Source organism: Cygnus olor, chromosome Z, assembly GCF_009769625.2.
Source record: "Cygnus olor isolate bCygOlo1 chromosome Z, bCygOlo1.pri.v2, whole genome shotgun sequence".
Lineage (NCBI taxonomy): Eukaryota > Metazoa > Chordata > Aves > Anseriformes > Anatidae > Cygnus > Cygnus olor.
Genome location: NC_049198.1, coordinates 29,534,855 through 29,679,033, shown reverse-complemented (window position 1 = coordinate 29,679,033; position 144,179 = coordinate 29,534,855). Strand labels below are relative to the sequence as shown.

The following is a 144,179-nucleotide window of genomic DNA, read 5'->3' as shown; positions in this document are numbered from 1 at the left end:
AGAATCTGGGATTAGGTGCAACAACATAACAGCAGCAAGTAAAAGAGGCAATCTATCTAGTACTTCTGCTGTCTCTGCCAAGACATACTCTCCCTCCTATCTCACCAGTTATATTACCAGCAAAAATGAGGATCTCGTTTTTAGGTCCATGACCACTGCAGGGACCTTTTTTTCCACATATTTCTGTCTTTAATCTCAAACTTTTTCTCCATTTTCCACCACGCTTTTTTTTAATTCTTTACAAGTTTTCCCCTTTCCAAAAATCCTAGCAAAAATAAGATTTCCAAAACCAGAAAGTATCTGCAGTGAGATGGAATTAAAAAAGGCATTGTGCTTTTTACCATGATGTGCAGGCATGAAAGAAACCTGTTTATATGGCAGTTCATGTTTTATGTGTTCTTCTAGTTGATGTGCCTACTGGATAGGTCACTGGAAAGGTAATAGGACAAAGTTGTTGGGAACATCAAGGAAATTGGTTTGCTGACAAGAGTTATGTTTTTTAATTCAAAATGGTTACGTCTTTTTGGAAATATTAGGGTAACTAAAAGATACTTACCACTTACATGGTTAAAAACTGCCTCTTTCTCACAGGAGAGAGAACAGAGCTTCAAAGATAAAGCTTTGAGACTTTCAACAACAAATTTTGTGGGATGGATCAAATATAATTTTTTAAAAATATTTTTGAAGAAGATAGAAAATAAAATTTTAAAGTAGCTTTTAAAAAGCAAATCTCAAACTCATCCTCTTTTTTTTTTTTCTAAATCTGAAAATTGCAAGTCAGCTTTTATAAAATTGTCTTCTTCATCATCTATATGAATGCAATACTAACTTAATTACTTAAAAGTGTCATTCGACTTACTTTAAACATATCTGCCCTTACGTAGATGTAAATCTTATGAGTAGTGAAGATGTTACTTTTATTCAAACAAAAATTCCCAGAACACAACATGGTTTTATGTAAATTTAAATATAATGCTTCCTAGAGATCAGTTTTTTCCACTGGTGGGTTGTGCAAAGCTGGGCAGTTGGCTTCACATCCCTGTGCTTCTGTTTCCTCTGCCTGATTTGCAAGTTCTGCAGGGTGGGTAGTGCTTCATATTGCATAGTATTACCAATGTATACATTAGCCTGAAACAATGATGTCCTATGACAGGTTTGATATTCCCTGCATTAATGTACTGCAAATAATGATAATATGTATTGAAAATAATAATATGCAAGCTGCCATACTTACCTGTAGACTTTTATAGCCACTACGTCTCTTGTAATACCAGCAGACAAAGATAAATAGCATGGCCAGCACCAAAATGAAGATTCCAATACCCAGGGCTCTGTTGGAAAGCAAAACAAAATATTTAACAGCAGAACTAGATGTATTATTTTGGGAGCAGGAATGGTTAGCACAAAAGCTTATATCTGTATCCCTTTATTAGAGGAAGGCATGAAGCAGGATTTGCCTTAGAAAACAGACAAAGTATCAGTAACTTCAGCCAGTGTCTGGAGATTGAGAAGTTTTTTCTCTGCCAAGATTGTAAACATTTTAAAAATGAGGAATATATAGCTTCAAAAATAATAATATACCTGTGACCAGTGCTTCTAAAAAAGTCCATGCCTGTAAGTCCAGCAAACAGCATTGTGATATTGGAAGAGAATGAGAAATAATATAAATGCCATATGCGCAGAAACACGTCTCATGTTTATTTGTTAAATTTCTCCAGGAGATAAGTATTGAGAAATGTATCCTAATTGCATCACTTTACAACAAATTCTGGTAGCAAAAGGTTGGCTTTTGTTGTTTGTTTGTTTGTTTGTTTTAGATACATAAAACACTACACAATCCCAAAAACGTTGTCAGAAACTTTAAATTTTTCATAAACAGCTCTGCAATTCTTTAGTTCTTGTTCCCTGTCGTACTAGGCGCAGTATTGATGTCACTGGGTCATTTTAGGGAAGGTGGTCTTTGCAAACTGTGCTGAGAGACATCTTTCCCACTGCTTACCAGGACTTAGGATATTTGACATAGTTCCACATAGTTCCACATCAGAAAGCAGGGTGACAAGGTAATTGCATATTTCCTTGTCATAAAAACCTCTTCCTCCTGTGCTAATTTGCTGTCTGTTAAGGCACAGAGCCTTCGATATGGAATGAAGAGAGTATCTTTCCCTTTGTTTATTCTCTGTGGATGCACATATAAAAACAAACGTAGCAATACATGTGCGTATGGTGCAAGTCACGAAGTTCGGAGTCCAGTGAACCACTACTAGAAGTACATTCCACATAAAGATATCCCAAGCACATTGGAAATATTTGTCTAAAGTAATAACACATCACCACTGAGATAGTTTCTGTAGTAACCCAAGAAGCAACATATTTTATTGTAAGCCAAAGATCACAAAGTATTGGCTTGAATTAATTCTGCTTAACTGGAGCTTCAACCAGAAATGATTTACTGAGAGATACATTTGTATGGCATTGATGTCTCTATCTGATTTTTGACGGTGTTTTACCATTTCACTGGTGTTATTCTTTAGGGTGAGACGATGCCTTTTTGAGATTCTGAAGGGAGATGTGTAGACCTGGAGGTAAATCTTACTGTAAATATCACATTGCACCAGCCTCAAAAGTGTAATTCTAAATGATCCTCAATAAGCCTGGCAATTTTATTGTAATGGCTGATTACCTGTGATCATATGATCAAACTCCATATTCTTGAGTTCTGCAGTTCTTATTTTTCTTAACCATTGAGTGCACTTTTAGGTAATGCAATGACAAACATTACAGAGAACTATAAAACAGCCAAAATGCACTGCATCTGTATACAACAGAGATTTTTTTTTCTGATACTATTTTGTAAATTTCTTTCAATTTAAGTTTTTTTTTTTTTTTTCAGCTTACATGCTAAAATAGGTTTTGGTTTATGCTTACTCTTCTACTGCAAGATAGCTGTGTCCTTTTCCTCTGAAAAAGTTGCCATCTGGGTGGTGGTTTCTTCTGGGCATTTTGAGAGTTGAGTTTTGTTCAAACCCACAGGACAGAACTATGGCCCTAAAGTGCAAGAAATAATTTGTTATATTTAAGGTATAATATTATCAACTTTTTCGTTGAGTATGATCATTTAACAGAGATAGGACAATCTGTTATTTTCAGAATAGAGTCCATATAGGTCTGTACATATTTGCAACTGTCCCGATTTAAGGCAAAACTCAAAACTGTAACTATGAACAGTTCCACTGTCACCAAGTTACTTGCATATGAGTGCACCAGACAATGATTTGACATGGTCTCTTTAGGCACCAACTGATAACAGACTTCTGAATTAAAGTCTCTTAGGTATATAGGAAAAAGAAAAAAGGTATTTTGCCTGGACAGGAAGAAATATTTGGAAAAAATATACATATAGTATTATGCCTTCAGGGATGTGTTTCTTTATTTCTATTACTCTCTATAAATGTTCGAAGGCCAGATGTTCAGTCAACATAAATTGTCAAAGATCTGTTGATTTCAGATGGTTACTAACTTATACCTGCTAACAAGCTGTACTTAGGCGTGCAGGGAAGTCATAATCTTAATTTTCAATTTTAAGAGAGTAATCTTCCAACTAAAAATAGTCTGAACAGTTACAAAGGAAAAATCCACAAGTAATCATGTTTCTATCATTTAAGCAGCACGACAACAGATCCTACTTGATAGTATCTACCACATCTACCTACCTTACTGGGGTAAGTATAAAAACTGGTGACCTTGCTGAAGAGAATTCTAGCCAAGGAAGCAAAATATTTTCAAAATTCACTGAGTCAGTTAAGTCTCTGCTGAAACATAGTTTTTAATCAAGATAGAAAAGCTTGAGTAGAATAAAAAAATGCAAATCTTACCTCCTTCAGACTTGTATTCTGTCTGTTGACTAAAAGCATGTACAACGTTCTTTTCTTTGACTTGATCTGTTTTTTTTTTTCTTCTTTGATCTGTTCTCTTATGACTATCACGAGTTTAAATTCCTTTCAGTACAGCTTCTGAATGCATTAATTAGCGTGAAAGGGGCCAGTAGACAACTTTTCACTTTCTTTTCATAGTCTGTATCCTTCCATCCTCACAAGCAGCTCAGAAGCCTGTTATTTCTTCATGTTATTACATGCCTTCTTAGAAATGGCTCAACACTATTACCTGCCTACGAAGAATGACTTCCTGAAGTGGGCAACATACTCCTAGATAAAGACACGTTTCGATTTTTGGCTGATTTTGTTGCTGAGGGTTGATGTAAACAGAGTTTTTTATCCATGCTTTTTGTACCATTGTAACACTGAGCAGAAAGTTCTGTGGAGCAGAATTCAAAGATGGATGCTCTTATGCCATGATCAACGTGTCTTAGATTAGAGCAAGTACGGTTTAATTCTGGACTGGCAAGCAAATGCTGCAACAAGAAGAAACTGTCTTCCATGGGCTACACAACTAATGGGGCCTGTTTCTCCGTGGATTTTGTATGAATTATCATCGTCTCTGTTTTTGTATGCATATACGCTACACTAATTTTGTTCATAACATCAGACAAGAAACAACAGTCCTTAATTAATCCAATGTTTCTGGGTTCTATGATGGGCCAGAAGTGCTGGTAGCTGCCAAAAGAAGATACAAAGACCACGAAGGTCCATGTTCTGTTCACCTTTTTCCTCAGTGAAGCAATAATTTGGACTGCTCTCTTCTATCACAAATTTTTGCTTAAGTTTGAAGGACTTTGGTTATCTTCGAACGGATGAACTTGGCTCTAAATTTGGTTGACAAGTTCAAAAAACAGTAGGAAAGAAGAGAGTGTGAAATTAACATCCATTTCCTTAGGAAATCAGATGAAAGTCTTAACATCAATATTTTCAGTGAGCATGGAGCTGGGAAGAGTCAGATCATTTCTTCTGCTTGTGTGTTCCCGTGCTTTTTCCTAATGAAGGTAAAAATCTTATCTTGTTTAGATAGGATATTTGTTTGGATTGTTTTCTGTGGTGGTGCCCAGTGCCAGGACAAGAGACAGTGGTCACGAACTGGAGCACAGGAGATTCCAGCTAAGCACCGGGAAGCACGTCTGTGCTGTGCAAGTGACCGAGCACTGGCACAGGTTGCCCAAAGAGGTTGTGGAGTCTTGGAGACCTTCAAAAGCCACCTGGACATGGCCTGTGACAACCTGCTCTGGGTGTCCCTGCTGGAGCAGGGGTTGGAGCAGGTGACCTTCAAAGGTCCCTTCCAACTTCAACCATCCGGGTATTCTGTGATTAACACAACAAGACCCATTAAAGTCTGAAACAACCCTTTTTTTGCAGAGGGAGTAAAGGGAGGAAGAAAAACGAAAAACAAAGAGGAGCATAAATTTGCTTATTTACCTAAAATGATTTGGTGTTTCTTTTACAGTATTCCAGATTAATTTAGTGAGAGTTTCAAGTGTGAATGAGATACAGAGAAACTTTCTGTAGATACCTATGTAAAATGGTAAATATACACTATCAGTCTATCAAATTCCCAAAGAAACATGCTGGCCCTTGGGTAATACTTTAAAAATGTCACAGAGTTCCTTATCAAGCCATGTGTTTTGCTGAAGAAAAGCTTCACTTCAGGGAGGGAGTTCTGACTGAAGAGTATTCTTTGTTCCAGAATAAGCAAAGCTGACACAGAAAATCCATGTGATACCAAAAGCAGTGGTTTCTGCTCCTTCCCTACCTCAAGCAGTGTTGGGGGGGGGGGGTGGAATTTCAACTGATCAAATATGCTATGTCTGAAAGAATTTCTTGTTAACAGTAAAATAAAGGGGGTGGGAGGATGGGATGGGGTGGGGTGAGGTGAGAGGACAACGTTGTCCTAAGTATGTGGTGCCAGCTGGTATGTAAATGCACAATGCTGCTATTGAGAAATTGGATGGATGAGAAGGTGAAACACCATGTTCTAGTTCTGATCTTAGTTTCCTTACAAAACCCCATTTCTCTGAGGTGATGTTGCTCATGCCTTGAGTATACAGTCACTGGAATTTATGCAAGGATTTCACAGGTGTTACCTTTTAATACATAATATTTCAGAGCGGAAGATGGAAGAGGAGGTATAATTACAAGAAACCTCAAAGAAATCCAGACCTTTTCTCAGAGCCAGCAGTCTGTGGCAAACCTATACACTGATGAATCTTGATGATAGGTATGATATATATGCTTCCACTGTAACTGAAAATAATATACTTGACCTTTTAAAAAGAATGGTGGTTGTTTTTATTCTGCTGACAGTGTGATTCCATCTTTCTAGATGAGATTTTTATTAATTTGTTTATTTCCCTTAATTGATAGTCTTTATTTTTCACTGGCATTTAAGGTTTCCTGTAGCAGGCAGAGCAATGAAACATACGTACCTTGATAAAGGCTTTAGTTTTGTGTTTACTGGGAATTTCAGTAGAACCACTTCAGTATTTCAGTGCTGAATCTACATCAACAACAAATGCAGTACATTAAGTGTGGGTAAGGGGACCTTTCAGTTATGATGAACATCCTCATCCTGATGGCTTGGGGGAGGGGCAGAGGAATCACCTCCTTTGATCTGACTGCCCCTGTGCCCACAGCCACAGATGCTGCTAGCCTTCTGTACTGCCCTTGGCAGATGTCAAGATGCCTCAAAACACAGAAACTGGAGACAGGGATTGTAAATAAAATACAGAATTTTAATTGAAAATACAGAAGTTTAATAGAAAGGAAATGGCCTGTATTAAATGTCTCTCCATTCGTTCCTCCTCCAACAATTCCTCTTTCAATTTAAAAAATGAAGGGTTATTTTGAGTATCAGAACACTGCAGTGACTTAGATTTCTACAGAAATCTATGTTAATCAATTGAAATGACTGAAACATGTTTTGCCAGAAATTTCAAGTCCTTGCTACAAGTCTTTGCGCGGCCAGTTGTGTCTCTCCCACTGTGTGTTCTGTAATCCAGCCCTCACAGATAGTTAGTTTACTAGTAGTTCAGCTAATTTCCTGTAAAATAATTAAAATTTTGAAATTATTATTATTTCTATGTTATGAGAAATAATTATTGTAGATGAGTGATTGATGTTAAACTTGGCTACACAGATAAAATGTTTCAATGAAAAAACACTCTGAAGTTCATAAGTAAGGCAGCTATAACATTTGGTGTAGTTTGAAAGCCCCTAAGTGCTACGTTTTTTTCCTTTTACTGTTTTTTTTTGTTGTTGTTTTGTTTTGTTTTTAATGTGATCCAGTCCTTCCTCTCTTCTCTTCTATTACCTCTGCCCCAGATAAAATAAAATTACAAAAAAGATGTGATTTGGATACAGACTTTTTGTTCTCATAAATCAGATACGTGCTCAAAGAGCCTTAGGATAATTGCAATGTAGAACTAAAGAGGAACTCAGGAAATCATTTAGTCCATCCCACTATTCTGAGGCAGCACTGGATATATTTAGATTCTCTCTCTTGTCTCATCTATTCTCTGATATCTCTATGCTATTTTATTCTCCCTATACTCTCTTTCTGTGCTTAACTGTCTATAATGAGGTTTATGTTTTTTTGTCATTGCTTTTTTTTTCCACTGTCTTGCTGTAAATTATACCAATTACCAATTGCCTAAATAAGAAAACAAATTAATTTTGTTTTCTTTATCTCAGACTATTACAAATTTGAAGGCTGTTTTCATACTCTCTAAACCTTTTAGTTTCTAAACTGGGCAGCCTTTATTTTTTACATTTTATCTTGAAGCTTTTTTTTTTTTTTTTTTTTAAGCATTTCTCATTCTTTTTCCACTTTACACTTCTGCACTTTATGTATGTCTTCCAGTTAAAGCCTTGCAAGCATTTAGTTTAGATCATAGATTCTCTAGCTTGCTTATCACAGCCTTTTGGGACTGTGCTGAAGACTTGTAAAGTTAAAATGGAACTTCAACATCAAAATAATGTGGCAATGGTTACAGGTATTGTTTACTTGTAAATGACTGACTTTCTTCCTCTGTTTCAAACATTCCTACCCAAAACATCCACCATTTTAAAAATCCTACTAATATTGACTTTGGAGAAAATCAGACACTTCCATAAGTCCTGAAAAGTGGTAAGATGTCCAACGTAGTCACACCGCTACATCATGTTCTTGATAAATTCTGTTCTGAAGTTTCAGGAAATGGAGAGAAGGGTATGGTAATGTTGACTTCTCTGGTTTAGTATTAGTCTGACTTCCTCTTTCACTTCTTTGTTGAAATTGATCTAAAATAACTAAAAATACAGCTGCTAGGACAAGAGTGGCTCCTGCCATGTAGAAGCCTGCTTTGTAATCTCCAGCCATGTCCACAATCAGACCTGGAAAATAAAAAAAAGACAGTAATGTGACTGATAGAAAACAGGCTAACGTGAATTAGCTCATCAGTGTGAACATATCCTCTCTTAAAGGGAGTATACTGGCTATATAACTGTGTTGCAGCTTCCTACACCATGAGTGCGTAGAATATTGGTCCATTATAGCATTTTAAAACATAAAACACAATTCACTTCTCATTTACTTTATATGTGAACTTTAGCAAAACATAATGCTATACAGTTTGAAACACTTTCCAACCCAAAATATGATGGACAATAAAGGCAATGGCAGAAAAATAAACAAATCGTGCAGCTTTGTATCTTAGTAGCCCCATATTCTGAGGTGTAGCTATCATCAGATGCTGTAAATTGGACTTCAGCTGTAGACCGGGAGTTTAAAGCAAGAAAGGATATGCCCTCTGCTGATAGGTTGCCTATAGTGCTACTGCTGACTGCTCAACATTTTTCAGTCTTAGGCGTTACTGAAAGAAAAGACCCTGTTTTTTTAGGTAGCTTTAACCCAACTGAAACACCTAAGCCATTGTGCACCATGCAGAGGAAATAGTAGCAGTGCTGTAGCAGTGCATGCACTAATAATACTGGCTGCTCGGTGGGTACACTGGCAGCTCTCACTCCTATCTAACATCAGTCCTGCCAGGCAGAGGAACTCTGAAACCAAATCTTTGGGTTTTACTCTTAAAGTAAGAGAGAAGAGCTAGTAAAGCACTAATGGTTCCCTCTGCTCTTGTACCTTCTTTTTCTCTTGCTGCATATATGCGAAAGGGATCACACTGATCCTCAAGTAATCAGTGTTTGTGACCAGGCATGGTAACGGGTATCAACCCGTTATTGTTGTAGTTTTTTAAGATCTTCCTGGCATAACTTTGATACTATTTCTTCTGAAGTTCTCCATAATCTTCCTTGTTTCTGTATCTTCAAAAGAAGATTAAACTGTTACAGTACTTACTCTGACCCACTTGCAGCCTTTTATGTGGTGTCGTTACCACAGAAGTCATGGTAGTCTGTGAGTAGTCTCTCATTTTATTCAGCGGTCTTTGGATGAGGGCTCAGATCTACTTTTTAGATTGGTCATTTTTCTGCCATATCACTTCGTAAAGTCCCTACAGCCTGCAGCTGTTTTTCCTCACATTTTTCCAAGATGACTCTTGCCTACTGCCAACCAATATCCTTGTGCTGTCTCACTGTCTGCTTTCTCTTCCCACTGTTTTTTTATGCTGCCTCCCCATTTATTATATTGATTACTTCAAATACTGCCTGAAAACAGCAGGCATCTCTGTGAATATTTCCTCGGGGTTCACGTAATCTAATGTTTCAAGCTGTTAAATGTGACCTTCTGTATAAACCTTCCCAACAATACCAGCATTTATGCAACACCATTAGTCTCAAAGTTCCAAAAATCCAACAGTATCTCCTCTGCAAGTATGGATCTGCTGCTTGCTCCAAAGGTACACTTTCATAACAAGAGAATGGGAGTCCACCAAGTGTGATTCAGGAAACAGGAACACCATATGAACCCTGCCATTCTTCCCTGCTTTCATGTTGAAGAGGTATCTCTAAAACCACAGAGAAGAGAGGAAGCAAGATATTTTTTAGAGGAATTAAACTCTTTGTTTTATTTACTTCTTGGTCCAGATACTCCTGAGCTAACAGAGGGCAGAATTTGGTCCAGATCCAGATTTTTCAGTTTGGGTTACCACTCCTCATACTCTTGTAAACTGTATTTAGCAAAGTATCAACTTACCAGCAAGAGGAGGCCCCAGAAAACCTCCAGTGCTTCGAATGAGCATGAAAAGCCCTAGAGCACTGTCAAAATCTGACATGCCCACAACATCCGCTAGCACTGTAATGTGAACGGCGACTGTTGTGCCAAAGAAGAATCCATAGAAGCCAGTGAATATTGCCAAGGACAGGTAATTGTTAGCCAGTGGCATAAGCATCAAGGAAGTGCTGATCACTGTAATTGTCATTGTCAGTAAATGAATAGTTTTGGTAACATGGAGATTGGCATACCAGCCACATAGCAGTCTGCCTGCAAAGTCCACCATAGCCAAAATGGATAGGAGGGAGGCAGTCCAAGATTCATCTATTCCCAGGCTGTAGCTAAGTGGAACTAAAAACAATGGAGGAACAAAAAAGCTCATAGCAGCTAATATGCCAAACATGGCATAAAGAACAAACTCCGGTCTCCTCACAAGCCTCCAGTTGAAGGTTTTGTGGGTGGTAGAAGACTTTTCTTCTTTTTCTATCCTAGATGCACCACTGCCAGGTGGTATTTCAGAATGGCTCGCCTCAAGGCAGCAGTTGCTTTTCAAGGGTCGCATCAGCACTCCGCAGACACAGATATTGAGTTGGATGCCACCTATGATCAAGAGGGCACCTTTCCATCCATATTGGCCAATCAACCACTGGAAGAATGGCCCAAATGTAAATGCAAATGCACATTCTCCAGCACTGGCAATAGCATTAGCCAAAGCTCTTTTCTTGGAAAAATAATGGCTAACAATACTAATGGCTGGTGTCCATGAAAAGGAAATCCCAAGTCCTGAAAAACACCAATACAAATAGTGCCAGTTAGAATCTGTAGAGGTATTCTGTGAAGCTGGAAATTAAAACAGTCAGTACTCTTACATTTGCAAAGTTTAAAAGTGGGAAAATAAAAATAATTTTGTTCCTCATGGGAGCATCAGTTCAGCTGTACTTTGTGTAAGATTGTATTTGTAACATTTGTTCTGTATGAATAGGTTTTAAGTTCAACTAAAAAAAGACGAGTATGATGTATACACAACTGTATTCTCACGGGGGGGGGGGGGGGGGGATAAAAATAAAAAAAAAACTGTTTTGACAAATGTGCCACGAGATTAAAAATCATATGACTGTGGAGTTGAAACTAAATAGACTAATAGTGTTCATTCTGACTTAATTGAGGATGATCCTAGATCAGATCTTTGGATTAAGTTGAGTTCTGGTTCAGGGTTAGAAGGTGAAGGAGGATGTGAAGGAAGCTGGTGTATTACCTCTACTTTTCATTGTTTTGCCAGATTGCTTGGCTTCGATCCTGCTTTAATTTAATTTACTTTTAATGACTCTCTAGAAACTACTTAGCAGGCTCAGGACTGCCAAAGGACTCAAATTCCAGACATTTTCTCAGCCATCCAGCATGGAACTGGGAATGGCTTATTTTATTCCCTGCCAGCCTTGCTTCCTGTTCCAGGAAAATCCTAGCTGAAAATAAATTTCTGGCCTGTTTTCACCTGGAGTGAAGCAAAGGATTTCAATCAACTGAAAGCCAGGAAAGGTGTTCAAAATGTAGTACTATGTGATAGAATGTAAAAAATTTGGGATCTTTAGGTCTCTGTGCTTCAGCATCCATTAGGCTCTTCAGATCTTCACAGAGCTTTGAGCTCTGATTAAAAAGATAAAACACTTTTCATTTGCTGGTTGCATATAATTAGAAGGTAAAAAATACTAGCATTTAATTATTACTTTACCATGTCATTCAGTTTTCTAGCATGAATTCTAGAGTGGAACATGAGGGGAACAACTTTTAAGGATGGTTGAAGGTTCTAGATGTTTATAAAATCAGAATAGAAATCAGATCTTTAGAACTCCTGCCATTAGCATCCACAGGTAAGGGCTCTGAGTTGCTAGTGAAAGAAACCTGTAAAGCCAAAAGTCATACCCTGTAGGAAGCCAGTTGTTGCATACATCCAGACCATGTTGAGCCCAAGAAATCCCAGTGCCATTCCTGAAAAAGCGAGGAGTCCTCCGGTGACCAGAACTGCCCGATGGGAGTATTTTACACATAGTGAGCTGGCAACGGGGGCTAGATCAACAGCAAAACAGGAGCAAGATAAATACGTTAGGAACATTAAGCTGATTGACATGACCAGGCAATCACATAAAGCACTCAAAAATGAAATAGCTTTCATTCAAAGAAGCAAATACCCAGTCTTCTGTTCTGTGGGGCCATGCATGTGTGAGACAATGCCACAGCCTGAATTCTGCTGTATTCTGCTGGACACGAGGGCTGATCAAGATCCTGCCTCATAGGGAAATGACAGCCCTGGCAACAGAGATTCGAAAAGAAAACACACATATCTATTCCAAAAACATTACGTGGATTTTTTTTTTTTAATGGAAAGAACATTTCAGTGTTTTCTTTGTGGAACGGTTCTACTGGATATAAAATCACAACCATGTGTGTCAACCATGAAATTGCGAGAAATTTTGTAAAGGACAAAAAGTTGAGGTTTATTTTTAGGTAATATTTTTCCAGGAATTCTGCAGTTCATTTCTTAAATTTATATTTGACTGGTACAGTTCCTCTCAGCAGACTGTAGGAACTCTTCAACACAGAGAGGAAAAGTTGCATGAAGTACAGATCTGAGGTTTTATGCCTCAATCTCACAACTTGGTGCTGCAATTCTGAAAACAAAAAAAAAAAAAAAAAAAAAAAAAAAAAAAAAATGCCAACAAAGAAATGTTAGGAATGTTTTTTGCTTAATCAAGGATCAGTTCTTGCCTAGTTGTTTGTCCACCAGCACCAAGTTATAGTTGTATAGTATACTTTATGTGTACTTTAAAGTATACTTTATGGTATGGTATACTTTATATAGAATATAGTATATGTAGTATATGGTATACCGCAAGGTATACTTTATGGTATACCTTAATAAGACCATACCTGTCACCAAAAGGCACTCTCTGTTCTGTGCGGATAATGTCAAGTGCACGTATTTATGAAATAATAATGGCCACTAGATGGAACCCAAGTAACACGGGACAAAACCCGTTGTTCGGTAGGGTTTCTTAGAGAATACAAGTAAGCTTCATGAGAGTTATTGGTATTTTGGACTCTGGAGTTCCGGGATGTAATGAAACTCAATTAATGAAGGCTGTGGTTATAAACTGAAATAAGCGGTAAGACAATGAAGAGAGGGCAGTCAGCAAATGAGTTTCTATAGTAGGTTGTAGGGGCAGGCTGTTTTCCATTCCCCCCATTAAGTAAGATACAAAGAGACTCCGGTAACTAGGACAAGTGAAGTAAACCTGACAGAGAGATATTAACAATCACAAAGGCTGCAGGATGCATGTTATCTGAGAGAAGCTATACAAACCCAACATGTCCTGTCAGCATTTACAACAAAAGTAAAATGATTTGATAAGCACATACAATTGATACTGGAATTCAGGTGTGGTTTGTAAGATGTAGTGGAAGAGATGAGACAGGATGAAGTGTATGCATTTGGAGAATCATACACATATGATGAGCAAAAGAAAAGTAGGCTGAGGGTAACAAGAAAGATCCATAAAGTGCTTAATGATGAAAGATCTGCAGTTGGAACAGAACTACTACCACAGAGCAATTTTTTTAGTAGAGAAAGAGAAGAAACAGAAATTGAAGCCAGGATAGCAGGAAGAAGAAAGGAGCTAGTCACAGAACTGGAAGTGGAGAAGACAGCAAGGGATCAGAGCTTGAAAGGATAAAGGGCAATGCTCAGAAAACTTACAAGCAACCACTGTGCCAAAGAGAAAGGTGATGGGAGATACACACTACTACCAGGAAGAGGTCTATGCATGTGATGGAGAAATCCTTGCTCTGGTAAATTGAATGGCCTGTTGCAGATGCAAACCCCCAGGCAGAAATGTGCTCTCCTTCCATGAAAGACATGGAGATTCTGAAAAGATGTTGAAAAGATCCAAATGGGAAAAAATTAATAATTCACTGATCATCCTTCATACTGAGCCAAATGACACTGAAGGTTTCCCAGTGGAACATGTTAGGAAAGACTAAGCCAGGCCAGGAAAGATGCTCAAAGAACTAGAGGCTCAGATGATCTTCAGCAGAAAGTCTTCTGGTCCCTACAAATGAAGCAAAGGCAGGAGAAGAAGGAAAATTAATGAGTGATGCAAGAAACTGTGAATAGCTATACAGAAAGGTTTCAGAATATTTGGCCATCAAGCTGTAAGGATTTAAAAGGATTAAAGGATTAAAAGGATTTCAAAGGCTGAAAAACAATTTCTGCTGAAAACTACAGATGCTTTCTTTGAAGTACACCAGCCTTACACCTGCTAGACAAATGTAATTTTGTTTGTTTATACATTGGTAATTTCATTTAATCTGTTCCATCCTTGAGACATTCCTATATAATGTAAATATATTTTAAAAATAAGCAAACAAACAAACAAAAAAAAAAAAACACTTTTTTTGAGTTCTTTTATCCTCCTTTTTTTTTTTCCCTACACTAAGTTTATATGCATGAATGACAAAATAGTATCACAATTAGGTCAGTGATAAGTCTAGTTTGTAAACCAAACTCTTAGATTCCCATTTATTTATTTCTGTAGACCATGAAATAGATAGAAAAGCAGAATTCTCATTGATTTTTCTATTTCAATTATTTCTGTCAGATTGAAAAAATGCTGTGAATAAAGCAAGGATAGCAGTTTATGGAACTAACAAAATCCTGTCAATCCATGTTTTGCTTTATCTTTTGACTTTGATTTTGAATTACTGTTTTGTTCTTCTTAATACACTTCACAAAGATAAATCAGCTGATCTTTGGAAGTAATGCAATGATAAGCAATAATACTTGCAAGTAGTATAATAATACTGGTAGGTGTGGACTGAGTAGGAGGTATATAATTGTACAGCATCTATGCAATGAAACATCTTCACAATCAAAATTATGATAACATTTCTTACATAAGGATACTTACCTGTTGCAATTAGATATCCATTTGAGAATATGTAGAGAGGACCTCACCAGTGCTATGCAGTTTCTGCCTACCCATTTGTAATCTTCGTTATAAAGGTGAAGGATGATCCAGTTTACAATGGCGCAAAAGACTCTGTAAATAACTAAGTGAAGAGCCAAATGCAGTATATCTGATATTCTTCCTTCTTTAGTTTGGTGAAAACAGTCATTTGGCCTGACCCAATAGCTCATTGACTGCATTTGACTGGTCTAGTTTACTCTCTCTTTCCTTACTGTTTGTATGGTCTTGTCTTCCCTTTCCTCTCTATAGGTAAACTGATTTTTTATTTTTATTTTAACTTCATGAGCTTTCTCTCAGATCATTGACTTGGAATCAGTCTTGGCAAGGAGAGCCAGAACTGGCATTAGGCAGAAGGAAAGGGGAAGTTTGGGAAGTGAAAAGGGAGAAATGGGGGGGAAGCAGGGCTGAGAGTCACCATTTTGGCAGCAGATGGCTTATCTGATAGGCAGGGTCACAGTTCTTGTCATCAAGCACTTAGAAAAAGTGATAGTCACTGCAAAATCAGTGAATTTGCAAACTAGTTTAAAAGCTTGATCCAATAGGCTCTGAAGTTCTTAGGATTACCTCCACTGAGTTTGATACGAAGCCTGTAGGAAAGTTGAATCATGATTCTAGGCACATAAATTCTCTGAGGTAAACTGATTTCTTTGTATACACAAAGAGTCCTCACTAACATGGATACTTTTTTTTTTTTTTTTTTTGTAAGAGACAGAATAAGGTAGCATCATCTTTACATGCTTTGGTTTTGCATGTTTTGTTGTTGTTGTTGCTTTGTGTTTTGTTTTGTTTTGTTTTTAAGGAACCTCTTCAAAGTTTCTTGAGTAGTTAAGACCTTAAGCCAAAGTGCTAGAAGATCACTTTTACCTACCTCCTAAATGAAAAGTGGCAATAGTTACTGATGTGATCCAGGAAATGGTGCTTGCAAGTTCATCAAAGTGCTCCTGGATTTCAACAAAGAACAGACCAAAAGTCTTGAGAACAGCAGCAGTCAGGCCCATCACCATGAAGGCTGACACCACCACAACCCATCCGTAGCCGCCATCTGGCGGACTGCTCTCTTTGGCATGCACCTTTTCCATGTCTCAAATCTTCTCTCAGTTGTTGGCTGTTTTTTTTTTTGTGTGTGTGTTTGTTTGTTTCAGGAGTGGTGGTGAAGATTTTTAACAGATCTGCAAATTAGTAGAAGGCCCAGTGTTAAATAAATGAATTCAAATACTCTTGGAATGATTTATACAAGTAATTACCTAATGAAAATGCAATATGCATTTCAGTGGTTTGATTGAAAATATTAGCTGGGAAACAAATGCTCTAGGAGACAGAAAGAAAATTAGAAAGTAGAAGAAAGAAAGTAAAAGAGGAAAAAAAAAAAGAAGAAGAAAAACATAGGCATGGAGGACACAAGAAAAGAAGCAAGAAGAAATGAAAGTGAGAGGGAAGATGATCAGAAAAGAGATGGTTCTCAAAGACAGGTCCAGGATTCTTACTATTTTAGTTAACTTCAAGAGCCCTATCCCACACATTTTACAAACAAACACTTTACAGCAAGGAGAAAAATTAACACCTGAGAGGATACCATGCTTCCTCATGTTCTCTGAGCAATGCAATAAACTTTACAAACTTTAAAGTCATCTAGGCAGTTGTTTGTACACATCAGCCCCTGATCATAAGTGTGTATATGGATGAAGCATAATTGTAATTTCTATGTTGCTCCTATGAGTCATACCTATGAGTCATATGAGACGTAAAAATGTGCTGCAGAAAACTTAAGGGTTACTAAATGCTTAAAAGTGGTCTCTAGCCCAGGAAGTCTCCAAGCTGCAAGTAGTCAGGAACTGGGAAGTATCACTTTATGCTTATTCTATTCCTAATCGTAAAAATCCCCTTTGGGCCTAAACCAATATATTTACAGTGTGAGTAAACTTTCAAGGAACCATAGATAAGAACTTCAGAGTGATCTTTGTAACACCTGAGCATTTAGAAGTCTTGATGTTTCCAGCACTGCAAAGCATTTTTATCAGAATGCCTACTTGTGAAGGCATCTTTAAAGGTACAAGAATATCTTATTAAATGCAGTACTCAAAAAATGCATTTCTCCTTAAAATTTTGTAACACACTTGGAGTAATCATGAAGTGCATGGAAGACGTGGGATCTGGCTGAGAGAAGGACATTCTTACTTTTTTCTTGTTTCTTCATGGACAGTATAAATAACTATGTGTGGGTATATTGTACTAAATGCAAGAGACCAAATAACACAGACATGGCATAGGAAGCAGCTTTGTTCTAAAAGTGAAAATGTGAGCTAAAAATGAGTTTAATGTATTTATCTTCCATGTGTGCAGCTGAGAAAGATAAGGGTACCACTAGAAGCCATCCAGTACGAAGCAACAGTCACAAGTTCTGTGATTTGCTCCACTGAGGTACATGACCTCAGGGGGGCCTAAATAACTGAGAAAAGGAGGGGGAAAAGAAGCCATCAGACCCTTGTGGGGATCAGAAGCAAAATCATCCCACTGCCATGTGTCTGACTCAAACTTCTGGCTAACATATGGCACTGGATGCATTTACATGACACACATAGCCAGACAGATTCGTCAGCTGCAGAAGGTCTCAGACAACATCCTGAATATCTTAAAACTCAGACAGAAGAGAGGAAGGAATGCCTTGTGTTTGGGGTCTATATGAAGGAACCTGGTTTTCATTTTCACAGTTTGTGGGTGATCTCCAGCAAGTTATTTGATCTTGCTGTGGCTCTGTTTTCTCAGTTGTCAAATGAAGCTAATACTTTCAAAGATCATGGATTTTGAAAACGTTAGCACTTGTGTTAGTGCTCAGATACTGTAAGAAAATTCAGAAACTTGATTCAGCTGTAGCCATATCTTATATTCCTGGGCTCAAGTGCCATGGTTGTAATTTGTTCTGAGGTACTGAAGAACACTAAAAAAGCTTCAACACTCAGGCTAAATAAGCCTTCATGGGCAGAACGATACTGATATTGCTGCACTCTGCATGGATATGCTTGTGAAAGGGATTTTGATTTTTGCTGCAAGACAGATAGAAGAAATCCTGCTACTTACCAGGCAGCACACCAACTAAAACAAGCATGATAAAATCTACTTCCTGATATTACCCAGGACTCTTCACCTTCATTAAGCAAACTCTGCCCTAGGAGAAGTACAAATCAGGCCCCGCTGCTCACAAGACTTAAAGGAACTTTTTTTTTTTTTTTTTTTTTTTTCTGACTACAAATATTACTTCATGTCACAGCTAAGAATTCATTCTCCAGACTGTTTTAATGATCACGTTGCTACATACAACTCCAAAGTGAAATGACTGAACTCAAAAGGGAAATGACTATTCCAGTTGCTTCCCAAATGAAACAACTATTTTAGTTGCTTGATTAATTAATGAAGTTATCATCTCCTGTGAGCCTTACAGATGTGAAAGCAGTGCAGCTACATACTGCAGGGAATTGCTGAAATGCCTGAGATGAGTAGAAGAAAGCTTCAATGTTGCAATTGGTGGGCATGTTTCTGACACCATGCTCTGCTTTCTTCACTACTTCATTTGTAAATGAGAGCTGACTAAAAGCACGTAAATGAAACAAAACTCATCTGAGAAAAACATTAATGATGTCTTTTTACTCTTAACTATTAAGCAATGGCAAAAGGTAAGTTTTTATGTCGTCACTTGTCCCCTTGCCCCAGAAAATGTGTTTTTAAGAGTAAGGGGGAAAAACCTGGAGGGAAACTGCTGCCGCACCTCCAAATACAGCACAGTTGTGCTAGTTACTGCTGTTTAGGCACAAATTCAAGAATATCTTTTAATAAATTATCCTTTTTTGACTTCATTAACATAATCTTAGTCAGAATATCTCTAATGAACATGATGTATAACACAACTTAATGACATATCATAACAGGATAGGAAAGAGCGGCTGAATGCTCTAAGCAGAGAGTTTGAAGTAATAAAAATGAAGCACTGCATAAAGAAATTACCTTATTCAGATAACCCAGATTTGTATGGGATATGAAGTTCCTCCTTTACCTTCTAGTTGTATATAAGTTCTTGAATTGTGCTGCAAACCACTGGGTCATCTTACTCATTGTTCCTTGTATGCACAGTCCAGATGAACAAGCCAATCTCTCTCACTCAGGATGTGCAAATTGTTAGATTTTATAAGGATTCCCTCCCACCTCTACAAAAGTCATTTGACTCCACCTACACTCAGAAAACAAAGTTCTGTCCTGACTAGAGATCAGAGAGAGCAAAATCAGGAACGGGTGAAAGGAATGGAGAAGGAAGGCAAATTTTATAATGTATCTGCATTGTACTGGTACTAGACTTGGATTACTATCCACAGTTTTTATTGAACTCAACTATTCAGCTAGTCAAAAAGTTAAGATGTATCAGTCAACTTCAAACTCCCTAGCATTTTGGGGCAGTTACTGCCAGTGAGTTCAACCATGAAATTAATTTGTCATTTCTCTTCCAGTTGTGCTGTTGGCCAGATGTTGGCTACTGCTGAGCATCACATAGCCTGCAGCAGCCACAGAAATGATAGGAAGCCTGAATATGCTGTCCAGATCTCAAGCCTGCAATATGCATGGTCAGAATGTTTTGCCATATCATTCAGGCATATTCCCCTTTGTTGTATGATTTTTTAAATTATTATTATTTTTTTTTTTTTTCAGGGATGTCAGTTTCCTAAATACTGCACTGCTCTGCTAGATTTCGTACCGCTTTTATCTCCCAGATTCCACCGCTAGTTTATGGTGACTGTTTCTGTATTTCCTAACCCTTGGCCTTGTACTATGCTCATGCTGTCTATAACCTGTTATTGTAATACCTTGTGGCAGGGAGCAGGGTGAGAGGTTTGTTGCAGCAGTTTGTCATTTTTTTTTGTAATCTCTTTATTTACATACTAGTGTACTTATCTTGTGACTTGACCAGTAATCTCTGAGTCAAGGGGCAGGACAAATGTATGGATTGGTTAGTTGACTTTGCATAATTAAGAAAGAGATGAAAAATTTTGGTTTTATATTATTTTATCCTCTGATGTACTTCATGAGAGAGAGCTATCGCCACAGCTTTAGGACTGACTTCTGAGATGCTGAAGCAGTTCCAGCTTTTATCCAAGGATAAAACCTTTCAGCTGCCTTTGGACAGAATGGACAGCACAGAAAAGTTAATTTCTTGTAAGAAAGGATATGATGAGCTTCTAAGCACTCAGTAGAAGAAAGAAGAAAAGAAGGGGCTACTATAGCCATTCACCCAATACAATTAATTTGAGTATATATTCAACTTAAGTTGTATCCTCTTGCTTATTTGGTTTTACAACTGAAATAAATAAATAATCTGGAAAATAGAGTGTAGTTCTATATGACAAGATTTCATGAAAGATATCGTTTGGTAGTATGTTCCTGTTGGTGCCGGAGAGTCCTTATAACATGCTTCCAGCCATGAGGGATTAACTGCATCTCAGAAATGAATGATACTACTGAAAATTTCATATAGGGCAAGTAAATAGAGTGAGAGCTTATGTGCAGTTGAAGAGGTATGTCAACGGTATCACCTCACATTTGCTTCAGTCCAGCAGGAGAAGTAAAGCCTAGGGTATCTAATAAAAACTTCACAGACTGACATTTAATTTCTTTACTTCATGATAGTTTCAATGCAAGTTGGTTGAAATATATAGAATGTAGCTTATCAAAGTAGACTTAGTTGTTAAATGTGTTAATTCACCTTGTGCTGTTCAAAGGCGGGATGGTGCCTAGCCTTTAGTGCAGTAAATTACTGAAAACTAAACTCAGTGACAGTCCTTTTTGCGTGAAATATTTTGAGATCTATGCAGCTGATGATCATTCTTTGATAAGCTCACATTTTTTGGCCTTGGGATGTCAGTAAGTCCCTGTATATAGCGGTGACATTCTAATTTTCTTTCATTGGGATGATTCTCTATGACTGTTTTTTAGGGCTAGAGAAGTCAAAAGAATAGCAAAGAAAAATTATGTGTGTGTTAAGCGTGTTTAAGTGTCCATTGCTGACAGAAATGTTGCCACCATCCCTTCTTTGCCTTGCTGCTGTCATGTGGTCTTTTACACAGAGAACCATGCTGGTAGACGGGTGAACTGATCCAGCTGGGCAAAACTCTCCACTGGGGCAGTTCTTCAATTTGGAGAAATTTATTCTGTGCCTTCAGAAGGCAGAAGACAGAAAAAAAGTGGGCAAGAAGAAAACCTGAGAGATGAGGTTGCTTAATCCAGAGGAGAAAATCACATGAGAATTGTAGCACAATTAGTATATTCACACAACTTGGGAATCTTTGATCCTAGAAACTCTGCTTAATAGGCAAAGAAAAGTATGTGACTCCAGAGGTATAGGTGTAGATTCCCAGCTGAATTGTGGACTAATTTTAAGACAAAGTTTCAAAGTGACTTGTCAGGAATGATATTGTTTATGCCTCCTTTCTCCTTCCTTCCCTTCCCATGTTGGAGGAAGCTATATATATTATTGCTGCACAGCTTCTGTCTGAAAAGCCTGAGAGGCCTTGAGCTGAAGACATCTTTATGCCAGATTTTCTTACAGCCTTATATACATATATATATAAGGTTGTGTGTGTGTGTGTATATATATATATATATATACATACAGTGGAGGACTTGTTAGTGTTAGGTCAGAGGTTGGACTAGGTGATCTTGGAGGTCTCTTCCAACCTAGATGATTCTGTGATTCTGTGATATATGTGCTGGATGAGCAGGTCTGGTTCTTGCACAGAAGAATGTTCTTTCCATCCTAACTCTGTAGGCTTACACTACCTTCTGGAGTCCCACTGTGATAAAATAAACCACCTGTATGTTTACAGGTGGGTGAAGCTAATCTGTGTTGTCCAGACAGCTATGCATATGATAGATGTTGGACCAGATGATCTGAGAGGTCTTTTCCAGCCTGAATGATTCTATGATTCTGTGGTAAGGACTGTGACAAACAAGACTGTATTTCTCACTTAGAGTTATAATCCAAATGGAAACAAACAGCAGAACAAATGGATATTTTTCATCATAGCAGAGGCTAATATTCTGTAGTCTCTCTGGAAAATGCTTGCCAGTGTTTTACCACTCTCGTGATTTTGTTTTCCTCTGCATCTAATTTGAATTTCCCTTGTTGCATCTTATGACTTTGCACGTTGTCCTTTTGCTGTGCCGTTTAATACATGCCAGTCTGAGTTTGTTATTCCTGAAGAACTGTCCATTATCTCAATACTGTGTCATTTTTTAATCATGTAGGTTCAAGTCTATACACAAAATAGTGATCTCAGGAATAGTGCATCAGTCAGTCCATCTGATTATTATTTTAATATTCTACTCACTGAAATTAGAGGACATTGCTGTGGCCTGTCATGACTGTGACTTAAAACCAGAATGTTCAACCTGACAGCACACTGATACTCACTTTCTACATTCCACCTTACTCCATACTTTTCATCTTTAATCATAATCATGTAATTTGGGTTTCCCAAAACTGCTCTTACATATTTCTATCACAGTAAATTTTTGCTCAGTTGATCAGGCTAAAAATCTATTTTCACAATTTTCTGTCAATATATGGAATGTTTATACTACATGTGCAGCTTTGTAAAGTACTTCTCCCTAATCGCCTATTTTTCCTCTTTTTTTTTTTTTTTGGAAATTCCAACATAAAATCTAAGCCTCTCTTATTTCCCCTTAAGAAATCAGAAAAAAAAAAAAGACTCCAGTTGTATAAATAATGTTTACACTTTTTCTTGTTTAGAATTTAAGAATGTAATAACACTCTAAGAGAGCTTTCAGATTTCCATTCATATATTGAAGAAAACAGTTTATTCCAGGTGGAAAGAAGACTCTCTTCTGTACAGATCTGGTTTGTCAGCTCAGATTTCACTAAGTCTGAGTACTAGTTTACACTTTAAGTGCTTGAGTAAGCACAAAATATGTTCATAGGTAGACTTCTACACAAAGTATTTGGTGTGAAGTGAAATGAGAAACTGCCTGGAACATCTGGACTTCAGGAAATAATGGTGATTCATGATCAGAAGAGATTATGATTAAATTCTGCCCAATGAAGTCACAGAGAGTTATTTAACCATTCAGGAGCTAGCTGGTGTCTTGATTTTTACTATTAGACCTGTAGAACAAAATTGGCAATGATTTAATCATATATGCCTTTCAAAACAAATTTTTCCTTCTAATCTGGAAACTGAGATAAGTGGCTTAATGGCTTTGCTGCTGTAAATGGTTGCAGTTCCATCGATTTCAAAGATATTTAATCCCTTTCACCATCAGAAAAATTCTTCATTAATTTCTCTGTTGGAACAGGGCTACTTTCATAGAGGATAGGATATACCTTTCTATCATTTTTTTTATTATTATTATTGTAGTAAATGAGAGATGAGGTAAACAAGTCTCCAAATTGTAGTTCTTATTTAAATAAACTGGACAAACATAAAAGGCCAGCTTGCTATAAATACACAGAGATACACAGAGTCTGGCAAAGTCTCCTAACAGTCAGCTGTTCTCAGATGGAAGGGCTGACAGCTTATGAAAACATGTTTCCTGCATTCAGCAGCCCTTGGTGATGATCATGCTCATCCCTCCAACTCTAACTACCAGCTCTTACCAAGCACCCAGTCTTTTTGTTTTTTTTTTTTTTTCCTGGCCAAAACCTTTATGAGAGCATTACATAAACAGATAGCAAGCCAAGATAAAATATTGCAAGGCCACATGATTTCTCAACTAAATACAATGTTTATCGAAATGATTGAATCAAAAAGCCTTTGCCTTTGGTTTGTGGTGTTAAGTGATTGCTGATGCAGTATGAGTAGCCTGAATATGAATTGTCTGAGGACTGTGTGTAGGGAGATGTTAGCATGGGAAAGGATTAGGAGACTATTATGGAATAAATAAACAGACTGACATTGCTGACAAAAACATCTACGTGGGATGCAAAACCAAACTGGGTAAGAAATATAGGTGATCATGGAGTGGCCTGAAGTCTTGAAGGAAAAAAATGAGATAAATCTTGACGTGACTGAAGGAGAACCAGGGAGGTGATTTAGTTGCATAATGTTCTTAGGTTGATGGATGAAGGTGGCAATTTCTGTGCTTGTTTTCTTGTGTAGATAGGGTAGCTGGCAATGAGATTGTTGGAGAGGTGAACAGCAGAAAGAGGCAGCAATCAAGCTATTGAGTGAACAGGGCTTGATAGAAGCTGTCAGACCGTACAAGAAGGTGAGATACTTAATATATACTGGAAGAAAAAATTACTTGTATTTAGAATGTGTTCAGGTTATCCTATTATCAGCTTCACAGAATCACAGTTTCGTAGAAAGGTTGATGTTGGAAGGGACCTCTGCAGGCCATCTTTTCCAAACCCTCTGCTCAAGAAGGGACACCCAGAGCAGGTTGCTTAGCTTAGCAAATGATCATTAGCTTAAAATTGAACCTTTCCAGCCTGGGAGCAAAAGAAGAAGCCTCCTGTCCTGAAATCAAGCAGAGGTGTTAACGCTATCTCCCTACCCCCACCCCCTCTCCTCCAGCCATTCTCCTCCAAAGCCCTTGCCTCCCTTCAGTAACAAAGGGAATGCTGAGCCTGAATTAAAGAGTATCCTACTCACAGAGTGACATAGAGCCTTAACAGGTTATGAAGAGAGTATATGTCTATCTGAAGAAAGGTTGTTTGGGTTTTTCACAAGCAATAATCAGTTCATTTTCTCTAATTATTGGTTATGATTACAGCTCCCATTACAAAATAACAGAGTAAGGGAGAGATGGAGCACAGAAAATATGTATCTTTACACAAGAGGGAAAAACACTATTTAAGTCTATCAAAACAAAATGGCTAGGTACAGTGTTAATGCAAAAAACAATCTACCTGTGCCCTATCAGTCTAGAAGCTATGGATGGTTCTTCTACTTGTAGTTGCTGAAATGTGTGACATGGATTCATCTCTTCAAAGTACAGGATGATTGTAGAAATGCCCAGTTCCTGGGGGTGTCTCGGGGGTTAATGAAGCATCTGCTGTTCTAGTATCTTGGGAAAGAGATGGACATATTTAGTTAAATGAGCTCTGAATGACCTTTGGGTGATGTCTGGGAAAGATTTTTACATGGATTCAGCTGAGAGCACAAACATCAAGGGATACAGGCTCATCTTCTTAAACTACACTGCCATACTCAACGCCATCTATGGACTAGATGTGGAGCTGTGTGATACAGTGAGACAATAAAGACTAAGAAGAAGAAATGCAGACTTCCTTGATGGCATGAAGTGTGCCTCTGAAGAAGATTTCTTAAAGTGAAGAACATCTGAGCTCAATAATTTACCAGCAGTTCTGGCTAACTGGGGAGGTCCCAGTTGACCGGAGGTTAGCAAATGTGACTCCAGTCTACAAGAAGGGCAGGAAGGAGGATCCAAGGAATTACAGGCCTGTCTTCCCTGACCTTGACACCAGGGAAGGTTATGGAGCAGATCATCTCGAGTGCCATCACACAGCACACACAAGATAACTGAGTGGTATGAAATTTCCAGCATGGGCATGAAGAGCAGGTCCTCCCTGACTAACCTGATCTCCTTCTATGATAAGGTGATTGCCTCAGTAGGTGAGGGAAAGGCGGTGGTTGTTGTCTACCTGGATCTTAGTGAAGTGTTTGACGCTGGTTCCCGTGGCATTCTCCTGGAGAAACTGGCTGCTCATGGCTTGGACAGGTGTACAGTTCGCTGCGTGAAGAACTGGCTGGATGGCTGGGCTCAGAGTGGTTGCAGATGGAGTTCAGCCCTAGACTGATGGGCTGAGTCCAGTCACACGGCATTCAACAGGGCTCAGTGCCAGGTCCTGCGCTTGGGTCACAACCCCATGCAGTGGTACAGGCTGGGGGAAGAGTGGCTGGGAAGTTGCCCAGCAGAAGAGGACCTGGAGGTGCTGGTTTACAGGTGGCTGAACATGAGCCAGCAGGGTGCCCAGGTGGCCAAGAATGCCAATGGCATCCTGGCCTGCATCAGAAATGATGTGGCCAGCAGAACTAGGGAAGGGATTGTCCCCTTGTATGTGGCACTGGTGAGACTGCGCCTTGAATATTGTATTCAGACTGGGGCTCCTCACAAGAGGGACATTGAGTTGTTTGAGTGGGTGCAGAGGAGAGCAACAAAGCTGGTGAAGGGACTAAAGAACAAGACATGTGAGGATCAGCTGAGGAAACAGGGGTTGTCTAGTCCGGAGAAGAGGCTGAAGGGAGACCTCATTTCTCTCTACATCTACCTGAATGGTGCTTGTGGGTGGCACCTTGAGGGTGTTAGCCGCTTTTCTCAGGTAAGAAGTGATAGGATGAAAGTAAATGGTCTCAGGTTGTGCCACTGGAGGTTTAGACTGGACTTTAGGAAGAATTTCTTCACAGAGAGGGAGGTCAAGCTTTGGAATGGGCTGCCCAGGGCAGTGGTGGAGTCTCCATCCCTGAAGGTATTTAAGAGATGTGTGGATGTGGTGCTTAGGGACATGGTTTAGTGATGGGACATGGTAGATCAGGTTGGCAGTTGGACTTGATGATCTGGAAGGTCTTTTCCAACCTAGGTAGGTCTATGATTCTATAATTCAATACAGGCTACACAGGACTGCCCTGTACTATCACTAATGTAGATTTTTACAATATTCTTTCTGGTTTTAAGACTAGGATAGGTATAGAAGAAGACCACTTATCAATTGAGAGCAATGCTAAATGTTTACTGAGTTTCCCAGATGAACATTTTCAAGATTACAGTACACAGAGACAGTGGCAGGCCATAGTTTAGGGATGGGGATTGAACAGCAGGAGGTAATGACCAAAAAACTTGAAGCCGTGGTAGAAAATTGATCCCGTATGAGCTTCCAGCTACAGCACTGTAGCTATACGAGTAATGTAACTAATGGATGTATATGATCAAAACGAGGATAGATCCAATGCCTGAGGTGTGGTGGAGGAGAGAAGAGTTAGCTCTATCATATGTGGGCAGAGACACTATGTGAGATCAGCAGTGGTCCAATGCTGGCTGCAGCACAGGGAAGTAAGATTTTTCCAAACCCACAGCTCTCACTGGGAAGGGCTGACATCATAGTCCTTGTAAACTCGGGATGTTAGATCTAGTTTCTCCTCTCTGTGGGATTCCCTGCTTCCTGCTGAGTTCCATTTTCACTCAAATCTGATCTGGGGGATCCTGTCTGTCAAGCCATGTAACACTGAGTGGCTGACTGGTATATGCTGCTGTGACAGAAGTAGATTCCCAAGCCAGCTGGACAGAATCAACATTTTGACACCATGACTGTGTGCTCATGTTAAAGTAAACAAACAGCTCTGCCTCCCTGCAGAATGATTATTTTACCTTTATATTTGACACAGGTGCAGGTGCTGGAATATCACTTCTACTCTTGGTTCATTAATGCAGGAAAGTTAATGAAAAATTGAAAATAGCCAGACAACACTTAGGAGGATGAAAGAACTGGAAAAGTAACAGATTGAAGAGAAGTGTAGAAGGACACTTCATTGTGATGTGCTAATACATACAGTGGATCAAAAACCTTGTAACAAAGGGATTTTCAATTTATCAGGCAAACATCCAATGGATGGAAAATTGAAGCTAAGAGATTAGTGATACAAATAAGTCACACTTTAATGAGAAAGATGTCTGATTATGGGAACAATTTACCAATTATTTGATGGATGGTTCATCATTGCTTGTTTTTAGTCAATACTAAATGCTTTTCTGAGGACAGTGTTCTCAATCTCTTTTCCCTAAATAGGTGATTATGGCCTTAACCTATAAAACATTTGCATTTGTATTCATTTGTTCGGCAAGAAAAAGTAATCCTGTTACTGTCTAACTTGGTTTTGCAAGTTAGAAAACAAAGCAGGCTCTAAGTCCCTGCAGATGAGATACTGGGTTTTTCATTTTTCTGCTTGTAAGCAGAAAAAAAAAAATCTGTCTTTTTAGCTTATAAGTCATGCCCAGTGAACAAGGGATTTCCCTCTTTTTTGAGGTGAGAAAATGAAGCAGTGTCATTTACAAGAACTAGGTTAAGCATCAGTCTTCTTGACATAAAATCAAACTGAATATATGCTGAATCATTCGTTTGGAAATTAGATCCAATTATCTTAAATCGGTCATTCCAGACTAACAGAGCAATGAAAGGCACTATATTTGTTGATGTATTTGACTCTGACGCTTCATTCATGTCAAAACGTGTATGCACTATACTTCCAGCTTAATTCACATTGCACACTGCCCTCCCAAATGCTGTGCTCAGAACAGATCATAAAAGGGCCATCACTACTCCAACTATCAGAGGACTTTCCAATCTAAATGAGAAAATTACTTTTGAATTTTGCATTGACGGAGCATTAAAAAATATTATGTATCTGGGGAGTGTGACTGTCACCAAAGTCGGTAGAGTCCGGTCTGCTTCTTAACTGAGGGTTCTCAATATCCAGATGTTGCCCAAACAATGAAAGAAAAAATGACCACTGGGGAAAGGATGAAGTTCTTTTACAGCTCTAATCCTGAAATATACATAGAAACAAAATAAATGAATAATGCTTAGCTGCTGTTTTCTCACAGTGTGCATTACCCCTGAAATCAAGAATGCAGAGCCTGTTCTAACACAGTCAAATTGAGATTCAGCAACAGTTGTTCCTGGAGAGGAACAGTCCCTGCATAAAGCTGCCTAGGTGAGTTTTTCAGGACTGGTGGCCCCCTGTGCTTTGGCACTGATGGTATTTTACATGAAATGAAAATACAAGATGAAAGTGCATACTTAATTCCCTGTCTGATTTCTCTGAACAGATTTAGGACTTACTTAAGAATTTCAAATGAGAAATGCAGATCTACACTGAATACCTGGCCACATCTTTCTTTAACATCACATCTTTTTCTTATCATCATGCAGGTTATTAAGATGACATTTTCAAAGGGCAGCTTGAATATTTGTGTTGCAAGCATTTCCCTGGATTGATTACGCACTTGCGTGCTTGAGAAAACATTTACATTGGAACTTTTCAGAGTAGAGCTGTTTCTAGTGTAAAATCTTCTGAGAGCCAAGTTTGGGCGTGTGTTTTTCCTGATCACATCTAGTTGTGAAGAAAGAGGTAGCACAGATAAGTGAAAAAAATGAAGCAGGAAGAAAGACTGAACAAAAAAACTGAACACAACAGAAATCAAACCTCTTGGCCCGGAACTATATTACTGGGTCTCAAATGTAGTAACATAATCTAGGGTTGTAAGCAACATCCTTGTCCTTGATAAATTTGCAATGAAGCGAAGGAGAAAGCTCAGTAAACCAGAATATGGAAATTTACAAAAGCACCTGAAGACAGCAAAGAGCATAGTCATCACATTTTAATGCACCACTTCTTCAGATTTTTTTTTTTATATATTTTTTTTTTTGTTCCGAAGGGTATCACTACTGCTAGGAAGCTCCCTCCCCGCAGCAGCGCGGAGACAGCGCAGAAGACAGCAATGTTCAGAGTTTATCTGTACACCCAAACAGTTGTGCTCTGCTTCCTGAGCGCACCACACAGCGCAAGAGACACATCTTTCCCTTTAGTGCCAGCCAGGTGAGGGGCTACGAGGTTATGACTGAAAAAAACGGCCATCCGCCCGCTGTTTCACGGCTCGGAGCGGGGCACGGCGGACCGCTCCCCACAGGTGCTCATCCCCCGGCGTTTCACGGAAAACCTGACAGAAGACCGTGTCATTTCACCTGGGGCTCCGAGCAGTGCAGTGCCACGGCCACAGCATGCAGTTAGTTAGTAACACACTGAGAGACAAAGCGACGCCAGCAAGGCTTTGTGGCGCCTCCCCTCACCGGTTCGTGAGGGGACCGAGCCCGCGTGTGTGGTGACCGAGCCTCCCATCCCGTCCCAGTTTTACTGTCGCTGTTCTTAATGTTTTTATTGTTCTTAGTGTTTTTATTCTTCTCAATGATTTTATTGATTTAATGTTTTTATTGTTTGATTTTTTTTTTAATGCTTTTAACGGCAAGACTTCCACAGCTCCGCCTCCACCCCCGCCTGGGACAGCCGGCCCCACCGCTACGGGAAGGACACCACCACCTCAGAAGCCGGTGCCGGGGCGAGGAGCGCGGCGAGCGCCGTCCACTGCCCACATAACGGCCCCAAAGACCCGGCACCTCCCGGCAGCCTCCGCTCCTCCCCGCGGAGGGTGGGCGCCGCGTGCTCCGCCCCCCACGTGAGTCCCTCCCGGCCCGCCCGCCCCGTGGCCGCGCCCGTGGCTCCGTGCCCCGGCCGCCCTCCCCCGGCGCGGGTCGGGGCGGGCGTTGGGGTGTCGCCGCGCTTTTTGACCCTCGGCCTCTCCCGTACCGCAGCGAGCGCGCGGGGCCATGGAGCGGAGCGCGGCGGCGGCGGTGCGGCGGCTGCGTGCGGCCGGCGGGGAGCGCGATCGCGACCGGGACCGCGATCGCGACCGGCGCCCTCCGGCACCGCCGCGAGAGGCCGGCGGCGACGGCGCCGCCGCCCCGCCGGGGAAGACTCGGGACGGGTCGCGGCGGCGGCCGCAGGCGCTGTCGGAGCGGCGGGCGGCGGCGCTGGTGCTGCTGTACCTGCTGGCGCTGCGGGGCCTGGCGCACGTCGCGCACCGGCACCTGCTGAGCCGCCCGCAGCGCGGCGGGCACCCGCACTTCAGCGCGCACCGCGCCAGGTACCGGCCGGGACACCCCCAGGGACCGGGCCAGGGGTTCTTGTTTCTGTGTGAGTCCATGCTGTGGAGACGTAGTTGGGCGTAATTAGCATCTTTAGCCCTTTCTGCTTGTTGTGAGCCTTGAAGATGTACAAAAATGTTTAAAGTTTTAGGTAAGTTGTGCACTAAGTATCAAATGCGTTGGCTCTGAATATGTAATTTCTCTCTTACAGGGGATATCTTGACAACATAACAGCGATTGGGCCCAGAACTGTTGGAAGTCCAGAGAATGAAGTTCTTGCAGTTAACTACCTCCTAGAACAAATTAGGGCAATAGAAACTGAAAGCACAGATGCTCACAAGATATCTGTAGACATACAGAGGCCGACAGGCTCCTTCAGCATTGACTTTTTAGGAGGCTTTACTAGTTACTATGCAAACATAACCAATGTGGTAGTGAAGCTGGAACCCCGAAACGGAGCTGAGCATGCAGTCTTATCCAATTGTCACTTTGATTCCGTACCAAATACCCCAGGTAGGTCCACATGCTCCTTTTCCATTCTTCTGTGTTACGTGAGCCACTGAGCTTGGCTCAGTGTTGTCTTATACCAAGTGCTCTCATAGCCACGTGCCAGGACACTCTGTGTGTCAATTACTCTGTGCTTGATTTCAGTAAAATTCAGTATTTAGAATGGCAGGTTGGTCCTGTTAAGTCAGCATGTTTTAGGTTTTAACTCTTGTTTTCTGGTAGGCTGCAAATTGCAGATGTTATGTTTGGATTTCTAGGAAGTTAGGTTAAATCTACCTTTTTTTGTAGTTCATTTCCTAGGCCTGTGCTTGTGCTGCCTGTTGTTCAGGTCTTTCCATACTTCTGTACTGATTAAACCTGGCTTTCCTTTAGTAGGATGCTTCACACTGAGGACTGTTCCCACCTCCACTAACCAATCTATTTTATTCTCCTTTTTCCTGTGTCAGCTGGTATCACACTTATCTCAAATTTTTATTTTTGTACCCTTATGCTATACATTTTCTGCATTCAAAGCTTCTGACTAAAAAATCACTGCAGTGGTCAAAAGTTAAGTTGATATGTATGCTTCTGACTGCTACTTTCACTGTTGTGTGTTTTCTCATTCTTGTCCTACTGCATTTTTATAAATCTAATCGTGTTAAATAATTATTGCAACATGGGTGTAAGCAGCTTAGTAAATAAGTAATTAGTAAATCATGGTTTAACATTGCCAGGAAGGTATGGAACTGGAAACCACACAAAAACTGTTGTAACTCATAGCCACAGATATATGTCAATTATTGTAGCTGAAAAATATGTATAGGTTTCAGTAACTGACAGTGCTGTTTTTATTTATGATTTTTCATTTACAGCCTGCACTGTATTTTTATTTTGGAAGACAAACTTTCTGGTCTTTAGCACACAAAAGTAATCACTATTAATGAGAAAACATGAGAATTAGTGAGTTGAGTGTTAGAGAAACATTTGCTATACTCTTTGTGCCTTTTTTCTGTTAACAAGTAATATACAGGACTTCTCTTTCTCCTCCGGTCATGTTTAGGCAAGATGGAGTTCTAATTAAGTGTAACAACTGTGTGGTTGTTACATATTCACTGTGATTTAGGAACTGCATTGGTGGTAATTACTGCACTTACGGTCTAAATATGACTGCCTAGACTTAAAGAATACTTCACAAGTGTAATGTAATGATGAATGAAAACAGTTTTCAGATTGATGCCTTGTATAAGTGGCAAGTCTGTTTCTTTGGATTGTTGCACAGGGTTATGTATCCATCAATTATTTTCATTCAGGCCATGAAATATTTCACCAGTCTTGCACAGAAATGCCAGAATATTAGTGATTTGTATAGTATTGGGTTGTACAGAATATGTGGAGGAGATAGAAAACAACCTGTGTGCTTGCCCTCAACCAAAAGCAGCCCTTTACCACAGCAGTGAGGAAATGCTCTTTCATTTTCCTTCAGTAAAACTTTTATATAGTATAAGCAATAACCTTTTGTTTTCTGTTTCTATTTTGTTTTCTATTCTCCTGTATTTCTATAAGTTCTTTGCTTACAGCTTTTTTTTTTTAAATTACTGAATCTGTGTAGTTTAACCAGAGTCAGTATGACTCATTGATACTTAAATGACTAGTATACATGACAAATCAGATAGAAATAGATAATCTGATGTTGATGCTTATAGATGTGCTTTCCTGGCATGATTAATGGCCAATGAGCCCAATTGTGTGCTGCTGGAATAGATATCAAGTCTGTATAAATTTTTTTGTTTCCTTTGGGTGTTAGTATTCACACCCTTACATTAGTTTGGGCGTTAGTATTCACAAACTTGTCCCTCAATTGTTTTAAAGTGTTACCAAGTATTTTGGTATTCAGACATTTAAATTGTCTTTGTTGCCACTGATGTTCCTGTGTACTTGTTTCTTGGCAAGCAAGGCAACTACTTTTCACTTTTGCTAATAGTACAGCACAGTGCAGTATTAGGGAAACAGTTTAAACAACAAACAAAAAAAAGGAGTAAAGATAGCTCGGTAAACTATCTGAGCTTCAATGTTAGAAAGCTTTTGTCTCTTTTTAGCTGAAGAAGCAGGTGAGGAAAAAAGCCTGTGAAGGAAACATGTAGACTGTAAGCTCCTAACACTTTTCTCTTGTTCTGATAGGCCATGTAAATGGAAATTAGTACTATTTGATTCTTCTCTAATAAACTTGGAGGTGGAAACACCCTTGCAAGTATTGGTATAGATGTAGCTAATGGCATGGTTTTTTTATATTACTGATGTTTGCCATAAAATCTGTTTTAAGTATGACTATGTAGCTGCTTCAATCTGATGTAAGCGTGTGTGTGTATTTTGAAACCAATAAGTCTTTTACTTTTCCTAGCTTCACAGTAAGGTAGACAAGTGATTACTTTTCAGCAAGGCTTATCACTTCCTTGTTGAGTTCTCATCACAGTACCAGTTAGATAAAAAAGAACTTGATGAGGCTAAGAGTAGGCTACAGATTAACTTTGGGAGTAATATAATGAGGGGTTTAAATCCGACATTTTTTTGGACCTTTTTGGAAAGCCTTTGGAAGAATGAAGTATTCTGAGAACTAGATTAAAGAACAGTGTATTGGAAACATTTTCTTTGTATATGTGTTTGTTTATTCTAAAGTACATATATACAATAGACTAAGGCTGAAATTTTGACTGAGGTTTGTGTTTATATCAGGAATACTCACTTGTTTTTTGGAAGGGGCAAACATGTCTTTTTCCAGGTTATGAGCTCCAGAAAAGCTACTTTTTTATATATACCTTAAACAGTTTCAGCAGCTAATGAGCCTTCCTAATATCATGCTGAGACGTACTGTGGCAAATAATGCTGAACAAACCGTAGTCATCATCTCAGTGCAAACTGGCGTTATCTATGCAGCCCAGGCCAACAGGAATGATGTTAAAGTTCTCTGTTTGCTCCCAAGTTTGATTGATTGGAGTGGGGTAGGGATATGCTATGGCTTGCACCAGAGTGAGGGAAATGGGGCAAGGGAGACCGAGGCTAAAAGATGGATACTTAATCAAGATGAAAAACTGGTGGGCAATGTGTTGGGGGAGGTGTGAGGAATTGGGTGCAAGTCTAGGGTAGTGTTGGATGAGGAATGTGAACAAACCATTGAGGTCAAAGCAAAAAAGGTCTTTCTACAAAGAAACCAGAAAGGTGGCAGACAGCATCCGATCATGAAACTACTGCATTGCAATGTATACTTTCACTTTAAGAATGTTTTAAAGGTGTGAATTCTGATGTATGCTTTAATTTGTGGTCTTGTCCTTACGTTACTTGGAGGATTTGTCCAGTTACTGAACTGCATTGTAGCAGCGTAGAATTCCTTAGTGTGAGTAGTGTGGGAATGTTCAATTCGTGTAATTGGAGTATGCTGTAAGTGAAAGTTATGTCCTTGTTTATTCATATTGATCTTAAGCAAAGTGATCATTATCTATTTTTCTGTTTAGCACTTAGCCTAGTTTTGTGAAGAGTAGTACTGAATTTGATACCCTGTACATCACTTGTTCATCTTTTGAACATTAGTTTTCTTTCCACATTGCTTCTACCTAGCATAAACACCAGGTACAAGCTGTAGCAGAAAATATACTAAAGTTTGACGTAATCATGCCATGGTTAGATTAAATGATTGAGAGGACACAAAGTTTGTTTTTTTTCTCCTCAGGTGTTAGTTGCAATTCTGTGTATTTGTTGTAAACCATGCTGTTCTGCTGGTTGTTTTTAGGTGCCAGTGATGATGCTGTTAGCTGCTCAGTGATGCTTGAAATACTTTACACTCTCTCAAAATCATCAGAACCCTTGCAGCATGCTGTCATATTCCTGTTTAATGGAGCAGAAGAAAATATTTTGCAGGTAAGAATATACCAGAATTATAAAATGTGCGTCAAAGCTGTGAATTAAGACTCTGTCAAAAGAAAGAGTAACTGCAGGTATGGCACTTATTTAATCTGTTGCTATATTAGTTAAATGCCAGTGTTAACATTCTGAGAAAAATATATTTGCTATAAAAGGGAAAAATAGATTAAGACTGTTTTCTATGCTAATTTAATTAGAATACTTTGATGTTCTGTTTTGTTTCTGTTGTGAGTGATCTGGCTGCCTTGTCTAACCTTGATTTATAATCATACATGATGGAAAATAACTCTTAGGTTGGTATGGAAAAGATTTGACCTGTATTTTCTTTTTCTCGTCAAGGCTAGTCACGGCTTCATTACACAACATGAGTGGGCCAAGTCAATTAGAGCTTTTATTAACCTGGAGGCAGCAGGTGTAGGAGGAAAAGAACTTGTTTTTCAAACAGGTAGGAGCACGTATTGTGTCCAGTTTCTACACTGGGATAATTTGATCATGAGCAACGTAGACTTGAAAGAGTATTGAAAGTCGCTCTCAAACAAAAGATAGAACTGCTATGCCTCTTTATCAACTCTCTGTAGCAAGTAAGTTGCTCTGCATCTTTACATGCATGTAGGATAAGGCACTGCAGCAGAAGTTCCCTTGTAGATGGGAAACCTGTGTAGAACAGAACTAAGGAAGTTGTATTTTTCTCCTACATCAAGGTAATAAGGAAAAAACATTTCTTTATCTCTTATCTCTTACATACTCATACTTTCATATGCTTTTTTTTTTTTTAATTTTCACACAGCTCTTCCAAAATCTTTGCAGAGAGATGTTGGCAATAGAACTCCATTTGCTGCTTGGAGAGCAGCAAAACTTATCACATACACTGCTGTTAGACTTCTGCTCCATCCTAGTTGGACTGCAGACTTCCTTCTACTACTGTGGCTGCTTAATTTTTTACTTGCATTGAATGCTTTGATGGAGAGACTGTTCAGTAAAGAATTTTTATCTGTGATAAAGAATGTTGTGTTTAATTGGATTTATCATCCAATTTTGATGATAAACTGGAAATTCTGCTGAAGGCTGTGGTTTCTGCTTGGTCTTCGGTAGATGGTGTATCTACCTTGCCACTGAACACTCAAGGCATTAATGTTTTTCCCCTCAAAGTGTGACTAATTATCTCAAGTATGCGAGTGCTTCAACTGACACAAATGAACTTAGTACACCTTGTGGGGCAACAGCATTACAACTCTAGTGAGTTCCTGTGTATTTTTTTGTTGTTGTTGTTACAATAAAGTTATCTTAATTGAAGTTCAAAAAATAATTGTTCTGAGCTTTCTGCTCGTCTTTTGTTAGGACCTGAAAATCCTTGGTTGGTACAGGCATATGTATTTGCAGCCAAACATCCTTTTGCCTCTGTAGTGGCACAGGAAATCTTTCAGAGTGGTATTATCCCAGCAGATACAGACTTCCGGATCTACAGGGACTTTGGTAATGTTCCAGGTATGTTATCATAAGGCATGTCCATTTATCTAAGTATATAACAAGTAGACTGTTCTGTTGTTCACTACTGTTCTGTTGTTCACTATGTGAAGGTCCTCAAATTTGGTTTGGGTTGTAGTCTGGGAGCAAATTTTCCTGTCTTTTTCCTAAGGCAATAGCCTTCAGCTTTCCTGTGTCATGTAGTTTTTAAGAATGTTTTTGGAGACTGCTGTTTTCCAGAAAGAAACTACATGGTAGAAAATTAGTCTAAAAATTAGGGAAATGCTCCAGGAAATAGCAGTACACTTAAATACTTTGTTTTTAAACACTTTAGTAATGGTGCTAATAACTTGCTTGCAGGAATTAAATAACTAATGAAAAAAATCTAATGAATAAACCAAAAGCAGCTTGTTTAAGACAGTGACTTAGTAAGTAATGCATTTTCATTATTTGGGGGGGAAGGAGGGAGTGGAAGGCCAGGGGATAATTAAGCACAAGACAGTGAAGGAAAGTTTTTTGGTTTTGCGGTGTGGTTTATAGAGTCTTATCCATTCTGCAGAGAATTGCCAGTGGAAAAAATGTGGAACACAAAATGATACCTGAACAAACGTAATTCAAAAAGAAAGTAAATGTCTGTTCCTCACTATCTGGCATGAGTTGCCACTGGAGTTACTTCCAAGAAAAGTGATCTTTCTGAACTGGTTCTCAGAGAAAAACTTATTCTAAACTGTTCTGAAGTACATTTGTAGCCTGAAAATAAGATAACAAATTGTAGAAAATCAGCTCTGTTACTTGTTTGAAATTGTACCTGGATCATAAATGGTAAATGAATTCTCACTAACCTCGTCTTTTTCTAAACTCATAAAAATAATTGAGCTAGAAAAGTAATTTGTTCCACTTTATCCACTGGCAGAACTGAGGTGTGATTTGTTAAACCTCTGCAAAATCTTGAGGAGTCAGATTGCTGACAGGAGTTTTTTGCATATGCAACTGAGCGTGTGCACGCTTTGGATGTGCTGAATATATATATACTTTTTTATCTTTACAAATTATTTGGGCATCTGTAGAGCTTTCAGACTGGCTATCTGAAAAGCTGTTTACAAATCCATAGTAAAAAGAATAGACCTGGCATTTTGAGAAAGTGTTCCACAGTACCGCTTTTTATTGGTTTTCACAGTGGATCCCTACTGATGTTTTAATAGTAAATATTTGGAAAACAAACATGTTGTTTCTTCTGAAGCTGACATGACTAAGAATTTCCATGTGTTTCTCCAGTAAAGAGACATAAATTTGTGTACAGATGTCATGTAATCAATAAATTAGTAAGGACACATTTTTAATTTGCCTCTTTTTAGAAGCAGGTGGAATTCTGGTTAGTCTTGCTTCCATAAAGCAGACTGTTTTGTTCATTTCTGAGGAAAGTACATGTGTTACAAAGTAGACCAGTATTTACGTGAAATTTATCTGAGGCTTTCACATTTGCTTTGTGTTTTTAGGTTTACATAATTTCTCATGCTTTTCCTCTTTCTGTAGGAATAGACCTGGCTTTTATTGAAAATGGCTATATTTATCATACAAAATATGACACATCAGACAGAATTTTAACAGATTCCATTCAGAGAGCAGGTTGGTATTTCTAAGATTTCAATAACTTACTTGTTTCAATGACTCGCTTGTTACTTTCAAGAATTCAGTAATAGCTACTAAGTCTTAAAGAAGGACTACATAGTTTTGTCTTCATTTTGATGTATGGCTACCATCAATAAATCTATAATGTTAAGAACTGCTTGACCATCTTGGTAAGAACAATGTTAACTGAACTCATGCCTTTAAAATATATAGGGAATATGTTTGAGGAGCTCTGAAAAGTAAACTTTATCACCATCCAATGATGTTGATTTGAGAGTAATTGTGGAATCTAATTAAGGTTATAATCTAGCCATTTGAGTAATTTACATTCGTTGATACCTGCTTGTTCAGCATTTGACATTCCTTTTCTCTTGGTAATTCCCCTTATTGATTAATGTTCGTCATGAGAGGCTTGTGGTTAAGTACTGGCAAGTTGATCTCTATGCTATTTAGAGATTTCTCCTTCAGAATAAGTCTCAATTGACCTAACATGGCAGTATGCTGACTGGATTGTTGGCAAATAACATTCATTTTCTACTAACAGATTGGATGTGTAACAGGTTATTTCACAGATTTCAGTAAAGAAAATTACAGTAAGACTTTTAGTTTCTCAGAAAAACTAACACAATCCTAAGCAGCTCCAGGTTTTTGACCACTGTCTTCTTTAAGCTAATAGAAGTCCACTTAGTGGTCCAGCATCAGTAAGAGCTTTAAATGTTTGCACCAACACAGCTGTAAGACAAAAAATAACACTTTCCTCAAAATTCCTGTTGGAAAGCTGATTTTACTGCTCATAGTGGTTAGGTAGACCATTTCTTGGTAAATATTTCACAGCTTAAAAAAAAAAAAGACAAAACAAAAAAAAAACAAACGTGGTTTGGGCTGTATTATGAGACACAGAAAGGTGGTTCATACCTGTACAAAAGAAAACAACTTCCTTGTTTACTTACATTACTGTCATCAAGGGAAGGGAAGGCAGGTAATTCATAACGGAACATGGAGTCAACTACTGGGGTCAGGGACAAGAGGAAGAAGGTAAACAGAAAATTAAACTCCTCTCCTGGTGAGGCCTGAAGTCTACTGCTTATGGGCTGAAAGAGACATTGTCCGAGCAGCCAGCGATCAAGATAGGAAAGCCAAAGCCCTTTTGGAATTAAATTTGTCCAGGGACATCAAGGGCAACAACAAAGGCTTCTATAGGTACATCGCTGATAAAAGGAAGACTAGGGGAATCGTGGGCCCTCTCTGGAAGGAAAAGGAAGACCTGGTTACCCGGGATAAGGAGAAGGCTGAGGTACTCAATGACTTTTTTGGCTCAGTCTTCACTGGCAAGAGTGAAGACGCATAGCCTTGGGCCCCAGAAGGCAAAGGCAGGGACTGTAAGAATGATGAACCACCTGCTGTAGGAGATCAGGTTCAAGACCATCTAAGGAACCTGAAGGTGCACAAGTCCATGGGACCTGATGAGGTGCATCCATGTGTCCTGAGGGAACTGTCTGATGTAGTTGCTAAGCCGCTATCCATCATACTTGAGAAGTCATGGCATTCAGGTGAAGTTCCCACTGACTGGAAGAGGGGAAACATAACCCCTATTTTTAAAAAGGGAAAAAAGGAACACATGGGGAACTACAGGCCAGTCAGTCTCACCTCTGTACCTGGCAAGATCATGGAGATGATCCTTCTTCAAAAAAAATATGCTGTGGCATGTGGTAAACAAGGATGTGACTGTTGACAGCCAACATACCTTCACTAAGGGCAGATTGTGCCTGATAAATCTGGTGGCCTTCTCCAATAGGGTTATAGCACTGGTGGACAGGGGAAGAGCAACTGACATCATCTACCTGGACTTGTGCAAAGCACTGGTCACTGTCCCACATAATACCCTTGTTTCTGTATTGGACAAACATGGTTTTTATGGATGGACCAATTGGTGGGTAAGGAGTTGGCTGGGTGGTCACACTCAGAGAGTTGTGGTCAATGGCTCAGTGCCCAGGTGGAGATCAGTGACGAGTGGTGTTCTTCAGGGGTCAGTACTGGGACTGGCGCTGCTTAACATCTTTTTTGGTGACATGGACAGTGGGACCGAGTACACCCTCAGCAAGTTTACCGAAGACACCAAGCTGTGTTGTGCAGTTGACACACTGGAGGGAAGGGATGCGACCCAGAGGGACCTGGACAGGCCTGAGAGGTGGGCCTGTGTGAACCTCATGAGGTTCAACAAGGCCAAATGCAAGGGCCCGCATCTGGGCTGGGGTAACTCTAAGCACAAATACAGGTTGGGCAGAGGATGAATTGAGAGCATCCCTGAGGAGAAGGGCCTGGGGTGTTGGTTGCTGAGAAGCTCAACATGAGCCAGCCATGTGCACTGGCAGCCCAGAAATCCAACCGTATGCTGGGCTGCATCAAAAGAAGCATGGCCAGCAGGTCGAGGGAGGCGATTCTCCCCCTCTGTTCTGCTCTTGTGGCACCCCACCTGGAGTCCTGCATTCAGCTCTGAGGCCCCCAGCACGAGGAGGACATGGATGTATTAGAACAAGTCCAGAGGAGGGCCACAAAGATGATCAGAGGGCTGGAGCACCTCTCCTGTGAAGACAGGCTGAGGGAGCTGGGGTTGTTCAGCCTGGAGAAGAGAAGGCTCGAGGGAGACCTTACAGTGGCTTTCCAGTACCTAAAAGGGGCATACAGGAAAGCTGGGGAGGGACTCTTTGTCAGGGAATGTAGTGACTGTGCAAGGAGTAATGGTTTTAAACCAAAAGAGGGAAGATTTAGATTAGATGTTAAGAAGAAATTGTTTACTGTGAGGGTGGTGAGGCACTGGACCAGGTTGGCCAGAGAAGCTGTGGATGCCCCATCCCCGGAAGTGTTCAAGGCCAGGTTGGATGGGGCTTTAAGCAACCTGGTCTGGTGGGAGGTGTCCCTGCCCATGGCGGGGGGTTGGAATGAGATGATTCCTAAGGTCCCTTCCATTCCAAACCATTTTATGATTCTCTGATTCTGAAGATACGCTTTCTCCCTTCATTGATGCAGTATTTAAATATATGAAGCTTTCCAAGTATACTTACTTTAGGGACAGCTGTGTAGATTACCTCATGAAAATGCTGTGCAGTGCTTACGATCAAATAGATATTCAGAATAATCAGTTGCATGTTCATTTTTCATGTTAAGGATATTTCAATACAATTTTGTTTTTAAGTACATAGAAGAATGCTATGTGCTAATTCATCAACCCTGGTATAGTTATGTTGTGTATCTGCTTTTTTAATAGGTGACAATATTCTAGCTGTCTTAAAATACCTAGCAACATCAGATAAGCTGGCTAAATCTTTTGAGTATAGACATGGAAATGTTGTATTTTTTGATGTACTTGGCTTATTTGTCCTGGCTTATCCTGCTCGTGTTGGCACCATCATGAACTACATAATAGCAGCAATTGCTTTTCTTTACTTAAGCAAAAAAGTATTACAACCCAAAACCAGAGGTAAGTCTAGTGTTTTGTTTTGTTTTTAAGAAATCAATCACATTATTATTTAATAACAATTACTAGATCAAGAAGTACTCAGGAGATAATGGCAAATGATCTCCATAGGTCCATTCCAACCATAACCTTCTGTGATAGTTGTCTGATTTGATAAACTTAAGGAATAAATTTCAGGTGTGCAGGAATTACTTGTTTTTTAAGAGATTAAAATTCTGTTGTGAATATTTATGATAATGGAATGACAGGCCTAGATGTCTAGCATTTATGAATTACAACTATGTCTTTTATCCTTTCATGGAGATTTAAACTAAATCTTTTAAAGATTTGAATATGGAAAAAAAAAGTTTACCTACCATCTGTATAGACTCTTTTTTCTATTAATACGGGTAGGGCTTCAGAAACGTGGTTCTTGAACTCCTGGCCATAGGCAGGAGCAAATAACAAAACAAACAGGAAAAATTGTATCAATACTTAATAAAGGGTGTAAAAACTTAAATCCTCTAGTTACACATTTTCATTTGAAGCATAGGAACATGCCTTAAAATAAAATTAAAAAATCCAGAAAACATTTTTAGAGTACGAAAAAGTTACAAGAAAAGCAACTCTGACATTTGTTGAGACTTTCTAGATTGTAGTCTCTTCACTGATTCCTTAGACAAATTTTTATTATCAGGAATATGATAACCTAGGAAATAGCCTACTCCCCTTGTAAGTCCTTTTCAGTCTTCCTCAGTACAGGATTAATTCCCAGAGAACTAGTCTAAGTGATACAAAGACCATTCTGTAAAGAAATCTGCAGAGTGCACTTCTCATCCAGACTTCATTTGGTCATTACAGCCATTATACAGAGGGTGGTTTTAATAGTGATGATAATATGCAGAAGAATAGATATGACTGTTGAATTAAACTTTTTTTTTCTTCTTCACAGCTATTAATAACCTGAAGAAATTCTTTACTGCATTTGGCTTAATACTACTAAGTTGGATCTCCACACTAGTAACTGTGCTTATTGTGGCAGTGTTCATCTCTCTCATTGGACGGTCTCTTTCTTGGTATACCCATTTCTATGTTTCTGTGTTTCTGTATGGCACTGCAGCTGTAGCTAAACTCATCCTTGTGCATACTCTAGCCAAGAAGTTTTACTACAAGGTAAGCCTAACTTCATTGCCAGTTTTGAGGGGTGGTGAGTGTAGTGTTTAATCTCATTTAAACATAGAGATTACTGCTGTGTTAAATGAGAGTTAACAGCCCCTTGATTTAAGTCTTTGGCCTTGGTAATGATTTGTAGCAATTACTTTTTGGGGCTGGGGGTGACAGATGAGCTTTGTAGAAGACAATGTAAGGTATTGTTTCTTTCCCTCTTTGCACCCTCCCTTTCTACTATCGCTTCATTGATAAGAGATCAAAGTAACAGCTGGATAATTGAGTTTTTTGATTATCTTCCAATGTTCTTGATACTTACAGAATCTACATCTGTTCTTTGAATCTGAACAGATGCTTGTTTCCGAATATACATGTATAACTGAACGTCCCTCACTTTGTTTATTTTGGTACTTTTAATGAATGTTTGAATATTTTTGTTCTTTATTTCATCTAATGTACCATGTAAATTTTTATCATGAAACCTGGGATACCTGCTCTGTGTTGTATTCTACCCTGTTATTATGCATGTTTGTTTGGTAAGGCCATTAGTATTCATTGCCTTCTAAGCAAAATTTTTTCAGATTGTTCATGTGAAAGCTTTTTTCTTACAGTCATCAGAATCTCTCATTCTGTAATACCCTCTTGTAATGCAATAATTTGTGCTGTGTACAGCTTTCTAAATGAAGCTTATGTAAAAATTTGAGTTTTCAGCTTGCTATCTATGCTTATTCTGTATGATTATTCTGATATTTGTTACTTATTTTGACCACAACTGGACCTGAAAGACAACTCTTTATGTTCCACATTCTTTTCTGCCGTAGATAAAGGTCCTTTAGGCCCCTACAAAGTTTGATTTGGGTTTTGTTATGTTACCTTTTCATTGCTCACATTTGTCATAATTACTGCATATCTATTTTTTTGTGCAGAATTCTTCTGTGTGGACTAACGAACACAATGTAACTCGTGTACTAATGTCATAATTATAGTTCATAATAATCCCAAATGCCTAGATGATAGTTAAATTGTTTTGTATTTCTGTTGTGCCTTGAGGTATCTGTCAGATGGTGCTCTTAAAAGGTGGAAGTCAACTGCTTGAGCCTTGAGCCTGTTTTAGGTTTACAGGTTTTAGACATGATGGTATTTAGTCATTCAGCTTACTATTACTTATCCTTCTCAGCCGTTTGTACAAGCCAACGGTGGTGGAATTTAGGAAACCTAAGTTGTCAGTCAAATTCAACTTCATCCAAGTACTTAAGTTTAAAAACTTACTGATATTTTGCTTGACTGGTGTACATTCTGAGTGTATCCATCATTTCCTCATCTGGAAGTTGTTTGTTTGTTTGTTTGTTTTGTGGAGGGGATATTGTGTATGAATACTTAAAAATAATAGTGCTAGTGACTTTTTATTGAAAAGATGAAACATAAAATAGATGGGACATTACCTTATTCTAGTCTTTTTGGAATAGAGGTTCTTACTGACAGGAGAGCTTACTTTACCTAATCATTCAGTTGTTTCAGGTGCTGTATCTAGTTCTTACCTGCCGGTTGTCTGAAGAACAGATCAGATAACTAGATACCATGCATCTCTCAATTTTCTTGGCACGCTATAACTTGCAGTATTCCACACTTTATGCTGCCTCAGTAATTTACATTGTCCCTAAGAAGTGTTGCATAAAAATTTTGGAAGCTAACCTGTTACTTGGCTATTACAGGCAATGCCTAGGTGTTGATGAAGCAGCGTGTCTTCTGTTACTGGCTCAAGAACTTGTGACGTAATAGCTTTTTGTTTTGAAATATGTTTGGTAACCCAAAAGTTTCTTATCCCTACTGCCCAACTTTTTTCACATCCCAAAACTCAACTAAGTGCTTTCTGATAGCTGTTACAGCTGTTCAGGGAGGCAGTCCTTCTTGCTGCTAACAGCATTCACGATTAAAAATCTTGTACTGCAAACAGTGCAACACTACATTTAACTAAAAAAAAAAAACAACAAATAAAAACACATTTTTAAGGGTTAGTGGTTTTTTTTTTTTTTTTCTAAAACATATCTGGTATTAACTCAACCATGCATGGCCTCTTCAAAACAAATAATGTGTTAAAAGAGCAGAATTCTGAAGTGACGGCGGTGATGTGACTTAAAAAAGCACCAGTGTAGTATTTATCCAGTAATAACAGTACTTGCTTAAGAAGTAGTATATTAACAGCTGCTATTCAAAAGCAGTTTAGAATTTCAGGAGGTATATGTAATTCTTTTCACACATAAGTAGTACATAACTTGTTGATATGCTTCACAAATACCAGTGCTTTTTATAAAAAGACCTTACTGCATATGTACCTGAAACATTAGCCTGCCATCTTCTTGGTATTGTAATTTGTACTCCACTCCTACTCTGTCCATCCCATGCCATGTAATCTCTTTTTCAAGTTAAGTCAGAGCAGATGGTTAAGAAAAGGAAAACACCTGCAAATGAAAACTGTCATGAGTAACTCTAAATGGCAGGGAGAATCATGAGATGGTAAATCTTAAAATTGCTTTGTCCACGTCAAACAACTACATACAAGAAATCGGAATTTTTGTGTGTGTTCTTATGAAACGTGATACACAAAATATTTCTGCTCAGCAATAATTGATTCCCTTTTTTGTTACAGAATATGAATGACCTGAACCTGGGAGATGTGTTTTTTGATGCCTCATTGCTGATTTGGACTATAGCATTGGCTATGATTACTCAGATGGGCCTTTGTTCAGCATTCATTTGTACATTGTGGGTGGCATTTCCATTACTCACTAAACTGATGATCCATAAGGAATTCAGACAAAAAGGTATGAGTTTGTGGGGGGAGGTAATTGCAGCGTTTGGAGCAGAAAACCTGTTAATTTCTCTTGTAACGTAAGAGTAGTTTCGCAGTGGTTTTGGAAGAATTATATTGGCATCGGCTATGTAAAATGGGGTCCTTTTTCCCTGTCCATCTCAGGGGTCAGGACCAGTATTGTACATTGGGCCTTGCAGCAGTGTTTGGATATATTATTAATGCTATGTGTTTTATGTCTTGTAGGTGCCACAATTAAGTTTGTTGTCATGTACATGCTGGGAATGTTTGTTCCCTATCTATATATGATGTATCTTAGTTGGACTATATTTGAAATGTTTACCCCTATCATGGGACGAAGTGGTTCAGAAATTCCACCAGATGTAGTGTTGGCAGGATTTATTGTGGCCATCACTATGATTCTGTCATCTTATTTTGTAAGTAGAATTTTTAAACGTTGTTTAAAACTTCTAAGCTTTCTCTAGAGTTGAAAAAAAGTTTTTTCCATACTGCTGTTTGAAATTAATGGTATTGTACAATATCTCAAGTGTTAATAAAAGGAAATTCTAGGAAATGTGAAGGATCCCATGTTTTATGTTAGAGAGAAGTAATTAAAGCAGGGATTACAAAAATTTATCTGCTCAGTAGTGATGTAGTAATAATTGCTGTAAAATACAAAAAATTGATGATGGCGTTTGAACAGGTATCCATTTTAGATGAAGTGTGGTATGTGGCTGAACAAAAAATGTACTACATTTCCAAAGAAGAAAAAATTGTGATTTTTTTTTTATGCTGGCCTTGCTGCAGAGTTTTTAGGACTTTTTTTGGCAGATGTTTTTTAAAAATTAATTTTTTGAAAGTTTTGGAAAGTAGTCACTCTTTTTTCCTTTTGGTTTTAAATATTGAGATTGTGAAGTTTTCCTGTGTCATGTAGCATTTGTAATATACCTTCAATTTCATAAGTGAATTTTAGAGTTACACATAAGTGTCTTTCGTTTCTCAGTCTTGTAGTTTTATAACTGGACTGTCTCTTTGTTCTCTAGATTAACTTCATTTACCTTGTCAAAAGTACAAAAATGACGCTAGTAAGTTCAACTGCTGTGTTTGTAGTCACTCTGATTCTCGTTTGCAGTGGAATCTTCTTTCCTTACAGTTCTGATATGGCTAACCCAAAGCCTAAGCGAGTCTTTCTCCAGGTAAGAATAGTCTTGCATATCTAATTGACTCTGTGCTGCATGCAGGAGGGTTCTTTGGTTGTTTGGTTTTCTTTGTTTTGTTTCTTGCTCATTGTTACTGTTTTTAAAAAAACTTAAGCCCTTAAGTAGTCAATTCTCCATTGCTTGCTTGATTTAAATTCTAACATTTTTTCCTGGATTTGAAAGAATTGCTGTTGTTCCCTGTGTTTAATTTGTGTGTTTAGTTTTCTCAGAAGAATAGGTATTTTTAGGTGTATTTAAGTACGAGTGTATTTAGGTGTATTTAAGTATGAGCAGCGATCATTGCAGAAGTGAATGCAATGGGAGATATCTAAATATTTACAGGCACAGCCATCTTTTCAATTTATATGTTTTTATGGTGTTCTGTTTAATCTGTGTAATTGTATTCATAAATGCTTACATTTATGTTGAGTGCATACTGAAAATGCATTAGACATCAAGGGTTGATATGGTGGATATTTCAGAATTATGTCTGACTTGCAAACTGCACAGGAGTAGAGGTTCCTTAGCATCTTTCTGTGTATCTTCTTTTTCTACTTCTACTTCCAGCACACGAGCAGAAGATTTCACGATCTAGATGGAAACCTGGTTAAAAGTGACTCTGGTATATGGATTAATGGATTTGATTATAATGGAATATCTCACATAACTCCCCATGTACCTGAAATCAATGACACCATTAGAACTCCGTGTGAGGAGTGGGCTCCTTTTTGTGGCCTGCCTTGGATACTACCAGTGCATTTCATGTTCCGGTTGGTGTGAACACTGCTTAATTTGAGCATTTGCTAGAAAGCCCATTGGTTATGCAGTTTATGCAATCTTACTTTCATAAGGGACAAAAATAAGGCTAATCTTGGCCTAAAAGTAAACTATCCTTCCCCTTCAGCAGATGCTTGAACTTCTGTGTAGGTATAGTGTCATCTGCCACAATCTGAGAGATTGCTGGGTGTGCTGGAGGACTTCTAGATGTTTATGTGTGGGAAAACAGATGTTGGCACCAGTGGAGAAAAAAGTGAGGGGGAGCTTCTAAAGGGCACCTCATAGTAGGAGTACATGTGTTTTTTTTCACTTCTTCCTTCCACCTCACCCCAGCTGATAACAGAGGAAATCTAGAGTAGCTAGTTTCCCCAGAAGAAAACTAGCTGCCATGCCTAATTCTCATACTTCAGGAGTCTTGTGAACAGAAATGTAGAGTTTTATATTTTTTACTTCTTAGTTATTTTTTTAGTTATTGTTTTGTAAAGTAAGGCAGATCAAGGTAACGGATAAGAACACCGGTGACTTGTTCTGTTACTGTGTCCTTTAAATATTTGACTGGCTGCAAGCTGTTAATTTTTAACTGCTTTTTGCTACCATAAATAGCTTTTGAGTATTTTATTTATTAACAATGCAGTCAGCTAAGCTATACAAAAACTTATTCTTCTCATATTTTAGTACCTCTGATTGTTGCATTGAGATAAAGTTATAATCTTATTTATTTATTTAAACAGGAAAAACTGGTATCTTCCTGCTCCAGAAATTTTTCCAAGAAGTCCCGTTCACTTCAAAGTTCTGGCCAAAGAGCTAATGCCCTGGAACTCTGTGAGGTTAAGCTTTGAAGTATCTGGTGAGTGACTGAAGCTTCTATTTTGTGATTTATTTTTATGCCCATAATAGATCAGGTTTTAACTCCAGTACTGCAGGTTACAGTGCCATTCCTAAGATGGTGAGCTTTGTGTGATTGGCATGAATTAATTCAGTTTCATAACACACTGGAAGCTGTGGGTGTTGTGTTGCAGTTGTTATTTGGGGGACTGATACCTTGTCTATTTTAAGTAAGCTTTGATCATTTTTAGCAAGTCCATTCTTAAGGTTCATTTTATACCTCTGTCCATTCGTTACATCATCATCTAATTGATCTCACTACTTAGAAATAATTGAAGCTTCTCTAGAGAAGACAGTATAGCTCTATCTTGTTTTGGAAGATATGGGTAGTAATACAGAGGTTACGTGTTACTATTTAGGGAAATATGTTATTGGAATGAAAGGAAGCAGGGCAAACGTTTTTTCCCCTTTCAGCTGTTCATACATCTTGATACATTTCGCTGTCTACAGGTCCAAGTCACATGTCACTGTATATTCGGCCACACGAAGGGTCAGCTCTGTCCACCTGGTCTCTTGGAGATGGAACGCCAGTTGCTAGTGTAGGAGGAGACTACTTTGTATTTTACTCCCATGGGCTGCACGCTACACCATGGAACTTCTGGATAGAGCTTACAGTAAGTATGCTGCTGTTGGAAATGCGGTGACCCCTTGGTCTTCTAATTTGTCCCTCTACTTTATGTATCAGCTCACACATATTTTGATGCTTTGTCTTCTAACTTGCCATTAAGTCAAAAGGAGAACGTTTTCCTTGTTTACACAGGCTTAGGCCTTAACCTTGGATTTCTCTCATTTTAACTCATAGTTCTTGAAGTTTTGTCTTTATTGCTGTTATTTCACAGATCTTTTTCCTGTTGTAAACAGTTTCCATGTCGTATACTTTGTTAGGGGGAAATTACAGGGAGTCCTTGGTGGGAAAGTTACCTGTCTCGATGCTGAAGAAAATCATAAAAATTTTGTCTTCTGTATTTTACTTCTGTTTGGAAGCAAGGCTTCCAGCATTCCTATTCCAGTGGGATTTATGATCCCTCGTTCCCACTGTTAAATTGCCAGTGAAGATTTTTTTTGCAGATCTGTGAGTTACTATCATGGTTTTAACAATGAGGCTTATTATAGGTTTAATTTTGAGGAAATATTACCGGAACCGGTGGAAGTTCTGAAAATTTGTTGTTCCTTCCTAGATCATAGATTATAAACGCATAACCAAATAATCCTTATGAGGGTACCTGGTAAAGGCAGACAGGAATCTACAGCATAACAAGTTTTGCAAGATCGATAAGAACAAAGCTTAGGCATAAAAGGCTTTTCATTCTAACGGTAAACAGTAGAAAGATCAGTAAAAATACCACGTTAGTGTCCATGTCTTGATTTGTTAGCAAAACATATAAATACAAATGTTGAATTTAGAACATGCAAGTTTAACATGTCATAGGCCCTGCGATATAAATACATAGTTGCAATTTCTATTTAAATTTAACTTGTCATGATACTGACACAGTATCATGATAGGAAGATAGGAAATGCTTTAACTTACAGAACAATAACCTGTGGGATGTAGTTTGTTGCATAGATAATAAGTCTGCGGAAAAGTACATCTGGTCTGGATTTACGTTTTAAACTCCATAAACAGTCATAAATACCATGTTGCCCTTTCTCACTTGCAGGCCTCAGAAAAGCATTCTGATGGAATAGTCTCCCTTGCCATAGCAGCACACTATTTTTTTGGGGAAGATCAAAAATCACCTCAACTCTATGCCTTACTGGAGAGATTTCCAAACTGGACGTTTTCTTCTGGTTGGTCCTGCACTTACGACCTTTTTGTATTTTAATGTTAACAGTAATGCAACGCTGATAGGGTGATCTCTCCAACATAGGATGCTGTCACAGCAAACATCCTAACAAGATAGCACAGACTTTCACAGTAATTTAAAATACGTTGGCTGAAAATGGTGTTTCTTTGGCAGTTTGGCTATTTAAAGGCTACAGCTGTCTTGGGGGAAAAGGTGATACCCTGTCAATATAAATACAATTGAGCTGGTTCTTCCACTGAAATGGCAGTTTGACTAGTGTGTTTCTGAACATGAAAACTGCATTTTAGGAAGTAACATTATCATAATACAATGGCAATTGTAATGAAAGGGCCTCATTAAATTATTTTGATGTAACATAACATATAACTGTACTTCACACACACCCTTCATCCACTCAGGGGAGGTTCAGACTGGACATTAGGAAAAATTTCGTTCTTGTGAGCGTGGTCAAACCCTGCAACAGGCTTCCTAGAAAGATGGGCGATGCTTCATTTTTGTCAACGTTCAAGAGACATTTGGGTAATGCCCTTAATAATATGTTTTAACTTCTGATTAGCATGGTCAGGCAGTTGGACTCAATGGTCTTTACAGGTCCCTTCCGACTGAAATACCCTTCTGTATGGGTAGTATCATGTGCCAGTCCTATCCGTCCTATTAAAGTAAGGCCTTCAGACTTACAGGTGGTTGTTTATGTGATGGGGGGAAGAGGCAGCAAAGTCCTAAACATTACTTCTGTCACTGGATGAAGTCACTGAAAGCTCTGATGCCTGTAAAGGTTGCAAATGTACGATGCAGAAAAGCCCATATTCTGGAATGTGGTAATTATTTATCCACATTAACTTTTCCAATTAATACATTTATTTTAAAAATTTGGTTCCTACCTTTTGCCTGTCTTTTCAGTGTTGAAACTTGGGTGGGTAAGTTTGACCTGTCTCCTTGTGCAGGTGTTCTTTTAGGATCGTTTAGTATCAGCATACAAGCATATGACTTGCTCTTGCATGTGAGACTGCCAAGAAACCACTCCTTTGAGTGGATGTCTTATAATTAATCCAATCTAAATTTCAAGTTATCTTCTAATTTATTAGAATTAGCGAACTTTTGGTATCTCCTTTGGAGAGACTTTTACTAACGTGACAGTATTGCACTTTGCTGATACATATACCTGTTTCTTTCAAATATGGTTTGCTTTCCGTGAGGAATAATAGCAACGGTCATCTTTAAAAGAATGTGTGATATCTCTGGGTTGCTTTTCTTGTTTTTATTTCCACAGGATGAGTTTATAAATGTCTAAGTGATCTAGAGTATCTTCCAGTTTTAACAAGCTTTGAATTCTGAAGCCACTTACCTGTTGTTGTTTTTTTTTCCCTTTACACCCTACAGTGTTTTTTTTCAGTGCACTGTAATAATTGATGCTAGTTTCTGAAATTCAAAGAGCTCTGTGCAATTGAAGAAACTTTATATTTTTTTTCCAAACTAAATATAAAATATTGTGACATCAACACCGTGCTGTGAATTATACGGATTCATGTTTTGCCTCATGAGCATTGCCAAATAGCATGCAAAGCAGATTTTGTGCATGCATCATCATTTCAAGTAGAAACGTGCTAGTACTGCGAAGCTTACAGGGCATATGGAAGAAATTTGTGACACTTTAATTTGTGTGAGCTGTGATAGATAGCAGAGCAGTTGCCCATTCAGGTATCGTCCCTTCAGATTGGCCTGTAGTTGTGTAGGTAAGTGGCAAGAAACAGTTATGTTTATTGCAAGGTCCATTTGCAAAGATTGTTGACTGATTCATGGAGTAGGGGCAGAGGTTTAATTACTGTATTTATACTGAACTGGACATTGGTATCTTAAAACCAGGTCATCCTACATTAACGTGAATTGATCATCACTGGCTTGATTGTATCTGATTTGAAAGTACAGTCTGTATACTATGCATTCATATTTAAAAAAAACTTGTGCTATGAATGTTTTGGGAAAAAAAAAAGCTTCAGAACTGTTAAGTGTCTTGAATCTCAACACATGTTGTGTGTTGTGCTGTAGCCAATGCACAGCTGGTTAACTAGAGGTGCACTGATATTTACTGTCTTCCCCTGATTTGATTTTTATTCTATTTTGCGTCTGATTTATATCTTTTAAAAAAGTGCTGTGTGAAGAAGTCATACTGAGAGCCAAAAATGTCAAAATGCCTGTTAACAATTTCTGGAACGTCCATGAAGCAATAACTGTTGCTAACTCAGGATTTAACCTTTATTAAATAATTTAATTATGAGGGATGTCTAATTTGTTGTAAGTCTCTGGATTTATAAATAAAAGCGAACCTTAATCAGTAAAACTTGATGGTAAGCATGATTGTTAAAGACATATTTGAGTTGTCTTTATTTCTTGTGCTAATGTTTTTTTGTTTTGAGTGGAAGTATTCCTAAGTGATGCTGGAAACATCTAGAGTTAGAGCTATGTGGAGTATGTGCATGGCCAAGGAATGTAAAAAATCATCTGAGCTGAGGACTCTGGCCCTAGTTGCTTGGACAGAAAAGTTTTCCTTGAAACAAGATACGTTTTGGAGGAGGAATTGGTAGCAGAGTTGCAAATACTTTTCAAAACTGGTAGTTGAGAACAAACTTCATGTTGTTGATCACAGGCAGAAAAACACAGGAGAAAATTTTGCTGTCTGTGTGTCTGTTTCCCCATTCAATAAAAGCAGATTAGCCTGCTGCTGCTGTGGTTTCTTAATTCTCATACAAAGAACTGCATGTCTTACTCCGTGAAATAAACACAAAGAAAGCAGGTGGTGATTTTAAGGATAGCAGGGCATAGGAATAGAAAAAGGTTTTATTCTGAGTGGGGCAATAAGCAGTTAGTTGACTGGAATTCACCTATATTAATCTGAGATAGTTTACATGCACAGCCTTTTCTAAGCTGCTTTGCTTTATGTTAATTCTGGTTCTCCCCTAATTTTGATGCCTTTAATAGTGTGTTACATTATTTATTAACATACATTATTCTCTGTTATGTGTCTACAGGGAAAAGGGCTTCAGAAATAAGTTGCTTATCGATTTAAGCATGTGTTTGCAAAGGAGGCCTGTGTCTGTTGTGATTGTGCAATCTAATGCAGCATTAGAATGTGTCACGGTGCCTTCAGATTGCATGTCAAGTAAAAGTATGCATTTGGAGAAAAAAATGTTGGGATAAGTGCAATGAACAGAAGAGTTTCAGGTGCGATACATAAAAGAACAGACGACTGAACTAGGTGGAGCTGTTCTGTATTAGCAATACCTCTTTTAATGTCTGTTCAATTTAGGTTGGTTTGTAAGCCTGCTGGAAAACGCTAATCAAATAGACAAGATCTAACAAGTCTGTACAGACCTAATTGTAGCATACAGGACAGAGCTGCTGAAGAGTGCTGGATGTGTTGTAATGTTGTTCAGTAACTTTTTTTTTCCCTTTTCCCTTGGGCATGGAGCCTAATTTGGTGCTTGATAATGATCTGGAAGGAGTTGGCAGGATGACCCATCTTAGAATCTGATATGCAGCATTAGTGAAGGATGGCTGTTTAAAAAAAAAAAAAAAAAAAAAAAAAAACCATGGAATTTCAGTAGCCCTAAATTATATCACAAAACTGTGTGGTTAGAGCATATGAAATTGCTTAACCAGGGCTTTTATTTTGAACTCAAAAATAGTCCTGAAGGTTTGTAGTAGTTAGCCTAGAAAGGAATAATTCTGTCAGTCTGGTCTGAAACTCTGGGACAAATACCAATAGGTTCAAACGGCTTTTTAAGTTAATTACCTAGTAATAAATGAAGCTTCAAAGCCAATAGGTATGAATGGATTTAAGTGTTTTAGTTGTCCATGCATGTTTTGTTTGGGGATGTTGGTTTTCTCTGTGTGTGTGTGTGTGTGTGTTTTGTTCTGATAACTGATCAATGTCAGAGAACTTTGTCATTTAGCTTCAACTTTCAGTTCTGGGTTTTTATAAAACCTCTTCTTGGTGTTACTAATTTCAGATGGTACATGGTACGTAAAGAACTCAGTAAGCTTTCAGGTTGCATCTTTCTTTCAGAGCTAACTTACAGTCATATGAGAAAGATGCTTGGAAGAAATAATTTAAGGTGTGTAGATATGCAGTGGATTTACGGTCTCTGTTCTGGAGACTAAAAAGTAGCTTTTTAGTACTGAACTTTGATCTGTCACTTTCACCTTCTGCTGTTTTTGTTTGCTGCCTGACTTTGGCTACAGATCTGTTTGCTACAACAATGCTGGGGTTGAATTTTCCTTTTCTTAGTGTTTAATTTTCCTTTGCTTTTTTTTTTGTCTTCCTTTGATTTGGTATGTCTATAAACAAAAAATCTTAGCTCTTCCTACCTGTTCTCGGATTGCGTTTCCACATAGTTGGGCACGTAACATGAATATAACGCAAATACCTTTCTCTTTACGTGATCAAGAGTTGCCTGCCAGGTATGGATGAGAGAGTATCCATTGGTATCTATTCCTAGTTTAAATAACCCATCTTTAGAGTTTTCTGCACTTTAACTTCACTCATGAAAATGTAGGTAATTAATAGTATACAAATACAGCAGCACAAAACCAGAAGGTCAATACATGTTCCTTCCCTTCCTGTTACGAGTTCAAGCATTGGGGTTATTTTTGCCAGTCACTGTTAGCTAACATTTATCTCATTAACCACTAGAATCTTTCAACAGTCTTCAGCTCTCAGCGATAGGATAAACTATTATGAGACAGTAAGTAGTATCTGTGGCCTTTTTTTTTTTGTTAAGGCTTTTTGTCACTTTGGTTGTTGCAGCTTACTGCCCTAAACAGTGGGTGACTACCTATTGTTTTATAATCCTATTGTAGTGGTAGACAACTTTTTTTTTCCTCAATTTATAAGGAGAAAAAAAAGGCCTCTTTTGTACAGGTCCGAGCTAGATTATGGATTCATATATTTCTGTCTACTTAGCAGTGGATCTCAACCTATAGCTTATAGGAGCTTCAGCTTTAAAACCAGCTTTTTAAATTTGTTGCTTTGCAACTGGCTAAAACAGTAGTTAAAAAAAAAAAATCAAAAAAATTAATCTACTTTAGCTGACCAAAGTGATGGTGAAAACTTTCCAAAGAAATATTACTTGAGTCAATCAGTTTTGCAAGTATACTATGAGTTTTTCAGTGAGCAGCAAGGAACCTAGCACTGTTGCTCTTTTTCAGACGCCATTAGTGCTGTACAGGGTGAGACCCAGATCAAGAAAACATGCTCATCTGCAAATGCTGATGATGAAATGAGTTTTCTTTAAATATAGACATTAAACAGTTATGTAGGCCAAGCTGGCAAGAACTAAGGCAGCCTGCCTGCTTTATGTTAGCTGGGTAAACAAAGTGAGAGGCAAGGCGGAATGCCATGGAAAATGTTAAAGCTTAATGTGTTAAATAGGTATTTTCTCCCCTGTTTAGGTTAAGGTAATAGCTCTTATTTGCAGAAGACTAAATGTGTGGGGAGTTAACCTGGGCTGGCATCCAAGCTGCTTTCCCTCTCCTGAGCAGGATGGGGGGAAGAATGTAAGATGAAAAGGCTTCAGCATTGAGCTAAGGGCAGGGAGATCACTGCTGATTACCATCACAGGTAAAACAAACTCAGCCTGGGAAAAATTTATTTAATTTATTCCACCCCCACCTTCTTCCCAGGCTCAGCTTCACAACTCCCTATTCCCAAGTCCTCTGCTTCCTTCCTGGCAGCACAAGCCAGGCTGGGGCAATTGCTGCTGCTCCTTCCTCTTCAGACTTTTCTCTTTCACCACTGTGGGGTCCCTCCCACAGGATAGAAGGAACAGCTCCAGTATGGGTCATATTCCTCCAAGAAAACTATCTCCCGCCCCCCTGCCACCCCCATCTGGGCTGGAAGTCCTGCTGGGAGCTTGTGCCTTGCATGGGCTCGAAATGCACTGCAGCTTCCTGCAGGGTGTATCCACTGCAGTGGGGGTATCTGCTCAGAAATGATCCCCCTGGCCTGCAGGAGAGAACCTGGTCCCCCCCATGGTCCACTCCCCAGGCTGCAGGACACCTGCTGCTGTAGTGCCTTGGTGTCAGTGGGGCTATTTCTCATTTTTTTTCTTCCTCACACCTCTCTTGCTCACAGCTGCTGTGCAGTGCTTTTTACTCTGTTAAACGTTACCACAGTGGTGCTCCCAGCATTGCTGATGGGCTCAGCTTTGGCCAGCAGGGGTGCTGTTGGAGCTCGATAGAAGTGGCTGTCTCATAGTGCAAACAAGGGGCTCACCTCATAATAGGGGCCACCTCTGCAGCTTCCTCTGCTACCACAATCTTGCCAAATACAACTAACATCTCTTTTCAAAACAATGGGTGTATTTAACTTCCAAGATGCACTAATAAAACAATTTTCAACTTAGAAGCCCAATACCTTCATTCTGTGAAAGAGGTAGGCCACATGGAGACAATGCAGCAAAGTAAAACAATTCATCTGGTATTTTCGGTGAGAGTTTAGTTTCTCCAGGACAACATGCAGGAATTCTGGTAAAGTTCACTACCAGTGGCTTGAAGTGTGATCTTCCACAGCAGTAACTTCAAGTAAGGTTGAATACATTTGTCTTTTAATTACAACAGCAGTGGGATTGAAATACAAAATCAGCGCACATAATTTGCATAGAGATAATTACTACTAAAGAAGTACAAACTTCTAAAATTTCAGAACTAAAAAGATTTAACTGCTAAACAACACCACAGCAGTAAGATGTTTAATATCAAGAATCTTAGTATATCAGTTAATGCATGTGTTCACTTGTACAGATCCAACCCTGAACAGCAGAAAGATGGCTGGGCTTACAGCATTACCACAGAATCACAGAAAAATATTAACTTGGAAGCAGTTTTTATTTGTTTTAACATGAAAACTTATAGATGAAATATTTTTTTCCATAGAAAAGCTTTCTAAATATCCCCTTAAAACAATCGATTCTGAAGTCAGATCACAACAGGCTTGTAGGTACTAATTTGGAAGGAAGTATGATAGACATTATCTGTAACCAGTAGCTATAATGCATACTAAACTTAATGCTGGGACTCAAACTGGATTTCTTTGCTGTAAAACTTTGATATTAGTTTCAACTCTTAAGTGGAGATTCGAGCTCCATTCAGTAAAATCTCCAGCTTTCCAAGTAATACTATTATTGCACTTGTACTGGTTGTATTGGCTTAATAAAGCCATTTTAAAGCAACCATTTAATATTTGTACATTTTAAAGCACTTGATCTTATCTGCAAAGGAAATAAAGACAATAAAACCACAATTTATTTCAACTTCATTGTGAATGTTGCTAAGTTTTAGAGTTTAAATAGATGTGCATTTTGTAACTACGCTATGAAAGCAACAGATGCTGTAACTACCTTTTGACGACTTGTTTGGTCCATGTCAGTAATCAAGTGATGTTATAAAAAATAAACTAGTTTATTTTGTATAAAATGAGCAATGTTGCATTTTTGTTCAGATTGCACAGTACAAACAAGCTAATATCTAAATTAATACTGTTACAGGTAGTTATTACATAGGGACAGCAGCTAGAAAAAATAAGGTACCTCAAAGCAACAGACTTTTGCAGCCAGCTTTCCATAACATTGTATGAAAGTTAAATAAGTCTTAGTTACATGTATATTATAAAATGTTTGAAAATCGTTTAAGTACGAGCTGTTAAACTAATTTTTCATAGCAAGAGTATATGATGAGTATTTACATTTTAAAAATCCATTTTTTTCAGAAAAGAATTTACAATGAAATAAATAACCTTCAGCAATCCCTTAAACCCAACTATAAGATCTGTAAGTGGCAGTTAAAAACAAAAGAAAACAGACAAAAAAACAGATAAGCCACCTTGTGTCACTGCTAGGTCAGTAAAGTATGCCTCATACAGAAAGAAGTGCAACTCTGCTTTGTCTTTACTAGGAATCTAGAAACATGCAAGTTACATATGGGTACCTTCAAATATGGTACAACCTTGAATATTTGTACAAGAGTATTCACAAAAACATACAATATATTTTACACTCCTTTCATACAAAATATTGATATCAAACCAATCTGCATTGATCAGACATTTCTTAGGCAGGCAAGGTGGGAAGGAGAACAACTTTTAGTCTCCACTTTACCTTTTAAACTCAAGCAAGAGATAAGATAGTAGCTTCTCCCGAGTATGCTGTGATGTAGAGGGACTGATGAACATTAGCTGAACCTGTATACATATGTATTTGCTGTCTCTCAGCACTATTAAGTATCAAAACCTAAAGCTGCAGTCTGAAGATTGCATCAAAAAAAATCTTGCCTTCTTCTGAAGTTGTTAGATGGAACTGCTTCTGAGTTACATTATCCCCAATATAGATTTGAAAGATTAAAATATAAAAAAAAGTTCAACTCCAAAACACGGAAGCATGTCTAGAGCTGGTTTGCTTCCTTTCACACCTGATGTTTGGGAAGTAGTTCATCTTTCATTTAAGACACAGTACAGTCATAACTGCCCTCTTGGAATGAATCCTCATCCTCTGTCTTAGACTTGTCCTCTTCATGTCTGCTAGCACTGCTGTTGCCAGCATCACTCTGAGGATTAGTGCCGTGGCTAATCAAAGTCCTGCTTTCCTCAACTCTGGTGTTTGCTTGTTCTGTAACTTTAGAAGGATTCACTGGCTGAAAAGCTTCAGGCTGTACTTGCTCTTCTGCTATTTCACTTAGCTTCTGGATCTGTGGTTTGATGATATTTAGAAATGGCTTGTACCCAGGGCTAGGAAAATAAAGGTATAGAACATCTTTAGTGAATTAGAAATGGTACTTTTGTCAAATGCCTGAAAAGCAGAATTTCTTGGGAGATACTTGGTATAAAGAGGTGTGTTCTAGCATCCTTCTTGTACAGAAGTTGTCTTTTTTTTTTAATTTAAAAAAGACATCATAATTGAACAGTAGAAATTGGTGGTGTTTTTTTCAGGTTGACCCCAACTGTATTAAGTTACTGTCCATAAATTTCCTGCAAAAGTGTATTAAACAATTGTTTTAACTTGGGGCTGTCATGACTCCCAAGTTATTTCTGTGGGTAACTAAGTATCCACAACTGGAACAGAAATGAAGGAAAATAACACTTACCAGTCCGTAGAAGCCCATTTGTCAACAGCATATAGGCCAGCCTTGATATTCTGACAGATTTCTCCATCAATATCAGAGGATTGCATTACACTGAAAACTTGGTTGATTACTGAAGATTCTCTGAGGATAAGACCTATGATAATACACCAGTCCAGACATCCTGCTTCCATGAAGATATGTAGCAAGTACCTGTATGGAAAAAACACTCTACTTAGTTCTTTTCCCCCATTGAGAGACAAAATCCCAAAGTGCAAGCAGTATAGAAACACTACATACTGTTTCTTTCTCATAATGCTGGGTACTAGTCATTCCAAGTTTCAAATGCAAAATACTTACCGCAGCTGGACTTGTGACTTGTGTGGCCCTTTACTGGCCAGTTCTAGAGAGATATGTTCAAGCTCTGACTGAGTTAGACTTAGGCTGGAGAAGTTCTCATCCACCATGGTCCAGTCACCATCCACCATAGAACTCGTTTCAGTCAGGTCTGTTGCTGAACCAATGCTGCATTCATCACCTATCAAAAACACTCAGAAACATAAGGGGAAAAAAACTACTCACTTTACTAAGACTCAGAATTTCTTAACTACTTCCTACAGAAATTGATCAACTACACAGTAGTTACCCACTATGATTAGTAATTAGATTAGTAATTAAATTATTATTAGAATTCACCTGGCAGTATTTCAAAGATTATTAATTCACTTTAAAAACAAACTGCTTCAAAATGCTTATCAAAGTCCATTGACCTCAAAGGTCTTCATTCAGCTCAGAAAAAGGTGAGATACTTGTCTATAGAAATAACAGTAGTGGCAGGCAGCAGCAGTACAAGTGCAGAGATATTTTTTTTCCCTCATTCTGTTTTTTTGAGAGTTGTGTAACAATTAAAGCCCGATGCATTTTTGCAGTCTCAGAAGTAATAAATACAACAAATAGGAATGAAAATACAGAAAGGCGGTGCCCAAGGAGAGGTACAGAACCTCATCCTTCATTTTTTAGAGCCCATCAATCTGTTAAATAGTAGCTCCAAGTGTTTTTTTCTCTTACAGGAGGCCCTAGCATCTTGGAGAGATTGTACTTCACACAGTCTTTGCCCTAGTAAAGTGGAAACCACAGGATATAGACATGGTTGAAAATGTTGCTCAGTGCTTGAGGACAAGAGGGAGTAGAAAAAAAGATGAGAAATCTTTCAGTCTTAACAGCTGTCTCTTACTGGTCAGAAAATGCACAGAGGATCTTATTTCCTTCTGTTTTCTTGAGCTCATTATACATTTGAACTTTTACAAAAGTGATAAAAACAAAAGTTCTTGGGAAAAAATGAACTATATCAGACCATAATTTCCTCAAATTCCTCATTAAAGAATGTATCTAACATCTTTCTAAAGAAATCCAAAAGCCCAAAGTTAATGCACTAAAACACTGCTGACCTGTGCAAGAGGCAAAAATAAACTTCAAACACTCTTCTCAGACAGACTAAAAATATTAAATTGCAATTTACTATCAGGGATAGGAACACTTCAAGTATGAATTTCATATTCTACTTCAAGTACTCACAGATGTATGACATGAGTATATCTCTGTTGTAAAAATTTCAGGTCAATTTTCAACAGGACCTCTATTTTTTCACCTGCATTATGGTATCAGCCATCGAGAAGCAACAATACAGCAGTCACATGCAAATACCAGAATGTAGGTGCTTATTTCCAGGTGTATTTTTCCAATAGGCAAGTAGAGGGAAGAGTGACTAACCTTTACTTAGCAAAGGAGAAAGGAATGCATCTTGCATGTGTGGTCCATGGGATGAAGCAGTGTCAATTTCTCTCTGAGAGGAGCCGATAGTGCCAAGCCAGCTGCGACTCCTAGGTGTGCTTGAAACCCCTGTGTCCACTTCCATATTTACAAAGGTGTCTGCAGACTGAGATTTTAGCAGCTGTTCCCCCATGGCTTAAAAAAACAAACAAAGAAACAACAAAAAAAAAACACACCAAAGGACAGATCATGTAAACATCAGAAAGGAAGTTTGGAAAGTTCTCTCCAGGCATTTAGGAAAGCTAAAACTTGTAACTAAGTCAATAGTCAATTAATTTGTTGAGATCACCAAGAGCAAGGAAATGCAGTAAATTTTGGTATTTCAAGAACTTCTGGTCAGCTTTTTATGTCAGCACTGGCATCAACAAAACATCAGCTAATAAAGTATTAGCATCAATAAAACTAAGTAACAGTGCTGCTACTACTAGGCAGAGGAAGACTTGGCAGCTACTATCAACTTTGCCTGAAGAAGGTAAACTAGAGACTAATAACGCAAAGAGGTTTACAGCAAGCTTTCAAATTTCTAGTCCTCTACCACATGGAGAATTTCAAAGATTAGGAACATTATTTTTTAATATAAAATAATTAAGCAAATTACTATCTAAAAACTGTACAAGTTTTGATTTTATAATTTTCCATAGCTATACATCAACAAGCAGTATCCCAGTTCAACTTACTACCTGCACAAGTCATATCCACTTCAGTGCACCTAAGAAAGTAAGAAACCTCAGAAGAAACAGTAGTGTAGTCAGACTGTACAAGAGATGAGGTCTATGCTAAACAGAATCCCTTCAAAAAACACACCCTGTATGAGAAGGCTATGCAGGTCATAAGCCTCAGCCTGTTCTTTGCTTGGCTGAATTGAGGAAGGAGATATTCAGACTGATGGGTGTAGGATTGCAGAAGAGAAACCTAGTCCAAATCAACTCAGATGTTACAGCACCTGTCTTGTACTTTCCGTTCTTGAAAGGTGAATTAATGGATGAAGCCGGTATGACTGGGAATGGCCAGAGGAAATCCTTGTGTAGCTTTTTCAAAGCGAACACAAAGTCTTCGACACGAGCAGCTCTGGCTCGCTCCTTGCACAGCCAGCCAATCAGCTCAAAGCCCAACTGTGCAGCAAAACAACCAAGGTCTTTCAGCTTGATTTCTTCTAGCAGACGCCGAGCATGCCGCCAAAGCATCATGTCAATGTACATGTTCTCAGCACAGTCACTGTCTTTACTCCACCTATGGACAAATCAGAGGACAGTCACATCAGGTGCTGGACTGAGTTGTAAGGACTGTTGGCCACAGCCACAGTACAAGTGGCCAAAGCAGTTTCCACCATTCCTTCCTGCTTATGTTCTCTAAAAGATCCCATTGCCACAACGGACAAGTGAAATAAAGGAAGAAAATTACAGCACCAAAAGCATCCATAGAGTATCAAACCATTCAAAATGCAGAAAAAAATAAAGATAAGAAGCCGATGCCATTGCAAAGTGACTTCTGAGATACAGGTTTAGAAAACAAGATTTGCATTAACCTAAGACACTTCCTTTCAAAACTCTTCTGATAGTACTATCTATGGAAAATTACTATCCAAAAGAATTACAGTTGGCAATGAGATTGTTTTGAAAGTCTTATATAGGAACAAAACAAAACCAAGATAATAATGAATCCTACCTCACTGCTTCTTCTAAACATTAATACTCATCAATATGAATTCTATGTACAGCAGTTTGAGAGAGATCCACCCAAATGTATAAAAGCCTTCATGGCTCATCAACACACTGCTAGATCAAGATACACACAACAGCACTGTGCAGTGTATTTTACGACACTGTGAGGTGTTAAAGACATTTTTCAGCAGAACAGATCCTCCTAATATGAGGCATGCGTTCTCACTAGCTATTTAAATTACTACAGGGGCATCCGCTGGATTTTGGTGAGCAATATCCATTTAAGTGTGTCACTATATAAATACACACATGTGAATATATCTTCTCCTAGAAGCATAAGGCCGTTGAAGGGAGGTGATGACAAATTTGTCTCTAGAATACAATATACTTCAATAGCTTAAACTGGGAAGAGAGCTAGTACATTACCAAACAAAGTAGGGAAGGAGAGAAAATTACTACCTTTTTCCAGATGGGCCAGAGGGCATACTCAATGTTTTTGTCAAGTTAAATTTGCTGTGGAGATTCTCTGCTGATTGGGATAAACTAATGCTGCGATGTCTGAAGAATTCAAAGCCACTACTTGAACTGGGTTCCTAAAACCAAGAAAACACAGACTTGAAATCAACTGAGTAAGCATGCTACATGATAGCAAGATTAATCATTCAAGTTTTGATGCACAGTATTTACTATTTTCACCACAGACCTGAGTTGTTGGTGTAGCTGGAGGCGTCTCTGTTTCTCCAGAACCAATGGCTTTAAGAAATCTGATCATATGACGACAAAGATCCCACTTTCCCTGCTCTAAGGCAGTGTTAAACAGGAGAGTAGCATGTTGTCTGCTAACTGCTGGAACTTCCATATTCTGCAAATAACAAAGAATAATTAAGTCACTTGCTTTTACCATCCTATTGTTGAGCAACAGAAAGATTAATAAGTCATACCATGTCACATTCAAAAATAAGAGAGATTAGAGGAAAGAGCTTGCTTTCTGTTTTTTTTTTTTTTTTTTTTTTTGAACCATAAGCTAACTACTCACATTGCCTGATATTGCCCCCCTCCCAACTGGGCATAGTCATTGAACTTAAAATGTGTTTAACGTGTAACTTTGGAATGACAACAATTTTAAAATAATATAACCTCAGTGAATACCACCTCTCTTACAATATACAGGGTACCATTACCTGTAGGATAATAAGATAAGAGGCAGCTGTGTCCAAGTCCTGGGCCATTAAGCACTCTTCAAATAAGTCCTTTGGGTTTCCAACAGCAGCAAAAAGGTAATTCCACAGGGCGTACTCTGTCTTCCTAGCACAATGAACTACTGTCTGCAGGAAGAGGGGGAACTCTGTAATGAACTTCGCCACAGTGGGAAGCAGAGGGTCGGGAATGGGTTCCCGCGAGGTAGCTTCTTCTTCCAGCACTTCATGAAGCATCAGTTCTAGTACATGAGGAAAGTATGGTAATGTGGCACAGGAGTGAGCCAAAAGCAAGGCTTGTTCACCAAGGTTCCTAACCAACAGCTGGCGTAAAATGTGATGGAGGTAGATCTGAGAGGTTCTCTCAACAATGGAGAAAGGAAAAAGAACCTCTAAATGTTCTCTAGCACTGGTTTGAGTGTATAAACAGTCATAGAGCACAGTGTCATTAACAGCACCAAGAACCAAGGCATCTTCAAACAAAACAGCCAGTGGGTATATGTTGATGTGGAAAGGCAGCATGATCCGTCTTGACAGAAAGGAATGTGGTTTTCGATGATCTCTGGGAAACAGGGGAAGCCAAACTTTCATACCTGCCCCACCACAGCTGAGCCAAAGAGCTTCCAATAAGTGGCGTTTCTGTTTGTTGATCCTGCAAGTAGTCCACACATTTTCAACAGACTGGGCTAGAACAACTGGAGCACAGAAAGGCAGCTATAAAAAAAAAAAGTCATATTTCATTGTACCTTTTTTTTTTTTAAACCCTTCACAAGAGCTCTTCTTTCAGCTAAGAACTGTTCTCTCTCTGCAAAGCACCTGTAATATATTACTTATACTAACTCAATAGACACTTCTTTCCTTTTTCTAACCACCTTATAGTAGTCAGGAAACCTGAGGAGCGAGGATAAGGGAGTAAAGCAAAAGCCTGCTCTCCACTTCTTCAGTTACCCAAAAGTCCAATGAAGAAATGACAGAATTACTACAAAGTCAAAATCTGCTAGTGTTTGATTGAACTAACAAATGACTCTTCATCTAAACTTTTCAAATTTCACTTTCCTGAAGTCCTTGTTTCATGTAACCAAAGGGTTTTTCAACAGCACAGAAAAACTAGTACTTGAAAATTCAGTATGTGGTTTTTATTATTGTTGCTTCTAGAAATTTTGTAGATATATTCTGCAAAAACAACAACATTTCATAAACATATAAAACAGTTTTAGATAGACTGGACTCTCTGTTATTACTGCATACCAAATGTTGCACAGGACCTTTACTCTTAAAAACTTACATCTTTCATTGCAACACAAGTAGTAAATACTTGTAGTAAAAACAAGTAGTGAATACTTTAGTTAGATATTTACATAAGTAAGTAGTAACTTTTCATAAATTCTTAGAAAAACATCATGGGAATTGTAATGTATTTCCAGCTAACAATTCAGCTTGTAGGTGTAGACACTGCCTTGTGTAAATACTTTTTTTTTTTTAAACTCCTGTACTTCTTCCTTTCGTGAATTCTCCAGTCATTGACATCTTTGAAGCCATACACAATATTACATATAAATTCACTCACATGCTTCCTTTGATTAGGATTATTATCCTTATCCCGTATCTGGGGCCCAGATCGATCCCGTTGCAACATGATGAGTTGTCCTGCTAAGTTTAGCATAATACTTTCAGCCTCACAAGCCTAAGGATAAAACAGTGTTATGAAAATCATTTGTTTAAGCTTTTTGCATGGATCATTTTATCCATAACCACAATATAAGCCCAGAATAGAAAGAATAAATTAACTGCAAAGCCTCTGCAAAGAGAGCTCACAACTATTATCCATGGACTATAAGATGCTACATTTTTAGTTACCATCCAAGAGGGATTCTGACCAGAAAGGGACTAGTACAGTGTTCAGCTTCTGCTTCTCAGGCAAAAAAAAAAAAAAAGAACACCAAAAACAAGCAAATAAAAATAACCCTATTGAACAGGTTCCCTGCAGATTTGCTTTCCAGAACTAGCATGCATAAACAGGGCATGTCTGAACTCCACACACTGCTTTCCTTGGATGTTTTATACCAGGAGCTGACAAGTTACAGGATAAGCTGGTATGTAAACTTGCAAGACATCAGTTACCTAGCTGTAACTATGTTAAAGCCAAAAGCCACCCCCTAGTAAACTTAGCACTCTGTTCATACGTGCCCACAGTTGATCAGATACTTCACTAGGTAGATGTAGACATGTCTCAACAGTTCTTAATCTGAATTACATAATCCCCTATTTAAAAAAAATAAATTCATACAAATTTTTTTTTTTTTTTTTAAACACGCATCGCACAGGGATGCTGGCTTCAACCTAGACTGCAGCAAAGCCTTTGACAAGGTCTCCCACAGTATTCTCCTGGAGAAGCTGGCAGCCCATGGAGCTCTTTGCTGGGTTAAAAACTGGCTAGACGGCTGGGCCCAGAGAGTGGTGGTGAACGGTGTGAAATCCAGCTGGTGACCGGTCACCAGTGGTGCTCCCCAGGGGTCAGTGTTGGGGCCCATCCTCTTTAGTATCTTTATTGATGATGACGATGAGGGAATTGAGTGCACCCCCAGTATGTTTGCAACTGGGGAGAAGTGTTGATCTGCAGGAGGGTCGAAAGGCCCTGCAGAGGGACCTGGACAGGATGGGTCGATGGGCAGAGGCCAGTGGGATGAGGTTCAACATGGCTAAGTGCCAGGTCCTGCGCTTTGGCCAGAACAACCCCATGCAGCGCTACAGGCTTGGGGCAGAGTGGCTGGAAAGCTGTGCAGAGGAAAAGGACCTGGGGGTGCTGGTTGATGCTCACCTGAACATGAGCTGGCAGTGTGCCCAGGTGGCCAAGAAGGCCAATGGCATCCTGGCCTGTATCAGGAATAGCGTAGCCAGCAGGGCCAGGGAGGTGATCATCCCCCTGTACTCAGCTCTGGTGAGGCCACACCTCGAGTACTGTGTTCAGCTTTGGGCCCCTCACTACAAGGAGGGCATCAAGGCCCTGGAATGTGTCCAGAGAAGGGCTACGAAGCTGGTGAAGGGCTGGAACACAAGTCCTGTGAGGAGCAGCTGAGAGAACTGGGGTTGTTTAGTTTGGAGAAGAGGAGGCCCAGGGTAACCTTATTGCTCTCTACAACTGCCTGAAAGTAAGGCGTGGGGAGCTGGGGGTCGGCCTCTCCTTGCAGGTAACTAGTGATAGGACTAGAAGGAATGGCCTCAAGTTGTGCCAGAGGAGGTTGAAGTTGGAAATTAGAAGACATTTCTTCTCAGAAATAGCAGTCAGGCATTGGAACGGGTTGCCCAGGGAGGTGGTAAAGTCACCATTCCTGGGTCTGTTCAAGGAAAGGTTGGACGTGGTACTTAGGGACATGGTTTAGTGGGAGATAGTGGTGGTAGGGGGATGGTTGGACCAGATGATCTTGGAGGTCTTTTCCTCTAGGCACACAACACTTGAAAGAACTGTTTTAATTGGTTTTGGTTTTCTGTTTGTTTTAACACTAGGCCTTTCTGCCCAAGTGAACTCAATAGTTTCTCAATCCATGTAGAGATGGCTAAAAGTCTAATTCAATGCAGAAGGACTCAGAAGACTCAAGCACAACTAAGTACCTACAGATATATTCATTTATACAGATCTTGTGCCAAAGAGTAAATACTGGACTTTCTGTTTACTAGATTCCATGTTTATTTTCTATTGCCTAAAAGTAAGAGGGTCTTATGATGTCAGCTAAGCCTGTTGACATGGGCAAGCCACCAGTATTTTAAGATAAATAAAGCTTTGCATTCTTATCAGTATCACCACTACATGCTAGCATCTTATAGCAGACTACCATTGGTAAATGTGCCAAAAGAAGTTTAGCCACAGTTGCACAGTATCTTGAACCTAAACTTTCTAAAAGCTACTGTTGAAGAAAAATATTTTTAATTAGGTGTATGAAGAAAGCAAAGTATTGTTTCTACAGATTTATTTACCTGTTTCATGTTAATCTTAAACCAAGTCACTGGAGCTTCTACTAGGCTATGCATTAAGTTTAATCTGCATGGATAGAGGGCCTGCATGGTAAATTTGCAGCACCAGGAAATAGGCTAACAAATGGTTAACAACACTGAAAAGGCTGACATATTAAGTCAGGCTCACTGCTTTGTCCAAAGGGCAGTACAACTTCATATTCAGTACTAACATTAATGCTTTTCTTTTGATCAGTACCAACTTTTAATATTAGTCTCTGACATCATTTGCTGGTATAAATATGTTGTGTAACTACTGGCTTGACTGTGTACTTGCCAGTCTGGGTTGTTTAAATCTGACCATTTGACCACTCTATGAGAGCTAGTAAGCTATGAGAGCTAGTATGTCTTCCCAGGACTTACTAGACAAGAGGTAAAGATAAAAACGAAACAATTTTGGCACAGGGACATAACCAAAAAAGTGTAAGGACACACAGCAAAACAGACTAGAAAATCACAAGTATGTTGCCTTTTACACTCTTGTCCAAGATCACATGAAAGTCTTAGGATGCATGTTCAGCACACTCAGTTAGAATACACTGGAGAAAGCAATGCAAACCTTTGGATTTTACATCCGTGCTAGTGCTTCGGTATCTGCCAATGGCTTTGTTATGTGAAGAAAAAATACACGTCTTACATATCCAAGGCCCTAGCTCACAGATAACACAACTTCAGAACTAACTTAGAGTAGCTGCTGTGAGGTAATATGCTTCATAATGCAGCTAACCAAAAAATTAAGCTTTATTTATTTATACCACAGACAACAAAAATCCAATTTCACTTTACACTGTACTTTCCAGTGGCCTTAATTATTTCCTAGAGTTAAGACAGAGCATCAGCTTCACACTGCAGACATTGTTTGGCTGTTGACCTATCTCCTGACAACAAGTAGGAACAATTATCTTACTTTATCTTAGTGTAGTATGAAATTGACTAGAAGTAACCTTACAGTGATATGCGATCTTTTTTCTATGTATTCTTTTGCAGTTGACTTATTACTGTAGAATAGGCACTTCCTAGTGCCATGCATAGCTCTGGTGTGCAGCGTTTAATACATAAAAAAACCATACTAGTTAAGTATGTTTATTTATTATTAAGTTATTATATTTAAGTTGTTAAGTAAACATACTAGCATAGTTAATTTTTCCCCCAATATTTGGTCCCAAACTTTACAAGATGACAAGAGAAGACATGAAACAGAAATAAGAATTTACTTTTTTTTCCTCTTGCAGCTCATGAAGTCTTCATAATAAGCACCAGGAAAAAAAAAAAAAAAAACAAACCACATTTGGCATTTTACCACACAGAAGAACCTCTGACTTATGATTTTCATCAGTCAGGTAAGTGTTGAGAACTAAGCTAACAAATCCAGGCAACAATTTCTTTTGAATTTTGAGCACTATAGTCTTTGTACCTGCTGAGGCATCTTCAAGCTGATGCCAGTCTCTGTCCTCACCGATGTCAACGTAACAGACACTACAAGAAAAGGATGGGGGATGTATCGAGACATGGACACTTCTTGAAGAACTTGGACACTGGCAGTAGGGTTAAGACTGAAATAAAAGATGACAATGGTTAGCAGTTGTTTAATAGTATTTAATATAAAATCAGTATTATGAAGCAAACCTAATGAAAATAATCAACTTAACTTAGCAAACGATTTACTCTACAGATCAGTTACTTCCCTTTAAGCAGAAATCTCATAGGCCCAGATACCAACACTACCTAAAGTTACCAAATAAACCTACCAAGCTAAGCTCCTGTATCTTAATGGTTTTGGGGAACGGAGCTGTATGTGTGGACAGAAGACAACATCAGATAATTCACAATAAGACTCTAGTCAACTTCCAGTTTTGAGTTTTTCTTTCAAAAACATTGCAAATATTTTCCTCTGAAGTGGGTCAATAGCTTACTTTCTGCTAAAAAAGGTCCTTTCTTGCTGAAACCAAAATACCATACGGAAGAAAATCACCTGTTTTGACACTCAAAAACTATCTGGGAATCTGTCTCTCCTCTATGGTCACTAATCTTACCTGTGTGAAAGTATCTGGCTCTTTATTGCTACTGAAATAGCTTTCCACAACCACAAAACAGGCCAAACTTTTTTTCTCTCTTCATCTTTGCTACTCCACCCCTAACTCCACCAATTCCTACTTCTAATGTTAGAAATATTTTCTTGTTAAAATATTCAGATACATGGGTGTCTTTCAGTACCTTTTTCTTCTGTTTACATTCAGTTTTCAAGTTATTATCAAGTAGAACAAGCCACATGTTTCTGCATACATAGCTTGGAATATGCATGCCCCCATGCATACCCCCACACCTAACGTATTTGCGTATATCCGAGTGACAAGACTCATGAATTATCACTTGTGCATACGAGTAACACTCCTCTGATGCTGTATTTAAAATTCTGACTCAACAAGTCGTCAAACTTTATATTGCTGAATATAAATACATATATATTTTCATTTATATATATTTATAAATATATACATATATATATGAATTTACTCAGACTGAGAACCAATTTACAAAAACTTTACCGGAAAATGTTTAAATACTAATACTCACCCTTCAGGCCTTCTCTCAATACTGTAAAGGCAAATGGAACAATCTGCTCTGAACAATATTACGATGTCCCGGAAGACACTCAGTAGTAATGTGTTTGCTTGCACTTTGGTGATGTGTGCAAATGCATTGTCAAGGTTAGATGTTCGCAGGTAGATTCTCAGCTACAAGGAAAACTAGTAGTGTGAATATAGGTTCTGTTTACTAACAAAGTAATAGCACTTCCACATTTTTTTTTGTGGGATAGTTGTCATGGATTTCTAGCAAGATACGTTACTGTGTTTGTTTTAACAGATGATTTATGCATTGTATTATACTATTGCATCCAAAGTTGTTGAAGAACAGTACAGCCAAATCTGAAGTACTGAACAACCACCACAGGGGAGTTTCATTCATTAGTTTAAAAAAAATTTAAATATTACAAAAACTCTCCCTCTTTCTGTAATGGAAACCTCAAAACAGGCTTTGTCTTAACATTTAAAAATACCACAAAGTTTTCATATCAATGAGCAGATTCATGGTTCTCAGCAGAAAACAGTTTTCAATAGCAATAATAAACTTATGTGCAAATAATTATTTAAGTATTAATATATAATTTTTGAAGGTGACCTGACGTCACCTATAAGTCAAGTTACTCATATTTATACTACTGCTTTTGAACAGATCTAATATTCTAAGCAAGATTTAATAATTTTGAAGAAAAAAAATCTCACCTCTTCCTGATGATCATTTAAATTATAACATGCAAGAACAATGAAGTCATTCCACCATGCTAAGCCTCCTGTAACAATCATATTTTGCTCCTGAAAAGAAAAAAAACACAAGGCAAACTTTATTGATAAGAGTAAGGCAATCTATTGATACGAAGTTTTGGCTGTTTGAAAATAACAAAGTACTAAAGAATAGTATGTGAAGGACAAACTTCATCCTATGAGACACAGCTCTACTGTTCTCTAGTCTCCTGGCATCCCTGAACTCTCCCAACTTAGCTTTCTGCTTTGGGCCCGAATTTAAAGCTTAACATCCAAAGCTGGGTTTCACACAAACTCTCAGATAGTATGTATGGTAGTGTCTGACTAAATGTAGTCATATTTAGAAACAATTAATAATCAGACATGAACTATTGCACCAAAACCACAAGACATTTCAGCTATTTTATGGAAAATGTGGAAAATCAACTACCCTAATCCCAAGTGCATCGTCAGGTTGTTTATCTGAAAAATATACTTTTAATTTTTCTCCAAGAATCACATTCCAACAAATTTATTCTCCCCAGTATACCCAAATAAAATTCCATAGCCTCTCACCTGGGTAATGTTTCCAAACAGCTTCCATTTTTTGGTGAGTAAAGAATAATGTGCAAAACCAAACTTGCCAACAACAGCTACATTCTGCCCAAGCTTGTCAATAGCTGAAAACTGGTCAAAAGAAAACAAAACAAAAAAACAGAACCTCAGTAGAGAAATAATCTAAATGGTATATCCTATCCAAGTACATGACAATATGACAATAAAATGTCAGAGTCAAAACTTGTGAAGTATCTTGTTTTTAATCGAGTTTTCTACTTTTCCTGCCCAACACATTCTTCTTACTGTAACTTAAAACAATGTTTTCATCTTTCAGAGGTCATCCAACCCTATAGGACAGTTGTTAAGAACCCCAATACCTTTAAGAAAGCGAAAATATAATCTTAAAATCACTCACCCTTATAGGCCAGTTGCTCTCTAGGTAAGTACTATGTATCTAAAAAATAAAGAACACCAAAACAAAAAATTACCATACTCAGAACCATTGAAGTAGTGATTAATTATAACTTTTCAATGTTGTATTTCTTTTAACTACAATTACTTTTTCTCTAATTATGTTCCCAAATCATACATGTTAAATTGTTTTTAATACAAGAAGTGTATTAACAACATACAACAGGTAATAAATACATCACCACAAATTAACAGTCAAAATTTGCTGCTTTCCCTTCCCCCCCAACATACGTCTCTTTCATCAGAAACTTTCATGGGAATGTACAAGCTTTAACAAACACAGCCACCAAGAAGGACTTCCAGCGTTGCAATGAAATTTCTAATCCAATCAGAAACACACACCAGCATGGTCAAGAGCCCTGTTAGGAGAACACTGTGATGTGTCAAATTAAATCTTGATCCTGGACTTGTCACATAACATGGGATGATACAAATCCAGGATCAAACTTGAGTCCCTGGTCTAATACAAAACAGGTAAGTGCCTTCATTGTTCACACAGGTACGTTGATTCCCACAAAAATTCCAGTTGTCTTAATTTTTTTTTTTTTCCTATACAGAAGGAAGACTTAGATCTTTCTCTGTTTCAGAGCACAGAAGTGGTATCTGGCCAGCTAAAGTGGAAATTCAGCAGTATCCAGAACCTGATATACATGCCTACTGTAACATGCTGTTTAATAATACTAATTCATGCACTGTGAAAAACAAGATGTTGGTACGTATTTTTCTGCATAAAGGTTTTTAGAAGGTCTAAAATTCAAGTATGGAAGATTACAATTGCATTTCAGGTTAAACGTAATTTATTTTTTCATCCGTTGCAGAGAAAAGAGAATCTGTGCTATGATTACCCCTGTAAATAATTTCTTCTTCCCAAGCTTTATATTGTGATGTTTTAATTACATGCTTAGACAGATGCCATCTAAGACTGCTTGAAAATACAGCCAAGGTCCTAGGGCTATATTCATCAGCTGAACATGCTTAAAGCAATCTGCAAAAAACAGAACTCATCCCTAAAGTGTTCCTTGCATGTCACACTTGCTTTCCCTTTCAAAGCATAGAAAAGGAAATTACTCTTTCATACAGTCAAAAGACATTTTGATTTTCTTATTAGCTAGACTGCAACACAAGGTTGAGATGGTCAACATTCCTTTACCATTTGGCAATAAAAAGAAGCTGTACCAGTCAAAACCCAGAATGAAATAAAAAGGCAACAATTTCACAATAGAGAAAAAAGGTATGGCAGAGAGTGGTAAGATTAGCTGCAAATTCCAGCCCCATAAACTCCAGCAAGCTCAGAACACACATAGGCAACCAGTGAGAATTACCTGTACGACATGCCAATGCCGGTGTCCTAGTAAAGTGCTTAAACCCTGAGAATCTAAATTGCCATCTGAAAATGGACCTCTTTCCCTGGTAGGTTTATGTTCAGAGTGTGCTGAAGTATTTCTGGGGTTCTGGGCCTGTGTTGCATCTCCACAGTTCAAATACAAGCGATCTTCTCCTTGCAGGAGGACTTGTTCCTGGTTACTCTTTTAAAAATAAAAGACCAAAAAATGCCAAATAAACCTTCACCTCCATGTACAGGGGGAAAAAAAAAGAAATTATCACTGTATTAAAAGTTAATTTAAACAACATGAAAAATAGGTATTAAGGCAGATTTTAATCTTTATATCGCTGTATACCAATAGGTTTTATTACATTAGTGCATGCCAATATTTTCAAAGTATGATTTTAAGATTTTATGATAAAATCAATCTAACAAAAATAACTAAGAAAACCACCACTAACAACAACAGAAAGAAAACAAACAAACGAAAAAACAATACCCTTACCATACAAGGATTAACAGTGAGTGCACTCTTGATGAAATGAAACTGCAGAATACCAAACTGTTGAGGTTCATTTTTTGCATCTCTGTCAGGCTTAGTGTTTTGAGAAGAATTCCCATCAATGACCCACAGATGATACCCTTCTGAACCCCAGGTCTGAAAGCAAAATAATAAAAAAACAACAACAGCGTTCATTCTTAGTATTACAAGCAAAGGCCAAGAAAAGGCTTTGTGTGCATACTTGATGATCAGGCATAATACATGAAAATCATCAGCTGTCCCCTCTTCCCTCAATCCAATATTTGTGTTAGGAAGAATAGTAAAAGCATCTTACTCATTAAATGCAATAAAACCAAATAAAGCCAGTTTGCTTTTCTGAAAATCTTCCTTAGAATGGGTTGGGTTGGAAGAGAACTTAAAGACCATCTAATTCCAACCTCCTCCCATGGGCAGGGACACCTCCCACCAGACCAGGTCACCCAAAGCCCCATCCAGCCTGGCCTTGAACACTTCCAGGGATGGCGCACCCACAGCTTCTCTGGGCAACCTGCTCCAGTGCCTCACCACCCTCATAGTGAAGAATTTTCTCTTAATATCCAATCTTAAATCTCCCCTCTTTTAGTTTAAAGCCATTCCCCCTTGTACTATTACTATGCTCCCTGACAAAGAGTCCCTCCCCAGTTTTCCTGTAGACCCCCTTTAGGTCCTGGAAGGCTGCTGTAAGGTCTCCCCAGAGCCTTCTCTTCGCCAGGCCGAACAACTCCCAACTCCCTCAGCCTGTCATCCTAGGAGAGATGCTCCAGCCCTTTGATCATCCTCATTGCCCTCCTCTGGACTTGTTCTAGTAGGTCCATGTTCTACTTGTGCTGGGACCCCCAGGACTGAATGCAGAACTCCAGGTGGGGTCTCACAAGAACAGAGTAGAGGGGGAGAATCACCTCCCTTGACCTGCTAGCAACACTGCCTTTGATGCAGACCAGGTTTTGGCTGACTTTCTGGGCTGCCATTGCACACTGCCAGCTCATGTTGAAATTCTCATCAACCAGCACCCCCCAGGCCCTTCTCCTCAGGGCTGCTCTCAATCCATTCTCTGCCCAACCTGCAATTGTGCTTGGGATTGTCCCAGCCCAGATGTGGGACCTTGCATTTGGCTCTGCAGAAAATCATGAGGTACACACAGGCCCACCTCCCAAGCCTGTCCAGGTCCCTCTAGAATTATTTTACTAAAAATAATTTTAAAAAATAACAAGCACTCTCCTATTACAGTATTTTTTACATTTATATTTACCATAGAACTGATCTTTAGAGGGTCCTTTTTAGTACCATCAGACTGATACCTTAAAAACAGAACAAAAGTTTGAGTTTAGTATTACTTCAAAATAAGAACATCTTCCTACCTTTCTGTTGTCATTTGATGCCATATTTTTACCCTACCTCTAATTAAAAAGCATAAAAGGCAAAGCAATTGTCAGGTGTCTAGAGTAAACTGTCTGAATTTTGATTTGTGTGTTGGCAATTTTTCAACAAATACATACTGGTACTAAAGGAATTTTAATAATATTTGCCTGTAGAGGCCTAGCTTTAGGGTAATTTGCCTTTATGGCCAAAAGAGATCACTACAAAAAGAAGATAATACAATTTTGTTTATTCTCAAATGATCTCTTCCTAAACATCATTCAATGACTCATACATCTACAGAATTACAATAGAAAGAGATAAAAAAATAGTTAATTAATTTCTAATTATGTATATTTTAATTAGAAAAATAATTTTTCCTAATAAAGCATTTTACAATTTCATTAGAGAAAGATATACTCACGCAAAATCACCTCCTAAAGTACAGATAAGCTGAGCACCAAAAACACTCCATAAAGACAAGCCTCCACATTCCCAGGTCACCATAACAACACAGCTATCAGGTGACCATCTGATTAGTTTAACAGGTCCTGTTTTATTCCAAATATCTGTTTAAAAACAGACAGCAAAATACCATGTGAGAAATGTCATGTCCTTCAACTGCTCTCATCTTAAGAGTAGAAACAAAAATATACAGAAGTAAGTACTTGATTTTTCAATAACTTTTTGCTGCATTCATTGAAATGAATAAGCAGCAAATTAAGAATTCACATTTTCTTTCAAATGTTTGGTTTCATAGAAAACTAAAAGCACATGAAAACAGGCTAAAAATACACTGTGCTATAACATAACTATGTAACTGCAATTCTGCTAACACAGTATTTAGGGGAAAAATTTTATAGCCACTCTTGAAACCTCTTACTTTGGCACTTTGCTGGACTATAAAACTTTTATTTACTGATTTTTATTTATTTATTGTTAAGTCACAGATTTTCAACTGAGGATGAAATTTACCCCTTTATACATTCCTTGCTCACAAGTCAGCAATACTTATCACTACGCTACATGCAAAATTCATTGAATTTTTGTTCACTGCAGTTCAGGCAAGGGACTGATGGATTACTTTAAAACACTTGTAATTTTGGGACCCTGTTGTTTCAAGTTGACTACTGCCTATTTTAAACCTCTATTACACTCATTATCGGTTTTGACAATCTCATTTTCCTTGATAAATCATGGAAAAGTAATCCAAAGACTGTATGTGGGAACTACAGAGACCTGCAACACTTAAATAGGCACCACATGACAGCAGCATGATCCGTAACCTGCTAACTCAGATACAGAATCAGACCAAACCAAAAAACTCACAGATGAAACACATCCAAATGACAGTTAAAAGCAAGGAGCAAAAAGAGCAAATGTACAAGAGTAAATTACAACAAGTGCAAGAGTAAACAATTAATGCTGTCAGTGATAATAGAAACAACAAATAGTTGTTAACTAGTAAAAGAAAATTGTTCTCTGTTCTTCCCCAAAAACAGCTGGAAAATTCTAGCAATAAAATTAGCTCACCAGGATATTGTTTTGGTGTCAGCTCCAATTTATGAGAAAATTGCATGGCTCCAGTGGTGGTATCTATTGTATAAACCTGCACAGAGCCACTGAAAGAGATTACACATGCTTTAGATTACAAACCATTTGGATTTCTCATCAGTTTCAAGATGTTAATAAAAGCTGTTTCATATTATCTGAGAGCAGTGTTCCCACTCTCAGAACACAGTTCACTCTTTACTTTATATACACACACGTTATAAAAATAATTTTAAAAATTTGTCAATGCAGATAACACAACTTTTAGGCTGGATTAATTTTGATAAAAGCCAAGGACTTTTATAAATATCCACTTGACCTTCTAAAATAGGAATAAAAAAATTAATACCTTAATTTTTATGTCTGTTATTTTCTCACTTGTGCAAAACTCATCCAGAACAGATATACTATGCCAAGTAACACTCATAGCACTTTACAAAACATATTTGTAAGATGTATTTAATAAGGCAGTGGAGGACCTGAAAAGCCAATCTTATGATAACCAAGACTATATTTTCTGAAAACATCCATGTATACACAATCCACATGTTTCATAGCGTCTAACCGTGACAATCCACATAAGCAAACTCATTTTTACTAGGTGCTAAAGTTTCATCAGGAGCGTAGAAGTAAAAAAAAATTATTACAGTAACTATTTTTCAAAGGCAAACACCAGCATACTGTGTTGTTACTATAACTGAGAATGCTATTTCATCAGACAGTTGAAGACTAAACCACGTAGATCATCACATCTTATGAAATGCTCTGAAAAACAAATAATACTTTTTAAAAAGCTGCACTCAAAACTATCTGGAACAGTATTATATAGGAGGAAGTGTCTTGAAGGAGCAGTAAATCAAACACTACAACTACATTTTTTCAAGTTTAATTTATAAATATTCCTAGTTATTCAAATAGGCATCATTTTTCCTGACCAAAAGAGATCATTCTGTCAGCTGTGCACGAAGTGCTACTTTTTGTCCAGTATTATTATGATTAACAGCTTAAAATTGACTTTATAATCCTGCTTTGAAATTAACTGGGACAGTAACACATTTCCAGTCCTCGCTACTGGTCCAACCACTTTTTTTTCTCCTCCCCGGAGCAGAAAAAAGCATCAACTGCAATTTCAAGCAGGCATTTAAAAAAAAAAAAAACAAAACTTTCCTTCTAATTTCTTGGCACAGCAGATCATCCTAGGAAGACTGACCATTTTCATCTTTAAAGCTTTTGCAACACAAGTTGCTAAGAATAAATTAGTACTTGTGTTTTACAAGGAAAGACTTTTCCCCCATTGAACCAGTCTTGCAAAACTTACTTGGCACATCCAAATGCCATTAGTCTGTATTTGTTATTCACTGCCACACAAGTTCCATCAATCACATCTTGTGCCCAAACACCATGGAGCTGCTGTAAAGAAAGGAAGTCAAAAGATTTGGGGTTCAACAGTGCTTTTACTCATGCTAGCCACTTTCTATCCACACGCTACCTATGCACACGATATAACAGATTTGCCACTTGACCTTCATCACTGGGGTAAATTTCAATTTCAGATAACAACATTAACTGACATGCTTCAGAAGAACAGTTTACCTATGTACTTGCATCCTTCTCTATTTTTTTTTTTATTATTAGGAACAGTGAAACCAATTTTATATGCAATAGTTTTTGTTCATCACAGCTCTGAATAACCAAAGCAAGTCAATATTTATAAGGCAAGTGTATCCTTGTACCATCTAAAAACCGGTAGGTGGTACCAAGGACAGAGGCAAAACAAAAACCAGAAAAATAAATTCCCATCTCCAACAAATGAAACTGCAATATTTTAAGAGTGTGAAGGAATTTGGGACTGAGTACACAAATTCTTATGGTTTTTTTTTTTTGGTAATTAAAATAAATAGAATGGTTCAGTTGGAAGGGACCTCAAGAGATCATCTAGTCCAACTGCCTGACCACTTTGTGTGTAACCAAAAGTGGAAGAGATTGAATGCTAAAATGTAGTATGTTTTGTAGGCTGAATTACAGGTAAGAAAGTGCTTAGCTTAGAAAAGTTTCCATCAAAAAAATTCTGAAACATGCTTGTCACTATGAGAAGAGTTAGACTTAATTACAGCTGTAAGCTAGAAATAGCACCTATGATACTTTGCCATAGGAGGAACCACTTTGTATAACTATACCAGTGGCTGGTAAACAGGAAGTCTGTCACAGAAATAGTAGTAAGACCTCAGAACTATGATGACATTCTAAGGCAATGAACAATTAGAAATTAAATCTACTACTAATTATGTTCTCCCATAGACATGCACTAGCCCTAAAAAAATCTAGTTCAAACTATGGTATGAAATACAGTACTGTTTCTATGTTCTCTCTTAAACTTTTGTTATCTTTTTTTTATTTCTTTGTAGCTGAACATAAGTTAAAATGGAAAGCTAACTGGAATGCAGAGACCAGGGGAAAAATATCTGTTGAAGAATGTGTGCTAGAAATACTAAAGGAAATATACCTCAGCAGTGAATCTACTTGACATTGGTGTAATGAAACCAACTCTGCCATCATTAAAAACAACAGCAAAACCATCAAGTGTGGCACAGTATTCCATATCTCTGATGTAAACATCTTCAAAGCCCAAAAATGAACCTGCTGAGAAAATACCAGTAATTTAAAAATACATTAACATCGTGATATTGAAAGCCAACAGACTTTTCAGTTGTTTACATGCTACTTCACAGCAAAAGCTAATTTAAACTGGCTACTTTGTCCACATTTACAAAAGGCAATTTTTTCTCATCTCTGTTTGAGAACAGATTGAATTTTATATTACACAGTATTTCTCCAATAGCTTAAGATCACAGAAACAAACAAAAAACCACAAACCACCAAAGAAACCACAAATGGCCACAAAACAAATAAACCAAAAAAAGGAGAACAAAACACAAACCTACCTCGAGAAGACTGCAGATCCACAGAAAATGGAACTGTACACAGGTTGATGGCCTTCCTTCCATTGGTCATACCATCCCAGTGAACAAGATGGAGAAATCCATCAGCAGTAGCAACAAGTAGATCCTCTAACATGGACTGCAAACTAACAAATGTATTTGTCATTCTCTAAAAATCTATCTCAAATCCATGTCACAGATTTATCAATTAGCGTAACAAACACTACACAGCTGCCTTTTCTATAATGAATAACTTGAGAAGTTACACCAAATAAGTTATAACCTAAGTGTGTAAACCCTTTATACAATAAGGTATCAAGTATGTAAAATACAGTGTCTTTGTTTTTCTCTAGAAATCAGAAATCATGAACAGGCCTGTATTGTCAGAATAATTGTTCAGCTAGTACACAAACCACTGAAGATCATTTTCATGCTTTTGATAGGGAATAGGGAAGGCAATCACCACAAAAAAATGAAACTTTTTCAGAAAAGAATGGGGATCATCTGCAAACAGCTGGAGAAACGTTAAAATTCTGCCTACAGTTTTGCTCTGATGTACCTATATTTCCATGAAATCTCTAATCCATACTTTGAGCCCAAGTACAGTAACATTTATAGTAATATAATGTAATACTGAACATAAACATAGCCTCTTCTTCATGCTTCTACATACAAACAGTACCAGCACAGGCAAACACAAAGAAATAATTCCTAAACAGCAATATACTTTCCCAACTTCTTAGGCTTACGAGAAGGTTTTTTCAATCCCCTTCCCGTTTTTAATGAGAAACTTCCGCAGGGAGAAATATTCTAAACACGTGATTACTGAGCATACCTTGTGATAGAAGCTTGCAGATCCAGCACTTTCTTCATTTCTAGATTTAAAAAAGGAGCACATTGCTCTTCTTTATAATGTGGTGTTCCCTTGAGATGTGGGCTTCCTCTAAAAACACGGAAAATATTAAAATTGAAACAAGATGGCAGTCAAAAAAGGTAAGTGTTAGTTTTCCATTTCTCACTGACTTTTTACTTTATATTCACCTACAACCTGCCACAAGGAACACTTGATATATAGAAAGTAATCGTAGTGGAAAAAGCTTAATCATCCTATATGCCTAAAAGGAGTAAGTAAGCAAAATAAGACAATGAACTAATCTAATGCCCACAGATGGTACACTTGCCTTAAACATTAAATTATTAAAATGTTTGCTTTGCATTTCAAAAGAAAATTCATTGCAAAATACAATTGACTTAAAAAAAAAAAAGCCTTCATGGAAGCTAGCTATCATGGATTGACAGAAGGCCTGAAACATACAAAAGTTGAGTAGTTAGTACCAGCACTGTGGATCTTTTTCTAATGGCCCTACATTTCTTCTACATTGAGTCCAGAGGGTCATAAGGATTACCAAAGGGCTACAGCACACCTCCTACGAAGACAGGGTGAGGGAGTTGGGGTTGTTCAGTCTGGAGAAGAGAAGGCTCTGGGGAGACCTTACAGTGGCCTTCCAGGACCTAAAGGGGGTCTACAGGAAAGCTGGGGAGGGACTCTTTGTCAGGGAGTGTAGTGATAGAACAAGGGGGAATGGCTTTAAACTAAAAGAGGGGAGATTTAAATTGGATATTAAGAGAAAATTCTTCACTATGAGGGTGGTGAGGCACTGGAGCAGGTTGCCCAGAGAAGCTGTGGGTGCGCCATCCCTGGAAGTGTTCAAGGTCAGGCTGGATGGGGCTTTGGGTGACCTGGTCTGATGAGAGGCGTCCCTTCCCATGGCAGTGGGTTAGAACTGGGTGGGCTTTAAGGTCCTTTCCAAACCCAACCATTCTATGATTCTGTGATTCTTGTACATTTCTGAGACCAAACCCATCTGATCTGGCTTGGCATCTTCTAGAATCAAGAGCTTTCTCAGATTAAAAATATAGTATACAGAATTAATTTCTCCACATCTGTCACTATCTGCAAAGGTATCATCCTGAAGGTTGGAGAAGGGGACAGAACACACCCAGAAACCCCCAGGTAGTTGAATGCATGCCTTTCAATCTATGCAGACATACACGTCCAGACTGTATAGTCCCAAGCAACACAAAAGGACTGCAGCTTATCAAGAGTCATTGTTACAACTGAATTTTGTAATGAAACCAAAAAAGGTGAGAGAAAACGGTCGTGTAACATTTCACTCTTACTGTTATGTATATGTAACACACCACGTAACATGAATCTTGTAACTCACTGAGGTACATAATGAAGTATAAACTCTGTTTCTGCAGAACACAAATCGTAAAACCAGAATGGGAACACCACAGTTCAAGACATTTTTTGCTGAAAGAGAAACTTCCATGGGGGCAGGGTTTTTTTTCTTTAAACACCTTTGATAAAAATAGTTTGTAAGACTATTTGAATGTTTTCAATTTCATGCGCTAGTTTCAGCCAATTTGTTACTAGCTGCAGAGAATATCTTTTGCAACTGTGCCCCTATTGTCACGACTGAAACTCAGAATGTCAGTATTTTAGTTCATTACCTATGGTTACGTCAAATTCACCAATTCAACCTAAACCCTTACTATGGGTTCGGGGTGTATACAATCCAAAGTACGCTGTGTTCATACAGTTCACATCTGCATGAGTCAGCCTTACTAGTTAAGCTACTTTGACCTTCAAATGAAGAACGTGCTCTGCTGACGAAGGCAGGAAGGAATGTTTGGTCTGCATTGCCACATCAGCATCTGCTACTGTTGTATCCAAATTTTAAGTAACTCTTTTACACAAGAATTGAGAGGAATGGACACATCAGGGTGACCAACTAGCTGCATATTGAAACAAATGTAATTATTTCACTTCTATTCGTATTTCAGTACCTATGTAAAAACACTGTCATAAAGGTAACAAGATTGTACTTGAAACGACAGGGAAGAAATTTTAAGTGAAAAATCTTTTGTCTGTCCCTTAGGTTCAGAGTTCATTCTTAATTCCCATATGCAGCTGAAGGGTTGTCAAAACCTCATGTTTTGATACTTCATTCATTCAATTTAAAGATATTGGCCACGTCTGTTAATATAACTAAACCTTTGAATAAGTCTATTCTCAATTCTGAGTGCTAAGACTGTCCCATTGCACCCCGATCCAAAAAAAAATATTTTTTTTTTTAAAAAAAGATCATCAATTCCTACTATTCAACTTAAGAGATGCTTGGGAAATAATTGACAGTCTTTATTGGAAAAGATGTTAACAGCTGAAAGCATATTAAAACATATTAAAAGATAAAAACATGAACAGTTCTGAAACAACTTTAAAAAAGTTGCACTATGAGCTCTGACTTCCTTACAACTTTAGCCTTCTGACCTCTAAACCTACGTATCTCCACCAGATATTGCAGCCAGCCACCAGCAGAAGATGAAATATGTCCAGCTTAATCCACAGCTATATGCACACAGATTACCAGAAGCTGGACAAAACTTTAGAGAGAGCATATGGAAACAACTATAAAGAATGAGGAAGGGTTTAGAAAGGTAATTCTCTATACAGCCTTTTCTACCAAAATGAGTAATAATATGTTTCTGTGGTTTGAGAATAATAACCAGCTAGCATATTAATCAACTATTCATTTTCAAAAGTGAAATGGTTTAACAAATTATCCAGTTTCAAAGATTTCTTGATGACATTTTAATCCTCCTGAACCACATCCTGGGCTAGTAAGTGCCATAATGTTTAATAAAAATTCTGCAACTAATCTAGTTTTAAATACACATTATCCAACCAAAGCCAAAATCATCTTTGTTGTTTTAATAGAGAAAAACCACACAGTTAAATTTTAGCACAAACAACTCCCAAGAAAAATTATTTAGTAAGTCAATTAACTGTACACCTCATCAGTTACCCATGCAGAGTTGAAAGTTCAGAACATTTGTACACTCTAATCTTAAGTCCACTGAATCAGGAAAAAAAGTCCTCAACTGATGAGGTAATTTATGGCACCTATAAACAGACTTATCAGTAAGATAATAAAGAAGAAAGGTTTGAAAAATGCCAAAAAAAAGTAGGACATGAATACTCTAACCAGACGCATAAGCAACAATACAAGAATGTAACCTGGCATATGAACTCTAACTTGTTCAAGTACCCATGGTGGTTAGAATACAGCATCCATTTTTAAGCTTATTAGCCACATAAAGTTTGTGGGTTTTTTTCTCTCTGTTTTGTTTGTTTGTTTTAAGACAAGAATATCCTCAGCATTAAGCGACTGCACACTCTTCACTGACAAATCTTACATCAATCTCTTTGCCAAAATTCTAAACAGAAGTAATTAACAGATCAATACAGGGAAGCCTCTGTTGTGATGCTGTTGCATATCTCTTCCCTATGAAGCAATTTATGCAGTCTCTGTACAAATTCCTTCAGGAACTCCTCAAAGAAATATTACCATACCTTGCCACAACTTAAAATGTTACAAACATCCTTGTGTGCACTGCCACTTTTCTTAAGTGTATCACATGCAGACATTAATGTCCAGGTTATATTTTACCATTCTATTATTTTATACATCCATATTCTTCATGTTTTATTTTGTTGTAATTTTAGTAATATGGTGGTAAAATTAGAGTGAACTAATTGAAGCAGGACTTTGTACTTGTGTTCACTGCAGGGAAGCATCCCAGGACGTGGGCTAATAGCCAATACTTGATTCTCTTCCAAGTCTGCTACGAACTGGAGCAAAGATTTTAAGAGCTGGAATAGTTGCACACTATTTTGGCTCAATTTAAAAAACAATTATTGTTTTTTTTATCTGTTTTTAGTGTCCTGCTTGATTTGTTAGTCTAAGTTTTCACTAAGCATTCTCTCCAAGAACAAGCAAGTCCTAGCCAAATATAAGCAGAGTCAGAAATATTCCCCTCAAGAGAACAATTTCAACTCCTAACACTCCTAAAAATCTTAGAATTTGACATACAAACAAACAAAACCAATAGTAACAAAAACAAAACTAACAAAAAAAAATACAAATACCACCACTATCAAGTGACTCCAGCTGAAGTGTAAAAAGCTTCCCTTTTAATCTGGAAAAAATACTCAGAATTCACGCAGAACGCTGCATTTCTGACATATTACTTTTAAGACATTAAACTAATTTTAGCTTTTATATAAAATGTGCATAATGTTGAACCAGTCAGTTTCTTAACCCTTACATTATCTACATCTAGATACAATACAATATCAAGTACGTTTGAAACCAGTTAAACTTCAAAAGGTATAAAACACCTAAAATTTTAAAAGAATTGCTCATTCTTAAAGTATTTAATGAATTCTCAATTTCATAAGATTTATGCCCTCAGGTATTCATAGAACGAATTTAGAATGTTTTGTAGGCTCCAGCTTCTCTAATCTTGAATTCCAACACTTTCATTAAAATGCCAAATTTCAGAATATAAAGACCATTACAGTAGGTTGATAAGAAAAGGAGGAAGTCATGCTAAATGGGCATTTTTCAACAGGAAATCAATTTTCCTAGATTCCATTCCTGTCTGGTTTTAAACAAACAGTAGCAGCAAGGAAGGAGTTTTTTTTTTTTTCCCCAGTCTTACTTTCCAAAAATCTGGTTATTTTTACATGACTGAAAGACATGGGAAGGCAGAGATTCTTGCATTCATACACAACGAGATTTTAGTCCCAATTCACACTTTAGCTCTTCTACTAAGCCTGTGTTGATTACACTGGAAGAGAGACTCGGCCCTAAAAAAAAAGTGTCATAATCAGATATACTGCAATGTGTATTGAGGTATAAGCAGCAGAAGTGTTTCTGTCACTTCCCACTACTTCCCATGCAGCTTTTTTTTTTTTTTCGGCATTTGTTCAAGCTGTACCAGCAAAAAAATTTTGCATGCATAATTACGGTTTACACAATAACTGTATGCTGGAGTAGTTCTGTTAACATTTCAATTACAGGCAAACTCTTCTAGATTATCTTGATCAACAGCCATATATCATAACAATTTTACATATAAAAAAATTCAAATTGTAAGGACTGTATCTCTCTCCCACAGGGATGAAAGAGGTGATTTTTATTTTCAGTGACTCTTTTGGTCCATTTCTTCAAGTGAAGGCTAAACCATTATTTGGACATTTCAACTATCAAGTAAATTCTTAAGCAATTCTTTCAAAAATACTAATGCTTTATAAAGCTGTAACCCTACCGCACCTATCAGTGTCCCAAAACAGAGGAATGCAAAAACCTGAAGTTGAGAAAGTTTATCGTATATATTAGCACCTGTTTTTTTTTTTTTTTTTACATTCTTTATTTACTTTCAGTAAGATATGTGTGTTTTTTTACATGAGAGCTAAGCTGACAGAATAATTTGAACACAACATTTCTTATTTTTTTTCATCTGTATGGGATCAAAAGTAAACACAAGCTCAACTTCAGAATACTGCTTAAGCAAGAACGTCTTGCTTCAGGATTCTGGTGAAGAGCTGAGGATTTTGCTGGTATGTATTTCCAGTACACCACAATCTCATTATGTTTAGCTGCAACACATAAGAGTTCTTTTCAAGCTGAAGGTGTGTTAAGAGTTTTGCTTTTATTTTTTTTAGCCATTATGTTTATCCTCTATGACTCAGTCAGAACTGGCCATTATTACTTAAAGAAAGAATATTGAAAATCTGGCGTCATTCTGTTTACAAAATGTTAGTAGATATGGACAGATCATCAACACTAAGCAGATTTTCAGAATTTTACAAGCTACAGCAAGTCCATCTCTTAGGAGCACTGACACAAGTGTGCCCATTAGCTAGAAACAAAACAGAACTGATAATATTCTATAACATCACTTAACTTTCCAGTATGTTGTGTAGGTAGCCAAAGAGAAAAAGGTAGAGGAAAAGGAAAAAAACACTTTACCTAATATATGCAAAGTGTGTGGACCTACAATCGAACCTGTTTTTCATCCATTTCACTGTTTCTAATGACTCGTTTCTAGCATCTGATAAGACACAGTCCTATCATACCCATAATATAAGGACAGCCTTAAATCTTCCTTATACTTTGCAAAAATCACCACCCTTCCACTCACAGATAACTTATACAGGTAACTATGTAAGACAGAGCTGGACAAGCCAGAATTAATATCCACATGACAGCTAAAACAAAACAAGCAATTCCTTCATCATGAACTAAAGAGAATCATCACTCAAGTATCACTGCTAAATCCTGCTAAAAAACAAAGCTGTAATGACTGCTTCCTTGCACTCATTGCTACTTCAAGGCCACCAGTTTCTAATACCAGCCCTCTATTGTATTATATGAGAGCCTGTAAGCTAAGCTACTAGAATCTGGGGAAGGTAAAGAAAGGAGAGAGGCGGGTTTAGTTTCCCCATGGGGTCAACAACCTAGCTTGCCTTAAGGCTCAGCTGCATAATGACTACTGCCAACATAAAAGGAAGGAGCCAAGAACACCCTGCCACATTGGGAGAAAACAGTAAGATGACCCCTTTCATACACCATGCAAGTCACGTATGAGCCCTTACAATGATTTTTCATCATTTCAAAGTTAACAGAATGCATTTTTTTAATACTGTTTGGTCCAGTAGAAACAAAATCCAGTATTTCAGTGAAATAATCTACTCTTTGGAAAACAAACATATCCCAAAGTTAGTTTCAGTCCAGAGATTTTGGATTTGTTAGTCTGTTCTTTTTTTTTTCTTCATTTGTTTAATATTTGATCTACAAAAAAGAAATTATGAAGAACTACTGAAACTGTCTACAGACAAAGCAATGCAGCTGCACAGAAAATTCAACCCCTCATAAGAGTTTATAGAAATTTGAAGTTAATCACAGCAGATAATTTACACACAAACGCTATTGGGTTTGTGTCTTTCTTTTGATGAATATAACCAGAACAGTAGTAACGTTAAGTAGGTTTTCAAAATTGAGAACTAAATATAGACAGACTAGTAATCCCAGTAAATTCAGTGAGATCATTCATCTTCTTAAAGTTAAGTCCATGAATTAGTCTTAGGAGGTTGTGAGCAACCCATCATAAACACTCTAGGGACATTCACCTTGTTCTTTTCATCCATGGAAAAAGCCTTATATCCTTTTGGCTAGATAAACACATCTTAAATATATTGCCATTCAACACACAGCTCAGCTAACAGATACTTTTTCATAAAACATACACTTTTAGGTTTACAACAAAAACCACAACGTTTTTATATGAAAGTTAAACTGGTTAGTCATTAACTGCTTAATAGATATTTCGAAACCCGCCTTCATGTGGCATGTCTAAAATTTTCTAAAATTTCTTTCTTGCTTACTGTGTATTTTATACAGACTTCCATTCAGTTTTAGATTTTAACAGTTAAAAATTACATTCCCAACAGAAGAGAATACCATCAATTATTGTTTAGTCTTCTGCTTTATGTGCAGCCGTAGATATACTACTATTCCTTTATTCATTTCAACAGGTTTTTATCAAGTTAAATGTCTCTTTTTTTTCCTTCTTTTTTTCTGATGACAGTAAGTCAGATGTGAAAAGTCAGCATGAAAATTTGACCTACAGTGTCAACATTTGTCTCAGAAAAGGCAAGTAATGTAATATAACTTATCTATATTGGTCTTAAGTTTTTGGAAAACAGACAAATATGGAAAACAGTAAATTCCACGTAATTCCAGAGCTTTGAGGGCTGTTTCCGAGGCAAACAGATGCATTACAGTATTGCCACACACACAATTTTCCACTTACTGAAGCAAGAACTGATTCAGTTTGAAATCATCTACTAGCTGCTAAGCCATTTCTTCCTATAAATACTTGTAAATGAATTAAGATTAAAAAACCCAGATCTTCACAAAAATTAAAATTTTAAACATTAATGATTTAACAGTTATTTTTAAACATTCTCTTATATGACATCAGTTACCCAACACTCTTCACAAATCTCTACTTGCAGACACCTACCCATCAGCTTTGTTTAAACTTGTTATATAAATATGAAAACATACATAAACCATAAAAGAGCATTTTACTATTCCTCTGGGCAAATTTGATCCTATCAATGACTACAGATTCTGTCTATGTGAATATATAAAGACACACAAATACACCCCTTAAGGTTTTAATTTCTCCTAAATATTTTCCAGTTTTGCCAAATCGTATTAGAACTCAAAGAAGTCAACCACAAACATATCCAATGTGATTTCACTTTACATTTTAACACAAGAAATGTATTATGTAGTTCAAAATAAGGAAAATAAGATAATGACAATATAACACATTACAGCTAAAATATTTGTATATTCTTACTACGAACAGTTCATATTCTTTCTCTGAGAATTCCTTCCCTCTTTGTTTCAAAAATCTCTAAATTATTACAAAGTTGGAGGGAGGACAGGAACTTTTAAAAACCTGTACCCAAGTAATTTCTAAGAAACATGATTTATTTAACTGAACTATTCTAAACTATTAAGGCTTGTGACAGATCAGGAATTCAACAGACTGCCTTAAATCAATTACAAAATTAGGTGATTTCAACCATGCTATTTAGAATTTTGAGAGCTCATGAAATCGACCTAAGGAATCCTACCAGAGAACAGCAAATCAATTAAATCAGCTTCCTTCTGAATTGACTACAACTCATGAGAATGATGCTCCATATACTTACCAATGTTTAAAACACACACTGGAAGAATATGTTTTTAATCATATTATCTGCCTAGGACTTGTCTGGTTGTGTTTTTCCACATTGTGGGGGATGCAAAAGAAAGTTTAAAATACTTACTTTGGATACATTGGCTCATAAAGATACTTGTCTCTTGCTGATGGGATTTCAAAAAATAAGATGTATCCATTTGCAGTCTGAAAAAGAAATACTGATAAAATATACATCTGGTCTACAAGCACGAGTAAAGTCTACACAGATTCTCTTCATTTCTATGTATGTCTCACATATATTAAGCACAAACATACACTTGTATCAACTTTCAGACATATTGAAAAAATGGTACTTTGAAATTCATTCTAGTTAAAATCCATACTACCCCTTAAAATCCACTGAATGGATCACTCAGAGCAGAAAAAAATATGAAAAAACATTGTGGATGTATGTGTCCAACAGAGATTTTCCCCTGATTCATATACATCTAAATACACAAGACTAGACAGCTACATCAGATATTCAGAACTGGGGCACCTAATCCTCAAAAGGAGAAATGAGCCTGTAGAAATGGCAACTTGTGCTTTGAATAGGAGAGAATGAACTATGCTTTTGCAAAGGAGAGAGTTAATGCAGTAAGCATCTAGTAGTATGTATCAGGCCTTCAAAGCAAAACTTCTGTCTACTTGAACGCACATGGACATTACAGAATCACAGAATGGCTGAGGTTGGAAGGGACCTCTGAAGATCATCTAGTCAAACCCCCTTGCTGAGCAGGATCACCTAGAGCACACTGTGCAGGACGGCAGGTTTTGAATGTCTCCAGAGAGACAGAGATAGAGCACACTGTCCAGGCGGGTTTTGAATGTCTCCAGAGAAGGAGACTCCACAACCCCTCTGGGCAAACTGTTCCAGTGCTCTGTCACCCCCACAGTGAAGAAGTGCCCTCTCATATTCAGCCAGAACCTCCTGTGCTTCACTTTGTGCCTGTTGCCTCATCCTGTCGCTGGGCACAACTGAAAAGAGACTGGCTCTGTCTTCTTGATACACTTCCCTCATAAATTTGGACACAACAATGAGGTAGGTCTCCCCTCAGTCTTCTCTTTTCCAGGCTAAACAGGCCCAGCTCTCTCAGCCTGTCCTCATACAACAGGTGCTCCAGTCCTCTAATCATCTTTGTAGCCCTTCTCTGGATTCGCTCCAGTAGCTACATGTCTCTCTGGTCCTGTGGAGCCCAGAACCAGACACAGCACCCCAGGTGAGACCCCACCAGGACTGAGTAGAGGAGCAGGATCACCTCCCTCAACCTGCTGGCAATACTCTTTCAAATGTAGCCCGGGGTACTGTTGGCTTTCTTGGCCACAAGGGCACATTGCCAGCTCATGGTTACGCTGCTGCCCAACAGGACTCCCAGGTCCCTCTCTGCAGAAGACTGAGAAGCAGGTAGACACAGCCTTTCATTGTTAGTCATCCAGGTAAGTTTTGAAAAATTCTCCTGTCAAACAGTATCTTTAGTTATCATAATGCCTTTTAAAAATCTTCCAGTGCCTGAAAAAAAGTTCTACTATAATCTATAATAATACTAATGAATACTATTATTAATACTAATAATACTAATTAATAATACTATAATAATACCAAGACACATTCTGTTATTCTGGAAGACTGACTTTAAACTACAATGCTATTCAGAGAACAAATATAAATCATTTAGTTATCAGATGTTCCAGTCATCAGTAGAAGCTGATCAAGTGTTTGTATAAGCACAAGACAAGCAGATGACCAGTAAGGTTAGTTGTTCAAAATTAATATATAAGATTTGTTTAAAGCACAAATTCATCCTTGTGGCAAACACATTTCAGTTAACCAGTATTTCCATACAAACATTTTAATGAGCTAGGCATGTACCTAAAGCACTATTACTAAAAGACAAGAAGCACTGAAATGCATAGTTTCAAGTTGCTTTGCAAGGTTGGTTTCCTTTTCCGTGAATAAAGGAAACAGCAATACTCGTTAGCTTACTTTATCAGTTCACAGAATCCACTTTTTACCCACCCAAATATTTTGCTTTACTGCAAAAGAAATTTGTCTTTCAGCTTCATCAAAGTCAAGAATATACTTAAAACACAACTGTTTTCATTCAAAGCAAATTTTTTTATGCGAAACTAAAATCCAAATGATAATGGTCATCTTGAGACAGGTTGAAATTAAATGGAAGATTTTCCACATGCAGTAATATCATGTTCAAGCATTATGCAGTAAAGAAACATGCTCATTTCTAACATCTTTACAAGTTCTTTCCATTACATCATTAATTATTTAACCTGTAAGTTACCCTATACTGGAAGGAAAAGTAAAACAATACTATGAAGTAATCTTTATACTGATATTAAGGTACAAAGGCCTTAGCTGAATCCCATTCAAAGCACAACTTGCTATTGTTACAGCTTCATTTCTAGATAGAACCTCGAATTCCATGAATAGTTGGCTGAAATGCAGAAGCATTCAACCATGCACTTGTTGCAAATTGATTAGGGAACGTGTGACAGTGCTGGTTACTTCAGTGAGTTTCACTGCAGCACAAACATTTCTAAAGCAATATAAAAACCCATCTGAATGAATATGATCAAAGTATAAACATTCAGTGCCTTGCAAGAGAGTTCACTACAGGGTTTCTCACGTGCTACAGTATTTAACAGAGCTCTGCTTTAGCTATGGGAATGGACCCTGAAGAGTAGCTTGTATGAGAGAACTGCCCACACCAGGGGAAAGACAAAATACCAGGCATTTTATCTCTACATTGAAGCATTTTGTTTCACTTCACAGGTGTATTAAGGTAGTAGAATTAGCTACTGTGGGTGTATATACTAATCTAGACAGAGTAACACTAGAAAAATTACAAATACACCAATATGAGAGAAGGAACTGCAAAATACTGGGGGGGAGTTCAGAGTTTGATCCTAGTCACTTTCTACGAAAATCAACAATATATGAATAATGATAGTGAATATGTGATAGTTCAAAGCAAGAGTCAGTTTAAAAATGTGCCAAGAGTTTAGCACTAAAAGATACTATTAGTAATAGAAGCTAGAATTTCTAGAGGACAATGACAGTGTGGGAACTGCTTAAGCTTGTTTAACTGCATACCATTAAAGCTACCTGAGGTATTTTATAATGCCTTACGTGTTAGATCAAAGTTTGCCTTTAGTACAAATAATAATCACCTCACAACAAACACTATGAAGTAATTTTTTTTCCGAGACCCTCAGAACACTTTGGCAGAAAGAAAGAAATAGCACTGTGGATCACTGCTCCTCACTCCTAGTTCCCCTGCTCAGCATTATATCACTTAAAAAGCTTTCAAATTAAGATTTTTAGCTATGGCATAGGACTGCACTAATAACTTCAACAAACCTAGAAGTACAAAATTATTTATTAGCTAGCCTTGCTATCGGCTCCTTCATTTGTTCCTATTAGTGTTCTCCTTAAGGAAAAGTCACAAAGAATGGACACAATACTTTTTCTGTTGGAAAGAAGTTCATAGTTTTACTTGGGGACAAGATCACCATGCATTAGCAGAAACACCTTCTTTATTAGGCCTCCCAGTACTGCCTTTCATCCACTGTCTCTCTATAACAAAAATATCTGCATTTTCAAGAGTGGTCTTCTCTCTTTTAAATTAAACCTCGTACGTGTTTCAACAGCTTATTAAAAAAACTTGATATCCAAAACTGGTGTTAAAACTAGCATAACAAACATGTTTGCCTACACTATTTGTGTATATATATACACACACTCGGGAAATGCAATATTAACATAAGAAACATGAATATTAGAAAAGTCATGACAGTTATTTTTTAAACTGACCATTTTGAGTTCTATTTCGTGAAACTTAAGTTTACAGACTTCAAGATACAGACATTTACAACCTGATGTCATTTGCAGAAAAGAACACAATGCTTTTAGCGGCAGAAAAACTTAAAAGTGCAGTAACTGAACGGGCAAAAAATAAAGCTAGTCTGAATGTTAGCTGAACAATAATGTCTCTTCAGCAAATTGATCCCAATATCGCAGAAAAAATAATATACAAGCTAATTAAATTTCAAAATCTAAATCTCTTCTGAATTCTGGCATAAAGATGTAATTGAAATGGGTAGTTTACTTGTGATTATATTCTGTGTTTTAAAAATCAAAGAATTATTTGTTTATTCATGGTAAATGCTACAGAATTCTCCCTTTTTCCCTTTAGTGGTAACTATTAGCATATAAGATCTGAGGATAAAATCTTACACTAACAGAAACACTTTCCTGCATTGGTTTCATTGTTTAAATTGCCTAAAAGGATCCATTCTAAATCAACTACTGATAAAAGTCTACCCCAGCATTATATGCACAAAAATGGTATCACCAGAAGTTTAGTTGATTTAGAGTCATGAAGGTAATGGTAGAGGCAGGAGCTATTCCGTAAACCATCTGATATTTTCCACTATAACAATGCCTGACTGATTTAAAAACTCCAAGACACTACAGGCATCATTTTAAGTACAAAGAGTGGTTTATATCAGGAGATTAAGTTACTGTACCAAACAATTACAGTAGCTACTATCCGATTTGCAATTCCACATGCCCATCTTCTGATGGATCATTTTAATGACTTCAGTCTTCCACACGTTCTCACAACAATAGCCTTGATTTAAAAAGCTATTAAAATTAACACATCTAAACTTAAGATCTGGTCCCAATAGAAGACCTGGCCAAAAGTTGCAAGATATTGTGTTCTGACTTCTAAAATTTCTGCTCCTACCTTTGCTGTGTCTACCTCGCACCTCAAAATTACTTCTGAATACTGGAGCTCAAATAGCCCACTGAACTTCTGTGAGCACAGCACTAGCAATGAAACATGACTAAACATATTATTTTTATATGCAAGACAAGATTTCATCTTTCCATGCACATTTTCATCCACTTAAGACCCATCTTTCCGAAATATCTGTAAATCCTATTTATCAAGCTACACATGCTTATGTCACCTAATTCCTTAGTTATTTCTTTTTTTCACATGCCTGTAAATTCCCTTGTTATTTGTGATCAGGTTACTAAAATAAAGTGATGCTGTATCAGCCCTAGCGAATACATCACACGTCATTTTAATATAAAGAACCGCAGTTCATTTTTCAGGGGAAAATTACTTAAGAAAGCTTCTATCATCCAAAAACCCATTTTGGACTATTACATATTTGCACACAATAAGTATCAGTTAAATGCACATACCGTCTGCAGACCTCTGCAAGGAAACTGGTAATACAAAACTCTCTTTACAATAGCTTGACGCCAATAAAAAGACAAAAACCCTACTTACTGAAACAGCTATCATGGTGCTGTCAGGCCGCCATTCTGCCTGTTTGTACGGTCCAAACTGAGAAGCTGCTTTTGACAGTTCCTTGTAACTCACAATTAATACACTGGGCTGAAAGGAAAAAAAAGAAAGCAACACAATAATAATTACATCTTCTGTCTAGAAGGAATGGAAACTATAAACAGTTATGCTTCCTTATCAGTATATTTCTCTTGAAAAGGGAAGTTAAAAGATTGAGTATTTGACAATGCATAATACAGTAGTGGTTTCAAAGAGAGTCTATGGTGAATTCTTGCCACACTGTCATTCCTAATCTCACTCTTCCAAATAAAGGGTACTTGAATAAAATAGTTCATTTGCCCAGTCATTACAGAGTACAAAAGTAGATTCAAGGTACACAAAGGATAACTGATACTTAAGATGAACAATAGTGTCTCTAGTAGGTTCTAATAATGAAAAGGACTGTCAAATTAGCTAAGACGAAACATTCTACATAGAGGACTTGGTACAATCTATCTGTATTGTTTCTACTAAATGGATGGACCATTGTATTAAATAGAATGATAACCAAAGAATTTGTTTTATATCTCTTCAAGAAAAGGTTACCAGAAATCATGCAGAAAAAACACATCTCAAGTTCACTGCAGAGATTTTGCATATGAGACGCAACTGTTGGCACCTTTCTTCTTGGGAATGGAGAAGAGCTCTGGAGTCACGAGGCCCAGAAAATGCTACCAAAGGCACCAAGTCTTCATTCACTTTCTTGAAAACAATTTGGAGCTGTGACATAAAAACCTAATGGAAAGCTATCTTTTCTTGCTCCTATGCTTAGAAACAGATCTTAAATATATTTATGGAGGAAGAATGTTTGCGCTTTCTTGCTCTTGAACCAATAACAACTTTCAGCTTAGATAGGTATTCCCGTCTGCTACCCTCCACCACTGGGAAAGAGGGAAGCAGAAAGATACGTGCTTACACGTCAGATCACAATTGCACATCCTCAGCTTTCAGCTAAATTAAACAGGCCATGCTTTTCGTAAAAGAAACTCCTCCCCAGTATTGCAGGAGATGAACTTTCCCTAACCATATGAATGCTGATTTTTCTTCAGAGCTTTAGCAGCAAGCTCTGTACCAACAGAAGCACACTTCTCCAGCTGCTGGAAGGGAAACAAAAGGCTGAGTAAAAAACACTCTTTTTGCCGAAAGCAGTCACAGATCCATCTGGCAACACTCATCACCTGCCATGAGGTCCAGAGGTGATGGCAATTTACTACTGTTCTTCGTCTACTAGCTCAAATGGCAAAAGCTGGCACAACAAATCTAAAAAGATTAATTCTACCCCAAAATCATGTCTGTCTGCACCATACCCCAGAATTAGGGGAGTATCTAATACCATCACATTTGGAACCAATTGCTTCAGTTTCCCTTCAGAATAAGCAGAGCTACAAACAAATTAGTATGAAATTAAGTAATCAAATACTTTCACCATGCATATAAATTAGGAGTTTAATTAATGGCACATAGGCCTTGGTAAATTTATAGTATAACCTTGTTTTCTGTAAACAGTACCATCACTTAAATTTCAAATCTACACAGAACCGGATTACCAAAAATACAGTTCAGTATTTACACTGGAAAATATAACAAGCAAATTAAATCTTAACTAAGAACTATTTACACCGGCTTTTTCAATTCAGATGGCTTCTTTTGCCGCTACTTGCAAATAAGTAAACTAACATTAAATAGATTACTCTTAGCAGAATCTTCTTGCTTGTTCTTCTAAGTACATAGCCTTTCACTGCTTGACTTAAACCCAGGTCAAATGCCTTAGATAAACTGCCTTGTGACAGCACAATCGTGGTAATCTGCTCTAGTGATTGAGACCAACCTTTAAGTACTCGTGTGCTTCAAGCATTTTAGCAGCAGGCAAAAAATATTTCAGAACCTCATTAATGCACAATGATTTTCTTCCTATATTCTTACTTTCACAAAACATAATGACAGTATTTATACTGTAATGTTCTTGTGACATTTATTTATGAGAAAGCTGCTATTATACCTCAGAATCTGGAAGAACATTCTACTTACATAGCAGCTGTAAAATTTATACAAAATAGACATCTAGATTGATTTCATTTTGTGTTTTGCAGATGAATAGTAAAGGAGTTATCATTAGGAGTACATAGAAGCATTCTGGATCTTTCTGCAGATTCAGTAGCCTTCTTTCTTATTAGCAAGCAGTTCTGTTTCAAATTCAATAGGTCCAAAAGTCTACCTAGCTAATGGTTAAACTGTAATTATTTCACTAATGGAATTTATTTCCACATACAGAAACTGAAAAAAAAAAAAAAATAAATCTTCCTCTGTGAAGAAAACACCTGACACACAGACTTTCACTTCACAGGTTTACAGCACAGCTACAGGGCAACCTGCTCTCCTGCTCTGCTCATGCAGGAGAAATAGAAGCAGCCATTTTACACCTGAAGTCATTTCTTACTGAAAAAAGAAGTGACCTAACAGGTGTCAGAGCACAGAATTCTGTTTTATAAACAGGAGCCTATCGGCCTAACTTTAAGTATTTGCCTCAAGTGAAACAACCCATTCAACACACATTTAAAAAAAACAAAAACAAAAAACAGAAGGGTCTAGTTAGTACAATACCCTTCTCTGGTTAGTTTTAGATAGTTAAGTCATAGTCCGTACAGAAGCAGTAGTTATTTAGGAAAAACTCTGTGTAATGAAATCTAAATTTTAACATTTGTTTCTGTTGTGAAAACCAACTCCCTATAGCTGCTTCATAACAAACCAAACCAAAAAAACACATGGAGTTTTGTCCTCTTCACATTTCTGCACCACCTATTGAAAACTAAAACAAATCTAGTTAAGCACAGCTGTAATGAAACAGTCTCAAATAAGTCAAGCCATTGATTCTCCTCCTTTGCAATGCTTAAAATTTCCTTTCACTGAAGTTTTAATGGCTGAGTCCCAACTTTTGAAGAAACTGATGTTTCAAGAAACACGGGAAGTGACCTAGCAAAAAAAAAAAAACAGTTGTTCAAAAAAATTGTCTACTTAATGAAAGTAAACACCTTTGGTTTTTAAGGAAGGAAAAACTGAAGACATGCTGTGCAAATATTAAGCAATTCTTTCACTCAAAACTGCAACCTAAAGCTAGCAAAAGCTTTCCAAAATAGATGAGAAGCATATCTGGCATTTCACAATCTGCTGCAGAGAATATCTAGCATTTTGATATAGTACGCTTTGCCTCTCAGGAAGGAATATAAGGTCAGCCAAAACAGAAGCCGACACTCACTTATGAATAGAACAGTGTGGGTGGATGCTCAAAGGACAACAAAAATGAAGGAGGGGGAGGAGGAGGGAAAAAGATAACCTTAAAAAGAATATACTAATAACATCACCAAAGAGTAAACAAATTCTCCAGCGTGCTCCAGGATTAAAAAGAGGGCAATAGAATACAACTTCTTGTTCCCATAGTTCAATATACTGTATTTCCTTCCTTTCTTATCCACCACTCATCCATCTTGCTTCCATCCTCCACCCTTTCCACAGGTCCCCTACTCTGAAGTCTTTATGTTTCTCAATAAATACTTCCCAGCTTAAAAATGCCTTTTTAAAATTACTTATGTCAGATTATGACAGCATTCATAGCAGGCAGATGAAAGCAAATATGATGACCAATTCTGAAATACAGGAGCTACATCATTTATAAAACAGTAATGTAGCAAACCAGCTTAACAGGCAAAGACATCTAATTCAACAAACTACTTTAAAAACCCCCTTTTGTTTCATTGTAAGTTGCTGAAAGATTATTCAATAAGAATTCCTTTGGACTTCCAACTCAGAAATATGAACTCTTCGTCAACATCAGGCCAAAACAAAACAATACTACAACAAACACAAAGCGAAAGTATTTTAAAATTGATGGGTTTATTTAACTCTACCTGCCAGAATATACCATATTTTCCATCTCCTTTCTTTAAGCAATAAATAATCTCATAAGATTGGATCATATGAAGTGGCTTTTGCAAAGAGATCTATCAAGATATACAAACCCTACATCAAAATCTCTCTGCATGCTAGACGTGGGATATTCCTGGTTTACTTCTTCAAACACAAGCATTCCACAATATGTGATATGAATGCACATTGAGCAGACATTTAAATCCCAAACTAAGATATGAATGCTGCTCTGAACTGGCTCTCTTTAAATAGCACAAGTAGCACAGAGTTGAACAGCAACCCTCACAGGAACGAGCGACTGTCTTTAATCAAGGTGTTTAAAAGCATTAAAATATAATAATACATTAGGCAACTGGAGAGAGGTACAGTCATTGTTTGACAGAATATATTATAATGAAAACAAAGGTTTTCCTTAATTTAGATTCTGTGGTTTGACTGCTGCAGGCTAATGGCAAATTGTGCATGTAGTACATTTAACAAGTTAAGTAGGTCAGCAAATACAGTGTAAAACTACTGCACTAAGTCTGAGAATTAAACACCTAACAGCATCTTTGGATTCAGATACTGAAGCCTGTTAGTGTTCCTTAATTTTCAGTCGCTCTCTTAACACTAATTCACTTGAACCCAGAAGAAAAGAGAGAAAGAGCAAGACAGGAACATTGCCATTTATAGTCATCCCAAAAATTAATAAAACCATGAAGTAACACTCTCTCTCAAGCTTGTAGATGTACCTGTCAGACACCAGCACACTCTTAATTTTTACACAAAACAAAGAAGTAGTTATTATAGTTGTATTAAATATGAATAGCAACACTGTACCCTACGCAAGGATAGCAATGTCTCAAGCAGTTTATAAATTTACGCTCAAATGCTTATGCATGGCAAAAAAGTTACATGAATTCTTAAAAACACTGATAAAGTTTTACAGAATCCTGTCCAAATAATACTTAAGAACTTTGCAAAGTTATGGATGTTTTGCCTAGCCTATACACCTCCAACATGTTCGACTCCAAACCACATTTTTTTCTGCCCTTTTTATTCTAAATATAAATCCAGAGGAACTTGAATTTTTTTTTTCGAACACAAGTAAGTTATACAATCCTTAATACCTCCTTTTCTTTCTTTTATAGGATTCTACTCATCAGTTCTCCTCCATCAATTCACTTCTACCGATTTACTTACGGAATAATTTTTTGCATTTAAATTATAGTTGCCAAACACTAAATATCTGGAAGACAATCAGTCTTCTCACAACTGCCGTGTCTAGGAAGAAATTCTTACGTGTGCTGAGAGCATGCAGTGGTATCAGCAGCTAACGACATAGTATTACGTACATTTTTTCTTCTTAACAGAACCAATAAGAATCCTGCACAGCCATAGATAAATGTCAAAACCCTTACATTCTCATCCTTTAACAATTCAGTATTCTAAACATTCTGAACATCTAAACATTTAATCTCACTCAGAATCAGGAGGCAATTTCTTTCAAAAAACACAGATGATCTGTTTTGTCTTACAAGACAAATCTTTCAATGCTGTGTTGTGGCTGTAAGCACAAGACAAAAATCAAATGTACACTGCTTTGATGAGCTTACAGTCTAAGTGACAGGCTGCAAGAAAACAGACCCAAGGGCTGGTGAAATTGCACATTGTATTTTGTCATTAAATGGCTTGTGCTCCACTTTTAAGGTTGAAGCTTCATAGGTTTATAAAGTTATAAAAGGTTAAATGGAGAAAGAAAAAGTATACCCGCGTAACAAAGGAAAATTCATTCGTACAGACCACAAGAAGAAGAAAAGAACACAGAGTATGAATAGCTATTTTGTAATTAACACAAATACAAGGTAGTGGTAAAAAAAAATTCTAAAAATGTGGTTAATTAGAAAAATATTGCTTAAAGCTTTAATTAAGTTTTAAAAAACAGCAATAAGTTTAGAATCAGCAGAGTATCCATCCAAGAAGCATAACACGCACAACTTCCAATGACATGCTTCACATAAGCTGCTGTGAAAGAGCAAAAAACGAAGTGCATCAGAACCATCTAGCAGATGATAGTCACTGCCTCTCACAAACAAAAGTTTTCAGTTAATCTACTGCTCAGAAATGCTGACAATATGAAAGGTCATATTCTGTAGTTTTTTGCTGTTCCGCAGACCCATGAACTATCAAGTGCTTAAAGTTTAAGTTAAATAGAACTCCGTGATGAAGATCAGATTCACAAAAGCTCTAACCTCATCTCTGATCTTGTACTGGCAAACAACTTCATGAACAACTGCTTGCAAAGTCAAAACCCACAGCTGAAGACATTCTTCTCTTCATTCACGTAATTCTACAATGTCTTTGAAGGGTCATCTATTTGATATTAAGATAGGATAAACCAAAAAACTGTAAAGATGTACTGAATATTAACATGAGAACTTTACATTTCATGTGACAAACTCATCTGTCTAATAGGTATTTTCTCTCTCTTTTTTGTTAACTACCTAATTATAAATGCAACTTCATAATAGGAGCAACAGCACACCCCGTGCTCTTAGTAAAGTACAGATAGAAATGGCCTTCTCAGACCAGTACCAGATGGGTATCTGTAAGAAGTCAGCATTTCAGAAGTTAAATTACCATGGAAAGAAAAAACACAACAGAAGAAGCAAGACGTGGTAGTTTGCACTGATGCCATCTGTGCCATACTGTTCACAATAAGCAACCACATGCGTCACTATGAAGATGTTTGTTGTCCATTTTCCAAACAAATTTCAGATAAAATGCTACAGATTGTATCTCATCCTACCTAGGAGAAGGCCACATACAGTAATTCAACAGTTATTTTGCTTAGAGTTCTAAGATGAATGCATGATCCTGAAAGCATAACCCTGGAAGCCTAGTTAGTTTTTTCTTTTAATAGCCACCTGTAATAAATAAGATTAAAAAAAAAAAGTGCAGTTGTTTCTTTTAAGTGTCTATTTACATAAACTATAAGCACTGGAATTACAAATAACTTCTTTTATACTGTGCCAGAATTCCAGGTTGGAGAGAGCATTTCTCTAAGGGAAGCACAGATCCCTGTTTTCAATTTGTTTCAAGCATGTAACAAGCTCTACTTTAACACTGAACCAGTTAGAGACTGAAAAGCACAAGAAGAGTGTGTTAGAAGAGTTGCCTGAACATAAACTAATTCAGCATTCAAAACAAATAGAGATTATTCTGTCATCTAAGATTCTGATATGTACATTTTCCCATAAGCTTACAGTTCATTTGAGTGATCTCATTCTATGTCAGATTATCACAAAAAACAGGAATATTTAAACACAAGGGTAGATATAAATACTAAGTTGGTAAACACCTAGGTAGTTAAGAAATTTTCCTCAAAATGAATAAATGAGATATTAAAATTGAGTTATTAAAATTATTAATTGAGTTATTAAAAACTGGTTATGACAGGCAGTCCAACCACCTCCAATAGTTTTCATTAAATATTCAGGGCCAGTACGTATTACTGTCACGAGTCTGTTAAGATTAAAGAAGGGAAACACTGGACTATATTTGTACGTACAAGTGTGCCATCAGACTCTATTTCTGTTCCACTTACTTTGCTGTTCAACATTTACAGGGGGAATTCATCTCCACACCTCTGTCACATCTCCTTCAGCTGCACACAGCTTCCCTCAGTATCTAGAGCCCTGTGGGTGAATATCTAGGATTCACTGAACTGCCTCAAGTTCTTACTTCATGAGATAACCAAACTGATCTAAAATTAAAGGCCACTGCTGTCAAAGGAGTAATGCTTTCAGTGAGCCAACTACAATGCTCCTTTGATCCCTCCATGAGCAGAAAAAAGCAGGTTTCTATTTGTTCAGCAAACTGAACAGCCTCATAAAGCCAATACTAGCTCCAAAAATACAGGTCTAAGCAGGAAAGATGACGACCCTTCAGACTGCACAGCTGCCTCATGAAACCCTCACCTTCAGTACCCAAGCCAATTAACTGCCTCTTCTTAGCATTTCAGAAAGTTTCTTTCATGAACTGAAGTTTCACATTTCAAACGCCCCAGTACTTAACATTAGCAGAATGAAAACCCCTCAACAAGCTTTCAAATTCTGTCAATGAAAACAGTTTCAGTGGCTTTCAGTGTCAATTAATCTTCTGAGGTACCTAAGCCATACATTTCTTATGAAATACTGAATAAAACCACTTAGATCAGCTGCCTCCAAACTGGGGCATGTGCCAGACAATCCACTGGGGAGCAAGAAAAAAAAGTTTATGCCACTGATAAATAAAAATTAAAAGTATTGTTTATTTCATCTTTATCTCATTCTTTTTTAATTTCTGTTTTGTGTCTGTTTTATAACAAACAAATAAGTATACTACTAAACATATATAGTTTGTAAGGAAATACACACACATTGGGGGTGCATGCCCAAACATCTTTTATCAGTATCAGCATGCAGTCAAGTAAGTTCACCACTCATTAGTGGTCTTTGTATCCACAATCCAGTCTCCCCCTTCAAAACACGTTAAATCATCTAGAACTTTTTGGCTCAAAGTCACCAGGAGAATTCCATCTATTTTTACATACATCATGTAAATCAGCTTCTAATCTTATCACCTATATGGCTTCCAAACCAGAAAACAATCCACACTTTGGCATAAACTTTCCCTAATATTCAGTCTTAACACACAGTAGATGAAAAGGAGCTTTAAACATTGCCACTTCACTTGAAAAACACACAACACTGAATATAAGTTCACAAGCCTGAACGTATTTCAAAGGGCCCCTTGTTCTTGAAAACCTCAAGATAGTTTCACCAGCCTCACATCCTTATTCTTACAGGAAACCTTTCATATATATTTGAGACAGTAATAAGTCTTAACAAGGACATTAGCCTAAAGGCTTTTCCACTTCACAAAACTGAATTAGTTCAACCTGACCAGAACTTAGCCTTGTTCTAAAGATACTTCTGACAAATGGTAACATTTTCTATAATGTAAAAATTTTTGTTTGTTTCATAGAAGTTCAACATATGACTTTAATATTCACCTGTTTAAAAAAAAAAAAAAGAAAACCAACACACTATGTTTAACAATAATGCAAAAGATTCTCATAAAGAGACTACCACACTTTATAGTCTAAACTCAGCTACTGACCAAGTCTGGCAAAGTCAGCATGTTCCTTAAAAACACCCATGACACACTGGAACCAAAACGTGTTGAGAAACTTTTAATGACCTGTAAGTTTGCTCAGCCTTTTTTTGCAACAAGTGAATTCTTCCAGCGTTCTGCCTCTTGCCAATTATACCTTGTTTAACATTTCAAAACAAGTCCAAACTTGTAACGTAATGAAGGCAGTCCTCAGGAACAGACCATAAAGTAAACTGCCTTCTGGACAACAGTACACATCTACAGAAGCATTCTACAAGCCTGTCCTCATTTATGCATTTTCCCAGAAAAGGCCATCAATTATGCTTTGTTGACAGCTACAACTACAGCTTTAACAGCTAGAAGACTGTGTAATTTACCTACAGTAGGCGCCATGAAGCTAAGGGACCACAGGCCATGCGATGCTGTTCACACAGCATAGTTACTGGGCTGACACGCCCTGGCTGGATACTTGTCGAAGTTAAAAAAGACAGCCACAGCAGCAACCCACCCAGGAACCAATTATCAGCCATGCAGAGCACAGCAGAAGGCAAAGTGATGAAACCTCAGCATAAATCAAAACAGGACTTTAAGGCTGTGACTGTTGTTTGATACCTTTCTATACCAGCTTTCTAAAATTAGATTTTTACTTTTCTCTATAATCCGAGATGAACTCGGAAAATTATCTGGAGTCGGAGATATTTTTAGACAGAGAGAGAATCTAATTAAGACAGTATTTAAAAAGATCCAGCATCAAAATTTAAACTCAATACCCTGGCTGTTTCATAAGATTGCGTCAAACCAAATTGACATGCAGCACTTTTATGTCACCAGACTAATTCAAAGCTCATTTAAAGCAACACATTTGATGCCAACTGTACACGGTTTCAAAACTGGATGTTGCTAGAGCAGCAACTTCCATTCAAAAGCCATGTCAATTTTTATGTTCACGGTCACAACGTATCTGACTTGTAATGGTAAAAGGGAAAGTTATTTAACTTCTTATAGGTTGTGTAATTGCGCAGTGTTACAGGTAGTTCTGCTTTGCAAAAGTAGGTGCTTCGTATGTTTTGTTTGTATGATCTCTTAAGTAAAACGCAAAACATGCGAACACAAAATACATGAAGCACACTTGCAAAACCTGCATTGCTATGAGCACCCTCTGCGTTAAGCTTGCCTGCCACTTAAAGTCGAAGCTTTAAAAAAAAAAAAAAGTTGGGCAGAAGTCTCATTTTTGGGAAGAACTGATGCCAGCTCCGAGCACATTTACCTTACGTGTCCTCGCAACGCCATAGTGCTACTGGTAAACACCTCGGGTTAACGGCACGGGTCCACAGGGGAGGCCCACCCCAGGGGCACTGGGGATTTCTGCGGGCTCCAGCCCCAGATTTCGCGACCCTTTTACCGACGAGGATGGAAGAGGGGGGCCGGGGCGGCCGGCCGGGGACGCACTCACCCTGCAGTACCAGACGCTGAGCTGGGACGGGGCCAGCACGGCGAAGAAGGCTCTCTGCGGGTCGGTGCGGATGTGGAGGGGCCGCTCGGGGCTCTCCAGCGGGCACAGCAGCCGTTTGGGCCAGCCGCTGAGGAAATACATGGCGGCGGGCTCGCGGGGCGCGGCTCTCGGCGGGCTCTAGCCTAGGCGGGGGTCGGCGGCGGCGGCACCAACCGGGGGGCGACGGTCACCTGCAGCCGGTCACTGCTCGGAGCGCGGCCGGGGCGGCTGCGGGGCCCCCCGCTGCGGCTCCTCGCTGCCGCCGGTGCCTCGCCCGCCCGCTGCCGGCGTCGCTGCGGGGCCCGAAGCGGCCGCCGCCATGTCCGTGCCGCCCGCCCCCCGCTCCGGCGTCCGGGCGCTCCGCGGCGGAGGAAGGGGGAGGGGGGAGCAGGGGGCGGGGCCGGGCTGACAGCCGCCCATTGGCCGCGGCGGCGGGCCCGCGCGGAAGTGGCGTCAGAGGCGGGCGAGGCTCCCGCCCCCGGGGGGCTCCGTGTGGAGGTTCCGGGCGGAAAGGCGCGCGGGGAGGGGGGAGCGGGGGGTTGCGCAGGCGCCGAGAGGCGCGGCGTGTGCGCGTGCGCGTGGGGCAGCGGCGGGGGCCCTTGGTTTGCTCAGTCCAGAGCAGAGCAGGCTGAGGGGAGGCCTCGTGGCGGCCTGCAGCTCCCTCACGAGGGGAGCGGAGGGGCAGGCGCTGAGCTCTGCTCCCTGGGGACAGCGACAGGACCCGAGGGAACGGCATGGAGCTGGGACAGGGGAGGGTCAGGCTGGGGGTTGGGGAAAGGTTCTGCACCCAGAGGGTGGTCGGGCACTGGGACAGGCTCCCCAGGGCACTGGTCACGGCACCAGGCCTGTCGGAGTTCCAGAAGAGTTTGGACAATGCTCTCAGGCACATGGTCGGATTTTGGGTGGTCCTTTGGGGACCCAAGAGTTAGACTCGATGATCCTTGTGGGTTCCTTCCAACTCTGGATATTTTGTGAATCTATAATTCTATGAATAAATAAACGTGAAGGCATCAGTGCTGGGATGAGGCTTCTCTCCTGGTTCTGCCACTGACAGGAGGAGTACGGCTGCTCGCTTGCACTTCAGCCCTGCGAAGCTTTGGAGTGCCTCAGGGCACTGCACTGCAAGACGCTTTGCACAAAGTGGGTCCTTTCGAAGCAAGCCTGCACCTTAGGAAATGAAAAAAATCATTTAGTGACAATGGAGATCCAAGAAAGATTGTAATTGCTGCTAAAGATAGATCTGGGTAAGACAGATCTGTGAGTTATCAGAGAAGGTGGTGTCATTGAAGCTGTGTTTCGGGGTTTGTGGACAAGAGGAGTACAGGTGGAGGGAATAGTCACACTTGCAGTGTGTGTGCAGCAGTGTGGTTTTGGCACTGAGTTTCTGCCAGGTGCTGTCACAAGTGTTTCTCCCACCAAGTGATGAGTTAGATTAAGGAACTAACCATCTGGAAATTATATACATATATATTTATATATATTTTTTTTCCCCTCTAGGTTATTTTTCAGCCAACACCTGTTCCCTCTTCTTGTTTCCAAAATTGTCCAACTGTTTTTATTCACACGTTAAGGAGAGAGCAGGAGCATGTGGTGAGAAGAGTGAAAAGTAGAAACTGCCTGAGCGCAAGGCAGCTTTAGATGTAGTGACAGAGGCTGATTAGTCTCTTGTAATTGGAGAGAAAAAAAAGATGAAGGAATATCATAGAAGATGGAAGAGAAGTGACGGTAAGCATTTGTGCCATTGCAAGGTCAGGTCATGTGTTGCAAAGACACAGCTACAGGTAGAAGTACTTAGGGAAACTTACTGAACAACTCTCTCTGTTCAGTAACTTACTGAACCACTCTCTTCTGTTGCAGCAATTCCTCTGGACTGTGGTGTACAGGTAAACATGTCTAACTGCCTCAGTATTACCTAGTTCCCTTTAAAGATTGTGGCTTGTCCCCACACCTAAGCTCTGTTCTCTCCTAACATCTTTTCTTGGTAATAAGTCATAGAATCACAGAATGGTTTGGTTTGGAATGGACCTTCAAGATCATCTCATTCCAACCCCCTGCCCCGGGCAGGGTCACCTCCCACCAGACCAGGTTGCTCAAAGCCCCATCCAGCCTGGCCTTGAACATTTCCAGGGATGGGGCATCCACAGCTTCTCCGGGCCCTCACCTCCAGTGCCTCACTATCCCCTGAGTAAAGAATTTCTTCCTTATATCCAACCTAAATTTCCCCTCCTTTAGTTTAAAGCCATTCCCCCTTGTCCTATCACTACACTCCTGGACAGAGTCCCTCCCCAGCTTTTCTGTAGGCCTCTTTTAAGTATTGGAAAGTTGCTACAAGGTCCCACTGGAGCTTTCTGCAGGCTAAACAACCCCAACTCCCTCAGCCTGTCTGCATAGATGAGGTGCTCCAGCCCTTTGATCACCTTCATGGCCCTCTTCTGGACTTGTTCTAATACATCCATGTCCTCCGTGTGCTGGGGGCCTCAGAGCTGAATGCAGGACTCCAGGTGGGGTGCCACAAGAGCAGAACAGAGGGGGAGAATCGCCTCCCTCGACCTGCTGGCCATGCTTCTTTTGATGCAGCCCAGCATACGGTTGGATTTCTGGGCTGCCAGTGCACATGGCTGGCTCATGTCGAGCTTCTCAGCAACCAGCACCCCAGGCCCTTCTCCTCAGGGATGCTCTCAATTCATCCTCTGCCCAACCTGTATTTGTGCTTAGAGTTACCCCAGCCCAGATGCGGGCCCTTGCATTTGGCCTTGTTGAACCTCATGAGGTTCGCACAGGCCCACCTCTCAGGCCTGTCCAGGTCCCTCTGGGTCGCATCCCTTCCCTCCAGTGTGTCAACTGCACAACACAGCTTGGTGTCTTCGGTAAACTTGCTGAGGGTGTACTCGGTCCCACTGTCCGTGTCACCAACAAAGATGTTAAGCAGCGCCAGTCCCAGTACTGACCCCTGAAGAACACCACTCGTCACTGATCTCCACCTGGGCACTGAGCCATTGACCACAACTCTCTGAGTGTGACCACCCAGCCAACTCCTTACCCACCAATTGGTCCATCCATAAAAACCATGTTTGTCCAATACAGAAACAAGGATATTATGCGAGACTGTGTCAAATGCTCTGTGCAAGTCCAGGTAGATGATGTCAGTTGCTCTTCCCCTATCCACCAGTGCTGTAACCCAGTTGTAGAACTCCACCAGATTTATCAGGCACAATCTGCTCTTACTGAAGCCTTGCTGACTCACCAGTCACCTCCTTGTTTCCCATGTGCAAATGTTTGTTGTTCTCATACAAATACCATGTTCCAGCTGAAGTGTCAGTCTGAATGCAGATGTGAAGAGAAGTGAGTTTTCATGATGTATATTTTAGAGCCCAGAAAAATCTAAGATCTGTTGAAAAAATATGTACTAAGGAAGCAAAGCATCAAGATATTTCTTATCCTCGATCTCTTAAGTAGGTAACCTGGAAATGTCTTATCATCAAATTCCCATCTCTCAGACAGATGCCAGTCAGCACTTCTGCTACAAACATCTTCTTTGATATAGGTTCTTCTCTGAACCCCTTTTGGACTGCTTTTCTGATAACTAGCCTCCTAAATTAATATATCGGATTAATTAGGAGCATAGCAGCAACTCATTTGTTAACTTCCTTTCTATTCCTTATATTAGGAAATAAATGCCATGAAATACACCCTGAAGAATAGGTATGACTTTTAGAATCATCTTTCTTCTGGATTAATTACATTTTTTCACCTTACTTAATGAAAGGAAAGTACAGATAAACTTGACAAAGAAAATTAAAAAAAAAAAAAAAAGGCCTGCATGTCTTCTGCAGCTCCTCGTAGCTTTCTTAGTTAATGCTACAGTGTTGTAATGCATATGTATGCATAGGAGGCAAACATGCCTCCAGATCATGCTGTTTCTGGTGAACAATACCAGGTTGTATGCTGAGAACAACATCAATGAAGGAAAACTACTGCAGTTGACAGCAACTAGATTTTAGGATTTTGTTGTAACAGTGCAATGTGCAAAAAGTAAAGGCTGAAGTCTTCATAATGTTTGCGTGATTGCTGTTGTTGCTGTCTGTGGAAAGGCATGGGGCACACAATAAAATCATAAATAATGATGGTGCATTCACTGGCACAAATGGTGCAATGTTTCATTCTAAGCTATGTCATTTTTGGTACAATTTGTGGGCTGAATCAAGAACATACTTTGATGCCTAGGATGGTAATTTGGTGACAAGGTAACAGACTTGTGAATCACAGGCTGTTTGTACTTGAAGACAAATACGTAAGCACATTTCTCAGTGTTGCAGTATAGGAACATAAGTCATACTGCCCTGGGAGGTAAAAGATTCGTAGAAATGACAAGCGTGCAGACAAACAATCTCACAGAACTTCTTCAGCAGATCTGGCGACGGCTGCCAAAGCACAATGACAGGATGTAGCAGAGAGACTATGATAACACGGCTGGACAGAACTGTGAAAGCCCTTCACGCACAGAGATCCAGTTGTCAGTTGTCATCAAGTTTACCTAGTTAAGATAAGATACACTTGCTTGCAGCTGCCTACACAATGACAGTCATGTAGTTTTGGAAACTGCACCCTTGAGATAACTGTCCTGAAAGGAAAGAGCACATGCAGAGGTGTGGGAGCATGCAGGGACACTGAAATATCATAAGCCTAGATAGGTCTCGATACAAGCAGGCAAGGAAGGAGGGGACACTGCTGAGGCAGACCAAGGGTGAAAACACTGCAGTGGTGTAGGTGCTCTGCACAGCTGCCCCTGTTAGACTGTTAGATTCCTGGCATTGAGTTACCGCTGTTGCCACAAACTGTCATGTAGATTGTGCAGTGAGCTCTCACCTAAAGCTCTATCTGCAGCTATTGTTACAGCACGCCTGCGTGAACATGGAGGATCAGCCCTTGCATGTGAGGGGAAAAAAAACACACCACAACCACCACCAATATTACCACTACCAGCAGCATAGCTTAGGCGCAAGAAAGACTTACAGAAAGACTGGTAATGAAGTGTGGCCATAGTCAATGGCATGAAGCTTTTGCCAGTCTGCTTCGTGATGTCACATAAACAACAGACGGCATGTGACAATGTGTGAGCATCTCTGTCATGTACATCAAAAGGTACTGGTTTATCTTGGCTTCTTAAAGCTATTCATGGAACAAGTCGTTCACCTTGCAGATATCTGGTGCAGAAATGTGAGAGTTGCCATAAGCTAGCCTGTCATTTAAACTGCCTGTTCTGTCAGTCATCCCTGGACCAACCAAAAATTTTTTTGTTTGTTTGGTTTTTTCATTATCAGGAGATCCATATGAACAGAATGAAGCAGGGCAAGTATTCAACTCACTTTCCTGTAGAGCATCTACTGCGATGATTTCAAAGAGAGTTATCATGGTTGTTAACATCCTTAAAGACAAAATCTAAAGAAACATCAAAATGTTAAAATCAGAAATTTAAGGAAAAAAACAACGCTAAAAGGGAAGTTATTTGCTACAAAATGACAGGAAATTTTAATGTACTTTTAAGAGGAAAAGAAAGCTATCATAAATAGAGGGAGTTTCTTGTGAATGATTAGTGGCTCTTAACCTTAATTTCATCTTCTACATCTCTTCATTTTAGGCACTTTTCTGGACTGAGAAGTACACTAAATAATCTGTGACAGGGTATTAATTTGCACTTGGCATTGGCAGTGTCTTCTGCGGGCTTTTATCTAGTAAGTGAAAGGAGCTGTAGTAACCACGCTTTACTTTGATTACGTATTTATTCTGGTTGAGCCAGTTCTTTTAAAATATTTTGCTAGTAGATCATCATCTGAACTTTGGAATTTTATTGCCAAGACTGCCCAGGAACAAATACAGTGTTTTAAGTGAACATCCATAAAGCATTAAGCAAACAAATTGCGGTCTCGTTTGAAGAGCCGGTTTTCCTATCAGTTTGTGTTTTACAACTTTACTGCACCCTGGACAACAGTAATTCCAGTTCCCGTCTCTTCTCCCTTTAGGAGCTTATTTCTGTCTATACTGAACGGGATGTGTCTGAAAGAAATGGCTAATCAATTCAATTTTTAGTTCCTTGTTGTCAGTGACTACACTGAAAAAATAGTCATCTTTTTTTATGAGGGCTTTGCATCAGATTCAGGTAAGTTGTTACTGAGGGATATCTATCCCAACATTGCTAGAATACAGCTGCAAGTAAAACTGAAATTGTTTTTGTCACTGTCAGAGAGGGTATCAAATTTTAATCTGTTCCCTGTTCAAGTACAATGCAAAATAAATGATATTTGAACTCTGTGGTTTTTGCCTTTTTTTTTCCTCATTTATTACCCATCACAAACTTAAAATATCTTCCAGTTGCAGGAGAAAATTTAGAAATCGATTATCTCATGGTAAATTACATGAAAACTGATTGCTTATCCCAAGCCATCATTGATTAAAAGTTAACCCAATCAACACAAGAATATCAGCAGCGTAAAGTAAAGCCCTTTCATTATTGTAGTAAATTGTTCTTCTTTGTCCTTATCTCCTGCACATTAAACAAAATAAATAAGGAGGCTCAGAACAGTGAGGACAGTTATATGCCAAGAGTTCTGTCTTCTGCTCTGAAACCATACAGGGACATCTATGTGGTCTTTAGGAAGTCTCCTAGGCCTTTTTTATTAAAATCTTGCTAATAATGCACGCTGTATCAAACTGTACTGTATGCAAATTAATTAAAGAGCTAGGAGTCCAAGTTCTTTGTCAAGCAAAAGCTCGCATTTGCTTCAGATGAAGAGCTGAGGGGGCAAAAGACGCGGTATTATGCTTAGCTGGTAATATGCATATGCATGAGAAGAGTGAATGTTGTCAGTTACATTCTTAGATGAACCTCGTAAATATTAAATAACCCATCAGAAAAATAAATCCATTAAAGAAGAATGCAACAGAAAAATTCTAGAGAGTTGGTTATCTTTATCCACGCTTAGAAAAATCTTTAGCGAACTATCCTGTGGCCTACCTAGAGGTTTGAAGTTATAAATAAACACTGGATGGAGCTATAGAGCTTGTTCTTCTGGATTTGTAAATAGGCATCAGAACAGCAAAATAAAAGAGGAAGAGCTATCTGAACTTCTGCTTTTAGGCTACATGCCAGTAGTCACACTTTTTTTAATCACTGAACCATGCCAACCTTTCAGCAGTTCCTTGACAGAGTTAAATAGGCATTTTCCTAAATGTAATCACAGCATATGCTTTCAGTGCTATGATCGTAAAAAAAAAAAAAAAAAAAAAAAAAGTTGTTGTTCAAGTTTTTGTAGGCCATGCCCACAAAACTATAAAGTGGGAAGCAAACTGGATGAAATGCTGGAAAAACAAAATGCAGTGCTTCATATCAACTCTTACTTATTTTGGTAACTGTGTTATGTATCAGTGGAAGCCATATGTGAGTTGAGGGCATGCGTATGTTTCGCTATTACCCTTCAAGCATGATCAGCCAGAGAGAAGGAACTGGATCAGGTCACCTGCATTATCCATGCTTATGTGAGCATGGTTTGCATTTATGCAGCAAACATGGAAGGCACTGTTTTCTGTCAGTGTTGATCTTTGTGGCTGGCCATGTTTGTATTGTGTGTGTGTGTATTTGCATCTTCAGGTTACATGCTCAGCCTTGTTACCGGCTGGACCGAGACTTGCCAGTCTGGTCTGGAGGACTTGGCAGCAAGCAATCCCCTACATCTTAAAAGTCCACTGTATTCAGATCCACTTAACATCAGGTATGGAATGACTTCCTTACATGGAACAGCTGAACTAACTAGGATTATTTAACATTGAAAATAAATAAGGGGGGAAATGGCAGAATCTGTCAAATTGATTGGTGTGAGTAAGGATCTATTTTTCATGGTCTCTCCCAGTATAATACCTAAGGGGCATCCAATGAAGCTTCCCCTTTTGTAGGTACTGAACAAACAGGAGGAAGTCAGTGGATCCACTACATGTGTAGGCGCAGCAAACACTGGTGCTGTTATGCTGCAGATTTGTTTTCTCCTCATTTTATGATTTTTCCATCAAAAGGGTCAGTCAGTATCTATTGTTCCTTGAAGAGCAGGAAGAGCCTTTAATATAAAGGAAATGAATGAACCAAAATTACTGTCATTTCTGTTCCACCTCCGTCTGGGCTGTGTAATACAGACTCCAGGAACAGTCCCCAGCATTAAATGAGACAAAGCTCCTGTGCTGAATCCACACTACCCAATGGTCTTCCTTCATTTATTTTTTTTGTTTACTTGTTTTTTGTGTGTTTTTTGTTTTTCACACACCTTTCAACATGTTCTGTTTGTGTTCTTTGACAAAGTAGCCTTTTTATCCAGAAACCATGTACAAGTAGTAGAGAGAATTCTAATTAATCTCTGTTGAAATAAAAAAAGCAAACCTTAGTGATTCAGCAATTCCAAATTAATTTTTAATTTGCAAAATTTTATTTTCAGTTTAAAACTGAAAGACACCTGAGCATGTATGGGAAGGCACACAGACAAAACTGCTCTTGCAACCCTTGCTTTTTCAACTGGAAAAAAGTTCAAGCTTGCAAGGCTTGTAAGCACAGAACAAGTATTACTGAAATCAGTAGAAAAACTAAGCTTATAGAACTTGAAACTGTTCAGTTTTTGCAACTTCCACTGAACATATATGGTCTTGTGACTGCTCAGTGCCTCTCAGGATTCAGCTCTATGTATACATGAGAAAAACAGGTAAGCCATTGCTCAGCAAAATCTGGAGAAAAGCTAGGTTCAATAGAAGTGCTTGGTCCTCTGCAAGTTCTGCCTTGTATCATATGACATGCTTGGCCTTGTGAGATTTGTCTTGTGATCCTCTTCCATAAGTTATATAATAGACCTTGAAAGACTGACATTTCATACCACCTTCCTTCATACTCCCACAGATAATTTGTTTTCAAAATAATCTGCCCTTTACTGAGACAGCAAAATAAAATGTCCATGATACACAGAGTCCTGAACTGTGTGGCTGAACAAGTGTGGCTGTATAGGTCTGAAAAGAAGTTTTCAGGTATTACGTGAAAATCTGAATTACAGAGCTGAAAACTGAGCTGCAGATTTTTGGCAACCTATTAAATGGTTTGGGGAGAAATAGCATCACAGTTACCCTCTGTCATTGTCTTTTTTTAACAGTACTTGCTTTGTTCTTGCATGTTGCCGTGGTTTTTTTTGTTTGTTTGTTTTTGTTTTTCTGTAAATGATATTATTATTATGGGATCTTACTTACAATTCTCCATTAGGTCTTTCTGTAATACTTGAGGTGATGATTTATTCAACTGAAAATCCCTTAGCTCCATAACATAATACCCGTATAAACTTTTAAGTTAAAAGGCCTTGACTGAGCACGGTTGTTGAGCAAAGGCAGAACTAGTGCAAGGAAGCTCTATACCATCCTCTATTATGTTATCAGTCCTACTGATGTTCTGTTCAACAGTGTTGTGGGAAGTTGCAAAGCTGCAAAGTCATGCTGTGTAGCTATCGGAAGCCACCCTGAGATGGCATCTTTTTAGAGAAATTTAATTAAGTTTGCCTTGAAAAAGACAGAAGTGAGTATGCCTATAAAGCATACAACCTATCTGCCTAATGTGAGATAAAATCTGTTAGTAGCATTATAGACAGCTGAACAGAACTTAACTACACAGAGCTGGGTCTTCTTGACAACTTTTGTTGTCTTGATGACTTTAATATTTTCAGGGAAAAAAGTCCATGTGAGTGGATACAGGGATCAAGTCTACAGCATTGCTGCTCAGATTTTTCCAAATCTCTACTCAGAGATCAGGCTATTCCTGTTTTCCTAAGAAATCGATCATGCTGCTGGGCAAAGAAAAGCAACTGGAAGTTAACTGAGTTTTAATTTCTTGTAATGCCAGTTATATTTCAGTATGAATATAATAGTTTGGTGCCTCATCCCCTATTGCAACAAACAAATGAACGAACAAACAAACAAACAAAAAACTTCATATATGAAAATGGGAACATCCAGGACTGCAGTTAAATATCACAGTTAAAGCAGAAGGAGCATAGATATTGCAGAAGTGGTTGCTCTAAGAATAAGTGGCATGGGAGTTTTTCTGCTCTTGTGCAAAGATGATTTCTATAAAAACTAGTAATAACGAACATGTCTTACACAAGGCAACAGACTCCCTACCACCAGAGGCACGTTGTGCAGCAATAAGCTTCAGCTGCTCTGGCCAGCCTCGTTGGTGAACACACCACGGGCCCAGGAGCCCCATTTGAGGTCATGCCCAGGCAGCTGAGCCTTGCTCGAGCTGAGCTGTATGAAGGTCTGCACCCAGTACTGCTGTCCTGACTTACTCCCAGCTTTTCCTAGCTGCCCTGTCTCCAGGCCTGTCTGGCTGCACCTAACCAGATGCCCTGGGTGGACCTTGGGCCTGTCTCATCACCTGGCTTTGCGTGGGGTTGTAGAGGAACTGTGTAAGCAGCCCAGCTCCTGCTCAGGCCCTGCAGGGCTGTGCCCTGCTGGGCAGGGCATGGTGCTGAGGATGCCATCTGTCCCTGATAACTCTGTCACGGGGCAGCCCCACTCTTGCAGCTTGCTGACACTTATTTTGCCTTGCAAAGAAAGCTTAACTACCTATATGAGGATGGGAGTGAAACATCAAGAGATGTGGGTTTCATTCCTTTGATGCCCTTCTGTCTGCTTTTCTTAGGCATTTTATTAGGCATTTTATTAGGTATGCTTTCTCCTCTCCATCAGTATAATTGCATAGTAGTATTTACAGACACTTGGAAAACACTTGGAGATTCTCAGATTCTCAGATAGGAGATACTGTATTGATGCTTTAGTAGCTTACACAACCATGAATTCAGCTAATTAAACCCCTTTCTCAGGAAATTCTATGCTTCTTACAAAACAGATCAGAAAACAAATAGCAAAATATTATGCAAAAGAAAAAATAGTCCCTGTCTTGAGTCCTCTTTTGCAAACTCATACCCATGATAGAAAACAGGGCTAAAACAGACCTTCTTTGTCCTTCTGAGAGCAGTTGTCTGAATTTTCGTTTGCTGTTACTCCTGCTTTTTCAGGAACAAAGTCAACCATTTTGTAACTGCTTTTAGCAGCGACTGTTTGTCAAAGCTGGAAGTTGATACTATGACCATGGAGTGTATGGCCTACTATTCAGGGAGATACTTTATGAAAGCAGGTAATTAATTCTTTACATTCAAGAATGTTTTCTGCGATAAGGTCTACTGTGCTTCAGTGGGCTTCTGCAAATGTATCACACCTGCTTATCCAAAGCAGCTTACAGCCCCAGCATCTCCAGCTGCTAGTTTCTGGAGGAAAACAAGCACCTTATCCTGTTGGCCCAACCTTCTAAAAACCTGAGGACTTTTTTTTTTTTTCATGAACAAAAGTGGATTTTTAGAAGATGCTGTATCCTGCTAAAACAATAATACAAACAGAACAAAGCAATTCAAACATTCCCCCCCCACCACTCCACCCCCAATGAAACGGAGAAATTGAAAGAATGAAACTGAAAATACAAACCAGATCCTAACTCGTTGTGATTTTGTTTCTCTTAGCTCCCTGTCTTTCTGTCTTATATATATATATACATATTTTATTTTATTTTTTCTGGCGGGAGAGGAGTGGGGAGGACAGAGAGGCAGGGAAAGAGATGGTATTTAAGTTATTTAATTAACAATTTAATGAATTTAATAAAGCTCATTGTCACAATAAGGGTTTTAAACTGGGTTATGTCACTTTTATGCCCTACACAGAGCTGCACAGACTGTCTAGCACTATTTATTCTGAGCTTATCTTCATGGCCCAAAACTGAATTCTGCAGGAAGGTGTGCTGCGTTGTCTGTCACTCGCATACACGAGTGTTAGCTGGCCAATGCCCGCAGAATGAGAGCAGTGAACAGGTCAGTTACTAACATTTCCTCTGTGCCAGTGCTCCTGCTGTCAGGCAGTTACGAAATGAAAAGCTGGCACACAGCAAGCCTGAGCATCTACCTGGACATGAGAGTTACTAGCTCACAGTGGTTGCAACATATGACAAAAGAGCAGTTTGCTTTGTTCCTTATTTCTGCTGTGAGACTTGCAGTTTCCCCACCTGCAGCAGCACTCTTTACAAGAGCATTTACTTTATGACGCTGCAAGATGAGCGCTGTTTCTCATGACAAATAGAGTTTCAGTATATATCAAAGCAGTGCACATGTTCTCGTTCTCCTGGGAAAAGCCCAGATTTGAACAAGGGTCTGGCCAGGCACCAAGGGCAATTTTTTAAATTAAAACAGGGCAATTTTTTATTGTTTATAGGCATAAGCAGTCAGGATCTCTGCGTAAGTACTCTGAAGTAGGTGACTGCAGCCCCTTAAAGGGCTTCCTATAAAGTGCCTATATTTTGTTGTTGCTGTTGTTCTTTGCCTTGAACAAAGGGAAATGAATACAGGCAACACTTACTGAGTGGGAAACAGTGTCTTGAAAGTTTTAACTCCAGAAGACTCATGTCCTCACAAGTACAGATCTCAGCACGTAGCAAAAAAAGGATTCAATGATCTTTAAGTCAAGGGACACAGAATCAGGGAAGGTCTCTTCATTACCAGGTCCAGGAACCTGATGTCACAAGACCCAAGACCCCTTTCAAGAACTTACTGATCTCTAGCCGTAAACAGGTTTGGGTTTTCTCTACCACTTTCATTGAAAAGCTTCTTCTGAAAAGTCAAATCTCTTCACTGTTTTTAGCACAGAACAACTTTATACCTTTGTTTCTGTGCCAATATGGGCTCTCCATCCTGGTAGACTATGCCTCCCATATCCTAAGTGAGATGTTTTTCTGAACAGCAATCGTGGCTTCCTTCTCAGTCACTACTTTGTTAGGCTAAACAAAAATATCTCTTCTGATTTTCTCCTATGTATGTTTGTTCTCTCTTTTTCCACATCATCCCTATAGTGAATCTCAGTTTCTGTCCCACTTTGAGTTCAGCTTCACTGACAGAAACAGTTAAAACTGTGCACAGTGTGTCTGGGTGGATTGTAAACCAGCAGGCAAAGTCCAAAGAGTACTTCAAGGGCAATGATAAAAGTGACAGGCTTGGAAACAGGAAGCTTAACTGTCACAGTAATAATCTTGTTTTGAAATAACTTATCAAGGAGCAAGTCATACATGTAGCCATCACTGGAGCTAAGTTATATATGCAGATATGCTGCTATAACTGACAGGATACCTGAGTCTGGTGAATTAAAGAATGAAGCTGAAAATGTGAAGGTCAACAAAGGACACATGACTTATGTCAAGATCCAGCACAGAGAAGATGCATAGTTGAGGACCTTGACTTGAGAAAATCCTTGGCCTTCTCTACACGGGACTGTGAGCCCACCTGCCTAGTTAATCTTGCTAATCACTTCCTACAGTTCTTAATAATTTTCCCTAACTGAGTCTAGAATCTTTATGTTTCTGCCTCTTACTACTTCTTCTGTCAGGCAATATGCACAAAAAAAGTATCCACATTTCCAACAGTAGTCAGTCTCCTGGAAGCACCAGGAATATTAAGCTACCTCAGTGCACAGTCTGGCTTCTAGCATAATAGTGCCTTCATCTGAAGGACCAGAGGATGGGCAAGGTCAGCAATGACTAACTGAGCAGAGCTGGCTCATGCCCTGAGATGTCTTCCAGAGTGTGTCTTGTTCAAGATTGTCTTGACCGGTGAGAGAAAATCTGTAATAGCCTTGGTTTTTTTCCACCTTCCTCTCCAGTGTGGGGTACAACTGAGCATCTCACTATAATGGAAATCCTGGGAATACCTGACCCAATCAACTTCCTCCCAGTAGAGGGGACTGCGACTGTGGTCTTCTGGTCTGTTGCAGCAACTGTCATACACTTTTTCAGTTTTGGAAAACTGAACAACTTTGTAGAGGTGAAGTTTGAAGGTTGTTATAAAGAACCTGAATAACACTTCATAAATGGTAACACTTCATAAATGGTAAATAATGGTAAATAAACACTTCATAAATGGTAAAAAAGAGGCAATTAAAACCTATTAATTCACTGAATCAGATCCTGCTCCTGGCTTTGAGCATGTAACTAGTCCAGAAACAGGCTCTATGTCTTACACTTCTCTTTAAAAACAGTGTCTTGTTTTCTAAGGCCTAGAAATAGGAGCCTTCAGGAAGTCATTTAAATATCTCTGACATCTTCTCTTATGTCCCAGCAAAGGTCTACACTCTGTGGTTTACATTTCACTTCACAGCTCTTTAGGGGCATGAAAGGCATGCACTGTAAACACATAGAAATTCAATGATTTTGCAAGAAGGTGTAAATATGTTGCTTTTGCTCAAATAAATTTCACAGAATCAGAGAATGACTGAGGTTGGAAGGGACCTCTGAAGATCATCTAGTCCAATCCACCCCCTTGCTGAGCAGGATCACCTAGAGCACACTGTGCAGGATGGCATAGAGGCAGGTTTTGAATATCTCCAGAGAAGGAGACTCTGCAACCTCTCTGGGCAACCTGTTCCAGTGCTCTGTCACCCCCACAGTAAAGAAGTGCCCTCTCATATTCAGCCAGAACCTCCTGTGCTTCAGTTTGTGCCCATTGCCTCTTGTCCTCTTGCTGGGCACAACTGAAAAGACACTGGCTCCATTCTCTTGACACCCTCCCCTCAGATATGTATACACATTGATGAGGTCTCCCCTCATCTTCTCTTTTCCAGGCTAAACAGGCCCAGCTCTCTCAGCCTATCCTCATATAACAGGTGCTCCAGTCTTCTGAGCATTTACAGGTATGTTACTGCTTCAGGTTTCTTGCAAAGTGGAAACAGCTCCCTGGGCTAGGGCTGCAATATTTTCGGGATGTACAAACACAATTCTCAGCAGTTCATGGCTTATGATATGAACCAGGAAATTCTTTGAGCTGAGAGTGCATCATACAACTTCAGTAGTTCTCACAAGTATTCTGTGTCCCTCTTGAAACAAAAATTGTTGACCTTCTCCTGTTCCCTCTTCCCACCTATAGCTTCTCCTTTCCCACTGATCATTGACATTTTCAAGTGTATGTCTCTTCACTGATATCTGATTTCTTTATTCTTTCAGATTTTACTTTACTACTCCATGCAGAGAAGGTGGAAGGAGTTATTTCTCCTTTTTGCAGCTTTGCATGTTGGTACAGCTGTTACCAAGCTTTGCTAAGACTGACAACTGTCTATTTTTGGTCGGGGAAAAATATCTTCCTCACCTCATCTGAAAAAAAGTTTTATTTCTTACACAAATGCAGTCATCTAGTAGCATAGGGACCTTCTTGATAGTAATGTTTCTGTTGCAATTAAAGTTCTAAATCTCTGACTAGATGGATTACTCGCATAATCACAGAAAGTCCTGTCTTCACCAGCTGAGACTCATTGTCATCTGGTCCTTCTACTTGAAAACCACATTTGTGTAAGAAATGCACTTGAACCCACTCTTCAATTTATTAATTTTCTACTGCATTTGCCTTGTTTTATTTCCTCAAGTAATGTGGTTTGTGACACAGACTTTGCATGAAAGACATTTCACTTCTCGCTTGGAAAAGCCCATTAAGTAAAGTGCGCTGTGAGTAAACAAACCTCAGCTGCAGAAAAAAAAAAGGCAGTAAACATAAAACCCAAAAGCAAATACATCTGAGTGTGATTGATGTTTCTTTGAAGTCAGTTCTTAGCAATGTTTGCACAGTACACTTACCTGTGTCAGCTGCCTTTTGCCATATGGCTACACATTCAAGTTGAGTGAAATATTACAGTGCACTAGCTATAACAGTATTTCAGGGCACACTTGACAACATACTGAGGAAAACCAGGATGTCCTGTCAAACCAGATGGCAGTTTGATCTGGGGCTATTCTCTCAGGCCACTCTTTCATCAGAGATTAGGTCATCTAATTACAAAGTATACTGAACCTAATTTGAATTACAAATTTAAAAGTAAATATCACTGTAGGTTAGAAGGGACTTCTGCAAGTCACATAGTTCGACCCCACCGCCACATGAAGGAAAGCCAACCTTCAGGTTAGATCTGTTCTGTTAACTGTGATTCTTTACAATACATAGATGGCTTGCAAAACTTTTCCCTTTGCTATTTTGTGAAGTACAAGAATATTGGCTTTAGTGGCAAACAGCATGTTTCTGTCAGGTGAAGGAAGAAATTTTGTAAGAAAAAATAACTGCACCTTTTCTTTAGGCAAACTTCGGTTTTATTCACTGGCGATCTGTATATCTAAAAGGCATTTCCAACTGCTCCAACTTGGCCATGGTCAGAATTAACTGGTAGAGTTTTCTTGCATGCAAACATAAGTCTTGTATGTTTCAAGTGCCAAAATAGAATTCCTCTCCTACCCACAGTCTTTTTCCAAAGATATTAACAGTCTTAATGTCAGCCACAGCTTGCAGCCATATCTGTGTTAATGCAAATCAACTAGTTCAGTGATACTATGTCAGTGCCAGTACAAAAGTGAATGTGATAAAGAAGAGAGAGCTGGTCTTACTCTCCTCTGTGCTTCTAATCACAGAACAAGCTGCAGCTCACAGACACTAAGACTGTTGCTGTGGTAGAAAAACCCATATGAACCTACTGCAAGTCCTATGAAAAACAGCAGGTGAAGAATGAGCAGGAACACTAGTCACCCAATATGTCATTCACTTCTGTGCTAAAATGGCTAACATCTCACAGTAAAACAATTCAGAGGATTGCAAAAGCAGTGTTCCTTAGCCAGGCAAGAAGAATTCAATAATTAAAAAATATTTTTTGCATACATGTTTGTGAAAAATGGTCATCATTAAAATTCAGTGAGCTATCTATGATTTGAGGAATTCAAACCAATGAGTGATATTAACTTTCCACCAACTTTAACTGAACCCATACCTTTTTACAGTACGCTATCATGCTATTGCTTATGACATTTTCCTTGTTGGGACAAATTTATTTAGGGGAGTAGACAGGATATATATCAAGAAAGATAATGGAATTGTCCCATGCAAGGCATCCACTACACCACTTTAAGATACAAGCTGAGAATAAGTTTTAAAGTCTATCCCTAGGGACCAATTCTTGCATAGTATCTAAAAATTTCGCGATGTTGGTCTAATACCAGTTCTTTACACTCTAAACTTCAAAACTGTGGGAAAAAAAAAAAACAAAAAAACTCTTCAAATATTTTGCAGGCAGTTTATCTCTATCCAAAAACTCTTGCTTCAGCTGATTCAAGATAACAAGCTTGAAAAGCAGCAGCTGAAGCAGAAAGAACAGAGACTCATCATATCACATGCATATCATATGCTCAGTGGCTTACAGTAAAAAACAACTCATGCATGAGTTTGTAGACACATATAGATGGGTCAGGCAGCTGACAAGCTAACTTTCACTTATTAAGCTGTGAGAACCATCCTGATCTATTTTTGCTGTAGTTCATAGGTGTCCAGTGAGAGCTGGGCATTCTTAGGGGTATTACAGTAAGTACTAGTATTGCTCCTTTAATATGAAATGGAGTGGATACGATACCGGATTGTGCAAAGCTAAGATGCCTCTGCCTAGGGATGTCAGATGAAACCATTCAGTGTTAAGAATGGTTCCCATTAAGAGGAAAAATAGGGTTGTGTTTGTTATGCCTGTAAAACGTGCAGGAAGTACTACCCATACATGTTATTCTGCACCCACATCAAGGCAAAATTTATTCAGCAGAGTAACATGATATCAGGTTGACTTTCATTTCAAATAAGATCAATGGTTACCACCATAATGGTAATCACCATAATGGTTATCACCTCAGAGACAGTGGTTAGTGGAAGCAGGTTCCTGTGCAGTGCAGCAGGCAAATCCAGCAGGCGAGCCCTGGTGTCTTCAGCACCACCGATGGGCTCTGGGACCCCAGCTGCCCTGAGTTGGAGGACCATCACTGCGGGAATGATAAACTCCCAGTTAACCCCAAACTTGTGCAGGATTTGCTCGTCCACCTGGATGCATACAAGTCCATGGGGCCTTGGATGTGTACAAGTCCAAGGGATTCATCCCAGCTACTCAGAGAACTGGCAGATGTCATCACGGGACCTCTCTCAATTATTTTCCAACATTCTTGGGAATCCAGAGAGGTCCAAGATGACTGGAAGCTGGCAAATGTGGTCCTGGTTTTGAAGAAGGACAAGAAAAAAGATTCTGGCAATTACAGGCTTGTCAGTCTCACTTCCGTGCCTGGTAAAATCATGGAGAAGATTATTCTGGGAGTTATTGAAAAACACCTAAAGAACAATGCAGTCATTGGTCAGATCCAACACGGCTTCTCTTGCAGAAGGTCATGTCTAACAAACTTAATTTCCTTCTACAACAAGATCACCCAGCTAGTTGACCAAAGAAAGCCAGTCGATGTAATTTTTCTGGATTTCAGTAAATCTTTCTATACTGTCTCTCACAGTATCTTTCTGGATGAAATGACCAGAATACCAGATAAAAGCATAATAAGATGGGTGAACAATTGGCTGACAGGTCGCGTACAGAGAGTTCTTGTAAATGGGGTTACATAAGGCTGGTGACCTGTCACTTGTGGCATTCCCCAGGGCTCCATTTTAGGACCAGTCCTCTTCATTGTTTTCATAAACAGTTTGGATGAAGGACTTGAAGGTTTTTTGAGTAAGTTCACAGATGATACCAGATTGGGTGGAGCTGACTCCGTGACTATGGGAAAAAAGCAAAAAATGGAAAAATGTGAAAAAAAGCAGTCCTTCCATGAGCACAACAGGCTAGAGTTTTCAGTGTTGCTAACAGAAGAGGTTTATACTTCCCAGCAGAGTACAAACCTGGCATGGGAAGAAATCACCTGATCTTAAGCACTTAATTTTTACTAGATGGTGCAAGTTAGGGCAGTCCCCAAGCTGCTATACATTGCATGTGAAGCTAAGCACTGCATCACAAAGCTGCTTCTGATTCTCTGACATCTATCTGATTTCGTATGTCAGCAAGGTCATGGCAAGCCTTGTGTGGATTCATCTTAGCTGAATCCAGTGGCTATAACTGTGTATTTGAAGGTACAATACATAGATATCCAAGCAGATGTGATGTTAGGGAGATACTTTCTTTTCTCTTTCTCAAGTAAAATCACTGGCAGCCTTGTCACAGTGAAACAAAAGAGGTTATAAAAGGCTATAAATGCTGTACTTCAGATCTCTTAGCAGCAGTAAGTCCACTTTGTGCTGGGGGAATTAGCTGCAAGTGGCACTGGAGAGGCAACTCCCATCTATACCCAAAGTGCTATGATGAAAACCTTAACGTTACTGATAAGTTGTTTTTTGCTGAAACAGCAGTCTTCCAAGAGCAGAATAATGACAGAAATAGTTTCCATGTGAGCACCTCTCTTTAATCTTGTTGTGCCTATCTTAGTAGAGAACACAGCTCACCAGAGCCAGTACTCTTTGAAAAGAATATGCCAAATTCAACCCTGTGCCATTACTTTGCTACGTGATGACTATCTCAGATGCGAAGTTGTTGCATTTTTTGAAAACTGGTATTGTAGAAGTTACACCCAGCATGCAATATATTCAGAGTTAAATAAGGTATTTTTAGGCATTCCTGTAATGGGAAGTAAAACAGATAAGTGCCTGGAATGGAAAAGGCTCATATCTTCCTCTAAGAAAAGTTAAAATTACTGTTTAAATATAATCTGCAGGGAAATCTGGCTGAACTTCATTTTCACTTTTGCTTCTGAATTCCTCCTAAATAAAATTCTGTTGAGTAATCAGCTCAGATGTAAAACTCCTTATTGTCATGTAGCTACAGCATCACAGTTCATAGTTTTTCACCTGGATTACTTATAGAGTTTTACATAGACTCTACATTAATATTTGCTTCCATGATATAATGTTGATTTACTGTTTATTTTTTGTTTGCTTGTTTAGTTTTGTTTATTTGTTTTTAATGTCTGTACTTTGATTTAACTTCAACCTCCCATTGGTTTTGTGAAATGAAATATGTTCCATATATTGCCTTGCTGGTGGGCACTTGTGTTAATTTCCAGTTTAATATGTTAGAAGGTTTGGAAATGAGATACTTGCATATGAATGTCTCCACATTAAAGATGTTTAGACACAGGACAGCATGTACAGCCTTTATTTAAATTCCCACATTCATGAGACCATACCAGTTAACAAAAGCATTCTTGAAAAAAAATTCATTGAGCAACAATATGCCCAAACATAAAGTGAATCAAAGACACTCAGAAAACCTTTTCCCAGTAGTAAACCATATTTAATAACAGCACAATTCTCAGTAACTTCAGGATACTGTGTTTGAAGAAGCACAGCTGTCCATTAATCTAGTGCGAACAAACTCCCACAAGTTCATTGTTCATCTGAAGCTAAAGTGCTGTAACATTCTTCTGAAGTCCTCAGAAACAGATATAAAAAGTGCAAATTCCAGCATGTGAGATGAGGAGTTCTCACAGACTCACATTCCCACTGTCTTCAGAAAATGTGGCAGTTGACAAGTATGCAGCCTCAGTTTGAGGGCTATAGTCATCTCCTTAGAAAAAGAAGAAGAAAAAGCATTACTTTTAAAATCTACAATAATACAAGCAAATAAATCACTTGATTTTAACAATTGAGTGATAAACACTGAGGACCCTATCTTCATTACATGTGAGTTCTGGGTATGCTGAAGTACAGTGACTCCTTAAAGCTGCTGTTAACTCTAAAGGCATCCAGTTGCAATCATTTTAGAGGGAAGAATTCTCTCTCTCTAATCTGTGATCCAAATTCTGTATTTTCTATTATGTCAAAGCTGTCACTGACAATCAGTCATGCAAATGAAATAACAAAACTGAAATCTGGTTAGATAGCATCCACGGGAATGCTTGTTAGTAAAATCTGTGCAGCTGAAGAAATGTTTGCAGAACTGGGACTTCAGTGATGAGGTAAAACGGTCTGCATCTTCAGTGCTGGTACAGCTCAAGCTGTAAATTAAAATGATAACATGAACAATCCTTGTTCCTGTAACCAAGGCCATGTGGGTCATTTCCAAGGCTCTCTGGTAAAGTATCTGTGGCTTTTGTGCTTCAACTGCATACTCATCATGGAAAAAAGGTTCTTTCCAGTGTTTCTTAAAAATATATGGTGCTGAGAAATATAAATGTTTGTGCAACATGCAGTAAGTCATATGACAAAGATTTTCGGTCATTAAAATGAAGAAGTAAAACAAAACCACAAAAAGCAGCTACCTCTCCTTTAATTTCTTCATTTCAGTAAGTGCTAAGAGGAGACCAATGCTTACAAAGCGAAAAAAATCCTACAACAGTAACACAAAAAGCCACAGAAAGCCAGTCTGTGTTCAGACAACGTGCACTGAAATTATGTCTGGGCATGCACCAGAGCTGTCCTCCAAAACACTGCCTGCCTCAAACTTTTCATTTGCACATGGCCTGGTTCCACTGTAGTTTCACACCACCATACGGAAAGTGAAAAAGGGCCTTTGACTACAGCAAGTCGTGATTTGTGAACAGGTGAAAGTGCTTTTCTGAAAGTGTCATTTTGTGTATGAGATCTACTGATGCTGGTGGGTGGGATGGCTAAGGGTGAAAGGCATGCACCATGACTGGAGGTGAAATGGAAGTCAGTGAAGATGTCATTCTCCATCTCCAATTCCCAGTTTTTATTTCTCCTACAAAGTTTTCTTTTTAACCTGGTGATTTTCCAATGCTTTTTTTTTTTTTTTTTTTTAGTAGTGAGAAACCAGAGTGGCTTCTCAAGTAAATCCTGTCCTTGGAAAAGCCCAAACCTCTCTGTGTGTCCAGAAACCACTCTGTGTTATTTCCTCAGGTCCTCCATCAGATGTATCACAGTTTTGCTCCAGTTTTGCCCCTTGCACAGCGGTAGGGTAGTCATTTGTCTTCCTGGAGTACATCAGGTAGCCTTGGGGCAGTCCTCAATAGACATCCCTGGCGGCTGCACCAGGGAATTACAGCTGTACCTGGTATCACTGTAACTGACACTGACCACAGCCTCTCTCCTGACAATACAATAATCTATCAGACTTCTATTTATAGTTAATTAAAGTGATTTATATATGTAGGTGTTTTAAGAGCTTTCTTATATTGCTTTACAGATTTATTTTTCTCTTTTATTTTTTTCTCCAGTTCAGTGTTAGTACAGGATAGTCACATGCATCCTGATGCTATTAGAAATTACCTTTCCTTTGCCATGTAATAATTCCTGGGTGTCTAGGAAAGTCACATACTAAGACGAGAAGTGGCTCAGAAGATCATCTAATGCTCCAGAGAAATCGGATGTCATTTTATTTACTGACAAAACTTGTGGCTTGAGCCAAAAACATAACAGACAATTGCTACAAAAAAGCTTTATGCCTTCCAAAACAACCAGCTTTCCCTGTGCATCCTACCCAACTGAGAATACTAGAACAGCAATTATTGTATAGGAGTGTACACAGAGATATATATGCAGGCTATCAGTGGCAGGGAATAAACATTCATTATTTTTACATAGAATGTGAGAAGGTCATTAAGTTAGATTTATAACTTAAAGAGTATTGATACTAGAGTTTTAGAAAATTTAAGAAAAGTTTAAATTTAAAACTAGCCTCTAATTTGATGTAGCATTATTTAAGTTGCTGTTTATAGATTTACATAGCTCTTACCTGTAAGGAAGAAAAAACTGTAACCATAAACATAAAAAGTTATGACTTACTGTTCTCATCTGTCAGGCTAGGGTTCAGTTTTCCCGTCTGTTGAAGTAAATGTAAACAAATTTGTAAACAAAAAAACTTAAACATTTCAAAATTTGAAAGACGCTATAATTAAACAAACTTTTATATTAATTAGGGCTTTAAACACATTTAAATTTTTATTGTTAATCCATACTAAATATATATAATTCCCTACAGTTCTTTTGTTTTACAAATTTTGGACCAAATTCTGAAGAACTTAATAGCAAAGCTTCTGTCAATCTAATTTTGTTACAATAATTACATTTGTCTGAGTTTATTGTAGTCCATTCATATGTAAGAAAATACTAAAATAATTGCCTGTTTGCATTATTAAGTTTCAAGTATTGCACTTTCAAGACAGGAAAAAAAACAAACACTATACATAATAGTTCCACAACGTAGTACAGCTGGACACCATTTTAGCTAGACAGCCTTAATGAAGGCTGTAAATAAAAGTTCTATGTCAAGTGTTGTAGCTATGGTGCCTTCGTAGCCAAGATGAATAACAGCAAGACAAAGGCTGTAAGGAGAGCTAATGCCTTTTGTCAACTTGTTGGTATGGATGAAAAAAATATGTATCAGCAAACTATGTTTTTACAGCCCTCCTCACCCAAGTCAAAACTTGCTTGTATCCTTTACAGAACTGTAGATGTTCAAATAAAAATATACATCCATACACCTCGTCTCACCTAAGTGAAAGGTGAGAAAAATAAAGCCCAGCTCATATAAGGCAAGATCTCATTTTGGAACAGAGTTTCTCTAGAAATAAAATGTGGCCAAAGTCCAAGAAGCATTTCTAGGGTTATTAAAACTTCCAAGATTTCATTCACAGGAAAATAAAAAATAAGAGAAAAATCCACTGTCTGAAGTAAAATGTACCTTTTTTTTGGTATGGCATTTCTTGAACGATTTTCTCTTTTGAAAGATTATGAATGCAGAAAGAAGGACTGTTACTATCACACATGTGGCGATGATAAATAAGATCAGGGATTTTTGTCCACTGTACAGTGTACTCAATAAAGCTGTCAAAATAAATAAATAAACAAACATGAATAGAAAGTAAATTTATAACTTACAAACAGGAATAGTTTATAAAGTTACCAATTCTGATTCTCCAAAGTCTTGCTCTGACTGAACATAGGATTCTTAACATTTATCAAAATGTGGTGTTTAACATTTTATGAATACTTCATTCTGCAATACTACTATAAGAATATCTGCAATACACGAGTCATGTCTTTCATTTTCATGGCATTTGAGCAAGCACTACTGCAATTTATCTATATCCTATTTGAAGAATGATTACTTAGAAGTCTAGATCAGGAAAGACAGCCATGAAGATTAAAAAAATTAATCAGCAAAATAATGGGAGTCACCCTAAAACTAAAATACACCAGAAAATGATCGGCTGTTTTTTTGTGATGTGAGCTAGTCTAGGTTTCAAAGACATAAATAACACTGACTTGTTTCTTTTCCAGAGCATCAGTATTACATTGCTTGCTAGAATCAAATTCTGGTGATGGGTAATAGGTCACGATGTATATAGCAAAGCACATAATCATTTTCAACACTCCCTCTCTCTCTCATACAAGTTCAAGGTGATATGAACCTAAAGTGGAAAAGTGAGCTGAAGATTCTTCATTCAGTTCTTTATTCCAGAAAATGCAGCTGTAGTTCTCACTCATGTTTGGCTTGAACATGAGGACGCTGGTGACATTGTAGAGGCCATCTGCAGTCAGCATGTAGGTGGTATTTGCAGACCCAGTGAGACTGATGTTCTTCTCATTTTGCCAGAATACCTCTGCCAGAGGAAAGCCTTCTGACTGACATATAAAAACAAACTTTTCTTCATTCCCTTTTCTCATTACTTGAGTGTTTATTATCCTGTAGGATGCTGCATAAGAACAAGCGGAGTGAAATTATTTTATGCAATAATATTAATTTTTCCACTTCACTTTCCCACCTTCCCTTTATTGTCATAGTACATCTGCGTCTGTAACTGAAATGGCAAAGGAAATTTTGTAGAACAACTCCGTAGTATTAGTTCAATCCTTCTCAGGCCCACAGTGACAGGGCTTACTCCACTACTCTGTCCAAGGCAGCAAATAACACTGGATTTGTATTTCATCAGCACAGAAGAAATACGTGAAATCTCATGGGGCTCTATTTCCCCATCCTGAATACACAAAATTGTAGTTGTAGTACAAAAGAAATCATTCAGGCCACTTCAAGAAAAAGGTTGTTTTTACTGTTTGTGTTTCCATGCTTTATAAACAGGCATATTTTCATCATATGAGAACAAAAAGGACTTAGAATTTCTGTAAGATCAACTCAGAGGGAATGAGATAGGCCTTAAAAATGGCTGTGTCTGTTTTTGTGTTTGACAACGTTTGTTATTCAAATGCTTGCATGGGAAATAAATGCTGCCTCGTACCACACAGACATACAGCAATTGGTGGGAAATGCCAGAGGCCTTTCGAAGGACTGTTCTGCAATGTTATCCAGTCATGTATGCATTTATTGCTGATGTCCATTTGGCTTTGATAAACACTTAAAATCACGTCCTTGTCCCGGGAGCTGCAGTCACTGTGGGTATTCCTAGCCACCTGGGTACTTTCAGCAGGGCTCATAGGTGAATTAAAGCACATCTGAAAAATGCTTGGGAATGGCCAGAGGTGGCCCAACAGGGCAGTGGGGTGGGGGGACCACAGAATAGGGTGTGGGGATAAGATGGAGGGGCCCCCAGAGAAGCTCAGCTGCCATTGAACCAAGGGCTAGCTGTCACTGAGATAAGTGCTTTGGTGCACCTGGGGGCTGAGCACAGCATCTTGGTGAGAGACTTAGCCACAAATTCCTGCCAATTCTTGATTTCCTGCTAGTCTGTAGGAATTTAGTTGAGACATCTCAATGAGTATGCACGCACTGTCTTTCAACCACTAACCTGTTACTTCCAAAGTAATGTACTTGTAGTCAGCGCCCTGGTAGTCAATAAGACAAAGGTATGATCCTGCATCTGTGACCTTTACGCTGGTAATTTGAAGGATAGCTCGTCCCAATTTCAATTCGTCGTGTAACAGTGCTGCTCTTCCCATGTAATCATGATGCTGGGATGGAGGGAGTGCTTGCCCCTTGTGAAGTGTGTACACGTCTCTTGATTCTGACTGACCTTGCCTCTTCTGCTCCCAGACAACACTTAAGAGTCCCAGGTTCAATGAGCCATTCACAGGGAATCTGCATTCCATGGTCACATTGCTCCCATACACAGCAACGTACAGCTGCTGAGGAACTTCAACTGTAAATAAACCTAAGGTAGGAAAAGAAAACATGTTTTGTTTGCTGTACTAAAATACATTCTGATTTTTTTAAGCTTGGGCAAGCAGTTTTCATATAGTCGGGCATATAGTTACTAGTTTGACTGAAAGCTTTAAGCATTTTTATTCCCATTCACACTAGCATTTTTACCATGTCAGTCTTATCTATAGAAAATCATCTCTATTCTGTATTGCTTACAGAGTCTGAAAGATAAGGACAAGACAAGCAATTTTTTTCCCCACATTTTAGAATTAATTTAACGCTGAGTTAGTGATTACACACTAAGCACTTTTCTGAAATTAAATCTGTATGTGTATGTTCTTGTAAGTTTTCATAAAAGTGACAATTAATTATGTAAATACTAAGCTTAGTTTTTTTATTTTTTAATAAGTGAAAATCTGGTATAACTCCTGAGAAACACATACATTTGCATGAGGTAAGTAAGTGTAACATGCAAGAATTGCTACGCAGAAACTGTGGTCTTCCACAAGCATGAGACCACGTGAGTATCATTTGATCCCACACAACCTCAGAAATGTACAACACTATTACAAAAATATGCCAAAACAATTTTCCTAACCATTCACCAAACCTGAAATTCATATTGTTATGAATAGTTTATCATTTTAAAGTGTACTTGATAAAGGAAGGCTATTTATAATTCTTCATTCAATATACCTTGTTACTACCTTCTATACTGGATTTGCCATATATTGGTATATTTAATTCAGAAACACTTGGTCATACTGACAGTGACATTCAAAAGAGAAGTTCATGCAACTGCTCATGCATTTATTGATTTTTAATCATCTGTTTGTGAAATACTCACAGGGAAAGCTTCAATTCCTATTAGCAATGTTTATTCATTTTAATACAACAGTATTTAATACAGTTGATACACTGTTTAATACAACAGAAAAATCATATAAAGAACTGCCAAGCTTTACCCATTTATATTGTTATTTGTCATTTTGTGTCTGCACAGAACATTCACTAACCTAAGATAAGTTAAATAAGGAGTCTACATTGCTATGTATTTGGCTCAAGATAATTAGAAAAAAGAAAGAGGAAGACTTATCCCTAGCAATCATAATAATACTGAATTTTTCAATGAATACAAAGTGTGCAGATGGGGAACAGAGCTGGCTCTTGCTGCTTACAGCTGGCCTTAGGCTGGGAACCTGTAGCTCTCTTCTTGCAATTCCCCATTTTGCACTGCCACCTCACCAGGAATCCACTTCACAAGGAATCCAGTTTACTCTGCAAACTCCTTTGTGCACGGTGGCCACCCAGGGGCCAGGTACAGAATTATTGCAATTTTATATGCAGTGTTCCTCACTTATTTTTCTCCCCTCATGGTCCCCTTGTAGGTTTTAGTCAAGCTGCTCCTGCTACAGGGATAGATGGATAAGGTTGCTGTAGTTTGCAATTGGCTTACGATGTTTTCTCATTATCTTTCTCACAGCCATGTAATTCAGGACACCTCCACTGCCAACACACCATGCTTTCTTCTTGAATGATCATGGAAAGTGATGGACATCTGTCCTGTGCTCAATGTTTACCCAATGCCTTCTGTGAGACATTGCAAAGCACAGGCCCCAGATGCCACCAGCCATTCACATAATTATTGCTGGAGATGCTGCAACCCACGCTCTGAGGGCATAGCTGTGTCGTTACATTGGTCCTAGTGATGAGATTGAAAGGCAGTCCAGTTCCTCTCACCTGAAACCACCCAGAGCTGCATTTCCAGCAACAGCATTGTCAGGATTTGGAACATTTTCTCGGGTGGATCTGAAATAAAAGAATTGCAACTTAACAACAGCTACCTTCTCTTGCAGAGGTGTACTAGAATGCTGTCACTAAAAGCCTTTCAACCCTACAGAACACCTCACACCTATTAAAAAAAAAAAAAAAAAAAAAAAGCTACCACTAGAAACAAGGAAAATCCTGATTAAAACAACCTATTCTCATACACAGAATATGAACTACTGAGTTATATCAGTGAAGGGAGAAAAAGCATTTTTACAATTTTATCCTTGAGGTTTTCAATATCTGAAACTTGCAGACAGACTTAAATAATCTGATGGGGTATTACTTTTACAACAGCCTCACGAACTTCATATAGATTCTGTACCTATGAATAACAGAAGCAATAGCATTTGGCTTCTCACATGTCAGGGCATTATAAACACACACAAGCAGACTTCTTTAACTGCTTGTACTAATTCCTGATCTAGCTTACAGATCACCTGATCTAGCTTAAAAAAGATCACTGATCCTGATTTTGTTTCATCTCAGTTTTGCATACTTCTTTGAGTATACCTGTTATCTGGGTTTATTATCTGAGTTCTTTAACCTCACAACCAGCAGATACCTGGCACTCAACATGTGGTACTGGAAATCTCAGGGCGGGGTAAATTAAAGCAGGGCTGTGTGCTGCTGATTTTGCACATAGTAGTGCATGGCATGTATGAGGTACCTTGCATTGCTGACAGTAAACCAACAGCCTTTAAAGGAGAAAGTCCAGTCTTACAGTTACTGTCTTCCTTTTCCAGTAACAAGGAAAATACTGTTAGAACTTTTGTATACAAATCATCCTAACTAAAACAAAAACAATCAAACAAGAAAACCTAGGGATATTTGTTACTAAACAAAAGAGACAATAGATAAGAATGAAGAATTACTTTTAACAAACAAGCTCTCATATCATAGTCTGAAAAATCTCTCTTTTCTTCAGAAGAAAAAAAAAATCTTTCTGGATATCTCTGAAACAGATCCAGAAATCAGCATAAGGAAGTAAAGAAGAGAAGGAACAATTTTAGACTTCCCCAGAGCTTACTGGAGAAGGTTTTAGATTTTACTTCCCTGTTCATTTGCAGCTCAGCTTGAAACATTCTGGCTCTGATTTTCTCAGGTGCTGCATTTCTCTGATTGCTTCCACCTTTGAGCTTTCAGTACCTCAAGGTTTTATCAAAGTTAGCAACTGATATTAGGGGACTTTTCCTGGAAATAGAGACTTTAAGCTGTTGATACCACAAAGGTGGATGGACAACTGTAGAGAGCAGGTTAATTACATGTAAATGAAAGCTAGTTACCTTTTCAGAGGACTAAGATGACATTATTCAATGTGTGATAAATCATGATAATTTTAGTTGTATGAGAAAGGAGCTGATAAGTAGTATCAGCATTAATATTTCCATTTCTTGAATGCAGAAAGAAAGATCCTGTAGTGCCTTTACAGCTGGGTTAAATTTCACATATTTAGTACTACACAGAAATTTACCACACTCAACCTCCTGCTATGCTCACACACAGCCTACCTAGAAGCAGGTGAACACAGGGCGAAGAAGTGAAGGAAGAATGGAACAGTATCTCACACTAACACTTAGATCCTTGGCTTAGCCTTGTATGGGATACTTGTGGTGAATCTGCTCTCTTTTTATACCTCTGGGTACATCGAAAGTGCAAAGCACATATCTGGTATAAAATAGTGGATGGGACTTTTTAAAATACATGTTACTGACAGTAGTAGAATAGAACAAAAAATACAGGAATACATAATTAAACACCAGCAGATGGAAATCATAATTATTATTTATCAAATAAGAACAAGTCTTGTCAGACCAGAAGGATTAGTGTGAGAAGAGCATAACACACACCATAGATAAGTAGAAGAAGCCAAACAGAGAAATATGTTTTCATTTGTTATACTGAAAGCAGAGCCCTGGAATGCTTGTGGGAATCTGTAAGCATCTGCACTAATCTTTCGTTATTCCCATGATCTTACTAGCAGGCATCAACCCGTTGCACTTCCTCAGTGCAATCTACCTGTGCAAACTAATAATGTAGCTGCACCAGGCATCCTGGCACATTCCCATAAAAGATAAACAGATAAATAAAAATCTCCACCAGCAACTGGAAAGTATTTTTATCTGAGCTGACTGTATCAGCCATTCATTCTGTTACACAACAGCAATCAATTATTTCCTATCTTTTGTAAAACGTACAGCATGTCCTGTCATGCAATGGTCTCTGTACACAACTATCCTAACAGGTTCACATGCAACACTTGTTCTCAGATGGCAACAGCATTTCCTTTCAGCAAAAGGCCATTTATAAAGCATATTCATCATCTGTCTGTTACAACTTCATACAGATACAACAAATAAACATTACGCCCTAAAAACCAGCAACTACTGGTTCTGGATTTGGAATCCACATATGAGAACATGAGGAAGTTGTGTGACATTTCAACAGCAATTCAGATCCTCTCAGTAAATGAATTTCCCAGACCAACCTGCAGAAGAAAAAGCAAGTTTTCACACAGTGCTGTGTGATTGTGAAAACAAAGCTGAGGAAAGCTTTGAGTTTTGAGGTTATGTAAACCATAGCACCACACATCTAAAAACTATTATGACTTTTTATGACTTGTAACAGTTCCAGTTGAGTGGGAACAGTGAAAACAAAGTCATGGCAATATGACTGGGAAAATGGAGAAATGTAATCTTTTTTTATATAGCTTTCTTATGTTACTGAAAGTACTAAGTTAAAACCCATGCTTTACTTTTCTTGGTCCAAAAGGAACATATTCTGATAAATTTTCTTACTGAGTGCTGAGTGAAACCCTGAGGGAGGTGACAACAAATTGCTAAAATCCCACCACTAGGTCAAAAGTACAATAGGTATAGGTTTCATCATTTTGATTTGCTTGATCATGCCTATAACTTGAGTCTTGGCCCCAGCTGACATACCCACAGGGATCACAACACTTATCTGTAAAAACAGAAGTAATTTTTGGCCAAAGGAATGCACCAGATCACACAAAATCTGAAGCAGTTTCCCTAAATTTTCCAGGTAATGAGAAAGATGTTTCTTGTTCCCTCAAAAATTTTAGACCCAACATTCCCGTTTCAAATATCACAAGTTAGGTATTTTAGGCCACAATACTATTTTCAACATACTATTTCATTTTCTATATAGATTCCATTCATTTCTCTAGACAGGAAAAAAAAAAAAAAAAAAAAAAAAAAAAAAAAAGAGGTGCTTATCCTAGCAGCTGTATGGTATAAAGATGCTTTTATGAGGCAGAAGAGGTGGCAAAATGGGAAAACTCTGATTCAAACTCAAACATCAAACTCTGATTCAGCCATGGAGCTACCAAGCAAAAGCTGGGATATTAGCTTAATGTAGCTATGCTTCCTATAGACTTACTTGGCACATGTATGCCTCCTGGATTTTATTCTGGGTGAACACTCAATGTTGCCAAGAATGAAGAATTTGCAAGAAGCTTGGTAAGCAAAGGAACATGGAAATCAAAGACTATTTTCACAGAATCACGGAATGTTCGATGTTGGAAGGTACATCTGGAGGTCCAACACCCCTGCTCAAGCAGGGCCACCCAGAGCAGGCATCTTTGCAATCTACTCCTAAGTAATAAAGATTGAGGTCTACTTCCATGTAACGTGAACTGTGAATTCAGTTTTATTTCTTTCATCCATGCATCTGAAAGATCACAGTGTTTTTCTCAGATAAAAGGAACGTCTTAGTACAAGACCTCAGTAGAAGACCCCCTGGCACCACCAATGCTTAGTAGCCTTGCTATGCTTACTGCCACATGAAGGATAACAAAGGATCCTGGGAAGGACAGAGCCTGCTTTACGCTCTCCACTAAACAAACACAACCCGGGATACAGCCACTGATTCAGGACCCTTACAGTCTAACAAATCATGCATAACCCTTTCTTGGAAACATCATTTCAAATTTTGTTGTTGTTGTTGTTGTTGTATTCCAGAGAATGGATGATTAGTATGCACATTAAGCATTGATGTAATGACAGTTTGCAGCACTAAGCAAGAAGAGTGTTATAGACCGAGGGCATATCTTTCAGTAGAAGAACCAGAACTGTTGGAGAACCTAAACATGTTTCCAAGCTCGTCTTCAGGTTTAAAGCAGAAGTCAAAAGTACTTGCAAGTTCAGAATAATAGCTGAGACTTCAGTCTGAAAGATTAAAGGATTAAAGAACTAAGAAACCATTACTTGGTACCTCTGAAGTAGGTACTGCAGACAGGTGGACCCTGTGGACCAGCCTAGCACATTGGTAGTGCCTGCAATTTTACTGCGTGCTGCTGCAGCAGGTAACACACAGTATTTTTGTACTGCAAAGTTATGGCCATCACAAAGCACAATGTAATGCACTCTAGAAATATCGCAGAAAGACAAACTCAGCTGAACACCTGGGCTCTGTTCAGCCAGAAGGAAGCATGATATCAATACCAGGCTCATATGATTATACCACTTCTCATGCCTGTGCTCGTTTGTTTTGAGGTAATTCAGACCCTCCTGCATGAAACAGAGTTGTATGCTCATTTTTTGTATGCTCATTTTGAAAACATACTATTTTCTTATACATATAAGTAACACTGCATAAGATTGTGGGGTTCCAGTCATTGTTTGCTTTGTCTTTCTCTGCTACTGAAACTCTTTTGTCTTCTGTGTTTTTATATGCTTCACAAATCTTTCTTCTAGCCTTCTCACATCTGCAAAAATTCACAAGCTTTTCCACATCCTCATGAAATGACTAAACTTTTTTTTTTTCCCATTCAGCAAAGGATCCAGCTTCTGTGTCTTTAAGCTTAAAATCTCATTTAAAATAATAATAATAATATCATTATTAGATACTCCTATAAACTACATCTATCCTATATCTTACCAGCATACAGAATGTACTCTATTTCCATTTGAGGTATTTTATTTAAAAAAAAAAATCTTAATAAAGTAAAAGCTAACATTTGTTCAAAGTCTATTTCTCAGGCCTTTCCCATTAAGTCTCCGTCCTATGGACTCAGACATCTGCCCTCATTCTCTGTAACCCCTCACCCACATGCCCTCTCACCTGTTGTTTGCTCTCAGCTGTTGCACCCTTATTGCAGTCCCTTGTCTGCCTCACTATGCAGTCAAGCTAGTACTAGCCCATTGCTTCGTCTCTGAAGTTCACATCACCTGTGACAGCCTATTTGCATCATTTCAGTATGCTCTCCATCTCACTTCAGCTTTCAGGTGAGAGGATAACATTTCTCAGTTCCTTCTTTGTTGTTTCTTGCTGTTACTTTTCACTCTCACTGCATTGTTTACCATGTGCCTATCACTACAATTGCAGTATACAAATTGCAAATACAACTAGCGCCTATTTTATCTGTCATTTTTTTTCCAATGTAAAATATAGCAATACTAATAAAATCTCAAATTAAATAATGAATTGTCACAGAGGTTAGGATAAGATTGGACTGAAATCTTTGTTAAAGAAAATGTCATTAACTACATTAAAACTAATGCAGATGTGCATTCTAGAGAATATGTCCCTTCCAGTTATTAGCAACAGCACTGTACAATACAGGCTAACATTTCAGTGTGATTTCCAGCTTTACAAAAAGAGAGAATTTTCCTGGGAATGCAGAATGTGAAACTCCACAGACATGTTGTATAATCAAAACAGCCCTGCAGATGCTAAGGCATTAATAACAACCAAATGAAAGTAACCAAAAACATACAGACAGAAATATATACATTGTTTTGTTTTTTTCTCCTTACAGCTCTTCCCTGATATTCAGAATGAAAGATTTACAAACAGCAACATCCCAGTTCATAAGTTATAGATGTTCACTAGCACCACTGTTCTGTCTTTGCCTATGACAGTCACAAGACTGAGTTGGAGACTCAGGTTCAGTTTCTAAAACTCTTCCTTCTCCGAGGTCTGAAGTTACATGGACCTGTGTTTTAGGATCTGGGACTTATCCAGTCTCTGGTTCAAAATCCACTCCCTGCAAATCCTTTGAAAATAAAATTAATTTAAGCAAATGTTAAGAATCTAGAGCAAATCTGCAGTCCATCAGCTAGAAGTAGAGTAAATATAGATCTGCATTTTATCAGTGTTATACTCACATGGGGTATTTATGCAACCATTGGAAGAATCAGAAGGTTCACATAACAGCGAGGACTGTCAAAGTTTTACACACAAAGCAGCTGTATCCTATTTGCATGATAGCAATGGCTACTCATCCAGCTCTCATAACCAGTTTAACATAAGCATCAACAATGAAGCTTGTGTTCTTATTCAAGCTTTATGCCACAAAGCAAGTGACTGTGTTAAAAGGAAACCACCAAGTTTCTTAGGAATTTATGAGCAGTTCCAGTTTCATTTTGATGCTTCTTTACGAAAGTACTCTGAGTTCAATGCTGAGAACATGCATCCAAACAAGTTTATTCAAAGCATTATGCAGAGTTTATAGGCTCAAATTATGCTTTTAATTACACTCATAATTTTTTACCGGATTTATACCCACTTAGGGCAGTATACAGCCCTGGATTTTGAACTTGCATTTACTAGGATTGTTCTGCATTCCTGAAACCACCAAGTTATATCATCTTAATTTTTACCAGAATAATTTTTAAAAACTTCCTCAAGGGATTACCTAACATTTGCAGAATACATTTGCTGTTTGTTTTCATCCATTTTCATCTGTATCCCAATCTGTAAAAAAGCAACCTTTCACAAAGAAGCTAAGCAAACATTGGTGCCCAGATGGGTTGTGGAACCTCCATCCTTGGTAATATACAAAACTTGACAGGACAAAGCCTGATCAATTGGATTTAAGAAGTCCTGTCTGTAGAGGGTTTATGTAGCAAGGTTTTGGTAATGGAAGGCTGTAGGGGTGGCATCAGTGAGAAGAACCCAGAAGCTGCCCCATGTCAGATAAGGGCCATTTTCTGCTGGCTCCAAAGGGACCCGCCACTGCTCAGAGCAGAGCCAATAAGCAATGTTGTTTGTGCCTCTGTGAGAGCAGATTTAAGAAAGGTAAAAAAAAGAAAAATGTCACACAACAGCAGCTGAGAGAGCAAAGAGTAAGAAACAGCCCTGCAGACCCCAAGGTCAGTGCAGAAGGAGGGCAGGAGGTGCTCCAGGCACGCAGCAGCAGTTCCCCTATGGCCTGTGGAGAGGCCCCTGGTGGAGCAGGCTGTCCCCCTGCAGCCCATGGGTCCCACATGGAGCAGATCTCCACGCTGCAGCCCGTGGAGGAGTCCCCAGTGGAGCAGGTGGATGTGGCCTGGAGGAGGCTGCGGCCCATGGAGAGCCCCTGCAGGAGCAGTCCCTGGGCCCGAGCTGCAGCCCATGGAGGGGAGCCCATGCAGGAGCACGGTGTCTGGGGGGAGCTGCCGCCCGTGGGGGACCCGTGCTGGAGCAGTTTGCTCCTGGGGGATGGACCCCATGGTACGCAGCCATGTGGGAGCAGTTCTTGAAAAGCTGCTGCCTCTGGGCAGCCCCCGCAGGCTCAGTTTGGGAAGGACGGCATCCCGTGGGAGGGACCCCATGTGGAGCACGGGCAGAGAGTGACTGTGAAGGAGCAGCGATGATGAAGAGTTACAAACTGACCACAGTCCCCATTTCCCCGTTCCCCTGAGCTGCTTGGGAGGAGGAGGTGGAATAGCGTGGATGAAGGGAAGGTGGTTTTAGTTTTTCTTCATTTCTCACTTCTCTAGCTTGTTAGTAATAGGTAATGAATTTCTCTAACCTCCCTATGCTGAGTCTGTTTTGTTCGTTATGATAATTGTTGAGTGATCTCCCTGTCCTTATCTCAACCCTTGAGCTCTTTTCATGGTATTTTCTCCCCCTTTCCCTTTGAGGAGATGGTGTGAGAGAGCTTGGCTGCCCAGCTGGGTAAAACCACCACACTGTCCAACATAAGTTATTCTATGATTCTGTTAAACCTCATCAAACACACTGGGTGTGCATTGTACAGTTACTTGGTACTATTTACCTCCATACAGCACTTCATCACTCTACCTTTTCATTTATGACCATATCATGAGCGGGAGACATAGAAGAGGATACAGTGGTCTCTTCCCAGGTTTCTCAGAAGCTTTGGTGCTACAGGTGTGGCACACATACTCTTTCATCTCCAGTTACGTTTCTCATCACTTGGAAAAATTCTACTCCAGGTCAACACAAATAATAGTTGTGGCTTTTGTCCCATGTCTCATACATTCAGCAGAGAAAAGGTGTTATCACTCATGAGATACAATAGGGTTAGAAAATAGGATCCTGAGGAGGTGGGATAGCACTTTTCCGGGGCCTATTTTCTTATATTGAGTAGCCATCTGAGACATCGGGGTGCCAGTGGTTCTGGTGGTTTGGGGAGGAAAGGCATTAGCAATCTCCCACCAGCCCCTTCTCAAGAAGGTCTTGGGACACAAGCTTGGAGTAATTAGCATACAAAGTGAGAGCTGGAGGTAGGGGCTGACTCATAAATAGCAGAACTCAGAGGCGCCATGTGTGCACCCACCACCTTCGCAAGCACAGCAAGAACTCAACCAGAGAACTCACTGGAACCCAGGGTGATGATCTAGACCTCTCCTCTACTTCTACCTTTCTAACTTGCTCTCCCTCTCTCTCTTTCTTCATTGTATGTTATGGGCCATTCAGCCCTTGTAAAATAACAAGGTTCAGATATCTCCTGTTATAAACAACAAGGTTTAATCAGTTTCTGCCAGAAATAGCTTCTGCTATCAATAAAACCTTTCAATCAATTATTTGTTGTTATGTCACCTTAATTGTCACACCCAAGGATACTTCAAACAGCAGGGGCCTCCAAGTGTGTCATCCAGGATGGCCCTCTCCAGGCCCCCAAAATGGATCCTGGCTGGTTTGGGAAGATGTATGATGACTGCATCACAGTTCCAGTCTGACTGAGACCTCCTACCTGGTGCAGAGCAATCAATCTCAAAGAAATTTGGGTAGACCTGTGTGGTGCCAGGAGTTGGACTCAATGATCCTTATGGGTCCTTTCTAAAACGGAATATTCTATGATTCTATGATTCTATAAATTACTGATATCCAGTAGTAGTAGTAGTAGTAGTAGTAGTAGTAGTAGTATCTCCTCAGTAAACATATCCTGTGAAGCCCTATCACATAAAGTTATTCTTGGGTTGCCTGAATTTCTTCCAGAGAAACCCTAGTGACCTCTTTGGCAGCTGTCAGAAGTCAACAGCTTGGATGACTGGACACTTGAAAGATGGAGAGAAGTCCATAGGGCCAGAGTTGAACATGATCTATGATTTACAATTAGAATTAAGTTTGTCTGATATCTTAACACTTTCAGTAAAAGCCAAGGGTAAAAGATATCAGAAAACTGAGGTTTGTGCTCTTTTTGCAAGTATGTGAAAGCAGCAGAAATTAATCTTTCTAAAACACTTCTTCCTGACCAATACTTTTGTCTACTGTTTCTCTTAATCATAGAATTATCAAATATCCTGAGTTGGAAGGGACCCACAAGGATCATGAAGTCCAACTGCTGGCTCCACACAGGACCACTGAAAAATCAGACCCTATGTTTGAGAGTGTAGTCCAAACACTTCTTGAACTCCCTCAGGCTCGGTGTTGTGACCACTTCCCTAGGGAGATTGTTCCAGTGCCTGACCACCCTCTTGGTGAAGAACCTTTTCCTAACACCCAGTCTGGACATCTCCTGTCACAGCTGCATTCTGTTCCCTCAGGTCCTGTCACCGTTCAACAGAGAGAAGAGGTAGAACTATAGAATCAAGAATCACAGAGTCATGGAATGGTTTGGGGTGGAAGGGACCTTAAAGATCATCTAATTCCAACCCCTCTGCCATGGGCAGGTACACCTCCCACTAGACCAGGTTGCTCAGGGCTTCATCTAAACTGGCCTTGAACACTTCCTGGGATGGGATATCCACAGCTTCTGTAGGCAACCTGTTCCATTGCCTCACCACCCTCATAATACCACCCTCCGCTCCCCTGTTGAGGAAGCTGCAGGCTGCTTTGAGGCCACCCCTCATACTCCTCTGCTCTGGGCTGAAAAATCCGAGTGTCTTCAGATGCTCCCCATATGTCTTGCCCTCTAGACCCTTCACCATTTTCACAGACCTCCTTTGGACACTGTAATAGTTTTATGTCCTTATTATAGTGTGGTGCCCAAAACTGCACATGGTACTTGAGGTGAGGCCATACCAGCAGGGTGGGGAGCAGGACAATCACTTCCTTTGACCAGCTAGCAATGCTGTGCTTGATGTACCCCAAGATCCAGCTGGCCTTTTTGGCTTCCAGAGCACACTGTTGACTGGTATTCAACTTGCTGATTACCAAAACCCCCAGATCCCTTTCTGTGGGGCTGCTGTCTGACTTCTGTCCCCTATTTTGTACGTATACCCAGGATTATCACTTCCTAGATGCAGAATCCAGTACTTGC

The 144,179-nt window shown here is 38.6% G+C and overlaps 5 protein-coding genes and 1 long non-coding RNA gene across 13 annotated transcripts in view; 2 read left to right on the top strand and 4 right to left on the bottom strand.

Moving 5' to 3' along the window:
- The window catches only part of MLANA (melan-A), a 5,457-nt gene extending 1,509 nt beyond the window's left edge, over positions 1-3,948 (bottom strand). The window contains exons 1-3 of the mRNA XM_040541928.1: positions 3,873-3,948; positions 2,926-3,045; positions 1,235-1,331 (exon numbers count right to left, since the gene is read on the bottom strand). Of these exons, the coding sequence (XP_040397862.1) occupies positions 1,235-1,331; positions 2,926-2,999 (171 nt within the window). The 5' untranslated portion in view covers positions 3,000-3,045; positions 3,873-3,948. The remainder of the gene's footprint in view (positions 1-1,234; positions 1,332-2,925; positions 3,046-3,872) is intronic.
- A 2,718-nt stretch (positions 3,949-6,666) lies between these two features.
- Positions 6,667-12,472, bottom strand: LOC121062201 (monocarboxylate transporter 2-like). Its single transcript, XM_040541927.1, has 4 exons — positions 12,279-12,472; positions 12,013-12,156; positions 10,075-10,875; positions 6,667-8,315 (listed from the first exon to the last, which is right to left on the bottom strand). The coding sequence occupies exons 1-4, from the start codon at positions 12,427-12,429 to the stop codon at positions 8,089-8,091; spliced, it is 1,323 nt and encodes a 440-aa protein (XP_040397861.1). The 5' UTR covers positions 12,430-12,472; the 3' UTR covers positions 6,667-8,088.
- A 17,967-nt stretch (positions 12,473-30,439) lies between these two features.
- Positions 30,440-52,750, top strand: ERMP1 (endoplasmic reticulum metallopeptidase 1). The gene is made up of 15 exons (XM_040541925.1): positions 30,440-30,827; positions 31,040-31,341; positions 35,096-35,223; positions 35,566-35,671; positions 36,565-36,711; positions 38,224-38,316; positions 41,585-41,797; positions 42,726-42,946; positions 45,588-45,762; positions 45,996-46,186; positions 46,793-46,945; positions 47,516-47,718; positions 48,457-48,572; positions 49,061-49,224; positions 50,272-52,750. The coding sequence occupies exons 1-15, from the start codon at positions 30,511-30,513 to the stop codon at positions 50,434-50,436; spliced, it is 2,694 nt and encodes an 897-aa protein (XP_040397859.1). The 5' UTR covers positions 30,440-30,510; the 3' UTR covers positions 50,437-52,750.
- A 5,107-nt stretch (positions 52,751-57,857) lies between these two features.
- Positions 57,858-106,217, bottom strand: RIC1 (RIC1 homolog, RAB6A GEF complex partner 1). 5 transcript variants are annotated; one of them, XM_040541920.1, is made up of 26 exons: positions 105,824-106,217; positions 95,257-95,364; positions 90,024-90,100; positions 81,099-81,206; positions 80,267-80,409; positions 79,828-79,964; positions 78,643-78,734; positions 77,307-77,395; positions 76,198-76,342; positions 75,667-75,715; positions 74,382-74,534; positions 73,875-74,078; positions 72,497-72,535; positions 72,100-72,210; positions 71,506-71,595; positions 70,796-70,956; positions 69,636-69,774; positions 65,781-65,897; positions 64,199-64,927; positions 63,721-63,879; positions 63,477-63,610; positions 62,300-62,586; positions 61,297-61,491; positions 59,887-60,076; positions 59,551-59,739; positions 57,858-59,194 (listed from the first exon to the last, which is right to left on the bottom strand). In XM_040541920.1, exons 1-26 carry the CDS (start codon positions 105,962-105,964, stop codon positions 58,909-58,911), a joined length of 4,272 nt encoding a protein of 1,423 aa, XP_040397854.1. In that variant the 5' UTR covers positions 105,965-106,217; the 3' UTR covers positions 57,858-58,908. The 5 variants fall into 5 exon arrangements, with proteins under 5 accessions (XP_040397854.1, XP_040397857.1, XP_040397856.1 ...); XM_040541923.1 differs by having other exon boundaries at positions 59,887-60,064; XM_040541922.1 differs by having other exon boundaries at positions 78,643-78,731.
- On the top strand, positions 72,565-73,619 carry LOC121062200. The gene is made up of 2 exons (XR_005815460.1): positions 72,565-73,026; positions 73,110-73,619. It is a non-coding gene; the product is annotated as an uncharacterized LOC121062200 (long non-coding RNA).
- Positions 106,218-125,962: 19,745 nt separating the features above from the next.
- On the bottom strand, positions 125,963-140,021 carry PDCD1LG2 (programmed cell death 1 ligand 2). Of its 4 annotated transcripts, none has more exons than XM_040541695.1 (7): positions 139,855-140,021; positions 133,637-133,705; positions 131,544-131,906; positions 130,212-130,496; positions 129,482-129,624; positions 128,584-128,620; positions 125,963-126,406 (listed from the first exon to the last, which is right to left on the bottom strand). In XM_040541695.1, the coding sequence occupies exons 2-7, from the start codon at positions 133,689-133,691 to the stop codon at positions 126,324-126,326; spliced, it is 966 nt and encodes a 321-aa protein (XP_040397629.1). In that variant the 5' UTR covers positions 133,692-133,705; positions 139,855-140,021; the 3' UTR covers positions 125,963-126,323. The 4 variants fall into 4 exon arrangements, with proteins under 4 accessions (XP_040397629.1, XP_040397630.1, XP_040397628.1 ...); XM_040541696.1 differs by lacking the exon at positions 139,855-140,021 and adding an exon at positions 138,809-139,092; XM_040541694.1 differs by lacking the exon at positions 139,855-140,021 and adding an exon at positions 138,626-138,710.
- Positions 140,022-144,179: the final 4,158 nt, after the last annotated feature.

What these genes read in the sequence shown, in the direction of transcription:
- LOC121062201 (XM_040541927.1), bottom strand. Translation starts at nt 12,429, where the DNA reads ATGTGTGTTTTCTTTTCGAATCTCTGTTGCCAGGGCTGTCATTTCCCT. An exon ending in CCCACAGAACAGAAGACTGG is followed by an intron (nt 12,157 to 12,278) that starts GTATTTGCTTCT and finishes CTGTTGATCTAG; the next exon opens with CCCCCGTTGCCAGCTCACTA. An exon ending in TCTGGGGCCTCCTCTTGCTG is followed by an intron (nt 8,316 to 10,074) that starts GTAAGTTGATAC and finishes TTTATTTTCCAG; the next exon opens with GTCTGATTGTGGACATGGCT.
- ERMP1 (XM_040541925.1), top strand. Translation starts at nt 30,511, where the DNA reads ATGGAGCGGAGCGCGGCGGCGGCGGTGCGGCGGCTGCGTGCGGCCGGC. An exon ending in TTCAGCGCGCACCGCGCCAG is followed by an intron (nt 30,828 to 31,039) that starts GTACCGGCCGGG and finishes TCTCTCTTACAG; the next exon opens with GGGATATCTTGACAACATAA. An exon ending in CCAGTGCATTTCATGTTCCG is followed by an intron (nt 47,719 to 48,456) that starts GTTGGTGTGAAC and finishes TTATTTAAACAG; the next exon opens with GAAAAACTGGTATCTTCCTG.
- RIC1 (XM_040541920.1), bottom strand. Translation starts at nt 105,964, where the DNA reads ATGTATTTCCTCAGCGGCTGGCCCAAACGGCTGCTGTGCCCGCTGGAG. An exon ending in AGAGCAACTGGCCTATAAGG is followed by an intron (nt 72,211 to 72,496) that starts GTGAGTGATTTT and finishes TCTTTTGACCAG; the next exon opens with TTTTCAGCTATTGACAAGCT. An exon ending in ATCCTAATCAAAGGAAGCAT is followed by an intron (nt 64,928 to 65,780) that starts GTGAGTGAATTT and finishes TTTTTTTTATAG; the next exon opens with CTGCCTTTCTGTGCTCCAGT.
- PDCD1LG2 (XM_040541694.1), bottom strand. Translation starts at nt 138,704, where the DNA reads ATGTTAGCTTTTACTTTATTAAGATTTTTTTTTTTAAATAAAATACCT. An exon ending in GCAGCTCTGGGTGGTTTCAG is followed by an intron (nt 131,907 to 133,636) that starts GTGAGAGGAACT and finishes TTCCTACCTTAG; the next exon opens with GTTTATTTACAGTTGAAGTT. An exon ending in TAGCCTGACAGATGAGAACA is followed by an intron (nt 126,407 to 128,583) that starts GTAAGTCATAAC and finishes TCTTTTTCTAAG; the next exon opens with GAGATGACTATAGCCCTCAA.